Source organism: Hemiscyllium ocellatum, chromosome 11 (assembly GCF_020745735.1).
Source record: "Hemiscyllium ocellatum isolate sHemOce1 chromosome 11, sHemOce1.pat.X.cur, whole genome shotgun sequence".
In the NCBI taxonomy this organism is placed as follows: Eukaryota; Metazoa; Chordata; class Chondrichthyes; order Orectolobiformes; family Hemiscylliidae; genus Hemiscyllium; species Hemiscyllium ocellatum.
The window spans coordinates 103,469,067-103,613,245 of NC_083411.1; the positions used below are offsets into that span (position 1 = coordinate 103,469,067).

A 144,179-nucleotide genomic window follows, 5' to 3' on the forward strand; every position below is an offset into this window, starting at 1 on the left:
TAGCCTAAGTCCTTTTGCAGCCTCCCACTTTCTCAACATTACCTATCCCTCTACCTATCTTTGTGTCATCTGCAAACTTATCACCAATGTCCTCAGTTCCTTCATCCAGATCATTTATGTATAAAGTGAATAGTTGTGGTCCCAACACTGACGCCTGCGGAACTCTACTTGTCACTGACTATCTTGCTGAAAAAGGCCCCTATATCCCTAATCTTTCTCATCTGCCATCACCCAATCCTCAATCCATGCCAGTATCTTTCCCATAACACCATGGGCTCTCATTTTATTTAGTAGCCTCCTGAGGCCACCTTGTCAAAGACCTTCTGGAAATCCAAATAGATCCACTGGCTCTCCTTTGTCTAACTTTTTACCTCCTCAAAGAATTCTGAATTTGTCAGGAATGACCTCCCCTTAAAATAGAGCTGAATCAGCATAGCTTCATTATAATACACTTCCAAGTACACCATAGTCTCACCCTTAACAATGGACTTTAAAATTTTAACAATAACAGAGGTCAGGCTAAGTTTCCTGTCTTCTGCCTCCCTCCATTCTTACCTTATTGCTTATTTGATTATCCTTTGCTGGTGTTTAAACACTTCCAAATCCTTTGCTTCTTTCTAATCTTCACCACATTGTATGTGTTTTCTTTTGCTTTAAAAAGCTTTTTTCAACAAAATCTCTTTTGTCTATACCACCAATATTTTTACTTTTGGCTAGATTCAGATTTTGATGTGGAGGCCTTCACTGAAGAAAGATTATGTTCCTTTCTGATCTGTTCCTGAATGTTTCCTTAGCTTCCTTCACTCTTTTGGTCGGACGCTTGGCATATTCTGCTCAAGAGGTTTCCATATTCTTTGACTATGTGGTTTCTTCAAGGCAATGTATCCTTGTCTGTACTGTAGAAGGCAGGGAATTATCAGATGCTGAATTTTGGGAGCTTTAGTACTCGGCGTCTTACCTTTCTTGCTAAGAGTTCTCACTGGCGTACATCATCCGCCTTGGATAGGTTCAACAGACTTTTCTAGCCCTTTTTGGTCCTAGACAGTGAGGAATAGTATTGTCTGTCAAACTCATTGCACTTTTCTTGGTAATAACTAAATTCAGGATACTGAGATTGGCATCAACATTGCAGCCACAGACAGATTTTCATTTGCGTTTGCCAGATCTCCTAGGACAATAGCAAGAATGCCCCTTGCTGAGCAGCAGATGAACAAAACCATTAGTCAAGATACCTTGTTTCATGGGTAAACACTACGTATTATTGCCACCACTGATGAGCACAACATATCCCTTCCATTCATCTCCAAGACAGTCCACAGCTACCTCAGTGGCCATGTGTCTTTAATAGAAGGTTCCACAGCTTTTGCTCATGATCCACTTCGATAAGTTCTGGCAATCAGTGGCTGGGGGGAAAAAAATTGAGCTTCATGGTGGATCCGCAGCGACCACTCAAACTGCTGCTGTTATTCCTTTCTTTCCTTGTCAGCCCTGGTTGCCTCGTCCTCCCTGTAGTATGTTTCTTCTTCCTTGAATTCCTGCTGTGCATACCAAATACCCCAGAAGCTCCTGCCATTGCTGTGCCACCATCTTTACTGTTCAGTTCTCCTTCTAATCAACTCTAGCCAGATCCTGCCTGATGCCTTTGTAGTTACCTTTTCTGAACTATCCTCCCATTACTGTTTCTCCCTCTGAAACTGCAAGGTTAATTCTATCATATTATGGTCACTGCCACCTAGGCGTTCCTTCACCTTAAGCTAAATCCACAACTGCATGTTCCCTAGTGGACTCTATCTTAAGCTTCTCCAAAAAAAATCTTGTGGATATTGCAGGAATTCCATTTTTTGAGAACCAACCTGATTTTCTCAGTCTACCTGCATACTGAAGTCCCCTACGATTATTGTAATTGTGCCTTTCTTGCATGTCCTTTCTATCTGCTAAATTATTTTATTCTCCATATACTGACTACTGCTAGGTGGCCTACACACAATTCCCATTAAGAGTCTTTTCTCCTTTACAATTGCTCAACTGTACCCACTGATGCCACACCTTCTGAGTTTACAACACTTCTTGCTATTGATTAAATTTTATTTCTTACTGACAAGACAACTCCGCATCCCCCCCCCCCCACCCCACCCCACCCCATCCCATCCAATCTTTCAATAGGACATGAACATACCCAAGGATTCTGTACAGATAATCATTATAAGCCAATGTTTGACCAGTCTGTAAGACCGTCTCACAATTTTGGCAAAATGTCCCAGATGTTGGTAAGGAAATGTTGCAGGATTAACAGGACTGTGTTTGCCAGTCACTTCTCAGTCATGCCAGGTAGTCTAGCTATTTCATTCATTTCTTTATGGATCATAGCAGTTTGACACAACTGAGTGGCTTGTTAAGCCATTTCAGAGGGTAGGAAAGAAATGAACCATATTGCGGTTTGGTCAGCACTGATCTTAGTGACACTTCACTAGTCACAGTTTGCCCTTGGAAAAAATCATTTGTCCCTGTACTGCTTCCTATCAGCTAACCAATCCCTTATCCATGCTAACAGTACCCCCTACATTGTGTGTTCATTTCATATGTGTAACCTTTCATTTAGTACCTTATCCAACACATTTTGGAAATCCAAGTACACCACATCTAAAGGTTCCACTTTTTGTATCTTGCTTGCCACTTCCTCAAAGAGCTCTAACAATAAGACATTCTTGTTTTCTTGACTAACCAAACCCTTCATGACTTTCCCTAATATCTCCATTAAACCTCAGACTTCACTGCTCTAAGAACAGTTCCAGTTTCTGTAATGATTCCACATAACTAAAGGTTTTTTTTCCCCATTATAGTAAATCTCCTCTGCATTTTCTCCAAGGCACTGGTATCTTTCCAACACGTTTACCTTCCCCAATATCTTGCCTGTAATGATTTTTATTAGTGACAGTTCCAAAAGTGCCAGTAGCCTCCTAATATTTCAACCAACAAACCGTTCCTCACATGGCAGCATACTTAACATGCAGCAAAAGTTATTTACTTGTGGGTGAACTCATAACTGAGTCAGATCTTCATATCACATTCACACACCTGCATTTCAAACAACTGGCACTAACTAGGAACCAGGAATTATAGTTCATTTCTCCCTTTACACCTTGATATCAACTACAGAACACTAATTCATGTCAGGTTAACTGATCAGAAGCTGAAAATTAATTCTGGAACTTGCCAATCAATACCGTATCAGATAGGGTGTTGTACATCCAAACCACCAGCACGACCAGAGGCACAGAAAAAAATTTGTTTATGTGCAGCAACTGATTTGCCTTATAATTTGTCTATTTAATGCAATTGGAAAGATGTGTAATTATTCTAACAAACTTATTCAAAACCACAAAGACACTGAAACGATCCATGACTCAACCATGTTAAGAGCATACATTTACAGCAAAAGCAAAACCAATAAGGAAAACAAAAATAATTCCATTCTGGAGTAGTAAATCTATAAACATACAATATGAAAATATTTACAATAGAAATCCACATTAAGACTTTAGAAATTCAAAATTCTCCCTGCATTTACCAGAGATACTAACCCCAATTGGCAGACAGCTGATACATTATTGATTTCATCATACCCCCTGAAAATAAAGAAGTTATTTACTATGTACACAAAGTGAAACAGACCCCTCTCTACCCTTTACTATTCATGTGCCAATCACTTTTTATTTGTCATGTCCAGTGTGGCTGTTCCTTGTGTTATCATCAATATTAGTGCCAATATGCTATAAGGATGTATTGGGATCAGAATTCACATCTGAATTGTTTAAAAATGTATTGTGCGATACTGAAATTATTACACTAAAATTATTATAGTGAACATACATTAATTGACCAGCAATCCACAGTAATGTTGTATTGCTTCAAATAGTTCTTGCTAGATCCAACCTAATATTTTGAGGGCCAAAAATCTACTTGACACTTCAGAGTGCACTGAGCACAGCACAAATATTTCTGATTTCCATTGTACTCTATTTAACTCCAAGCAGAACCAGTTTCTGTCTCGTTACAAATGAAATTATCGCAGGCTAATGAGGTCACACTTCTGAGGCTCTGAGCTTGCTTCTGTCCCTCCTCCAAACTGACTTTGTCACAATGTAATTTATGTTTAAAAGCAAGAAATTTGCTCCTAGCCAAAGTTGTGTTATAACTAGGCCATGAAGAGATAAGTGACTATAACCTAGTCAATTCTTTTCCGAATTGGTCAGGGTGATGGAAACACACCTGGACATTGCTTCTGCACATTCCACTTCACTATGGCTAGACGTATGAAACCATGAAACTTACAGTAGTGAAGGGAGGAGTAATCCCACCTTTCCACAGCATCAAATGTGTGACTGATTCATTAAATGTTTATTGCCAGTCATGGATCTTGTACATTGCAGTACCTGTACGACCATGGTAATGTAAATGAACAAAGTGACTAGATGAAACTTTGTGAGAAAGTGAGATTATTTTTTGTACTTGTAAATGGATAATCAGTAACCTTTAAGAGGTTGGAATACAATAGTGAGAAACTGATGCTTTACCTATACAGCACCTATCGAATACTGTCTCCAAATGTTTGGGCACCACACATCAGGAAAGATATACTGGCAGTACAGATTCACCAGAAATGCAATAGCAGCTTAAAAGGTTATTTTATGAAGACAAGTTGTATAAATCTGACTTGGGGGTTTTGACGGTTAAGGATTAATGCAACAAAGGTGTTCAAGAAAAAAAATCTCAAGCAGAAACAGAAAAACTAATTCGCATGGCCAGGAAATCCAGAACAAGTAACATAACTGCATCATTAGAGTGAGGCCATTTAGAAATGAAGTGAGGGGCAAAGGATAGTGGAAATCCAGAAACTCTCCCCAAAAGGCTCTTGAAATTTTCAAAAGTGAATTGAGGAGGTTTTATTTAGATACATGTGAAACACTGTTGAGAGATTACTGTTATATATATTTGAGCAGCTGGATAATTTATCCCAACTTCTAAATTCTGAAAGGATACACTCAATTAATTTATCTTTAAATCTGTCACCAGTTTTCAGAAAACAGAGTTTCTTCTCTGCTAAGTGAACTAAATGTAAATATTGGCTCAAAAGGGCAGTCACACACCAAAAATAGCAAATCTTTGTCCACGTGAAAAGGCCAGCAACATCTCCACTCATATCCTGCATTTGAATATCATTTAGTCTGCTTCAGGATCGAAGAATGATTAACCAGCATAAATACAGAATCAATTGCTGTACTAGTCTCCAAACAATTACATCTTAAGGCTGGATCCTCATGTGATGTTTGTTTTAGTACAGTAGTGCAGTGATTATAGGAAGAGGGGGAAGACGGGGTGGAGTTTGCTTAAGGAGTACAACATTAAGAAGCTGCCTTCTTAATAATGACAAAATTACAGAACATATGGGACATTTGGCACATAATCCTGTGGGGCTCTTTGAAAGAGCTGTCACACTTGGACCCCCCACCCCATATTCCTGTTTACGTGTTTTCCTATCTTCCATATCTTCAACTGCTCTGACCAACTTCTCTCAAATTTATGGAATCAGCTTCCACCACTTTTTCAGTTAGACCATTCCAGACCCCAAAAACTCTCAATATTTATCTCTCTACTTCTTTTGATAGTGATTTTAAATCTACGATATTGGATATTAACTCTATCACTAGACAGAATAGTTTATCAACACCTCAATTCAGTATAAGTTCAACTCTTGCTATTCTCTATTTCTAAGAGAAGAATCCTAGCTTTTCTCATAAGAGTCCCTCAGGCCTAGTAAATCAACTCTGTACTCCAAAGCCTTTATTATCTTTCTGAAGTGTGCTGGCCAAAATTGCCCAGTCTGAGGTGAAGCCTTACCAATGATTTATAATATTCTAGCATGATCTCTGTGCTATTATGTTCTGATCATCTACTTATACATCCACATACTTTTTAAATCACCTTACCACCTAGTTACGTCACTTCAAAGCATGTGTATGGAAAAAGTGCACGTGGACACTTTTCAAAATTGTGCCACATATTTTATATTGTCTTTTAATAATGGTCCTGGCGGCACTCAATGCCATGTTGCAGCACATCTTGACTCAATCTTCCTACAGAATGACTGCACTAAACTCGAAAGTTTCAAAATTATTCTTAAGAGTGTATGTGGATTTCCTATTAAAAATCACTCTGATATCACTGAGTAACTAAAGGTTGCAAACTGGTGTTTACAATGCACAAATACAGATGACAAAGTTAACAAATATGGACACACAAAGATGTAGTGTGTGTTGAAATAAAGGTGCCTATGCACCAGATCAGTAAACAATGGAATAGATACATGATCAGCATTAAATTTGCAAGTATATTAGTACAGAATGTGAAATAAAAGCATAAGCATCTCCTAATTTGACTGCTCCAATAATGCAAAAGAGCCATGCATTTGCATGACACTTATCACATGTGGAGACTGAGATGGAGTCTAACAATTTCAAACATAAATCAGTTTTGTGCTTTTGACTCAAGGAAACAAAGAATTGAACTGGGTCTCTCAAAACTAATTTCACAAAGGTCCTTACGTACAGAAGGCTTTCAAATCTCGGAAAGAATCAGTCCTCTATCGTCACTCCAATACTATAATTGAAAATAGCTTCATTATGTAGATTCAGAAAAAATGAACAATGTTACAAACTTGCCAACAAAATGATCGTATTAGTCGAGTAGAATCTAGGTGCTTCGAGCAATAAAGTATTGATTTGCTCAAGTTATAATTTGAGGTAAAGTCTGTAGACTATCATAAGTCTGAACTGAAGATGCAACTGAAATAATAAGCTATTCTCATTGACCAATACCATTGAAAGGACATAGAATTGGATATTCAGTTAAATTACACTTCAAGAATGATACTGTCCAAATATCAGCCACAAGGCAAGGATATTCGATTTCCATTCCATCACTATTGGTTGACACCTCCATTTAAATAATTGATACTAAACCTGGCTTAGTGTTCAAGGATAATTACAGCCTTAAGATAATTTCAGTTCTGCTCCAACCCATTCCAGAACAGCAGCATCCTCCCATTCTTCCATATCTAGAAGTGATCAAGTCTTCATAGTACCCATTCACATCACCATGTAGTAAGACTACACTTGAAAATTAGCAGGCTAAACAACCAGTTAAGTCTAACTCTGCCCTCACCTGGTATATACACAGCACAGTAGTTCAAAGAGGTCATTGGACGGTGATTAAAAAACCAGAGATCGTGAATAATTTTGTCTCTACCAGTCCATTCCAGTGAGGCCAATAGAAATATTAACTAGTGTCCTAGCTGAGACCAGCTCACTCAGCACAGGCCATGATGGGAAGTAAGAATTTAACTAACCTTTTAGTAAGGTTTACTATTACATTGAGTGGCACATGGAGATTTCAAAATGAACTGTTATGGAAAGTTCAGTCTAAATTGTCTAAATGGAACCTTCAATTGACACAATAAGTGCAGTGTTTTGATATCAAATACAGGCAGATTTTGATCACAGATGAAAAACAATTCCAATACATGTAACAAAATAAATAAAATAATATTGCTCCAAGTGTCTGTAGCCATGTTACAAATGCAACTCCGTAGAAATTAATATTTTCCCCAAAGTCTGCAAGACCTCAATTATGAACCTCTCTTACAGGTTTTACAAACTACTGTAAATTCAATAACATACAAACTAAAATCTCATTGTTTCTTGATCTTCTCCTCCTCTGTATATAATGGGATGCCACTTTGAGTAAACAGTCTCCATGAGATTGATTTTGAATCACTCATATTTTATCGTCCTAGTCTTCAGGCTAAATGGTCCTCATGCAGATGCATTGGAGATGATCATCCAACTGATGACAAAGTAGAACAGAAATATCGGGTAAACAGCAAGGGCCTTGCGATTTGGTGGCTGGCTGTCTGCCAGAAACGCTGTTGAGGCTAGGAGAGGAAAATAAAAATTATAAGCACATTTTACGAAAACAAGATTTTCTTCAATTCTTCTTAATTCGTCATTGACTCTCAACCTCAATTGCAAAACATCCAGCTGACAAAATAAATATTCCCAGACCTCTTAAGCTGAGCTTGACCAGGTGGCTGGCATTGCCTCTGTCCGTGGAGTAAAGTACCTAACTTCTGATGTTTCAATCAACATTTCTAGTGTTGCCTATTGATGTATTTCTTCCTTTAGTGCAATTTTGGATTTTCCTTCCTTACTTCATTTCTTCCCCGTTTCTAAAGTTGTCTGATTTACTCCGATTACTCGTCTTCTAATGAGTGGTAGAACTCTTGAGGGAAGAGTAGACCACAAGGCACAGTGAGCCATTGGATCATGAGGATGCTACAGCAGGATTTGATCCAGTCAGCACTCTTTGCCAATTTTGGTACCTCATCTGTCCTAATTTACCCAAAACAGAATAGAAGTTGATTCTGGGATGTTTTAGGTCTTGGGGGTTCAATAATACATAGGTGATGGTGTTATTACTCACTGAGAAATCCAAAGTAGTTTTAAACAAAAACTTTTTTCCTCCTTGTCAGCAAAATATTTCTTAGATGCAATAATAACTGCAATGGCCCTGAATAACAAGCATATTAGTCAGTGATATAGAGCCTGGAAACTCGATAGTTGGTTAACCCACATTGAAAAATGTAATAATTTGACAGCAACAGGCAGATCCAAATGAGCTGCTTTGGCTATGATCAGATAAATAATAGAAGAATGAAGATAAGACATTGCTATCAGGCTGGATTTTATAGGAAAGGTATAAGGGAACATCGTGTCATGGAGTGTGTCAAAGGGATAAGGACAGATAATGCATATTAATCTCAGAACACCACTGTGACTTTAAGCTGTTTTTGTATTTGTAGACCATGCGGGTTAGAGTCCACTTCGGTCTACCAAGGTTTGACTATACCAAGAAGTTCTTTTGGCTTAGGGGTGGAAGGGTGTACAACGGACAAACAGAAACCCAACAGGATGTATAACTTCACAGCAGTGAAATGAAACATGTCAAAAGATTTCCAATCACAGGCACATGCCTGACCAAAAAAAAAGCTGTAGCACTGTCTTGAGCCATATGGTGGCACTAAACACAATAGATCTTATATAGCACAGTCAAATCGCATACTACAGGAACCATAGGTATACCCAGATAAAACTGCTCAAGCAAATTCCACCTTTCACTGAACTGCTACTGTACAAGACAAAGCAGGACTGAGCATAAATTAATATGTCTCCACAGAACTTGTATCAAATAATGCCTATATTTCTTTCAGTAGAAATAATTTCCTTTTCTTTCATTCTTCACCCAGAGCTCCAGATTATACATATCAAGCATTAAAAGCAGCCAGGTTGTCAACCCAGTGCCATGATATTGTTAATTTTCTTACCATGCTGCCAGAAAGACCAGAATACTGGGAAAACCAGCTATTTCCCACTATGAAGATGCCCAACACCAGACTATTATTTTATAACTAGAACAACTTTAATTTCAGCTTGCCTCAAGCTTCACTCCATTTTACATTCCACATGACATTTTAGCCTAAATAATCTCCAAAGTGTTTTCCTTGCTGCATTTTAAAAAATAATCTTTTTTTCTGGAATGATTGCAAATTACTCTGGAGATTGTCATAATTCCATTCGCATAAACCTCACTAAACTGCAGCATGAATGGCATTAAGATTTTATTCAGTGTCTTAAATACTTAATTCTTACATCTATTCAAAATGTTTTGCATCAGCATTTAAGTCCTAATTAGTGTGAAAATTAGTTTTAAAGCAATAATTGTAACAAGAATAATTGCATTTCTCAGTTTACTCACAGTCACATTTTCAAGGTAACATAAGTGAACATGGAATCCTGTTTTCTTTTACCAACCTATTTTCCAGGGTTCCTAGTTCAGTTATGTTACCTCAAATTTTATTTTCCTATCAGCTGAGCAGCACATGGGGAACTGCTAACCAATTGCACCATCCTTAACAAGATTTGTTCACGCTAAATATGTTTCCTAACTCTCAACACAGTTTTAATCATTGTTCAAAAAAAAAAGCAATCAATTACTTACCGAAAGTTGACCAACCAAATGCGGCAAGCACAATAACAAAGCGAATTATAACCACTGCCATTGGGATTTCTGAAGTGCTGGAATGCGGAGCTAGCCGGATGAGTGAGCAAACAATCATGGCGACAGTGAGTGGTAATATACAATAACCCAGCACACACAAGCTTTGAAAGAAGGAGCTGGGAAGCAAAAAGAAATACATACATTTACTCTCAAACTTTTCTACTCCTGCTTTGGACTTCTCCATAATTTGTTTTCTCTCTGCACTTCAGCAACTGTCACGCAAGGGTTTAACATAAATGCAGAAATAAACTCATTGCAATAGTGACATTCCCCCACAGAATCATCTGATTAAGCCCATTTTCAATGTGGTGTTAACCCGTACACAACAGGGTTTAATACCACATCCTGTAAAAGATGACTGGTATCAGTCAAGACAATATAAATGATACCACATTCAGTATCAACATACCAAGAGTTAGACTGGAAGAGTTAAAATAAATAGTGAAGGTTCTTGCTCATAATTACTATCCAACAAGAAAATATGTAGTATTTCATGTGGAAACCATACGGACTATTTGATGGAGGATACAAAAATCTTTTGCAAAAAGCAGCAAGAAAGTTATCAATTTGCTAGGAGATTGACAGTTTGCATGAAATCATTTTTCCAACATTTTAAAGGTGGAGGAAGAGGAGGAGTTTAGGAAAAAAGATTCTATGGGAAGTTACAGAAGGCTCCTTCACTGATGATGGATAATAGGAGAGCTGGAGATGCCGAACGTGATGGACGGGCAATATTTCATTCGGATAATCAATTATTCGATTAATCGGTTAAATGCCTTTCCTCTAGAGATCGTTTTTAACATCTGCTCCCTGTTCAGGAAACTAGCAGCAGCACACATCGCGCGAGGCCCTGACCCCCGCCCCCCCCGCCCCAACCCCGTCCAACACATTCCCCCCCGTCCCCAACCCTGTCCAATCCAGACCACAACCACGTCCAACCCCGTCCCCCAACCCCACCCAACAACGCCCTTGCCCCCAACCCCGTCCAACCCCTCCCCCTGCCCCCAACCCCTTCCAACCCCTCCCCCCGCCCCCAACACTCGTCCAACACCACACCCCTGCCGCCAACCCCATCTAACACAGCCCCCAACCACGTCCAACACCGCCCCCCCCAACCCCAACCCCGTCCAACACTGCCCCCAGGCGTCCAACACCACCCCTCCGACCCCAACCCCGTCCAACACCTGCCCCTCCCACAACCCTGACCCCCACCCCCAAACCCAAACAACGCCCTGCCCACCCCCAACCCACCCTCCCGCCCCACCCCAACCCCATCCAACAGCCCCGCCCCCAACCCAGTCCAACAACTCCCCCCCGCACTCAACCCAGCCCAACACGGCCCCCTCTGCCCCCAACCCTGTCCAACACCGCCCCCAACCCCAACCCCGTCCAACACCGCCCCCCACGACCCAATCCCGCTGCCCTGCCCCCAAACCCGTTCACCCGCCCCCAAACCCGTCCAACACCCCCCCACCCCCAACCCTGTCCAACACCTGCCCCGCTCCCAACCACGTCCTGCACCCCCAACCATCACCGCCCCGCCCACCCCCAACCCCATCCAACCGCCCCAGCCCGCCCGCCCCAACCCCGTCCAACACCGCCCCCCCCGCCCCAACCCTGTCCAACACCTTCCCCCGCCATCAACCCAGTCCAACACCGCCACCTGCCCTCAACACCTCCCCCCACACCTCCCCCACCTCCAACCCCGTCCAACACGGCCCCCTCCGTCTACAACCCTGTCCAACACCGTCCCTCCGCCCCCAAACCCAACCCCGTCCAACACTGCCCCAACTCCATCCAACACCGCCCCCCCACCCCCAAACCCAACCCCGTCCAAAACCTCCCCCAACTCTGTCCAACCCCTCCCCCACGCCCACAACCCCGTCCCCAACCCCTCCCCCACGCCCACAACCCTGTCCCCAATCCCTCCACCCATCCCCCAACCCTAACCCCGTCCAACAGCCCCCCCACCCCCAAACCTGTCCAACACCTGCCCCGCCCCCAACCCCATACCCCACTCCCAACCAACATCGCCCCGCCCACCCCCAACCCACCGCCCCGCCCGCCCCCATCCCCGTCCAACACCGCCCCCCCGACCCCAACCCCATCCAACACCTGCCCCGCCCCCAACCCCATCCCCCACCCCCAACCCCGTCCAACACCTTCCCCCGCCCTCAACCCACTCCAACACCGCCACCTGCCCTCAACCCTCCCCCCACACCTCCCCCACCCCCAACCCCGTCCAACACGGCCCCCTCCGTCCCCAACCCTGTCCAACACCATCCCTCCACCCCCAACCCCAACCCCGTCCAACACGGCCCCCTCCGTCCCCAACCCCGCCCTCCCCGCCCACAACCCTGTCCAACACCGCCCTCCCCGCTCACAATCCTGTCCAACACCGTCCCCCGCCCCCAAACCCAACCCCGTCCAAAACCTCCCCCAACTCTGTCCAACCCCTCCCCCACGCCCACAACCCCGTCCCCAATCCCTCCCCCACGCCCACAACCCTGTCCCCAATCCCTCCACCCGTCCCCAACCCCATCCCCCAACCCCATCCCTGTCCAACACCACTCCCCACTCCCAACACCGCCCCCAACCCCATCCAACCCCTTCCCTGCGCCCTCAACCCCGTCCGCACCCCCAACCCCTCCGCCCATCTCCAACCCTCCCCCGCGCCCCAACTCCTCCCCCCAAGCCTCCCTCTGCGGCCCCAACCTGCCCCCGACACCCACCCCCGACCCCCCCGCACCTCCACCCCTCCCCCGCGCCCCCCCTCCGACCCCCCCACGCCCCCCCACCCCCCACCCCCAACACCTGTATAGGACAATATTGGAGAGATTATGTGGGGAAGGGGAGTTTAGGGTTCACCGCTACATTGAACTTCAGGGAAAGTGTAGGGAGAGAGCGAGCGCGTGCAGACAGTCATTTGGAGACGGTGCCTGTTTAATCACTGTAAACAAAAGATGCAATCACTGTTGGAAACATGTCTTTGATGTAACGTTTCCATCGGAACCATGAGATCTCCTTCAGATAATCCGATTTCCAGATAATTGGTATTTGGATAATCGAGGTTCTTCTGTATAAAATTTCCATGATGTAGGACCTGCTTTCAACCACACTGTGGCACTGTAGACAACATATTCTACTGACTTTAAGAATGCAAGGTACATGAATATAAATAAGAGACAAATGATGAAATCAGAGTAATGGCATTGATATATTTGATTTTTTAAGTGCAGTCAATCTTAGTAAAGCAATGACAGCAGCTGATTTACACTCAAAGTGCTATATACAGTAAACAAATGAAACTACCAAATACAAATAAAAATTGCTGGAAAATCTCAGCATGTCTGGCAGCATATATGGGAAGAATGCAGAGTTAACGCTTCAAATTTGGTAACTCTTCATCAGAAGTGCTCTGTTGGAAGATTTGAAAACAAGGACTAGCTTTCAAGTTCATGACAAAGAGAGTGAACACAAGTAAAACAAAATACTACGGCTACTGGAGATTTGAAATAAAAACAAAGCACTGGATAAACTGTATGGCCTGGCAGCATCTGTAGAGAGAGAAAAATGGTTAATATTCCAATCCAATGTGATTCTTCTTTACCCTCGAAAGAAGAATCATATTGGACTTGAAGTGTGCATTTGATTTCTCTCTTCACAGATACTGCTTGACCTGCTGAGTTTCTATTGTTTTTATTTTACGGTATAAATGTAGATGAACTTGTCAAGATATGGATTTTGAATAAATTGTATTTTGTAAAGGGTAAAGAATGAGAGCTCATCAAGGAGGAAGAAAGAACATCATGCACCAGAATCTATAGGCAACACAATAGTGAATAAGGATTTCAGTGGTAATTGGGCTATAGTGGATGGGAATAGATACAGGAAATCTTTTCTCAAAGGCCTATATCATTATCTCAACTTATTTGTTTGCCAATTGTTTTTCAAACTGGCTTCATGGACCATATGCCAACTGCAGCCAAGACACTAAGTTGACTATATTCGTTTTGACCTGAAAAATATACAATGTTAAACTGCACAAGAGCAGAAACTTGCAATGTTGTACATGCTCTCTGGATAAGCATGCCTTTTGCAGGAGACACTGCATAGTAAATGAACTGCAAGAGAACAGAGTGGTGTTGTAGAAGGAAAAAACATCATTGCTTAATAGGACTCCAAACCATTGCATCCTTTAGCATTTGAAAAACAAGATATCAGAGTAAAATCATTAAAACAGCAGACTTTGAGGTTTAAAATCTTGGAAGGTTTCTGAGGAAGGGTTACTCGACCTGAAATGTTAACTCTGCTCTCTCTTCACAGATGCTGCCAGGCTGCTGAGCTTTTCCATCAATTTCTGTTTTTGTTTCAGACTTTGAGGTTTACTGTTTGGTCAAAAGACTACTGATGTTTTATATTTTACCATTCCAAAATGAAATGCAATTAAACATTTTCATGCTGCTATTTATTGGCTCAGCAGGTAAACGTACTGTGGAAAACAGGTAAGGATAACAAGATTTCAATCCCTGACCTTCACTTAAGTGGAAGTTGAGCTAGCTAAAGGTTACAAACAAATCAGTTTCTAAGACTCAAACAGAAGCATCAGGGACAAGGCACTAGACAGCCACCTGTGTTGATGGAACGGTGCCCTCAATAGTGAAACATGGGAAGAAAACTTACATTGTGCCACCAAGCAGTTTGGAGTTCAGTGTAATGACGACTGCGCCAAACCAAACGATTACAAACACTTCAGCAAACTCTGGGCCTCCTTCATGCTTATTGTCAACAGAACTCCCCTGTAACATCCTGTATGAAACAGAACAAATGTAAATACATCCTTCAAGTCGCATCTGCAACAAATAAAGACTTTTTTTTGTTAGATAAATCACAGGTGTACCTAAAAGCTAATAAAAGAAGGGAATCAACTTGAGCAAGCTGCTGCCCCACAATGTCAAAAGGTACTGCAAACAAACAATCGGCCAATAATGACTGACAGGATCTGATATTTAAGTTGCGTTAGCTCAGCACCATTAGAACATAGAACATAGAACATAGAACAATACAGCACAGAACAGGCCCTTCGGCCCACGATGTTGTGCCGAACATCTATCCTAGATTAAGCACCCATCCATGTACCTATCCAATTGCCGCTTAAAGGTCGCCAATGATTCTGACTCTACCACTCCCACGGGCAGCGCATTCCATGCCCCCACCACTCTCTGGGTAAAAAACCCACCCCTGACATCTCCCCTATACCTTCCACCCTTCACCTTAAATTTATGTCCCCTTGTGGGACATTAAAAAGTGGATCTAGAAGAGGAATCATCTACCTGGAAAGAACATACAAGCAGGACATTTCACATAAATGAGAGTGTATTCTCACACATGATGTAACCGTAATAGAGACAGAAACATCAACACTGAGTCAATATCTCTCACTCTCTCTCTCTCACACACACATAATATCACAGGGACACATTTAGAAAGGAGCAAACTAAGAAGACGAGCACAATATGACACAAATTCTTACAGGAAACAAGTACAAGCACACATTGGGGCTGCAGGAGAGGGGCTCCATAGTTGGTATCTACACAATGAAGGGTTTGGGAAGGAATATTTTGAAAATGGATTGCTTTTGAGATCCCCTAGATCTCAGAAGCGAATGTATCATATAGTGTCACACATAGTACTGAAGAATTGATCATCAATTCCACGCTAAAAGTGCATCTAGTGACCTGATTCTCAGCAAGGATAATTCCTATTAGCAATTGTTTCCCTACAGCTAGTTAAAACTCTCATGTAAAATTCTGCTCCTGAAAGTAAAGAAAATTGGGTGACATAGGGGAATTTTAAAAGTAAATTTCATTCACTGTTTACATGTGCACCATTCTTAGACCTCATCCAACACTATTTTTAATTAAGGTTATCTTCTCTAAGCCTTACACTTACAGCAATTAAGTAGAGAAAAAAAAACCTCTGACCACTCAGTCGCAAATGATAATAAACCATCTGAAGCCTTACACCAGATTGTTACTTACATTGCTAACAAAACACAGAGTATCAGAGGGCCCCATAGATCCCCTGTAATGAGAAAACACAAGAATTATTCACAATCATGTGCAAAACTAGTCAGTTTCTGCAATAATTAACAATTTGCCCAAAAGAAAATCATAGAACTCAGCTCCAGGATATCCCAGGTTTACTAGTGGGTTTTGTAAAATGCAAAGGTTCCAACTCTATGCACAGACCGAGCAGAATAAACTCAAAGCAGAGAATCTGTGACCACAGCCATCTCTTTAGCATTTTCAAACAAAGACTAATCACATTCAAATGCAGTTAATGACATTTATACATATCAAAATGCAGAATACTGCAGATACTAGAAATCTAAAATAAAAACACAAAATCTCTGATAAAGGACACAACTTGAAACATTTCCTGTTCGTCTCTCCATAGATCATACCTGATAAGCTAAAATATTTTATAAGCATTTACTGTTTCTAGTTCAACTTTCCAGATTTTGTTTTTACAGTCTGCTTACAGGATGCGGATGTCGTAGGCTAGACCAAGTGTTTATTCCTCATTCCTAATTGCCCAGAAGATGATGATGAGCTGCATTTTAACTATTTCAGACACTGGGATCTAAGAACATCCACATTGCTGTTAAGTAGTGTGTTCCAGGATTTTGAACCTGAAACAGTGAAGGAATAACAATTCAGTTCCTTCAGACTAGCATGTGGCTTGGAGGAGAACTTGCAGGTGGTGTTCCATTGCATCTGGTAGCCTTGTCTTTCTAGGTGGCAGAAACCACAGGTTTGAAAGGAGTTGTCACAGGAGACTTGGTGAATTACTGCATCTTGTAAATGGTACATACTGCTGCCATTGTGTGACGATAGTAAAGGGACTGAAAATCGAAGGAGTTTCAAGGAGTGATGATCAAGCAGGTTACTTTTTTCTGTGTTGAGCTTCATGGACACTGCTGGAGTTGCCCCCATTTGGCCAGATATTCCATCTCATATTCAACTTGGGCCTTATGGGTGATGGATACATATTGGCAAGTAAGGAGGTGCGTTAGTCACAGCAGCATTTCTAGCCTCAGCTAATCTTGTAATCATTATTTATATGGTCTGTCCAGTATGTTGATACTTGAGAATTGCCTTCAAATGCCAACGAATAATCATTAGGTCCCCTGTTGCTGGAGATACCGAGTCATAGAGATCTACAGCACAGAACGCCCTTTAACCCATCACATCCACACTGGTCAAAAAAACAAAAACATACCAGTTCTAACTACAGCATTTGGCCCATAGCCTTACATGTCTTGGCATTGCAAGTGTACACCTAAAATACTTAAATGTTATGAGGGTTATGCTTGTACCACCTTACAGACAATGAGTTCCAGATTCCTACCACCCTCAGGGTTAAGAAGCCTTTCCTCAAGTCCCTCTCAATCTTTCAGTTCCTTGCTTTAAATCCATGCCCATTTTACCGATCCTTCCATCAAGGGGAAATGTCTCTTCCTGTCTATCCTATCAATGATCTCCATAATTTTATACATCTCAATCATGTCCCCGCTCAAACTCCTTTGCTCTAAGGAAAATAATTCTAGTCTGTCAAATCTCATTAGAAGTTACTGCCTGATAATTGTGAAAGAGTTAATACAGTACAAACATGTTCAAGCATTCAGTGAGTGGATAAACTCTGACTAATAGGCTTAGCATAGAACAAAAAGAGAGAGGGATCCAGGCATACAGGTCCACAGCTCTCTGAAAGTGACAACACAAGTTGATAAGGTGGTCAAGAAGGGCATATAGAATTTTTGCCTTCATTTAAGGGATTACAAATTAGCAAGTAATGTTGCAGCTGTGTAGAATTTTAGTTAGGCCACATTTGGAATATTACACGCCATATGACCAGAGGGATGTAGAGACTTTGGAGAGGGTAAAGAAATGATTTGCCAGGATATTGCCTGATCTGTAGGGCTTTAGTTGTAAGGAAATTGGACAAACCTGGTTTGTTTTCACTTGAATGTCAGAGACTGAAGGGTTTAAGGTAAAAGGGGAAAGTTTTAAGGAGATATGAGAAACGAGTTTTTTTTTTACAGAGAAGGTGGTAAGTGCATGGAATGCGCTGCCAGAGGAGGTGGTACAAGCTGATACAACAGCAATGTTTAAGACAGGGAATAGAGGGATATAGATTGTGTAGAGACAAAAGGTTTTAGTTGAGAAAGATGTAATGTGTCAGTGCAGGCTTGGTTTCTGTGTTGTACTGTTCTTAATTCAAATGTATTCTTGAACGCAAACTCTGACAACTAGGCAAGGAAAGCAGCCAAGACAAGAAATGGGCTAACTCAGAGCAAAAATAGATAGCATATCAATTACATTGTACAAATTTGAATGCAATCTAATGTAATTGGTGGATCATGTGAATACAAATCTATTACTGAGCTATGGGGAGAATACAGGAGTGAATACTGAAAGGAGGCGTGAACTTCCTGATGCAGTTTGTTGACAACCTGCTATTTGCTTCTACAGAGAGAAAGGACCTTGTAAGGACTTTATTAACCCCAAAGGAAGACGTAATCTAAAGTGAAATTAGGATAAGCTTTAAAAAGGCTCAGCTGGGGAGACCTTGGGACTCCTACCTGGGGTAGAAGAAGTCACAGGGACAAAGGGAGATGCCTTAATCTGAAACAGGACATTTTGGAAATACATGACAGACGTATGGAAGGCTTTGGGGCTATTTAATTATTGTTGGAACTTTGCGAAGGGGTACATCGAAATGGGCAAGCCGCATCAAAACTGATAAACTATGGTAAGAAACTGAAGGCGCTGATACAAAACAAGGAAAGCCCTCTTGAAAGCACCTGCACTGGGACTCTCAAATCCTAGGAAGGCTTTTCACCTGTTTGTCCATAATGAAGGAAAACACTGTGGGGCTGTTCTGGCTCAGGAACACAGAAACCCGATACAACCAGCGGCATACTTCTGAAGCACACAGTCTCCTGAGCAAGAGGAATGGCATGCAGTGTAGTCACCACTGATTGTGACCCACGGCCTATGAAGGCTTAACAGCCTCATAATGAATGGAAAAGTAATGCTACACACAAAATACACTACCTTGCAGGTGCTGTGTCACAGAAAGGCTGCCACCAGTATTTATCAAGCAGAGGACAGCTTGGAAAGCCATCTACAGCATGGAATGTAACCCAGCCCAAAGTAACATTATTAAGAGAAGAAATAACCTATGAACGCCTTGAGCATATAGAGACTATGGCAGAAAAATGTCTATCAGGAATGGAAATGGAACTCTGTGTTACTAGTTCATAGGAGTATTATGATGCAAGTGCTAAAACAGGGTATTCACTGAGCAAAGTGGTGAGAAGACTAACTTTCTGTGCTCATACCTTCAGCGAAAGGCCATGGCAAAGGTGAACATTCAAATCATAGGGTCGATAACCTCCCCATTGGATTCACGTGGACTGAAATACCTTGCTACAGTAGAACACAAGACCAACTCAAACTCTTTAGCAGTGACAAACCGAAATGCAATGCAATTGGGCTGAAACCAGCTGTTGCTATCATACAAAATACAAGAAATGGCAAAATATGTTGGAAGGCTGGAGGGCAACCAGAATTAAGACCTTTATGGGTCAATGAAGTATCACAGGGAATTTGGGAAAGGGTAAACTTAGAACTAGAATTTGTAATTTCTCCCACCCAGGTAAGCTACAATTTGAAAAACAGCACTGAGAGCAAATAAGGTTGAATTGCTCTTTTTTGCAATTAGGTCAAGATAAAAATCTTTGTGTAGAAACAGGCAGAGATGTGTAACAGGATAGGTGATGAAGTGATACTGATGTTGAGTGTTGAACAATCACATGCATAAGGGAAAATGAAGGAGAAGTACCAGGAAAGGGACCTTCGGAGATGGGTTGCAGATATGCCAAGTAGTTTGCAACAACCGAATTTACTTGTACACAGTAGACTAGAGACCCTCACAGGAAGATGTTACACAACCAACCTCAGGACAATGATTACCCAACACAACAGACAAATTGATGGGTCAGCATTATGGCATACTACAAACCAAAAGAAAGAATTGCAAATAGCACTAGCACAACCATATCGGAAGAAATGGAGATGGAAGACATCCTCATCTCATTCAAAGTGAGCCCCAACAGAAGAACTGGGGAAAAGGTGATAATCCAGTATCAGCAAATTATAAACAAGGTTAAAGTAAAGAAGGATATAGAAAAGGATTATGTGGGAAATGATCTGGGACTGGGGAATGAATGCAGATATTCACCCATAGATAAGAATGGCACTTCACATTTTTATGGTCCAACAGATATGAGATTTATTTATATAGTGCACAATAGTCACTTGCTGGAGAAGGAAAAATGCCCAGAGAAAGGGAGCCACCAACTAGCTAAAGGACATTAGGGCTACCCATGTATCACTGACTCAACTAGTCCCACACCTAGGAAGAGGAGATAACTGCACCCAGGTAACGTGAAGGTGGGATGATAGTCCATCCAGGGAATCTGGACACCTACAAACACCAATCATAACACAGCCAGACCAAAATCAGGGGTTTGAGGTGGGCGGGGTGGAAATCAGAGGAGATACTTTGCTCTGTTCTTTGTGTATATTCCCATGTATATGTTCAGGGAAAGGAGACTGGTAAAAGATACATCAAACCTCCAACCTGTGTTATTCCTTTTCCAGACAAGATTTATTTGGTGAAAGTGAGGACTATAGATGCTGGGGAATCAGATTTGAACAGGCTGGCGCTGGAAAAGCACAGCAGGTCAGGCAGCATCCAAAGAACAGGAGAGTCAATGTTTCAGGCCCTTCATCAGGACTCAAGAATATTTATTTGGCAGAAGGTTACTTGCCACACATTTGCCCAATCCTGGATATTGTCCAGGTGTACCTGAACATGAGCTTGGGAAACTTCAGTATCACAGGAGTCATGAACAGTGCTGAACATTGTGCAATCATCAGCAAACATCCAAATTTCTGACCTTAAGTTGGAGTGAGTTCATTGACAAAGTAGCTAAAGTTGGTTGGACCCCTGAAAAACTGTGATGGGGGAGGCAATGGCCTAGTGGTATTATCACTGGACTATTAATGCAGAGATCCCAATAATGTTCTGGGGACTCTGGTTTGAATCCTGCCACGGTAAATGGTGGATTTTGAATTCAATCTCTGGAATTAAGAATCTAATTATGTCTGTGAATCTATTATCAATTGTTGGATCACTGAAGCCCTTTAGGAAGGAAACTGCCATCCTTACCTGGTCTGGCTGACATATGACTCCAGACCCATAGCAATGCGGTTGATTCTTAACTGTTTTCCGGATAATTAGGGATGGGCAATAAATGCTGGCCTTGCCAGTGATGCCCTCATCCCATGAGCAAATAAAAATAAAATGTCATGGGACTGAGATGATTGAACTCCAATGACCATACCATCTTCCTTTGTGATTAGTATGACTCCAACCATCAGATAACCTTTCCCTCTAATTCACACTAACTTCAGTTTACGCAAGGATTTCACATTCACTCAAATGCAGCATTGATGTGAAGGGCAATTATCCTTGCCTCATCTTTGAATTCAACTTATTTGTCCATGTTTGGACAAAGGCTGGGTTAGGAACCCAAACTGAACATCGATTAACAGCTAACTTCTTAGCAAGTTTCCTTTGATATAACCATTAATAACACCTTCCATCACTCTACTAAAGAATGAGAGTAGACTGATAGGGTAGAATAGAATGCTGTCCGTACTAAAATCATAGAATAGAATCAGAGTCTCTAGTGTGGAAGTAAGCCATTTAGCTCATCAATTTCACACCTACCCTCTGAAGAGTGTTTATCAATGCATTTGAATGAGTATTGTACCTAGGCCTCTGAAAACGCTGCTTTGGAGAAACTCACTAAAAATGTGCAGGAACATCCTGCGTGGTTTCACTTTCATATTTTTCTCAAACTCTCTCCTATCCACACTGTTCCTCCATTTATATGTGGGGAATGAATGCATATATTCACCCATAGATGAGAATGGCACTTTACATTTTTATGGTCCAACAGATAGGTTTATTTAAATAGCGCACAATGGTCACTTGTTGGAGAAGGAAAAATGCCCAATAGAGAAAGAGAGCCACCAATTAGCTAAAGGACATTAGGGCTACCCATGTATCACTGACTCAACTAGTCCCACAGCTAGGAAAAGGAGAAAACTGCACACAGAATAGAATCCATCCTAGAATATTATTATACTATCAGAAAGCATTCTGCTCCAAGATATTTGGACACTCAGATATTGCAAAGATTAAAACATAATTTATCTCAATCAGCAACAACCTGTACAACAGCAAACATTAAGACATTTTCCAACAAGGTTAAGCCCTCTTGAAAACAATAATTTTGCTGGCACTAGCAATATGCTAATAATTTGCTCCCATTAAAGCATTTTCCAGCATGTGTCACTGAAAACAATTAAAGAGGAAAACCCTATTGATTCTGACCTGACATCCCCTTTCTACTAGCCCAAAGACATTAAGATCAACTGTAATGTCCCACCACTATTTTGCCAAGATCATCCTAATCAATTTAACCCAGGAATTAAATCTCACTGCAGGACTGGACATAAAAGTTACTCTCAGAGACTAAGAAAAATCCTTTCTGTAATGTATTTTCAGTCCAACATGTTCTTGAAATTATATTCAATTGTACTTACAATCTCTAAGGAGGCTGCTGCTCTTTTTGGGATACATAACATGGACAAACTTCTTCCCAACAGCCTTCAGATCTCGCATCTGATAAACACAAAGCAAATAAAGAAAAAAAATATAGTTGCCAAGGAATGCTTGGAATCACATCAATATACTTAGATCAGATACAATTGCCAATGGGAAAAACAGATTAGTAAGATGATCATGAGGAATTGTTTGTGGTTGTCACCTGTTTTTATCATGAAAACAAATTCACTTTATGGGGAGCACAGTTTCAAATATCTTACAACAATGATCCACTTAACAACTTTAAAAATCAATTCCATTTCTCCTGATTGACTTCAAAGTTGTTTCCATACGGTTTTTCCTTTAGCACATTTTGAATTAATATTAACTTCCAATAACTCAACAGTGACAAAATGGATGTTCTAATACCTCAGTCCTAGGTAAGTGTCTCCAACATGATTTAATGAAGTTGCTTACTCATGACACATCATTTTTACTAACTGCATGAAACAACAATGCAATCAACCATATACTCAGTATGTTAACAAAATTAGGCAAAAGTGGGTACTGCAGTTGCTGGAGATTAGAATCAAGAGTAGAATAGTGCTGGAAAACTACAACACATCAGGCAGCATCCGAGGAGCAGAAAAATCAACGTCAATTTTCCTGTTAACAAAATTACACTAGTTTTGGCTAGTAATTCTTGCCATTCCATTTAAACCCTGTAATTGACTCACAGCCTGCAAATAACTCCATGTTCCAAGTAAACAGTCTTTATGCTCAAAGCAGAGCTCCATTCTACATCATGTCCAAAATGTCTAATATAGTTTTGCTGTGACAAAAGTCTAGACTTGAAATGGACACTCATACATTAGTTCCGACTCCTAAGCCATTAAAATAAGATCTGTGCAAAAGAGAAATTCTTGTTTATTAAAGCAGTAACAAGTATAAATGCACTATCTTGCATGCGACATTGGTCAAAAGTAACAATTTGAATTACTTTAGAGCATTTTTGGGGTGGAGGAGGTTGGGGAAGGGGAAAGAATATGGAAGCAAAAGAAGAAAAATGTCCATTATCCACAGATTAATTAGTTATTCTAGAGTCGTAGTTAATGTCTTAAAACTTTATATCAAATATTTTAGGAAAAGTTATTTGGTGAAGGTTTTAGAAATGCCTGGGTAATTAGGAATCTTAGATTGAAGATGGTAGCTTCTCTTGCATGGCAAACAAAACTTGCAATTACAGATTGCTCTGCTATGACGTGCGTTTTGTTAATGTGAATTTGCTGCAGCGAGATTGATGAATTGGGGACACTGTTTCTAAAGTGCGAACTTTTAAAATGTGTGTTGGCTGTAATGCGATTATATCTGCTACACTTTAAGTGCTGTTTCTAATGTGCAATTTTTCTGTAATGCGGAGTTGCACAAGATTGCAACTATCACGTTACAAAAGAACTACCTGTATACATAGGACCTTATTTGCTGACTTCAGACTATGATACGATAAGGCAGCACATGGAATAAAGCAGGCAGTTTTGTACTAAAAATTCAGAGACAAATAACCCTCAACTTTATAAATGAACCCTTGGGTGACAAACATGAAGTAGCAAAGACAGACAACGGTGAGATTTTGCTACAGATAAAATTTATGAAGAAACCTTCTCTGCATAATTACTCAGTTCACAAAATCGAAATGGAATGATACCAACGCAGACCTGCAAGGTCCCAGTTTCAACTACTGGTCCATGCTGAATTTGGTGATGTCAGAGAGAATAGTAATTGCAATTATATAACTGGTCTTAGCGTCCCTTGAACAAAACGGAAAGCTAACAAAACCAGCCTCTCTCTGCTTGATTTAGTCCCAGAAACCATGCTGGGAAGTGCATGTTTGGATGACAGGTAAGTTTTCATGTGTGAGCTGAAAAATGTGTTGCTGGAAAAGCGCAGCAGGTCAGGCAGCATCAAAGGAGCAGGAAAAGCGACATTTCGGGCATAAGCCCTTCTTCAGGAATGAGGACGGTGTGCCAAGCAGGCTAAGATAAAAGGTAGGGAGGAGGGACTTGGGGGAGGGGCATTGGGAATGTGAGAGGAGGTTAAGGTAAGGGTGATAGGCCGGAGAGTGGTTGGGGGCGGAGAGGTCGGGAAGATGATTGCAGGACAAGAAGGTGGTGCTGAGTCCGAGGGTTGGGACTGAGAAAACGTGGGTGGGGGGGGAACGGAAATTAGGAAGCTGGAGAAATCTGCATTCATCCCTTGTGGTTGGATGGTTCCTAGGCGGAAGATAAGGCGCTCTTCCTCCAGGCATCGTGTTGCCATGTTCTGGCGATGGAGGAGGCCAAGGATCTGCATGTTCTTGGCAGAGTGGGAGGGGGAGTTAAAGTGTTCAGCCACGGGGCTATTGGGTTGGTTGGTGTGGGTGTCCCAGAGGTGTTCTCTGAAACGTTCCGCAAGTAGGCGGCCTGTCTCCTCCTGTACATTGGGGAGACAGGCCGCCTACTTGCAGAACGTTTCAGAGAACACCTCTGGGACCCGCACCAACCAACCCAACAGCCACGTGGCTGAACACTTTAACTCCCCCTCCCACTCTGCCAAGAATATGCAGGTCCTTAGCCCCCTCCATCGCCAGAACATGGCAACACGACGCCTGGAGGAAGAGCGCCTTATCTTCCGCCTAGGAACCTTCCAACCACAAGGGATGAATGCAGATTTCTCCAGCTTCCTCATTTCCCTTCTCCCCACCTTTTCTCAGTCCCACCCCTCGGACTCAGCACCACCTTCTTGACCTGCAATCTTCTTCCCGACCTCTCCGGCCCCAACCCTCTCCAGCCTATCACCCTCACCTTAACCTCCTCTCGCATTCCCAACGCCCTTCCCCAAAGTTCCTCCTCCCTACCATTTATCTTAGCCTGCTTGGCACACCGTCCTCATTCCTGAAGAAGGGTTTATGCCCGAAACGTCGATTCTCCTGTTCCTTTGATGCTACCAGACCTGCTGCGCTTTTCCAGCAACACATTTTTCAGCTCTAATCTCCAGCATCTGCAGTCCTCTCTTTCTCCAAGTTTTCATGTATTCCATGGTTACAGCCAGCTCACCACTAATTCCATAAGATACTAGACATACTTAACACTATGTGGAATAGTACCTTCGCAGGAGTTACTGTCCTCATAAGAACATAGATTTGGGGATGTTCAACAGTACTTACAATTGTATCCTTGACGGGTTCATCCAGAGTGGAGTAGTCATCTTCCTGTGACTGAGAACTGACAGGAACTGTAATTTGTCCCTCAACAGGGACATCGTTTGATATCGACACATCAGCCAAGTCTGAAAACTATAATGCCAAGAGACATTAGATCATCAGCCCATCATTTATTTTCAAAGGAGTTTTCCCCTTCTCCTATTGTCAACCACAGCCCCACTCCCAATCTCTATTACAAGCATAGGGCCTAGCATATTGCCTATTCCCAAACCTCCACTGATACCTCTCTAAAGAAGCACATGAAGTCAAGAAGCACATATCCCAACTTTCACTCCGCTTGATCTGGTCCCATCATTTAGCACAAACTCAAACTTCAATATTCTACAGCATTCTTCATTATTTTAGGCTTACAGTTACTTTTTAAAATCTAATCTACAATGAGAATTTTCTTTATCTTTACATAAACGACACTTGCAAGTTGGAATAGCATACACAAAAATGTTTACAAACAATATGCTAGAGGCAAGTAGACAGTATCTGGCTGGTTGCATTATATTTGCAGTTTCAATTCTTTAGGTGCTCAGTTAAGCTAGCCAGCTGGAGAGTATCATTGCTACGATCCCAGCTGATGGCAAAGGAGTTAAAAATAGCTCTTAGGTCTAAAGGCTTCAAAGGATGGAGAGAAATGAGGAACATGGTAATGAGTTGGATGATCAGCAAGATCATATTGAATGGCAGAGCAAGGTCAACGGGCTGAATGGCCGACTTCTATTTTCTAAATATTCTATATATTATTTTCTATTACATAAGCTATAGTATATATTCTATTCTGTACATCCTGCAATTTTCTATATTTCTATCATTAAGTGTCTATACATGGTTATATAAATTTTTGAACCTAAGTAGCCAAATAATCATGGTACACCATGAACTTTCATTCCATCTTGTTTAAGTGCTTTATTTATTTGCATCCCAATTTTTCCTCAAAGGATCAGAGGGGTCCAAAGTCAATTAAGTGATTTCCCCTTCATTATCTCTCCTAAATTCAGTTTACAAACAGGTTCTCACTGTCACTCTCAATCTTCATCCAATAATGCAACCGATTCTGAATTTCAAATAAATTAGAACAGAGTTAAACCCACATGGATATATTACAAACCTTAAATACAACAGCATGATCAAACTGCTTATCTGCTTGTATCAAACAGGTTAAAATCACAGCCAAGTTAAACTCTTCTGAAATGAAAACTTTCCAAAAGGATCACAGGAGATAAATAAAGCAGTGTTTGCGATTTTACTATACTGCCCGTGAACAGAGGGAAACTCTACAAACATCCCTATCCTCAATGATAGAGATGTCCAACACATCTGTGCAAAGGATAAGGCTGAAACATTTGCAACAATTTTAATACAGAAATGACAAGAGAACATTCGATCCTAGCCTCCTCCTGAGGACCTCAAATTTTATGGCAGCCTTCAGTCAATTCAGTTCACTATCTGGTATCTACAAACATCTGGAGGCATTGGATACAACAAAGGCTCTCGGCCCTGCTATTCCAACAATAGTATGACTACGTGTTGTTTTGGATTGTCATGCTTCTCGCCAAGCTGCTCCAGCACAGCTTCAATACCAGCACACACCTGGCAAATAGATTTTCTGATTTGCATACTGGAATCCACCTGATGAAGGAGCAGGTTCCAAAAGCTAGTGCTTCCAAATAAACCTGTTGGACTATAACCTGGTGTTGTGTGAATTTTAACTTCGAATTAACAAATCGCACTTTAAAAACTTAGTACTACGAACACGACTTGATTATGTAGAGTTGAAGCAAGTCAGTCAGGGCCCCTGTTTACCATTTAATGATTCCAGTTGGAAAATGAGGAGAGGACAGTTCAGCTCAACTCCTGCTACATCTGACAGCAACAGGCAGCATCCTCAGGGTGTGAGCGGACCCCGGGGCGGGGGCGGGACCCCGGGGCGGGGGCGGGACCCCGGGGGGGCCAGAGCTTCAGTCCCTGGGCCCACAGTAATACAGCGGTTGTTTCTGTCATGATTAATAGCCTGCACTGACTCACCAGCGGCTGTCGAGACTCACTCTCCACCTCCGCCATCTTCAGTCCTGCTGACGTGGTGAACAAACACCTGACGTCATCCCCGCGACAATGCTCCCATTGTGGCGCAGGCAATGTGCGTCACTGAGAGGTGCTGTGTTTACTCTGAGGTTGTTTGTATGTGATGAGAATTCAGTCTAAAGCAATGGCGAGACTCCTCTGCGATACAAGATAGAGTCCGGTTGCTAAAGTGGCCTGAACCGTGCACCACCTTGTCCTCTGCGCTAATGTTGCTCTCGCTTCCCAGCATTGAGCTCCCTTTTTGCTTCACTTTGCCCTTTTAAAATACGACCGTTTCCGCACTTTCAATTAATCCCTTTCTAAATATTACCTTTCCCACATCCTCTCACATTCTCCACTTTGATTTTAGAATATGGGGAGAAAGCAGGAACTTGGCTTGCAGGTTAGAAAAAATAAGCCATGATGAAAATGTAGATGGATGTGTTGGTAAGTTTGCAGATAATATAAAGATCAGTGGAGTTTTAGATTGTGTAGAAGGTTGTCAAAGGATACAGCAGGATATAGATCAGTTGCAGGTATGAAATGGCAGATGGAGTTTAATCTGGGTAAATGTGAGGTGCTGAACTTTGGGAGATCGAATGTTAAGGAAAAGTACACAATTAATAACGACCCTGAGCAGTATTGATGTACAGGGGGATCTTGGGGTTCACATCCATAGCTCCCTGAAAGTGACCACACAAGTATTTAGAGTGGTAAAGAAAGCATATGGCATGCTTGCCTTTATTGGTCAGGGAACTGAGTACAAGAGTTAGGATAGGCAAAAGTGAGGACTGCAGATGCTGGAAATCAGAGTTGAGATCAGAGTGGTGCTGGAAAAGCACAGCAGGTCAGGCAGCATCCGAGGAGCAGGAAAATCGATGTTTCAGGAATAGATCTATTCCTGATGGAGGACTATTGCCTGAAACATAGATTTTCCTGCTCCTCGGATGCTGCCTGACCTGCTGTGCATTTCCAACACCACTCTGATCTAAACTCTGGTTTCCAGCATCTGGAGGCCTCATTTTTGCCTATCCTAACTCTTGTACTCTAATCTAAACTACAAGAATTAGAATGTCAATTTGCAGCTTTATAAGATTTTGGTTGGGTCACACTTAAGAGTATTGCGTTCAATTCTGGTCACCACATTACAGGAAGGATGTGGATGCTTTGGAAGGGTGTAGAAAATGTTTACCATGCTGCCTGGATTAGAGAGTATGACCTATAAGGAGAGGCTAGAAAAGCTAGGATTGTTTTCTCTGGAGCAGCTGAGGCTAAGGGGAGACTTGACAGAAGTCTATGAAATTATGAGATGCATAGATAGGGTTGATGGACAGAATCTTTTTCCCAAAGTTGAGATGTCTAGAACTAGGGGGCATGCATTGGGTTGAGGGGAGGAAAGTTCAAACGAGATGTGAGTGACAAGTTTTTTACACAGAGACTGATAGGTGTCAGGAACACGCTGTCAGGTGTGGTAGTGGAGGTAGATACAACAGGAGCGTTTAAGGGATCTTTAGATAAGCACATGAATATGCAAGGAATGGAGGGATATGGACTAAGTACAGGCAAAGGGATTTGTTTAATTTGATGTCACATTCAGTACAACATTGTGGGCCGATGTGCCCGTTCCTGTGCTGTAGTGTTGTTCTATGTTCTATGTTCTATGATCATATTTAAAGGTGAATCAGGCTCAATGCAGAATGGTCTGCACCTCCTACTCTAAATGTTATTACCTTGAATGAAGTGGTTTATTTAGAAAACAAAAGTGATGAAAATGAGAGATAAATAAAAGAAAGGATGTGCATTATGATCTTTATATGGACCTAAAAATGTAGATTCAAAATAACAAGGAGTGCTACCCATTGGCCTTCTACTGACAGGTTTAAGTATAAAATTTACAACTCCATCACACATGCACACACTCTACCAAGTGTGCACACATGCAAACACACATTCTCACACTCACATGCACTCTCTCCGACATACATACTCTCTCTCTCCCACATGCACACACATATAAGTCTGTGGGGTGAATTTGCATTTTCAGAATAGTAATTACAAATATATTCATTTTTGTTCAAAAAGCACATAATCTGCAGGCAGTCAATGCAGGCAATCATAGAGTCATAGAGATGTACAGCATGGAAACAGACCCTTCGGTCCAACCCATCCATGCTGACCACATATCCTAACCCAATCTAGTCCCACCTGCCAGCACCTGGCCCATATCCCTCCAAACTCTTCCTATTCATTCCTTTCCTTTTAAATAGGATGTTGACATATTTCTAAATGAACAAAGTAATGCCATATCAAAGCAATAAATTTCAAGGTAATATTAGTTATTTCTTAAAATCAAATAATCTCTAATACTCTGAAAATTATATGGTTGATATTATTCTTTCACAACTAGGAATGGGTAAAACTGTTTTCAACTTGAGGGGTATTGTTTACATTACCTTGTGGCTTATCTCATAAAAAATCCAACAGTGTATTAATGAATTAAATTTACAACCAATGAGCGACAAATATAATTTTTCTTGACATATTAGTGACAAAGGAAGTAATACAATCTTTGCTTTCAAAACCAGATAAGCCAGTTAGCTAGCAATCTGTATAACATGGTAGTCCGGGATTTGCTGGTGGATCTTATTCATTACATACCACTGAGAACACAGCTTGTTCATGAAATGGGCAACAGAATTTAGCTTCTCCTGGAGCTCTTTCAGCATAGATCCAATTTATAAACATTGTAGTTTTAACTTTTCTTCCAAAACATATCAACACAGAATACTCAGTTCGCTAAAAAGTATTATATACTTTTTGAAGTTTGAAAGTTCAGACATTTTTTTCCATTCAAACTCTTAAAATCTGCTGCTACAATGATTGTAGGACGCTCTCAAGGACTGATCCTTTCCTGTTTCTTGTTATTTGTTTTCTTTCATTTGTATTTAATGGTGTGATTCGTTTTGATTCAATCAATAACAATCACTAGCAATAATAAGGTGTCTTCAACATGGTAGAATGCTCCAAGGCGCTTCACAGAAGCATTATCCAGTAAAGGTTTTACAGGGAGTCAAATAAAGAGATTTTGAATAAGGTTGAAGGAGCTCCTTAAACGTGGAGAGATTTAAGGAACATATTTTGGAGCTTGCTGCATTGTCCATTGGAAACAAAACATGAATAATGGAACAATTAAAGTCATGAAATCATTATAGTTTTGTTACCAGTTTTTGACGATACATTAAAACTGAAGTTCACTCGACCTTATCACATCAGCAGGTGCTGCTTAATAGCACTGTTAGTGATATCTTCAATCACTTTACTAATGGTTAAGAGTAGACTGATGGGGCAGTAATTGGCTGGGTTAGATTTTCCTGCTTTTTGTATTCAGGACATACCTGGGCAATTTTCCACATTGTTGGCAGATAGCAGGGTCAATAACAAGGGGATGTAATTTCAAGGTGAAAGGCAGGAAGTTTAGAGAGGATTTGATGAAACATTTATTCACCCAGAAAGTGTTGAAAATCTGTTTTGCACATCCTGGGAAGATAATAGAGAGCAGGAAATATCACAACCTTTAGAAAGGACTTGGATGGGCATTTGAAATGTCATAACATTCAAGGCTATGGGCCAAGTGCTGGAAAGTGGGACTAGTGTAGATTTAGAGTAGTTTAGTCAGTGTAGATTTGATGGCTCAAAGACTTCTTCTGTACAACATGATTTTATGATTCTTTGAAATTAAAAATATCAGGTCAGTTGGAGTTTGTATGATAAGTTGAAAATTCTAATGTTGGTATCCATTAATCAGATTAAATAATGGACAGGTGATTAAAACGTTAGCTGAAATATTAGCCACAGTATCCAGCAAATAAACTGAAAGGAGCCTATTAAGTAGAAACTAAGGAGCTGAGATGGGTGTGATTCCCCTGGTCTTGAGTCTCCCTAATGTACATTGTAAGGAAACAAGTTGGAACTTTGTTTTACTCCTTGTTTTAAGACCATTTTAAGTGTCACAAAAGCATAAGTGATAAAAATTCCATTTGTCTTTTCAATTACTTAATGTACTTGTGCGCTAAATTTTTGAATTTCATGCACAATAACACCCAGATTCCTCTGTGTTACACATTTTCAGTCTCTCTTTCTCTCTCTCTATTTAACTAACATTCTGTCAAGTGTATGACTTTACACTTTTCTACATTAAATTCTATTGGCAGAACCTCACAGTAGGCTATGGCAAGAAATATGGCAGAATCACCTGAAAAATCAGGAGCAGTTTGTTATATGTTTTAACTATGTTTCCACGATTCTCACTAGGCAACATTGAGTTGCCGACTGGGGGCATTGTTGCCTTGTTAATGATCTTATAAAGTGCACATTTTGCTTTGCCTGTTTCCACACTGTAAGTAATCTAATCTAATCTAATCTATTAATATATCATTTCCTATCTTACCACTCACCATGAGAATACTCAGCAAGAAAGTCAGAGCAGCCAATCCATGTAACATTTTATAAATTCCTACTTTATAAATAGAACCAGTCTGACTCAAGATTGGGTTTCAGACAGACTGTAACCTCACATCTTTCATGCAATGTCTGAGCTGAGATGTCACTTTTTTATAAAACCTAAAGTTATCTCGAGAATGTGACTTGAAAGAAGTTCTGGGATTTACAAGTAATGAACCCAAGACCCGGATTGGGAGTCTCGCATGGTGTGTTGCCTGCCCGGTGCCAGGGTGTGGGACATCTCCGACCGGCTTGAAAGGATATTGGAGCGGGAGGGGGAGGATCCAGTTGTTGTGGTCCACGTTGGTACTAACAACATTGGCAAGACGAGGGTGGAGGACCTGTTTGGGGATTACGAAGCACTAGGAAAGAAATTGAAGTACAGGTCCTCAAGGGTCATAATCTCTGGATTACTGCCCGAGCTACATGCCAATTGGCATAGGGATAAGAAAATTAGGCAAGTAAACACGTGGCTAAGGGATTGGTATGGGAAAGAGGGATTCTACTTCATGGGGCATTGGCATCAGTTTTGGAACCGGGGGATCTGTACCGTTGGGACGGTCTACACCTGAACCGATCAGGTACCAATGTTCGAGCGAAGAGGATAAATAGGGTGGTCAGTAGGACTTTAAACTTCTGAGTTGGGGGGGAAGGGAAAGTGAAAGCGACAGGGAGTATGGAGTTAAATGGAAAGATAAGCAACAGGATAGCATATGTGCAGGCGGATCTAAACTCGAGGCAGACTGGGAATGCAGCAAAAAGGAAGGATAACTTAGGACAGCATATGACTTCCAATATCTCTAATGATAAAGTTAGCATTAAGGCACTTTACCTGAATGCTCATAGCATTCATAACAAAGCAGATGAACTAATGGCACAGATCATAGTGAATGATTATGATGTGGTAGGCATCACAGAGACCTGGTTACGGGGGGGTCAGGACTGGGAGTTAAACCTCCAAGGATTTTCAACTTATCGAAAAGACAGGGAGGTGGGCAGAGGGGGTGGGGTTGCCTTGTTAGTTAAGATCAAAATTAAATCTATGGCACTGAATGACATAGCGTCGGATGATGTGGAGACTGTGTGGGTGGAATTGAGGAACCACAAAGGCAAAAAAACCATAATGGAAGTTATGTACAGACCTCCTAACAGTGGTCGGGACCAGCGACGCAACATGTACCGGGAAATAGAGAAGGCATGTCAGAAAGGCAAGGTCACGGTGATCATGGGAGACTTCAATATGCAGGTGGACTGGGTAAATAATGTTGCTAGTGGATCCAAAGAAAGGGAATTCATGGAATGCTTACAGGATGGCTTTTTGGAACAGCTTGTCATGGAACCCACAAGGGAGCAGGCTATTCTGGACCTAGTGCTTTATAATGAACCAGACTTTATAAAAGATCTTAAAGTAAGGGAACCATTAGGAAGTAGCAATCATAATATGGTAGAGTTCAGTCTGCAGTTTGAAAGAGAGAAGGCAACATCGGATGTAATGGTGTTACAGTTAAATAAAGGTAATTATGAGGGTATGAGAGAGGAACTGACAAAAATAGACTGGAAGCAGAGCCTAGCAGGGAAGACAGTAGAGCAAAAATGGCAGGAGTTTGTGGGTATAATTGAGGACACTGTACGGAGGTTCATCCCCAAGAAAAGAAAGATTATCTGGGGAGGGATTAGACAGCCATGGCTGACAAAGGAAGTCAGGAAATGTATTAAAGAAAAAGAGAGATCCTATAAAGTGGCCAAGAGCACTGGGAAATCAGAAGATTGGGAAGGCTACAAAAACAAACAAAGGATAACAAAGAGAGTAATAAGGAAGGAGAGGATCAAATATGAAGGTAGGCTAGCCAGTAATATTAGAAATTATAGTAAAAGTTTCTTTCAATACATAAGAAACAAACTACAGGCAAAAGTATACATTGGGCCACTTCAAACTGATGCTGAAAGCCTAGTGATGGGAGATAAGAAAATAGCAGGAGAACTTAACAAGTACTTTGCGTCAGTTTTCACAGTGGAAGACATGACTAATATCCAAACAATTAAAGGGAGTCAGGGGGCTGAGTTGAGTATGGTTGCTGTGAAAGTGCTAGAAAAGCTAAAAGGTCTTAAAATTGATAAATCTCCTGGCCCCGATGGGCTACATTCTAGAGTTCTGAGAGAGGTGGCTGAGAAAATAGTGGAGGCATTGGTTGAGATCTTTCAAGAGTCACTGGAGTCAGGGAAAGTCCCGGATGATTGGAAGATCACTGTTGTAACCCCCTTGTTCAAGAAAGGATCAAGACAAAAGATGGAAAATTATAGGCCAATTAGCCTAACCTCGGTTGTTGGTAAAATTCTAGAATCCATTATTAAGGATGAGATTTCTAAATTCTTGGAAGAGCAGAGTCTGATTAGAACAAGTCAACATGGATTTAGTAAGGGGAGGTTGTGCCTGACAAACCTGTTGGAATTCTTTGAAGAGGTGTCAAGTAGGTTAGACCAGGGAAACCCAGTGGATGTGGTCTATGTAGACTTCCAAAAGGCCTTTGATAAGGTGCCACACGGGAGGTTGCTGAGCAAGGTGAGGGCCCATGGTGTTCGAGGTGAACTACTGGGATGGATTGGCTGTCTGACAGAAGGCTGAGCGTTGGGATAAAAGGTTCTTTTTTCGGAATGGCAGCCGGTGACAAGCGGTGTCCTGCAGGGTTCAGTGTTGGGGCTGCAGCTGTTCACATTATATATTAATGATCTGGATGAAGGGACTGGGGGCATTCTAGCGAAATTTGCCGATGATATAAAGTTAGGTGGACAGGCAGGTAGTACTGACGAAGTGGGGAGGCTGCAGAAGGATCTAGACAGTTTGGGAGAGTGGTCCAGGAAATGGCTGATGGAATTCAACGTGAGCAAATGCGAGGTCTTGCACATTGGAAAAAAGAATAAAAGCATAGACTACTTTCTAAACGGTGAGAAAATTCATAAAGCCAAAGTACAAAGGGATGTGGGAGTGCTTGTCAAGGATTCTCTAAAGGTAAACATGCAGGTTGAGTCCGTGATTAAGAAAGTGAATGTAATGTTGTCACTTATCTCAAGAGGGTTGGAATATAAAAGCACCGTTGTGCTACTGAGACTTTATAAAATTCTGGTTAGGCTCCATTTGGAATACTGTGTCCAGTTTTGGTCCCCACACCTCAGGAAGGACATACTGGCACTGGAGCGTGTCCAGCGGAGATTCACACGGATGATCCCTGGAATGGTTGGTCTAACATACGAGGAACGGCTGAGGATGCTGGGATTGTATTCATTGGAATTTAGAAGATTAAGGGGAGACGTAATAGAAACTTACAAGATAATACATGGCTTGGAAAGGGTGGACGCTAGGAAATTTTTTCTGTTAGGTGTGGAGACTAGGACCCGTGGACACAGCCTTAAAATTAGAGGGGGTCAATTCAGAACAGAAATGCGGAGACATTTCTTCAGCCAGAGAGTGGTGGGCCCGTGGAATTCATTGCCCCAGAGTGCAGCAGAGGCCAGGACGCTAAATGTCATCAAGGCAGAGATTGATAGATTCTTGATGTCTCGAGGAATTAAGGGCTACGGGGAGAATGCGGGAAGTGGAGTTGAAATGCCCATCAGCCAGGATTGAATGGCGGAGTGGACTCAATGGGCCGAATGGCCTTACTTCCACTCCTATGTCTTATGGTCTTATGGTCTTATGGACCTGCAACTCATTCGAAAAGACGAAAGACTTAACAGCCACCCAGGTTTGTTCAGTATATTGTATGGGTTGCATGACGCTCTTTTGCTATAAATTCTGCGTCATATGACCCTGCTCCATAGCTACCTGATGGAGAAGCAGCGCTCTGAAAGCTAATACTTCCAAAACAACCTGTTGGATTTTAATCTGGGGTTGTGTGATTTTTAACTTTATTTAGAAAAGTTTTTTTTTCCCCTAAGTATCCTGAAACTCCTTGATTATAAGCCTGGATGACTGAAATAGAAAATGTTTCATTCCTCACTATTTACATTGAACCCAGTCAGGAGAAAATTCACGAATATCACTAACATTAATAATTTGAATGGTAACTGATATGTGATCAAGTACTTCTATTAATTACAACTTGTGAAAGTAATGTATTTTGAATGTAATGTAATTTAGTGTTATAAATTGATTTTGACATGTTTAGTGTCTATTTTCTATGTCGAACACATCCATCTGGATTGCGGGGAGGGGTCTACAAAGCATTTGCAGGCAGCTGTAGATTTTCTATGGAAACCGGAGCTATTGAAAAACTGCGTGTACACTGTATTGTATTTGCATGGGTGTTTATCAAATGATCGGATCAACTGAAAGCGCTTCACGTGTTTTTTTTATCGAGCTATATTCTTGGTATTTTTACTAAATAATTTCTTCTTCAACAAACCTTATAAACATAAACATTAAGTATCCCCTGAATGAGGAAACCTTCCCTTTAAAATGTATCATATTGTTCAGATATCGCTGGAACACGTGATGTGAGACGTCGTCAACCAATGAAATCATTTTTAGCAATTTATTTGGTTTTGAATTATAAATATTCTGCCAAAAATATTTAAATATGCGACAGAATCATGATTTTGTTTTATAATTTGCAGTACCATAACACTGACATGGCACTATCAAAGATTTGCTCAAGTCACCCTAAACTAGAAGTGGTTCAGATCGTGTAGGCTTTATAGGATGCTAGTTGTGCGTGTTTCCGTGTGGGGTGAAGCTCACTTTAGAGGTCACGTGCTGAGTGTATTATCACTCCTCATCCCCTCGGGGAAGGTCTGAGACAAGAGCCAATCACTACCCTTGCAGGGTATCACCTGATTCAGGTGAAGAAGTCACCAGGCATCTGGTCTGGGCAGTAGCAGAAAGCAGGAGAAGCAATTCCAAGACAAACTTGGATGATGTGGATGCAGCTTCTACTCAGAATGGGAAGGGCTTCTGGCTAGCCATGTGAGTTCAATGTGTGAGATGAGTCAAACAAGACTCACAACCCAATTCAGACTACTCTCACCCCACATTTTTACTCTCATTTCACTTGGTGAAGGGGTCCCACTTACACCTCCATATCATTAACTTTTATTTGTTAGTCAGCGAATTACAGAAAAAAAAAGTGTTCTGCATTGGAGGTAGGAAATTATGCAGTGGTTATGATGCTGACTTTCTAAGGGATCTAGACAGATTCTTGACTTTAACAGAGGTTGCACTATATCTAAGTACAGATTTCAATATGTAAGTATGAAATATATATCAAGTATGTATTTTAAAGGATTTCTTTCCCTTATTGGACTTGCATTTATTCGGTCTTGTTTTCTTTTCTGGAAGATAACTATGGTTGGTAGGTGTAAGTTTGGTAAGTCAGGAGATAGAATGTTCAAGACACCTTATTTTGTGAAACACAGTATGTAAATACAAATTGTTTTTGTTACTCTTCTGCAGTAGTGGCCAATCGCGAGAGATTCTCATTCTCTACCGATGTAAGATGTGAGATGTTTGAGTACTTTTAAGCAAATGTCTGGCTCATCAAATTAATCGTAAGTTGAATTTCTTTCTCCAAACCTCCTCTTAGCTAGGAACACACATAGATGTTGGAAATCATTTGGGGGGGTGTGGGCTTAGTTGGGGGGTGTGGGCTTAGTTGGCTTGGCCAGCATTTAAGGCACAAATCCAATTGGCCTGGAGAAGGTGGTGGTGAGCTGCCTTCTTGAATTCACATTTTTTTAATTTCAAAAAAATACTTTATTCATAAATATATTTTGATGATCTGTACAATTGGTCATGCCATACATAAGTCAACATCTTTGCATACAGAGATCGAATAATCATTCGTATATACGGGTCTGTATGTTTACCATTCATATATTTAGCTGAGGCGTCAGTGGAGCCCACTTACTGCATGGGCCCCCTGTTCGTTGGCAGGCAGACATTACACAGTGGTCTTTCCCCACCACGCCTTGGTGGTTGCTGCCCCAAACTCCAGCGTGTCCCTCAACACATAGTCCTGGACCTTGGAATGTGCCTGTCTGCAGCACTCAGTCGGGGTCAGCTCCTTCAGCTGGAAGATCAACAGGTTTCAGACAGACCAAAGAGCATCTTTCACCAAGTTGATGATCCTCCAGGCACAGTTGATGTTCGTCTTGGTGTGCATCCCGGGGAACAGACCACAGAGCACGGAGTCCCACGACACAGAGTTGCTCGAGACAACTTCCTTTGCGTAGGCACATTCCAGAAGGAAGTGTGTGACGGTCTTGTCCCCTCTGCAGCTGCTTCGAGGGCAGCGTGCAGTGCGGCAGAGAGTGTTGGCCTGCATAAAGGATCTCACAGGCAGATCCCTTCTCACCCTCAGCCAAGCCATGTCTTGGAGCTTGTTGGAAAGTTCTGGCAATGAGGCATTCTGCCAAATGACTTTGACATGCTGCTGCTCAGGGAACCGCTCGAAAGGATCCGCCTTCTCCTTTTCCCGAAGGGTCTCAAGGACACTACTTGCTGACCACTTCCTGATAGACTTGTGGTCAAAAGTGTTTTTCTTCATAAACTTCTCTACGAAGTACAGGAGCGGTCCAACTTCTTGGAGCGGTCCACGGCAGCGAGGCCAGGCCCATCCTTCGCAACACCGGGGACAGGTAGAACCTCAGTATGTAGTGACACTTTGTGCTTGCGTACCAGGGATCCACACACAGCTTGATGCAGCCACACACAAAGTTGGCCTTCAGGGTGAGGGTAGCATTGGGTGTGTTTTTTCCCCGTTGCCCAGAGCTTTATACATCGAGTCCCTAATCGCTCCTCCTTTTCTTTCCCTCACCACACAAGCACTAACAGCCATGCCACCCAATTCACTTCACTCAAATCTCCAATTCTCTCAATGCAGGAGAGTTGAGTCCATAACAGGGCAGAAAGGGCATGTATAGATGAAGGGGTGACTGACATTAGACTCTTCAGCATTTAAGAATGAGAAGAGAATTTTGGCCCTTGCATGTGAAGATCAGAATTGTTCCTACAGAAATGCTGAAATATCCATATGCCACCAAACAAGTATGTACACTCTTCATTCCATTGCTATCTTATTCATTGCACAGCACTTCTGATTATCGGATGTGATGTTTCTGTGCTGGGTCTTGCAGGTACTGCTAGGACATTCACCAAATCTGTGGTGAACAGTTGTCTCTACCTGAAGCTCCCTCCTTGGCCTCTGAGGGTGAGAATACCGAGGTGTCAGAGGGAGCGTCAGTAAGGCTGCATCCTGCAACCTCCACCAGCCAAGATACTTACAACTGATAGCATAATCTGGTGAGCACCTAACTGCGACAGTTCTGTAGCTGGCAGTGAATGAAATATTGCATGCTTCTGGCATTTGGAGGACTGCAGGAGACCACATAGTTGTTCAGACCTGGGTACATGAGGACCCAGTAGTGTTAACAATTAGTGACTTGACCTACACACGGGGATAAACAGGACCAGCAGGCAGGTATGTGGAATAGGCAAAAGTGAGAATTGCAGATTTTGGAGATCAGAGTCAAGATTAGAGTGGTGCTGGAAAAGCACAGCAGTTTAGGCAACATTCGGGGAGCAGGAAAATCGACGTTTCAGGCAAAAGCTCTTCATCAAGAATGAGGCAGGGAGCCTCTGGGGTGGAGAGATAAATGCCGGGGGTGGGGGGGGAGGTGGGGCTGGGGAACAATGCCCCTCATTGTTCAGAAGTTATAGTTGCTTTTATTTTTCTGTGTTTTTGATTATGGAATGAAATGGCAAAAGAACTGCATTAAAAGCCAAACGTTGTGGAAGTATTGCTGTATTTTTTCAAAGCAAGTTACTTGGCAGTCAATGTAAGTGTGTTTACACAATTATTGGTTCAAGCAGTGGGGAATGCCTAGTTATAGACCAGCTGGAGCCAGGGGACAATGTAGGAATGGAGCTTCAGAGAGCAACAAGTAGCTGAGTGATCTGTGGAATAGTGTCCAGTTATTGATGTCAAAGACCTCCTGCCCATAACTACTACGGTTGGCTCCCAGGTAGCTGAACAGTTTAGGGATGTGAATGTTCAGGGATACAATCATCAGCCCTCCTGAAGGGAAGCATGTTATACCTGAAAATAACTTACTTATTTCCCCTCACCAGTTATGATAAGCTATGACTTTTAATTAGCAGGTCAGAGATCTTTATAAGTGTGGCTAATTATCCTGTGCCTCCTGTAAATAAGTGAAATACCTCAAGAAGGAAGCTCAGGAAGCAACATTCTCGCAAACCCTATGGGCAAGAACCACTGAATTGTCTTCTCCAGCTTTCCCTCAGGCCATAACACTCATGTTTTTTCTGTCTGTCTATATATGCTTGTGTGTGCAGTCGATGAATTTTACAAAGAGGTTAGAATTTTAATAAGCAGATATATATGTTGACAATTAACAAGTGTTTACCTTCAGCTGGAATCTAAGTATTTGAATGCAGTAATTCTTGCAAAGTAAAGAAATTAATTCCTTGCTGTCTGTCAACCTGAGTCTAAAAGAAAGACAGATGGAGAAATTCTGCATAGCTTTAAAAATCTCTAACTTTTGTGACTGGCCTGGAAACGGCAGGATTTGATTTCTAGCATCTCACGACACTAAGACGTGACAGAGTGCAGCAACGTATGCAATCTATCCTAGAGAGCCAGTTCCAACATCCTTAAGGTCTGCAAGAAAAGTGAGCACACCTGTCTTCCATTGCTTAGCCTTTGGACTACAGAAAGGCTAGTAACAGAAGAACAAGGAACCTAGTGCACACTCTGGTCCTCACAAGGAGACAGGGCAGTAGCAAGAAGCACCAGTCACAAGAGGAACCACACAGAAACGCCTCTTAGGACACTTAAAAAGTGACCAGGCCCTCCACTCTTGCAACTTAAACCTGACAAGGGTTTGCTTGCCTCTGGCAAGAAGATACTCAGCATATCTGACGTATCTCTTGACACCTGACAAAATCATCTGGGACCAATGGGCTTCACTGCCAAACAGGCTTCCTCCACCCTAACTGCAAAACTATGGATTACACTGAGACATAGTGGGAGGGGGAGGAAAAGAGGGCACTTTGGCACAGCTGGCATTGCACTGTATATGAAGCATCACGTTTGCATAAATTTGATTGTAGTTTGTTTGAGGGTCTGTCTAGGTCAAGTGTAACTGTGCCAGCATGATGCCTAACTTCATGTCCACACAGATTGTACCATGAATCAATGTCTGCGTTGAGAATCTGCTGACGTAATTGGCCATTATTCTACAACAACCCTATTCTTTCCCTGGCCCCTGTGTCAAAAGGTGGGAATGAGTTATTCAGCAATGTCTGGTCCAGGGAGGTGCTTAACAAGCAGGGAGTCAATGCATTGCAATCATCAGGGATGTGGAAACCTGCTGATTGACCTATGTCCTACATAGTGCATGGGTTTGTGGGTAATGCTGACAGTCATAATTGTTTACCTACAAATAGAGTCTATTTATTTATACAGTAGTCATTAATATCAGCATCTGTGAGTCCTGACACTCCCTCCTTAACAGGTTAAGACACTTATCTGCCAATTCCAGGGGTCGTCGCAGATACCTTTTTTTCCCCAATGCCAAACAGTCACTTCATGTCTCTGTAGCTGTAAAATATGTATATTCAAGTGTATATTGCAAGTGTATTCACAGGTATGTAAACCAATCCAGTGTGGAAAGTACATCATATCTCAATGTAAATATTTAAGTGAAATACATTTACAGCCAATTGACTGATATTTAGACATCATTGTGCATGAAAAGGTGGATGAGTGTTGTAAATGCACATCGTTCCCAAGTTTGGGGTAGCACAGTGGCTCAGTGGTTAGCACTGCTGCCTCACAGTGCCAGGGACTTGGACTCGATTCCCGCTTTGAGTAACTGTCTGTGTGGAGTTTGCACATTCTCCCTGTATCTTTGTGGGATTCCTCCCATAATCCAAAGATGTGCAGGTCAGGTGAATTGGCCATGCTAAGTTGCCCATAACGTTAAGTACATTAGTCAAGGGTAAATTTAGGGTAGGGGAGTGGGTCTGGGTGGGTTACTGTTTGGAGGGTCAGTGTGCACTTGTTGGGCCAAATAGCCTGTTTCCACACTGTAGGGAATCTAATCATAGGGGTTGAATTTCAGCTGGTAGAATCCCACAATCATTTTCTCCATAAGGGTAGTAGGAGCGCACAGATGTTAGACCAAGGCCTGAGCCATACTCACTCCACTCAGTTTTCCAGATCTATACTAGCCTAATCATCGATTCCTAAAGGGATTGCTGGCAACCACTGTCAAAATGCAAGTAATTAATCTCAGATCAAGCCTTGCTGTTTGCCTCCTTTCCCACCATTTCCTGCTATCAGATCCATAACATGGTCTATTGTGGCCAGACATTCCAGGTGGAAAGCCCACTCATGCTAATTTTTGATGTGAAAATAACTTCTTAGCCATTGTCCCCCCAGGCACTGGTGTAATTTTTCATGATCCGGTCTGGAATTCTACAAATATACACAAACATTTACGGAAATCTTTGAGTAAACTCTGCTGTGGACTTCACAAAAATAGACTCTCATATTTGGTCAGGAAAGAAATGAACAGACCAATGAGCTGCACGGTGGCACAGTGGTTAGCGCCAGAGACCTGGGTTCAATTCCCGCCTCATGCAATTGTCTGTGTGGAGTTTGCACATTCTCCCAGTGTCTGCATGGGTTTCCTCCGGGTGCTCCGGTTTCCTCCCACAGTCCAAAAATGTGCAGGTTAGGTGAATTGGCCATGCTAAATTGCCCGTAGTGTTAGGTGAAGGGGTAAATGTAGGGGAATGGGTGTGGGTGGATTGCTCTTCGGAGGGTCGGTGTGGACTTGTTGGGCTGAAGGGCCTGTTTCTACACTGTAAGTAATCTAGTCTAATCAATAAAGAAAATGGTCAGTAACTTAGCGTCGCTAAATTCAGGTGATTGAACTGTTTGATCAAAACAAAAAATAATTCTCAATTTCCCTGGAGTGGGGAAGTCCAGATTTAAAGGGCTTGGGTTTAGAGTGAGAGGGGAAAGATATAAAAGGGACCTAAGGGACACTTTTTTCACGCAAAGGATAGTGAATGTATAGAATGAGCTGCAAGAGGCAGTGGTGGAGACTGGTACAATTGCAACATTTAAAAGGCATCTGGATGGGTATATGAATAGGAAGGGTTTAGAGGGATATGGGCTGAGTGCTGGCAAATGGGACTAGATTGTTAAAAATTACACAACACCAGGTTGTAGTCCAACAGGTTTATTTGGAAGCACTAGCTTTCGGACCGCTGCTCTTTCATCAGGTGGTTGTGGAGAACTTTGTACACCCCAGTCCATCATTGGCGTCTCCAAACTGGAACTAAATTAGGTTGGGATATCTGGTTGGTATGGACGAGATAGACTGAAGGGTCTGTTTCTGTGCTGTACACCTCTATGACTATAAGAACAAGTTTTTGAAATAATTAACAATACAAGCACCTGATGAAGGAGCGGTGCACTGAAAGCTAGTGCTTCCAAATAAACCTTTTGGACTATAACCTGATGTTGTGTGATTTTTAATTTTGTATACCCCAGTCCAACACCGGCATTTCCAAATCGGGACAAGATTGGGTTGGGATCTCTGGTCAGCATGGACAGGAGACCGAAGGATCTATTTCCATGCTGTACATCTCTGAGTCTATGACTATAAGAACAAGTTTTTGAAAAAATTAACAATACAAAATACTGAGATATGTTAATTCTTTTCATAAAATATTTCTCCAAATCGGTTACTCTCTCTCCAAACTATTTTCTCTCTTCTCACAGAAAGGTTAATCCATGATGGAACAAGTGTTAACCAGCATTCCAGGATGCCTGCAAATCTGAAGATTGTTTGAATGTGGGAGAGAACAATTGTGTGTCGTCCATTGAATGGCGATTCACCAATTGGGCAATAGTAGACAGGAGTGGCCTCCAGCATTACCTTTCACTGTTTGTTTGGAAATTATATCTTGTTCCACTAAAGGGAGACCAAAACTCAATGAGCCAAAACAGATTAGAAGACATTAAATAGCAATAAAGAGCTAAACCCCATGAATTCTGGAAATCTGAAATATAGGGAAAATGTGCTAGACATACTCAGCAAACATAGCTACATCTGTGGAGAAACAGTGTTAACATTTCATTTAAAAGGTCCTTTAACTTTATTTCTCTTCGGGCAGGTACAGCCAGATTTTGAATACTTTTAAGAATTTTCTTCCTTTATTGCTAATTTACTAGTTACAAATTAATCAAGGCAGGATTAAACGTGTGCAGTGGAAAATGAGCAGTGCTTGTTTTTCAAATATTTTATTTTTCTGCTTTCACAGTCATGCTGGAAAATGTGGTACTGAAGCGCGAATCATGTCTCTTGAATGTAATTACCCATTTTTGAGAAGCTGTTCATCAACCTCTGCTAGATTTTAAGTTGACAAGTATTAAGTTGACATTGGACTGAGTCACTCATGTAGCTGCTAGCACAAAAATCAGGTGGGTACAATGTAATTGACTCTGACTCTAACTGTAGGCATACACAAGTATGTTTGAACAGGTAGAACAGGTTAAATTTTGAATTGTAGTGTTGGCAGTAAAGTATGTCTACCACTGAAGTAGTGTCAGAATTCACTTACGTTCAAGCTTTGTATTTCTGCATATAATCCTTGTTCCTGTATTATAACATCTGATTTTAAGTTCAGTTGAGAACATACAGAAGTGTATGATCAACAGGATGTACAATGTATAGTTCCTTTGGAGAATGGAAATTTTTTTGTTATTGTTATTGCAGTATTTCCCATTTTCATTTGTATTAAATATCTATGCATGATCTTGAAGTCCTGTTAGGTATAATATTGACTTATTCTTAAAAGAATTATTATGGAATAACAAAGAAATCAAAGAATATATGCGTTTCAACAGCATTTTCAGTCTTAGGATATGACAAAGACGTGTAAAATTGTCTATTTTGTTAGAATACTTTAATATGATATATTCCTCTAACAATTAAGAACATCCATAAATATGCATTTTTCCCCAAGGGCTCTACTTATCTAAAATGACTATTGTGATCCCCTGATAAGCCCAGGAAACCCACAGTATATGGCTGCACAGAATTACTTTTAATCAAGAAGCACTGAAATTCATTGAGACATCAAGAAATTGGCATCTCTTGCTTTACTCGCACTTGCATAATAAATTCACATAGGAAGAGATGAAGGACTGTCTACAACTAATCAACTTAAAATTAAATGATAACACAGAGGCTAAACTCAGCAAAGGAATAGCATGTCAACAGCAATCTTTGAGCAGCAAAGCTAAGAGAAGGCAACATAGATTAACAAAAAAGGATACTGAAAGTTCTCTTCTCCCTCTCTCAATCTCAAAAATCAATCCAAAATAAAAAGCAACTTAGTTAAATCACTCACCAAGATATCTCATCAAGTTATCAGCATGCTATAACTCTCTCAAGGAAGCAGGAGAACAGCCAAGTCATTGGAACTTAGGTTCATTCTCAACTCAAGAACTCTAAAACTTTTAAAGTGGAACTGCTTCTCTGCAGACGTTTCCCCACATTCTCTTCTTTTCAAGCTTATTACATGTATTACATCTTGTATTTTCTTATTTTTGGTCCGATTAAATGCTAAAGAAAACTACACTCTCATTCATTCAAGGAAACCTTGAACTTGGTTCTCCTTCATTCTTGATCTGATTAACCAAGTTTAATCGAAATTACAAAATAGAAATAATTTGTTGCAGCTGAACATGGAGTTAAAAAGAGGGAAGCAAATGGCCCTGTTTAGCTAGTCATAACAACACAACTTGTTTGTCATATACTTAAATATACTAGTTAAATTGTATGCTATATAACAATCTCAAAAGCATGATGGATAAGATCAATTGGACATTAGCACAAGTTCTGCACTTTATTTTGAAAAATATGCCTTATTCATAAATTGTAAGTAAGTACAAGTACAAAGCAGGTCTGTACAGACTTTGCAGAAAATACAGTGGAATTTTGACATTCCTAAGTAGAACTTTAATCCAGTTGCAACAAAAAGGCATTTTGCTAATTGTGAAAAGAAACTGCTTACATTCCCATTGAGGCTACAAGGATACCTGGAAACTTAACAGACGCTCATTGTATTTTGGTGGAGAGACCTTGAACTGTGGTCTTTCCCCCCAGCACCTGGTCAGACTGGGATATCTGGATGGCATGAACAAGTTGCACCAAAGAGTCTGTTTCCATGCTGTATGACTCTAAGTCAAAGAAAGGATATCTCTTTGTTTACAAGTCATTAGAGTGTGGATAATTTGACAGCACAGCAGGTCAGGAGGAGCAGGAAACTTGACAATTCGGGCAAAAACCCTTCATCACCCCTCAAGGTATCACAACGCAAAGGCAATTAGGTAATGACTGACCATTCAGTTGGGCAGAAAACAGGGATTTGATGTAATGCATCCCTTTCCAACCAGTAAAATAAAGATTGTAGTTTTTTTATTTCAAAAATATACTTTACTCTTAAAAATATCTTTACACACACAGTCACTTAAGCAGTTTGGTTCCATACAGTCTTAGCGTATTACAAAAATTGGAGCATGACTTTTCTGACAGTTCCAACAATCCAAATTTTTTTTACTTATCAACATATTATTTACATATATTTGAGGCACCGGGAGAATCTGATAACTGAGTAGACCCCCATTGTACTTTGGTAGAGAGACCTTAAATAAACCTTGGCGACAGTTGCCCAAACTATAGTGCATCCCTCAGAAAGTAGCCCTGGAGCTTGGAATATGCCAGTCTGCAATACTCAGTCAAGCTCAACTCCTTGCTCTGGAAAGCCAGCAAGTTTCAGACAGATCAAAGAGCATATTTCATGGAGTTAATGGTCCTCTGGGCCCAGCTGTTTGTTTTGGTGTGATCCCAGGAAACAGACTATAGAACACAGAGTCCTGCGTCAGAACTACTCAGGATGAACCTCGACAAAAACCACTGCATTTCTCTCCAGACTTTTTTTGCAAAAGCACATTCCAGAAAGAGATGTATGACAGTCTCTGCATCCCTCACAGCTGCATTGAGGACAGCATGCGGTGGCGCAGAGAATCTGAGTATACATGAGGGATCTCACAAGCAGTGATGTCTTGATGCCTGTTGCAAAGTTCTAGTGTTGAGGCATTCTGCTTCAGGGAACAACTGAAAAGGATCCGCACTCTCCTTTTCCTGCAAGGTCTCCAGCACAAAGATTTATAACCTATTGTAAAATTGTTAAGATTTGCATCATCATGAAGAAAATGATAGACTTCAATCAATGGATAAGACACCCAGTCAACTGGAGGGTGAGGACTGGCAATGTGAGTATAACGCTGATCTCTGCTCTTTGTTTCGCATCACAATTTTGTGCTCATTTTGGAAAACTTAAAATTTATGAAGCTTGTGAAAACCCATGCTGTTTTGCGGCTAATCTGACTTTTCATTAGCTCTCCCAATTTAGTCTCTAATTGTAATTGACCAAAGTCTTCTAATTGAATTAAAGCAAGCACCAAATCTTTGCAATAAATTACAGACAATTGTAATGTAGAAAACAGCAGCCACATAGCAATGGTCCACAAAAGCAATGGGATACTGCTCAGATAATCTGCTTAACAGTAGTAGAAATTGCTGGAAAAACCCAGCAGGTCTGGCAGTATTTATGGACGGAAACCAGTTAATGTTTCGAGACCAGTAACCCTTCTTCATAACTGTTTGAAATCAGTAGTTTTTTTGTTTTCTTTATATCTGTTTAACAGTGTTGATTGAGGGAAAAACATTGCCCAGAACAGTAGGGAGAATTTTAACACTTCATTGAAATTGTGCAATGGAATAATTTGAATTTTAGAATGGTTGTAGCACAAAATTAGGCCATTCAGCTCATTATGCTCATGCCAACTCTGTGAAAACAGCTCAGCTAACCATTTGCCCTCTTTTCCCCATAGGCATTAAATTTTGTTTCATTTCAGGGAACTTATTCCATATGAGAGGGTAAGCAGGGCTACAGTTCCACACTATTGTTCCTTATACTTTGTAGCCTCTGACTTAAGGCCATCAACATCGTGTATAAATCCTTTCATAGCCTTGCTTTCGTATCTCTCTAACCTTCTGCAGCTGTGGTCTTTCTATTCCTCCACCTTTAGCCTTGAACACCACCCTCCATTAACTCCCTCCCTTTCATTTATAGAGTCATAGAGATGTACAGCATGAAAACAGACCCTTCAAGACACCCAAACTGTATGCTCTGTAATTCTCACCTTACATCAGGACTTATTTCTTAATCACTACCTCAAGACTTCCTAAAATACTACCTCTTGTGCAATGATAGTGTCCTTATCTCTGAACTAGATGGCCTGGGTTCAGTCCCAGAGGTGTATTATGTCTGAACAGGTTGATTAAAATCCCACTACTTTAATCAAGTAGTCACACAAGAATGCCTGGATATAATAATGCACTCATCCCAAAAATAACATGAAATAAAATATATAATTGTTCACTGTGTATATGTATAAAATGGTTTATTTCTATGAAATAATGAGAATGCACCTTAATTTATAAATGCTTCAAAAGTATTTTAATTGCAAAAAAAATGCTTCATATATACAATCAGATAGTGTCAATAATAAAAATGCTACCTCACATCCTTATTATAAAAACTCCAGTTTCTCCATCACTTCGATTCTAATGATATTATCTAGCATACCAATGCTTTTGATATGTCTCCTTTTCTCCTCAAAGAATTCCTACTCAGCACGGTCAACAAGATACTGCACTTTATTTCATGCATCTGTTCTCACCTCTTACTCTTCCTCCCAGAACCATAAGGTGCCTGTCTTAATCCTCCACATAATTAACCTCTATATTCAGAGCATCTTCTGTTATTTTCCCTGTATCCAGTGTAATTCATTACCAAACATCTTTCCCACCCTCCCCTTTCCCCTATCTTCAGGGATCATTCGTAGTTGACTGAGAGTGATAGCCCTTGACATCTAGGCCACATTCGACAGAGTGTGGCATGAAGAAGCCCGAGAAAAACTAGATTCAGTGGGCATCAGGAGGAAAACTCTTTACTAGTTGGATTTATATCTGGAATATAGGTAGATGGTTGTGTTTGTTGAAGGTCAGTCATCTCAGCTCCAGGACAGCTTTGCAGGAGTTCCTCAGGGGAGTGTCCTCGGTCCAATGACCTTCAGCTATTTCATCAAATGACCTTCCCTCCATCATAAGGTCAGAAGAAGTGTGAATATTCACCAATGATTGTGAATGAACATTGCACAAAGCCTCACATACTGAAGCAGTCTATATTCACATGCAACAAAATATGGACAATATCTAGGTTTGGGCTGCTAAATGACAAGCAACAATCACCGCCACACAAATGCCAAGCAATGACCATCACCAATAAGAGATAATCTAACCACCATCCCTTGATATTCATTAGTGTTACTATCACTGAATCCCACACTATCAACATCCTGGGGATTATCATTGACCAGAAATGCAACTGGCTTCATCACATAAACACAAATGCTGCAAGAGCAGATCAGAGGCTAGGAATATTGTGGCAAGTAGCTCACCTCTAGTCTCCCCAAAGCCTGTCTATCATCTACAAGGCATAAGTCAGGAATGTCATGGAATATTCCCCATTTACCCAGAAGGGTAGAGCTCCAACCACACTTGCACAAAACAGCCTGCTTGATTGGCATCACTCCCTCCACCATTCACTCAATAGTACACACTTCTACTATCTACAAGATGCATTGCAAAAATTAAAAGTTCCTTAGACAGCACCTTTCACACCTACAATCATTTCCAGCTAGTAGGACAAAGGCAGCAGATACATAGGAACACCACCACTTACAAATTCCTCTACAAATCATTCATTATTCTGACTTGGAAATATGTCATCATTCCTTCACTGTCGCTGGGTCAAAATCCTGGAATTTCATCCCTAAGAGCATTGCAATAGTTCAAGAACGTAGCTCACTACTATCTTTTCAAGGGCAACCAGGAACAGGCAATAAATGCTTGCCAGTCAGTGATGCTACTCACACAAGTGAATAAAAGAAATTTTTCCATGACCCCACACCAGTCCTCAGTCACTCGTTCCCATGGCACCAGTCTGTGCAAATGTAGGCAATACATCTTTCATCTCCTCCCCTCTCATTGATTTACTTGTACTTCTTTAAATTCAGTATATGGTACCATATTCTCTGTTGTGGTCACTTCTGTATTGAGGAGACAATGGCAGACTGAGTGACCACTTTACAGAACATTCCATTCTGTGCGTAAGAACAATCCTAAACTTATAGTTGTGAGTCAATTAAATTCTTCACCTTGTTCCCATGCTGGCCCCTCTGTCCATAGCCTTTAACGATGTTCCAGTCAAATTCACAAGCTCAGAGAACAATGCCTTATCTTTTAACTCAGCGCTCTACAGTTTTCTGGACTTAATGTTAAGTCCAAGAACTTTAGACAATAACCTTTCCTGTTAACCTTTTCACACACCAGAAATTACCCAGAATGCCCCCAATCTTGGCCAAACAGGCTAACATAGAAACTAGACATGGCCAAGCTATTCCCAGACCAGAGACTTCACTTCCTAAAACAGTTTTCACAATCTGCTCCCAGCCCAGATTAGCACTGCAGTGCCAACACTCTCACAGCAGGCTCATTTTGCATTGAAACCGATACCACATAAACAAAGAGGCAAACTGAGAGACCCTGGAAGATTTCACTCGCAGGAGGAACACAATGGACACACCTGAATGCCAGAAGGAACATTTACACATATTCGTGCAGACAGGAAATACAATGAAGAATTCTCGAGAAGACATTCTCACCCACTCACGGAGATGGCTGGAATCTCCTGGGTCAATTAAAATGAATTGCTACTGCCGGAGCCTTGATTAACTTCCATTCAGCTTATTCTTGTTTTAATCTCTTTACAATGTTCACCATTGTACTGTAACTGCTTTACAATTACCACCTTTGTGTTGTACCCCTTATAAAGCATGCCTGCACCTTCTGTTCTGGGAAGAGCATTCTGGCCATCTGTGCAGACAATCAGTTCTGTGTCAGCGTGGTCAATTTCATTCTGCGATATCGTTTTGTTGAAATAAACTGCTTGTCAATTTCACCGTGATCCTCATTTGTGGTCTCTGATCCACTGAGCTGAATTTCTCTTGATAGTTTTACACGTCCATTCCTGCTTCAAGGGTAAAAAAAATCTTTCGGGGGACCCAAGCTGGCGGCGAGTCAGCAAGTCTGAGTCTATAATGCTCCTCCCAAGACTTAGGCAAAGTGGGCACCCTCTTCCACCACACTCACCAAATCAATTAAAAATAGTTTTTACTTAATGTAATTAGTGGTTTAGTACTAAATTTATACAGTTCAGTCTCCTGTAAAAATGACTGGGGGAAAGGATCCCACAGTTCTCAGCAGGCAGGAGCCCCTCCCTACCCTCCCCAGCTGCAGCAGAGGCATCCGCAGCCGCCTCTGGGGACTTATCTATGGTGGCGAGCCTCACGGAAATAATCTCCAAACTCGATGCGAAGATCGATGCTTTAATTGAAGAGTCCCGAAGTCGGTGGAATTCATTCTCGGCCACGCTACAAACGCACGGCCGAGACAGCGAAGAAATTGAATGCCGAGTCATAGGGGCGGAGCTAAAGGCCGCAACCTCCGAGGCCATTGCAGAATCGGCCATGGATCGAGTCCGGACTCTCAAGCAGCAAGTCCGGACCTTAGAGAATCATGCTGACGACCTCGAGAATCGAGGGCGTCGAAAAAATATTCGTTTGCTGGGTCTTCCCGAACGGGAAGAAGAAGGCCAGCTTACAAGGTTCCTTGAACAGTGGTTTCCACAGTTATTGAATCTGGAGGCTGGATCAGGCCAGGTAAGGGTAGAATGGGCCTATCGGGTTGCAAAGGCGGGTCCGTCTCGAACCAGCGCCCCCGCTCGGTCCTGTTCCGGCTGCAGAGCTATAAGGTGAGGTAGATGCTCTTGGAAGACTCCAGAAATCTTGGGAAAGATCCCCAAGCCATGACTTGAAAAGGATCCAAGATTATGTTATTTCAGGACTTTTCCCCAGCTTTGGTCCGAAAGAGGAAGGTGTTTGATGAAGCAAAGAAGTGTTTGAGGGATTTAAACATTCAATACTCCTTGCGCTACCTAGCTATACTACGCTTTAGCTATGAAGGGTCCATGTATAACTTCAGATCACCGGAGAAGGCCAAGGAACTTTTGGACTCTCTTAGACAAATTATGAGTTAATTGATGTTGTTTTGCCCTACCCCCACCCCGGTTTACCCCCTGTTTCTTTTTCCTTTCATTATCTTACTGTTTAATATTATCTCCAGGGGGTGGGAAGAAGGGTTTATTTATTCATCCTTTACTTGGCGATTTCCTTTCCTCCCCTTATATAGGCCAGGGGATCTAGTTAATGTAGATGGGGGGGAAGGTGGCTACCTTATTTTATCTTTGTCATTGGGAGCGGGGTTGTTTTCCCCTGTTATTTTGTTTTAATACATTTAATTATTATTTGCTGAGACTGTAATTTTATAGTCATAAAATTTTGTGGGCGGCACGGTGGCACAGTGGTTAGCACTGCTGCCTCACAGTGCCTGAGACCCGGGTTCAATTCCCGACTCAGGCGACTGACTGTGTGGAGTTTGCACGTTCTCCCCATGTCTGCGTGGGTTTCCTCCAGGTGCTCCGGTTTCCTCCCACAGTCCAAAGATGTGCGGGTTAGGTGAATTGGCTATGCTAAATTGCCAGTAGAATTAGGTAATGGGGTATGGGTGGGTTGCGCTTCGGCGGGTCGGTGTGGATTTGTTGGGCCGAAGGGCCTGTTTCCTCACTGTAAGTAATCTAATCTAATCTAATCTAATATGTTCATATATGGTATTAACATTTCCAAATATATCCAGGTGTTGGTGTGGGTGGGGGGGAGGTGGGGGATAGGGTACTCACTGTTAGTTCTAGTTCAGTAGTATACTTGAATTTTCTTTATCCTATCGTGGGGTGCCTGGATCAAGGGTGGGGCACTGGTTGGGAGAGGTTATGAAGGGTTCTTTGGAAAGGAAGTGATGCCCCCTGGAAATAAGGGGGAAGATCTCCATTTAAATACATTTTATACTTTTTTTTACTATTTAGAATTTTTTTATTATATTGATCTAAATGTACTAAAGAGCTTTTATTTTTGTGAATTTTATATGCTCCATGCTCGGGATGTTTTGGATAAATACGGGTTTTGTTGTGATCTGATGTTAACACATTCCGAGCATGTATATCACTGTTCAATTTCAAGGTTTGTGCGAAGATTTGTAGCTTGGGTGCTCATTGTTGTGGTTCTGTTCGCCAAGCTGGAAGTTTTTGTTGCAAACGTTTCACCCCTGGCTAGGCGACATCATCAGTGCTTTGGAGCCACCTGCGAAGAGCTTCTTTGATGTTTCTTCCGGTATTTATAGTGGTCTGTTCTTGCCGCTTCCGGGTGTCAGTAGCTGAAACTGACACCCGGAAGAGGCAAGAACAGACCACTATAAATACTGGAAGAAACATCAAAGAAGCGCTTCGCAGGAGGCTCCAAAGCACTGATGATGTAGCCTAACCAGGGGACGAAACGTTTGCAACAAAAACTTCCAGCTCGGCGAACAGAACCACAACACTGTTCAATTTATGTGTTATCCGTTGGATTTTTTTTTCCCTCTTGAATAATGTAAGAATTTTAATTATACACTCTGGTTAGTTGTAAGTTAGATGAGTAGTTAGTTGAGTTTTGTCTTTTTTTTCTCTTGGTATTTCTTTTCTCTTGTTTGATAGATTTCAGTTATTTATTTAAGATTTAACTGTATATCAATGTTTATACTTGTTTTAGTTTTTTTGTAAACTTGTTAAACATGTTAAAATTTTCAATTAGAATATCTAAAAAAAAATCTTTCATATTCCTCTTCAGTTCTAATCAAAGGAAACGTTGAGAAAATTTTTTTTAAATCTTATATAGGACTGAATGATGTGAGCTACGGTGAGATTGTGGCAGGATCAGGTGAGAGGTCTGATGAGACCAATCTCAGTGTCTTTGCTAAGCAGTGAGGCAAATCTTTCACTCGACAGAAGCGAGTTCCCAATCAATCAGATTTATACCTTGGTTAACACCTTACTAACGGCACAGCTCACTTCATTAATATTCAGTTTCCTATTTTACCTAATATGCTGAACAAGCTGGACAGTGAAAATTCTCAACATGAACATCAAGGAGGATATCAGGCAACTTCAGCTTAATGCTCGCTCCAAAGGACCTTCACATTGGACATTGGACATTGGACACAACATCTCAGGGCAGCTCCATGGGCATACATCACATACCACTCCATGTTCATGGACCTTAACATTCAACGTTTGTCATGAGGCTGGCATATTTCTGATCCATTTACATGATGCTTCTGCACTTTAATGCTGTACCTCAGGCTGCACCAGCATCTATCATTGTAATGCTGCAGCAAATACACTGTGCTCTCAGAAACACATACCCAGCTCATGAGCTTAGGTAGACTGCATTTCCAGCCAGTTTTTTTTAACTGTCATTGTATTCGCTCACTCTGAGCCTACTGAATCCTCGCAGTATCCCTCCTTGCCTTGTCTTTTTGTATATTGTCCCCTCAGCCAGAGATACCATGCTCAGAGGATTGCTGTACTTCCTTGGTGTTTGGCACATGCATGCAAGAAGGAAGGATTTTATGGTTGTCACCATTCAACAGTCATTACAAAATTATGAGGGGCATGGATAGGATAAATAGACAAAGTCTTTTCCCTGGGGTGGTGGAATCCAGAACTAGAGAGCATAGGTTTAGTGTGAGAGGGGAAAGATATAAAAAAGACCTAAGGGGCAACTTTTTCACACAGAGGGTGGTACGTGTATGGAATGAGCTGTCAGAGGAAGTTGTGGAGGCTGGTACAATTGCAACATTTAAAAGGCATTTGGATGGGTTTATGAATAGGAAGGGTTTGGAAGGATATGGGTCGGGTGCTGGCAGGTGGGACTAGATTGGTTTGGGATATCTGGTCGGCATGGACGGATTAGATCAAAGGGTCTGTTTCCATGCTGTACATCTCTATGATTCTATGACATAACCTTGATTCAGGTCCTGGCGCAGTAGGTCATGGATAACATCAAATACTTGTCTCAAGGCTTGGATATGGTCAGTCAGCCACTTCACTGATCAGAGAGAGGATCCACACAAGGGTAAAGAATAACATTTTTCCTAATTTTGTGTTGTGCTGTGGGGGCTTTTTATGGTCAAGAAATCAAGAATATGACAAGAAAACCCAATTAGTCTCATGGGAACAAACCCATCAAAACACTTAATGCAACTTGCACTTAGCAAAAATATGTAAGATTCGGCCAATTAACTATTTTTCTTCACAAATGCTATCTAACTTGTTTTCCAGATATTTTTAAAGAGTTAAATACATTTCACTGTATTTCATTTCTAAATTCTTAGATACAGTATTGTATTGAAATTGCCACTTTTAGATTGAAGTGTTACAAGTTATGCCCCCATCTTAGCCAATTTTTATCCATCAATCGATATTGTGAAAACAATTTGATTAGATTAGATTACTTACAGTGTGGAAACAGGCCCTTCGGCCCAACAAGTCCACACCGACCCGCCGAAGCGCAACCCACCCATACCCCTTGCCTAACACTACGGGCAATTTAGCATGGCCAATTCACCTGACCCGCACATCTTTGGGCTGTGGGAGGAAACCGGAGCACCCGGAGGAAACCCACGCAGACACGGGGAGAACGTGCAAACTCCACACAGTCAGTCGCCTGAGTCGGGAATTGAACCCAGGTCTACAGGCGCTGTGAGGCAGCAGTGCTAACTGCTGTGTTGGGGTGCTTGCCACACACAGATTGGCTTCTGCATTTCTTTTGTTTACAACATGACTATGATTCAAAAAAGTACTTTGTTGACTGTAAGCAGCTTTCATCTGGTGAAAAACATTAAGTGACTGCAAGTGAAAATAAAAAATGCTGGAGAACGTCGACAGGCCTTGCAGCATTTACAGAGAGAGAGAGGAACAGTTAATGTTTTGAATCTGAAGTGGCTGTGTCTGTCTCTCTTTCTCAAAAGATGCTGCCAGACCTACAGAGTTTCTCTTGCACCTTTTTGCTTTTATTTCAGATTGCCAGCATCCATAGTATTTTATGTTTATCTGACTGCAAGCCTTTTTATTCCTTGTTTTAGTAAGGGATGTGAATCGGTGGCTGTACAGAACATTGTTAGACCACTTTTGGAATAGTGTGTTCAGGTCGGGTTTCCATACTATAGGAAAGATGTTGTTCAACTTGAAAGGGTGCAGAAAAGATGTACAAGGATGCTGCTGGGGTTGGAGTGTTAGAGCTGTAGGGAGAGGCTGAATAGGCTGGGGCTATTTTCCCTGGAGCATTGGAGGCTGAAGACTTTGTATAGATTTATAAAATCATGGGGGGGCATAGGTAGGGTGAATAGCCAAGGTCTTTCTCCCCCAGGGTAAAGAAGTTCAAAACTAGAGGGCAAAACACCCTAAGGTGAGGAGGGAACGATTTAAAAGGGACCTAAGGAACAACTTTTTCAAGCAGAGGTGGTGCGAAGAACGAGCTGCCAGAGGAAGTGGTGGAGACTGATACAATTACACAATTTAAAAGGCACCTGGATGGGTTTAGAGGGACGTGGGTTAGCAAGTAGGGCAAGGTTTGTTTAGGATATTTGGTTGGCATGGCAGAGTGGGACCTGATGGTCTGTTTCCGTGCTGTACAACTCTATGACTCGATAAGTGCCCAAAAGGAAGTGTGTGCGTCAATGCGATATGTTTATCCATGACGTGCTTGCTTCACTCGGCAGGAGGGGCTCAATATTCACAGAGAGACAGGACAAGGTAGACTTGACTCTTGTCCGGAGATTGTCCCTGGCTACTTCAACCTAGGAAACCCAGTGAGTTAACTTATATGCCGCCGAAATGCGGATTATTCGTTTTTTTGTGTGTCTTGATGCTGAAGTCAGGTTAACCAAAACCATAGTTAGTTAGCTATAAAACGTTATTATTCTGGATGAAACGCGGTTTACCGGTTGCTAATAAATAGATAATCGAGTAACGCAATATTTAAAACCGGGCACCGATTAGAAATCTGGAACAGAAACTCGCGATTTGATCTGAGGATCTTCCCGTTTTCGGAGATCGCCGTGTGTTTGGCGCCTAAATGCTCTTTTATTGTTTCTACATTATTTTATCGGTTCAGAAATTCCGTATTGTAGATATGTCTTTTTTAAAACACGTGTATAGTCTGGGAGACTTAATGAGGTTTCAACTTAAAACGCACTTTTAATTAACACAAAAAGAAGTCGGTGGCGAGCGCGGAGTGGAATAAAAATCCACGCGCTCCGCCGGCCGGGCAGCCCGTGTCGGATTTACATTTTACACGCACTGACACATAATAAACAGAAAACCCAATTTAAGGTCACGTTTACCGGTAGGAAGAAGATAATTCCGCTCTGGGCAAGGGATTGTAACGCTTGTTGGGAGCTGAGGGTTTGCTGTTGTTGGTTCGGGGTGGGTGGAGCGCGGCCATTAGTGTGAACATTGCATCAGCCGCGAGCTCAAACTTCGGCCCAATTTCCGCGTTGCCAGGAACAACCAACCGTCCGTGTGGTCTCGCGCAAACCCCAGCACCCCCTCCCCCAAACTCCAGAAAACCTCATTTATCCAACTTCAAGTTTTTAAATGTGTCTTGAGTTTTTACAGAGTGTGGCACTGTAGGATAGCGGCCACTAAAAGAAAACAAAATACCCCCCCCCCCCCCCCCGCCAAAACAAAAACTGGGTGTTTGCTGGAAATCACAAATTGTTGGGAAAAAACCTCACATCTGAGGGGAGAGAGAAAGGAAGCAAGCAGAGTTTCAGTGACCCTGTTAAGTTTGGCTTTCGAATGAGATGGTGCTTTAAACCAGTCAAATGCCTAAAACATGACGAGCACTGCAAAACTCGAACTGTTCGTTCAGTTCCAACGTTTTTTTTAATAGTCGCACTAGAGAGGAAACAGCTTTCTCTCTAAATGGTGGGGGAAGAGTTCAAGAACAAACTGCGGATGTCGCTTTTGTAAAACTGGTCGGAATTTCCGGCGCTGATATTTCTGTGTAAACTACAACAGAAACTTGTTTGTGCGAATGGATGACAGCGTTTATGACAAGCTACGCTTTCAGTGTGGTGCTTAATGCGTCTCACTGGAGTAGTGCATTAAACTCAAGACTGCTGTTATAATGGCATATGCTGTTATACCATGTTTGTTTAAACTTTACTTGTTGTGTTGCTTTGCTAACTGAACTAACAACTTTTGTTTTCCCAAAGGTTTTTGTCTTCATGGGTTGCATAAATATTGAAGTTTTGAAAATAGTATTTAATTTAAATCACTGTTTCTGTTAATTTGTGCATATTTCAAGCTGCTGATAATCAGATCTTAGTGTTCTTAAATAGGATTCATCCCATTTAATGAAGCAACAATGTAAGAACAATCTGTTCTGAGCCTCCAAAGATGTGTGGGTTAGGTGAATTGTTATGCCAAATTGCCCACAGTATCCAGGGATGTGTAAGTTAGGTGGATTACCCATGGGAAATGCAGGGTCACAAGGATATAGTAGGGGATGAGTCTCTCTGGGCTTTTGGGGCTGAATGGCCTGTTTCCACACTGTAGGGATTCTATGATCTTCAAGTGAAGAAATATTTGAATTTAAAAAAAGCATGTGCCTTGCAATCTTTGGAAATATGCAGCTTGCTATAATTTTTTTAAAAATCTGATATTTGATTTGGTTTGCTTTTGGACAAATTATTTAAATTAAATCCATTGCTAATTCCATTTGAGACAAGTGAGATTGTATACCTGTCGTTCCATTGGAGTAAATATTTGATCAGTTTGTTACATGAGAACTGTGGATTACTGTTTAGAAATCTCTACGACATTTCTATAGCTATCACCATTAATAACAATTTTGGACAAAAATCCACATATTTTTGCCCCTGCCTCATTATGCTGACAAACACTCATTGAGCCATAACTTAATTATATGGTTCTAAGAGGCCATTTAGTACATGTCTGAACCAGCTGAATAAACTAGCCACCCACTAAACCCACTCTCTAGGACATGTCCATAGTCTTGTAGGTTATAGCCTTTCAGGTGCAGACTCTGATTCCATCTAAACAATTTTGAGATTTTCTACCTCAGCCACCAAACTGCAGTAAATTCCAGTCACCTGCCACCCTCTGGATGAAATAAGAAAGGTTATCCCTCAGATTATTTCACAATCGCCTCAAAACTATGTCCCACTGTAATTGACCTCTCTCCATGAGGGGAAACAAGTCTCCCGGTCCCATCTATCCAGGCTGCTCATTAGTTGTACACCTTAATTAAAACCCCCCTCAGCCTCCTTTGTTCTAAGGAAAATAACCTTAGCCTATCCAATCTGTCCTCATAGCTGCAACTTTCAAGCCCTAGCAACATTCATGTAAATTCCTTGACTTTTTCTAGAGCATATATGTACAGCACGGAAACAGATCATTCAACTCATCCACGTTAACCAGGATGTAGGGGAATGGGTCTGGGTGGGTTGCGCTTCGGAGGATCGGTGTGGACTTGTTGGGCCGAAGGGCCTGTTTCCACACTGTAAGTAATCTAATCTAGTCCCATTTGCCAGCACTTGGCCATATCTCTCCAAACCCTTCCTATTCATATACCCATACATGTGTCTCTTAAATATTGTGATTGTACCAGCCTCCACCACTTCCTCTGGCAACTCATCCCATGCACGGACCACTCTTTGCATGAAAATGTTGCATCTTGGGACCCTTTTATATCTTTCCCCTCTCACCGTAAACCTATGCTCCCCAGTTCTGAACTCCCCCATCTCAGGGAAAAGACCTTGTCTATTTACCCTGTCCATGCTCCTTATAAATCTCTACAAGGTCGCCGCTGATGCTCTAGGGAAAACAGCCCCAGCCTGTTCAGCCTCTCCCTATCGCTCAAATCCTCCAAGCCTAGCAACATCCTTGTAAATCTTTTCTGAACCCTTTCAAGTTCCATGATAACTTTCCTATAGCAGGGAGACCAGAATTGCAGACAGTAATCCAAAAGTGACCTAACCAATGTCCTGTACAGCCGCAACATGACTTCCCGACTCCTATACTCAATGCACCGAATGATAAAGGAAAGTAAACCAAAAGTCACCTTCACTATCCTATCTACCTGTGACTCCACTTTCAAGGAATTATGAACTTGCACTCCAAGGTCTGTTTGTTTGGCAACGCCGTCCAGGACCTCACCATTAAGTGGCCCATCTAATCAAGATCCTGTTGTACTCTGAGGTAACCTTCATCGCTGTCCACTGTATTTCCATTTTTGATGTCATCTGTAAACTTACCAGTTAGCAGTTATGTCCTTTCCGTAATTTGGCGGCCAAGTTTGTTTTTGTACACAACTCCTGTTGTGCACTAACCACTGTCTTTATACAGTACCGATATCACATCTCTGTTTTTGAATACATTACCCAGTGAAGAAAGATCTGCTTTTACCACCTTATCTATCTGTCTAGTCACCTTCAGAGATCTGTGAACATTCTCTCAAAAGGTCGTATTTCCTCAGTTCACTCCCACCATATATTTCCATGCTATCCTGAAATGCATAACTTTGCACTCCGGATTTAATTTTATTTTGCATTTTAATGCTCACCCATCCAAACCATTGGTTCCGTCTTGCAGTTGACAACCATTCCTCATCACCGTCTACCCATTCTTCTTCCTCCCTCTACATCTTGTTCAGCTGATCTGCCCATGGTAGGCTTGTCCTGGCTGCGCTGTCCTGAGGAACTATTGCTTTCCATAAGGATATATCATTTAGCAAGCACAACATATTCAGGTGATTCTTGCACTGCCTGAAAAATGTGTTGCTGGAAAAGCGCAGCAGGTCAGGCAGCATCCAAGGAGCAGGAGAATCAACATTTCGGGCATAAGCCCTTCTTGCACTGCCTGCCTAGTTCTATTAGAAAGCCTAATGGTCACCCATTCTTTTGCTGCCAGTGCATTTCTAAGCTGTGATGTGGTCATCTCCATAAACACACCGGTGTTGTCCTATACTTCAAGTCAAGTTTGAGTGACCCCAGCCACCCTTCAATTTTCATGACCTGGAACTCAAGCTTATGCAACCAATGACACTTTATGCGGTTGTGTTCATCTGAAACTCATTGCACTATGACTTCATACATACTGCAGCACACTCATACAAATTGGTAAAACTGGCTTCCCTGCAAATCTATTTATTACAATTAAAATATAGAAATACCAATCAGTTGTCACCAATCAGCTTTTCTCTCTCTGCCAAAGTAGGATCTAACTGCAGGGGGCTAAAAGCAGTATAAAAAGGAGCACATCCTATACTTCAGTGAAGGCCCTCATACTCACTGACCTATTTCATACAACCAAAGCAACACTCAGTGGAGAGAAGGTAGCCCTGAGGGAGGCCTTTATTGTACTTCCTGAAAAACAACTGACTAAAGTTTTGAAAAGGAGAAAGCAAGGACTGGAGATCAGAGTTGAAGCGTGTGATGCTGGAAAAGCACAGCTGGCAGATTCTTGATGAAGGGCTTATGCCCAAAACATTGATTGTCCTGCTCCTTGGATGCTACCTGACTAGCTGTGCTTTTCCAGCACTACACTCTTCAACTAAAGTTTTGAAAACGCAGATTGACTGGCTGCAGCTTCTCTCTGAGCTTGTAAATCCCTGAATTAAAGCTGCGATAAACCTTAACCTCTTAATTTAAAATATAATGCTTAATTAATTGCAAATTATAGAAAAAACCTACACTTCAAATGTAAAATCTTTTTAAACTCTCTCACTCGCCAGCTTCCAGTATAAACAAGGCACCTCAAAGGGAGACCTCAATTTAAAGTTGAAAATGATGAACTTAGGCTTTACAAACCAACGATTAATTAACTCCTCTGAGTTGGTAAATCCCTGAATTAAGGCTGTAGTAAAACTTAACTTCGCAGAACTTAAAAGTATAATGTTTAGTTAATTGCCAAATTAAAGGAAAAACTAAACTTTTTTAAATTACCTAAGATTCTCACACTAATCAGTTTCCAGCTTTTGTTACCTGTTGGCTTGACTATTGCAATTTACCCCTGGCTGCCTCCTACATTCTAGCTTGCGTAATATTGAGTTTGTCAGAAACCCTGTTGTCTGTGTCTTGGCTCATGGTTAGCCCATTCACTGATCAGCTTTTGTTTGCTGACCTGCATTGCTTAACTGGGAAAGTCAATGTCCTAAAAGACCCTCTGGTTGGCTCCTTGAGCAACCCTGATTGGAATAGTTTACTCACTCACTGGCACTTGTGCATTTTGTTATTAATTTCCTAAACTCTGGAATTCACTCCTCAAGCTCACTATCTCTATTTCCTCCTTTAAAACACAGTTTAAAAATTACTTTATTGACCAAATGTTTGGTATTTACCTTTTATATTGCCTTTATGTGACTTTCAAGAATCCTGTAAAGCTTCTTGGGACATTTTACTACAAAATGTTGTAGCTGCAGATTTTAAGTTTAATCCTGTAAAATACTTATCACAGAATAAGTTCAGTCTTCAATCTATTTCAGGGCTTCCTATTAATGCAATAGTTGACCTTGCTGCCTCTAAGTGAGTGAGGAGAAAATCGGTCATGATTCCTGTTGTTGGTGACTATACAGTGACTTTTCCAGTGAAAAGCACACAAACAAGTGTTGACTGAGTAGAGACTCTGGTTTGGCAATGATACGTTTGAGTTGAATAGGTTGCCCTAGCAGGATTGAATCTTGTATGGTACTGATTCATATTAGAGTTCTCTGACACTTCAATTGGCCATTCCTTGTGGAAGCACTTAATTTTTAACACAGCAATCTGTATGTTCCTGCTTTCTAATAAGATATTAATTACAGCTAAAGTGTGTTACATTTTGTGGCAGAGAGCTGTAGTAGCTTAGTGGTTTATGAGTATTTTAAAATTCATTGCAGCAATTCAATTTTAAGAAAGGTGATATTCAAAATCATGGATCGAGGAAAGGAGAATCCAATGATGTTTAAATTTATTTAAGCAACTTCTCTATAGGATTGAAATGTTAGTCACACTGTTTACTATGCTAACTTTGAGTTGTTTAATCAGCTTTGTAAGCATTTATTGTATTTTAGATTTTTTTAAAAACCGTACCACAGTACCGGTAATATTGGCATGCAGTTTAACCTTGAGGTTATTTTTGTATGAGGCATGCAGTTGAGTTCAGGTCATACGGAAGTACCTGTGTAGGTTTCTAAAATTCCCTGAAGAATATAATAGCAAAGTCTCTTTAAGTGTAGTTCCTGCCATCTTAAAGCCTGATTGACATTTTGATGGGAAGCCTGACTGGGTTGGAGCCTCCAAGAACAGCTAAAGCATTAGGGAGGTCAGATTTTCAGCAGATCCTATGGTGGCCTTACTGTCCCTATAGGGTAAAGGATCAGATAATATTTGGAGGTTCTGATTAGCTGGATAAGGTTGGATGGTGGTTCTGGTTTTGCCAACAGACAAGTTTGATGTGTGAGGGGTAAATATGGAGGTTGTTGTGTTACAGGGTAGCTTGTTGTGTCTGAAGGAATCATTGTTCCTCTTGGCCTCTTGCAATGTTATAAAGGCAGTTAACCTCACGGATTCCTTTTAGACCACCATGTTTCCTGAAATCTAGATACTGGTTAAAAATTGAATGATTGTTGAACTGAAAACTAAGAGCCTCATTGGAATATTTAAATTGTCCATCCACTTTCTTCTTCTCCTGCCTTTCTTAAAACCAGAATTGGGTGGGTTTAGTTCCTCTCCCAGAATTGTTTATCTGCTAACGAGACGCAAGTGAACGATTTTTGAGAATTAAGCCGATTCTATCAGATGATGAGCTTCAATTGCCTTGACTGAACTCAGACTTTAACATGACCGTTGCCATCTCTGGCCTAAGCCATCAGGCAGCATTCCCATATTAAGTCACATCAGATTTGGATGAAATATTAGTTTGATTTACAGCATATTGCATTTTGTGAACTTCCAAATTTAAGTATAACAGATTAAGTTTTAGTCAAAAGGTATGTTTCATAGACCATTGAAAGTGTAAATGCTTCTATACTCTGAGGAATAATTGCACAGAATCTGCTCGGTTTAAGTGCATATAAATAATTTTTAATTTTTACAAACACTTTTAACTTGTCCTGTGATACAAGAACACCAGAACACACAAAAAAAGGGGCAAGAGTGGAACATAGGCCCGACTGACCTGTTCTGCTGTTCTGTATGATCATGATCAATCCTCTGCTTCAAACCCACTGTCTATAGCCCTCAACTCTCCCTGAGAGACTACAAGTCTGTTTGTATGCTGTTATATTCAATGGTGCATCCACATCCCTCTGTGGCAGAGAAATTTCAATGAGTCACTGTCTTGTCAGTGAAATAATTTCTCCTCATCTTTGTCCTATAGCATCAGGCCCTCTTGACCCTGCATTTGTAGATTCCCCAGTCAACTGAAACAATTATTGTGACTCCCTATTGAGCTCTTCATAATTCAATGAGATCATCACCGATTCCATTACACTCCAAAGAATATATCCCTGACTAACTGATCCCGAATCAGCCTATCATCATAGGATAACCTCTTTATCCCAGAAACCAATTTAGTGAACCCTCACTGGAGTGCTTTAATGCACATATAACCTTTCTTTAATACAGAGTGCAAACTACACACAGTATTTCAGTTGTGATCTCACCACAACCTCCTTATCGTGAGACTTCTTAGCAGGAGTTACCAGCTGTATTTCCTGAAGTAAACTATCAAATTATAGTGAGTTTGAACTCTTAAATGTTGACTCTTTCTCTTTTCACAGATACTGTTTCGATCAGTAGGCTTCTTTTTGAAACATACCTTTTGAAAACTCTTGTTCTGCAGTATGCACCTTCAGTGAAAGAAGTTTAGTTTGAATTAGTTACTGATGAGATGCCTGTTGTACTGACACCAACACTGGCACTTAGTCTTGGCAGAAGTTGATTCAAGAAGTGAAATTGTTACTGACATTATGAAGTTTGACAAACTGGAAAACAGCAGCTGTTGCTCAATAACTTCCTTTAAGGAAACATTTCTATCTTTTACAGTATGTGCCTTAGGTTTGTTATTCTAATGAGTAAAAGATAATTTAGACGTCCTGCCTCCCATTCCATATCCAATTACTTCACATAGGCATTTCCAAGATTACACAATTCTGTCATTTACCAAGGAGTGCATTTTGTAGGGCAAAGTGTTATTCTTATATCTTAAGTTTTTCCTTAAGGAGAGAAACCGTGTAAAAGGTTAGCACCTGAGCTATTGACTTTAAAGGTTAATGCACCATCTAATACATTAATGAAACGTATAGACTAGAAGCTTCCAGTCAGTGTTAAATGCTCTTGGTTTCAGTATCGAAGTGGAGGGGCCAAAAATCGGAGCCTGTGTTCCTACTCCTGATTGGTTCCCAGTACTTTGCACTGTTGTTGAAAAGGAATAGTATCACTTCAAAAGTTACCTATTGACACTTCTTCTGCCGGTGAACAAATGAAAAGGATCATGAGAGAAAGGTTGCAGTGAGAGAGATTTCTTTTTCTCTCTGGGTTAATAAGGCCTATGGAATCCTAGCCATCATTAATCGAGGCATAGAACTCGGAAGCAAGGAAGTTATGGTGAACCATTATAGGGTCAATTTAAGGCAGAGATCAAGGTTGAGTGTTTTGGGAACTCCTTGCCACAGAAAGCTATGAGGCAGAATCTTTGTATTTATTTAATGATGAGATAGATTCTTGATCAGTAAGGGAATCGGGGTTATGGGGAAAAGGTAGGAAAGTGGATGAGGGGAATGTCAGTTCAGCTGTAATCCTATTGAATGGTAGAGCAGACTCAAGGGGTTGAACAACTTACTCCTTTCCTAATTGTTATGATCTTATTATCTATGGTGCTTCAGTCTCAATTGGAACTTTGTGCCCTATTCTGGGTACACATTTTAGTAAGGAAGAGATGGCATTGCAGAAGCTACAGAATAGATTTACAAGATTGCAGGAGGTATAAGAGGCTTGTAGATTGTCAAAACTGAGGCCGTTCTCCATAGAGAAAAGAAGGTTGAGCAGGTAATTGATATATAGTGATTTTCAAAATCGTAAACATTCTGGAGAGAATAGATTGAGAGAAACTTCGCATTGGTGCGAGGTTGGAGCACCCAAAATAATGGGGATAAACCTTTTTATGTAGTAAGTGACTAGGATATGGAATGCATTGGCTGAAAGGGTGGTGGGGGCAAACTCAGTTGTGCTTCAAAAGGGAATTAGATAATTATGAGAAAACATTTAAAGGGTAATAGGCGGAAAGCAAAGGAATTGGGCAAACTGAGACGCTCACAAACCACTGACAAGGAAAAGTCTGGCTGGATGGTCTTCTCTGCTGTAACAATTCTATGATCATATGACAGAATTCATTTTTTTGTGAAAACTGTTATGGTACTAGATTGTTATGTTAATACAACAACTTCCATATGCATGTATGAATCAGGAGCAGGAACTGCCATTCTGCCCCTGAATAAGTTCATACCTGATCTGATTGTACCCTCAAATCCACATTTCCACCTACCCCGATTAATCTTTCACCCCCTTGCTTAACACTAATATGTATCTCTGCCTTAAAATTATTCAAGAACTCTGTTCCTACCACCTTCTCTAAACTGAGAGTTCAAAAGACACATTGCCCTCTAAAAGAAAAAGTTTCACCTAATGTCTGTTTTAAATGTGCAGCCCCTTGTTCTAGAGGCTCACTAAAGGGAAAATGTTCTGTCCACATATACCCTGCCGAGATCCCTTGGGATCTTAATGTTTCAATCAAGTTGCTTTCCACTCCACTTTGGGCGGCACGGTGGCACAGTGGTTAGCACTGCTGCCTCACAGCGCCTGAAGACCCGGGTTCAATTCCCGACTCAGGCGACTGACTGTGTGGAGTTTGCACGTTCTCCCCGTGTCTGCGTGGGTTTCCTCCGGGTGCTCCGGTTTCCTCCCACAGTCCAAAGATGTGCGGGTCAGGTGAATTGGCCATGCTAAATTGCCCGTAGTGTTAGGTAAGGGGTAATGTAGGGGTATGGGTGGGTTTCGCTTCGGCGGGTCGGTGTGGACTTGTTGGGCCGAAGGGCCTGTTTCCACACTGTAAGTCTAATCTAATCTAATCTTCTAAACACTAGTGGAAGCAAAAACTAGCCTATCCAACCTTCCATCATAAGAGAACCTTCTCATTCCATGAATTAATCTGGTAATCTTCTCTGAACTTGTGTGTGTGTGTATTTAGCATTTTTTAAAAATTAAAACTTTTCGGGCATTTCAGAGGAGCATAACAGGGATGAAATAACACCAAGCTAAAAGAAGAGATATTAAGACAAATGACCAATCGCTATGTATCCCAGTGACTGGCCTTTATATACAGAACATCAAATTCAGTTTTTACAACTAGCAAATTGTTTATTTGGAGGATTGATTTTTCATTCCCCACAAGGGCCTGGCTTGGAGGTGGCCAGCTGTTAACACTAGAGCTGCTGGCTGTTACCCTGATTCCCCAATTCCATCTTGTCCCCAAGCCATTTTTGCAGAGAGGGAATAGGAAGCGGAGGTTGGAGAGTGGGGGCTGTACAGACAAAGCTACACATCGATGTAGCTTTCTGGCATGTTTCTTAAGAACTAATTGAGGCCAGTCAAAAAAGGCTGATTGAAATAATCACGTCCATCTCCATGTTCTGGTATGTCACTGGGACCACTTTAGATGCCTGAATGTGGCAAGCCAGAGTGGTGGAATGCAGCCTTTGAAGTATGCTTTGAGGCCCTCCTACCTGGATCCAGAGCAGTTGTGGATCACTTTGCCAAACAGTTACTCACTCAGTGATGGATGCTGCACAATTATTGTTTTCAGAAGATTCTGATCATTTAAAACTGGAAGGCTTCTGACTGTCTAGCTTTGAAAGCCTGTCTTGGTATCCCAAATTGAATAGCAAACCAGCACTCGCACCATTTGTTGGCTGGCCAAGAACTGTTAAAATGTATGACTGTCATGCACAATGTGGTTTTTGACACAGATTTCAACCTGAGTTATCTTTTTTAAAATATGTATTTCATGTTTTCCTTGGTTCCTAATAAAGTAATTGCATAGTCACAGCCCCAGGTATTTCCATGATTTCTTAACCATGTTGCATATGTCCATGAAATATGGAAATCTGGACAATGGCTTTCCAGTTTTTACCATTTTGCTGCTATTTTTATATTTATTCTAATAACTGATCAGGTTAACAAGGTTCGATGCACCATCTTTACCTTAGTGTTTGCTTTTCCATCTTAAACTCTTGAAAATGGTTACCTGAGCCAAGTAAATTAGTACTGTATGTCAGTATGAATCAACATCTCTTACAGGGAGGGAGGAATGGGGAGAGAGAGGAGGAGGAGAAAAAAAGATTAGATGACTAATCTTTCCTGGAATTGAATGAGCCTGTTGCACAAGTGCAATTCTAATTGAACTCCTGACAAAGTGCTGGAAATCTTTCAACATCAGTAAATCTAGTTTTGAAAATGCAGAAAAGGAAACTGATTAAATTGGAGACTGATAAACCTCAAAACATTTCCTTAAGGTGGTTGTCCATTGTCAAAGAAACAAATGACATACAGACAAAGGCTGCATGGAAAATACACCTTTTGAAATTGATACTTATAGTCCTTGAGTGTGTTTAGTACTATGTTAGTGTTGCATATCAAAAGCCTTTTGTATTTGTGTTTCAAATTTGGTATTAATCTGTTTTTTTTTCCACTCCTTTCCAGTTACAGACTTCCTCTTTTGTATTACAGCTGAGGTTAAGAACATTCATTGTGTAACAGCAGATGGCTTAATCTTTACTATTGATGCTCGCTGATTATAAAAGTCACCCAATCAATATATATATATTTCCTTATCTGGATGCTTCTCCTTGTAACATGACTGCATAGTTCATTAAGAAACAGCTATTCCAGAGAAGACCAGGAACCCATGTCCCTGCACACATGGGCGATCATTCTCTCTCCCTCCAGGGCCCGGAATAAAGATGAAGGAGATAAAACTATACTGTGTTTCTGAGCATTTCGCTTCGACTGAGTGGGGGGAACCAGAGCGACAGATACTTGTGGCACACTGCTGGTCCCCACACCTCCAGTCTTAAAAGCAACCCTCCACCACTCTGTCTCCTTCTAGCCAGTTCTGTATCCAAATGACTAGTTCTCCCAATATTCCATGTAATCTAACCTTGCTAACCAGTCTATCGTGCAAAATGAATGCAAAAAAAGCTAATTTTGAGTTGGGTCAGAAAATGGGATAAACAGTTTTAGATTCCTAGGACAGAATCTTCCAGGCCTGCTCAGAGCTCTTAGGGCATGTGGAGGAACTTGATTGGATGGGAGATTGAGAGAGTGGATGGGAGACTCAAATTCAATCTCCTGATTGGTTTAGGGTTTACATTTTGAGTGTTCAAAGGTTTCAGCAAGGGAGGGGGGCAATCAAAGATTAAGAACATATTTTGCATTCTGAGTGCGTTATTAACACTCCAGTCAGCTGGAATTGTGTTCACAGTGCAATCTTGTTTACCCTTTAAGCTTTGATTATTATAAACTTCTCCAGTGAATTGACTTCTTCATAACACAGCCATTTCTTTCTGCAAATTCTCAAACTTATATTGAGTTAACCTTGAATGGACCACTCAGCTCACAACAATGTCTTGTCTTGCTTGTGATTCTTAAATATTCACAGTAAGATTGAGCCTGGCGAAACAAGGCATCCACATTATCTGATGCCAGCAAACCTTACCAAGACGGACAAGGGAGTGCCAAACTGGAAAGAGGGCTGAGCAGAAAACAAACATAGAAAAGATGGATAGCAATTATCGTGAATACATTTAAAGAGTATAATTAGTTGTTGGGGGCGTGGACAGATTCTCGGGAATGAAATGAGCGAAGTGAGTTACAAATGAACAAGGTAATTAAAAATATCTTGTCACTGAGATGTAGACAGGTTATGTACATTGACTCCTGATATATAAACATTACTTAAGCTCCTGGTTTCTAGAGGTTAGGATAGTGGTGAATGAGAGACTCAGTGCTCCTTCCGTTGTGACATATGATCATGTGAGTGTCTGTATTGATCAACCTCCCCTCAAACTATTCCAGAAGAGAAATTTACATAGCCAGAATAATTACCAGATTGAAAGAGACCACAGAGCTGTTTGTATAAAATGCTGTATTTGTTTCAGATCCACTGCTGCACAAAAGTTTGACACCAGTGTGCTAAAAGTGACTTCAGTGCTCTTTAATTGCTCCTTTCCCTCATGTCAATCTCCAATTCCTCGGTAATCCTGTATTGTTTCTACATGCTTGGCACTGTAGAAGCTCTACATCATCAAAGAAACAGCTGTTTGATTTAATAACTAACACATCCATAACCAACTTACTGTGGTTGTAATAACAGCAGTTTAGTGTTCCCTCAGCTATATGAGAATGCAGTAGCTTTGATGGTTTGCACATGACAATTGGCATTAGCATGCCAATCATGGCATTGACTTCTCATTCTAGAAGTCGCAGCCACGCATAGGTCTTGAGGCCTCGCAGCCAGTAAGAAAATTGGAGGGAATGCTGCAGTGCTTCTCAACCTTTTCAGTATCATGGCGCACTTCAATAAGACAACCAGGTCCACAGCACATCCACTGTTTTCAGTTGAACTCATTACTCATAAATATCACATTTTATTTGCATTTACAGTTTGGATTTGTGTGGATACAATAGGCTAAAGATGGGTCAAAAGCATTAAAGTTTTAAATCCAATGAAAAAATATAATGCTGTTTTGTCGTTTTCTTGAAAGTCAATCTCATTGAACTCCCATCACCTTCATCAGGATAGTAGCCATAAGGGACATTAACATGGATGCATGTGTACTTTTGTTGGACACAGATAGAGATGTCAATCCCCAGAACTGTGATTAAGAAGAATTTCAGGAAATTTAAAAGTTAGAATTGTGGTTGAAAGGTGGCTTAGTGTTGACCAAGAGCTTTAGTTGATCCAACAATAAAGCATTGTAATTTGTGTGCCTGACATTTTTGAGGTTTTCATCCCAAAAACAGTCTTTTGTGATGTTGTCCTTGTCCCACGCAAGCCTTTGGTGAAGGCTTGTACATTCCTTGAGTTGTGAGGAAAGCTGGTGCTGCATGAGCTGCTGAGTATTGTAGCTCCTTATTATTGCTGCAATGAAGTGACATATTTGATTGTATATGAAAACAGATTTTTTTTTAAAGCAAATCGTATAATGTGAGTGATTGAAAGTTACAAGATTTGAGTATATTGCTGCTTGAACATTTTGCTTTTAACGATATCTATTTGCTAATTTCTCCGAAATCATTTGCCCAAAGAAATGACAATTGCACAATTAGTGGGGCAGGTGATGCTCTCAAATCAGTTTTTTTTTCCGGAGTTGTAAACCTCTGATGTCTTTTATGACTCATGGATGAATTTTGCTGCAGAAAGCCAGGGGAAATCACGGTATGTTGCAGCCACTTGGGATTTGAAACTAATGATCATGCATGTAAATCTGAGGCATTAATTTCCTGTCAGTGGGTGTTGTGGTGTGTTGGAGAGATGCTCTGTCAAATTTAGAGACTGCAAACAAACTCAACCTTTGTTTTTAAAAGCAATAATGCACCCCTAATCCTATTACAGTGATCCAAAGTTTTGACTTCAGCCTCCAAGTACTTTTGCTACTTGATTCTTGTGTGTGTGTTTTGTGTTCCACCTAAAATTGCCAGGAGCTGACTTGAGACAGCTTTGGACATTGGTAATCAGAAAAGACTTGCAGTTAGCTTGTGTCTTTTTAGCAAACTAACTCTCGTTCTCGGAACAATTTTGATTTTTGCTACTTCCTGTCTGCATTCCATCCTTGGCACACCATTCTTCAATATAAAGCTGTTTGAATTGTGCATTTTATTTTGCCTAATTTGAACATTAAATGCTCCAAGTTTCTAATTTTAATTTAGCTTTGTACAATGCAACAATATTACACAGCAAGGCACACAGTGAATATTAATTAAATAAGAGAAATACAATAACACTGTGAATGACCCCACACTACTGCAGTTGAAGAAGGCAGCTCACCACCCTTTTTCAGACAGTAAGTGCTGACCTAGCCTGTGATTCCCACACCTCATGAACAAATAAAATAAATGGAGTGATAACTCCTCTAAATCCAGAATGTGATTCATCAGAAGGGTGATCATAAAAAGTCAAACCATATCAGTTGCAATTCTTAATCTTCCATTCACAATAGTTAAATACTTCATACAATAAATAATTAAAAGGTTCTCATATGCAAAGTTGTTTAGTCATGGTCTGATTCTTTACTATTCAAATGAGCTTTTGCTGGCAAATTAAAAATCTGCTTTGCACTGTATTTTTGTTTGCTTGGAGTTCCTGAATACTTTCTTTGGTTGCCTTCTCAACATTATGATGACTGTCTTTAGCAAAGCCATTCTTTTATAATAAATTATGATTTCACTAGAAATAATTGATGTAAGAAGTCCTTCCATTATGTTTGACATCTGACCAAAACACACTAACCAGAATATCTTTTCTCTCCAATCTCATAGAGACAAATCTGTCACAGACAGACATTAATTACATCCTTGACTTCCAGATCTCTGTGGAGATTTATGAAGTGTATTTGTTTACTGTGCGTTGCCTGTCAATGGCAGATATCAAGAAAGCACAGTGAGCATGCTATTCTACTGATGAATTTTCTAATGTATGCTGCAAGCCGGCAGTCAAGGAAGGCATCCTATGTTATAGAAAGCCTTGGTTAGAATTGTTGGAAAGCTTTGGTTAGTGTTGTCAATGCAAAAAAAATACTAATTTGGCTGATTCATATTGGGATAAAGAAAGAAACAATTGTCTTGTCCCTTCCCAAAATAAATCCTTCCAGTATTAATAGCATGTTGGTTCAAGTAGTTTTAATAAGTGAATAAATCTTGTCTAGAATAGCAGGTTTTGATACAATGATGGGGTTAAGCCAAAATGGAACTGTTGCTGTCCTGTCATGTGTTTAGAATATGATTTTTTTTTGTTAAATGAAACAGTGTGAACCTTGTTGAGAGGATCGATGGCAAAGAAGTTTCTGCATATTTGGTTCTAACTAATTATACTATGCAATTGGAGGATTACGAAAGCTGTGAAAGCATTTTGAATGAATTCATTGTTCTTTTGCATATTCGGTCAGGATTATAGAAGTACGTGGATTTGAATGAGTCAGTACTTCCTTCTCCTGTGTAAATATAAACAGATAGCTAGTGTTCCACATTATTGTTAATTTGGAATGTGAAGGTAAGGACAAGAGCATCCTACTTAGCCCATATTTCATATTGCTTTCTATGAGATGATAGAGAATTAGCATTTGAATACTAAAGTGATTGTGTTACTTATATGGGGAAACAGCAGCTGGTCTCAGTACAGGCTGTAATATTAAGCTCCTCATTTTTAATTTAAACTTGATAGGGAGATACTGTACATTTCCTGTAGAATCAAATTGATGGTTGAAGATTTTTGTTGAAATTGTGAACAATATTGAGAGACTGAGACTACCTTTTTAAGTGTGCTCGAGGCAACTGATAAAACTTGCAAAGACTGGGCAGATTGTCTCGTCAGTGGTGACTTTTCACTTGGTGAAAGATCAATAGTGGACTGAAAGAAGTGGTGTGTGGAAACTGAAAATTCTTATACATCTGAAACTGTTCACTGTCAGTTTTGTGTATTTCCCTCACAGAAACTTCTGGACTACTGTTTAAAGTGCGTCTAGTTGTTTTTGTACAATGGATTTTCTAAATGCTTCTCTTTCTCCTCCACTCCAATCAAGCAATGACAGCTGATTTTTCTTGGTAGGATTGCATAACGATCTGATTTTCTTTGCTTGTTTTTTTTTTAAAAAGATACTTTGCGTGTTTGGAGTTGGGCAGGATTCAAAAAGCTGTGATCTGTATATTTTGATCTCTGGTTTCTAGCCTTGTGATTGGAGGGCACCATTAAATTGTTCCTTTAAATGAGTTGCTACTGCAATAAAAAAGTTTTGAATGACAGTTTATTTTTGTAGTAACTTTGACTTTATTAATTCTGTAAAAATTATTATCTGTTATTGTGTACCCTTCAAATTTAAATGTAAGTATGAAAATGTTTAGGATGTACTGTATATGTGGATCCCTGAATACTGTGGTTTGATCAGAAGGGTGCCCTTGGACACTGCCTACATGCAGAAATTTCCTGAGCTTGGTAACTGCACAGAAAGAATATTCAACATCTGGCCAGGTTTCTACGTGGAACAGGAAATAGCAAATACACGTTTTAGGTGGACATCTGTATTTTGAAAATAAAGAAACTACAGGCATTAATGTTTCCCTTTGCTTTTCACAGTCTTGTAATGGTGTCCTTCGTATTAATGATTAATCAGGAGTTCTACAGTCTGTCAATTGCTCTGTAATCTGAGGCTTTTGAATTTTGTAGTTAAACACTCTCATTGTCTCTGCGCTAAAACAAACAGATTAACCATAGCATTAGGGTACAGACTGGAATTGTTGTGAACACTTCACGCACACAAGGAACTAAACTATTGAATGTTAATTTAAAGCGGTGAAGCAGGCAAGATCTCCCATGCTGAAACTATGTACCATACTATATTGCTCATCTTTCAGCTCTTAGCATCAAGACTCTTAGAAATCAACCTTTGTGTCACTAACCACAATCAAAATTCTGATTATCTTAATTTTTTTTCTATTCTCAACTTTGCTGATGGGTGCTGTGAACTTTAACTTCTCAATTTTAAACAGTAGAACTTTTATCCAATGTGATTTAATCAGTACTCATTTCTTGGCCTCTCAAGTACTTGTATTACAAGATCTTTCCCATGCAAGTTTTCCTGTAAGTTGTAATTAGTTTATTCCAGCCCTGCTTTTCTGCTAAACAATGGGTTTGAGTTTCAACTTTTGCTTTTCTCTGCGTGTAACAAATGCACTGTCATTCATGCTTTTGGTCTAGTTTCACTTCAAACATTTTTTTTGCAACTTCCTCATAGCTATATTTCTACACAGGCCTAACTTGTCCACAGCTTCTCAAAGCAACAGGCTGCCCTATTTTATGCCTCATTTCCTTCTGACAACTTGTCCATCCCTTTTTCGCGTCCCGTAACAAGAGTTCTTTATTTAGAAATATGCCCATGACCTAATTGTAGCATTATTGCTACAAGTTTCTTCAACACTTCCTTCTCTCCTCCCGCCGTCCACTGTTGAGTAAGAACCACTGTGCTTCTTCTCTGAATTTGTCATTCATCATGATGACCACATGTTTTGACTTTTCTTTATCCTTCTGCTTTTCTGATTCAGACACCTCTGAAAATGACCTTAACATTTGTTCTCAAGTAATATTAGTTCATAATTCCATAAGATATATGAGCAGAATTAGACCATTTGGCCCATCAAGTCTGCTCCGCCATGGCTGATCTGCTTCTCAGCCCCGCATTCCTGCCTTCTCTCCATATCCCTTCAACCCTTACCAATTAGAAATCTGTCTAACTCCTCCTCAAATTTATTCTCAATCCCAGCATCCACTGCACTTTAGGGTAGCATTTCTCTAGTAGTACTTGCAGTTCAACTAGTTCCTTTATGATGCACTTTGAAATGTTTTGATGTGTAACGGATGCAGTGTAGGTTTTACGCATTTTACAATGATTTTGTTTTTCTTTTAAAATGCAGCACTTCTACAAAATGGCAAGTAAGATAATGGAAAGCTTTGGGAAGAAGTTGATTCGTAGACGAATTGTTGACTGCAACACAGATGAAACCCGGTTTGTTAGATGCCTGACAACATTAGATCTAATTGCACTTGGGGTCGGCAGTACTCTTGGGGCAGGTGTGTACGTTTTAGCAGGTGAAGTAGCCAGGGACAAGGCAGGTCCTGCTATTGTCCTTTGTTTCTTGATCTCTGCTCTTGCCTCAGTACTTGCTGGCTTGTGCTATGCTGAGTTTGGTGCCAGAGTTCCCAAGACTGGATCTGCTTACCTCTACAGCTACGTGACTGTGGGTGAAATATGGGCTTTTATAACCGGCTGGAATTTAATCTTATCATATGTGTTGGGTAAGTTTGAATTTAATTTTATCTTGCTTTTTATGTTGGTGAAAGGGATAAAACTTAGCTTTTACATTTATTTTTGATTAAATTTCATTGCACTTTTGTTATTTGAGCGAGAGATAGTTTCAAGTAGTAACACTAAATTACACAGGGCATTTTCCTCAATCATATACTGTATATTCAGGAACTACGTAATTAGCCAGTTAATGCTAGTTAATCAGAGTTTCTGACGCAGATAGAATGATCAGGAGAACTCCTAGAAAATTCTGTAATGAGGTAGTCACAGAGAATGTGTCATCTTTGAAATGAAGGAAGAGCAGTGAGCTGTCCCAACATCCTTAAAAATATTTATCATTTAATAAATACCACTGAAATCAAATAAAATAATCATTTTGGTGTTTGTTACAGAAATTAGCTGATACATTTCTCATTTTATTTAAAAAAAAAGAAACTAATAAAATACTGTACTTAATTGGTTATAAAACATATTGGACATCCTGATGATTTGAAGGCAATTTAAGGAAAACAAGCATTTATAATAAAATGAGTGGAAATGCAAACACAATTTTCGGGTGTATAGCCAGAGAAGTTGACCATTAAGACTCCAGGAGTATGATGTATTTGTACCAACATTTGGAGTACTATCTATAATTTGAATCACTCCTGCAGTGAGAGAGTAACTGAACTAATATCAGTACTTGGTGCCCTGAACTATAAAGACAGACTGTGGAAAATGGGAATCTTCATACTGTAGAAGTAATGTACTCGTGAAGAATGTATTACATTTTTCACAGTTCTGAGGATTAAGCTGAATTATAATAAATTGTATGACATTACACATACTTTGTAATTAAGAGCTATTTGATACCTTCCTGCACTGACAGGTTAAAAGATGAGTAAAATTCAAAAGGTGGATATCCATCTTCCAAAACACTTGCCCTTGCCTCCATCTTAATCTTGTTAGTAGCAGAGTTATCGTTAGGCATTGAAGATGGTAATTCATGTTAATTTAGGAGATCCTTTTGTTGACAGGACTTAACCAGCAAAAGAAGAGGCTTATGCCAAGCAAACAGGAAACTATAGGAGACTAGCCCTAAACACTCAAGTTCTACTCTGATTAATGCTGAATGGCTGTGTCCAGTAATGGCTGGTGACTAGGCAGCTGCAGAGTTCTGGCTAGTATCTGAAACAGAATTTCTTGTTGTTTAGGGGCAGAAGTCCTGCCTCAACTCAAATGGTCTTAATGTGGGGCAGCTGTCCCAAGTGTCCACCTATCTGTACTTTTCCCCACACGAACTTCATAGCTGGGGTGGGAAGGAACAGTGTTTACAATGCCTCGTAAAGTCCAGTCTTGAGGGTTAGGGACTCAAGAAGGAAATAGGTGCGCAGACAGTTTAGATATAACTACACTGTACAGAGAACAATGGGTGTGCGACCAGTTGCCCAAGAAAAGCATGCAGGCAAATCATTTGAGAATACTAAACCTTGCTGGATGTTTTATGACAAATAATTGAAGGGTACCTGATTCAGAATATTTGATACTGGGTCATCTATTCCTTTTGGCACTAAAGATTCTACACACACAATATTGTAAATGTTGGGGAACTCTTCCATAAATACAGGTGGGTGATGAATCAGTTCTTACTTTTAAATCTGAGATAGATGAATAGTTTTGTTTAACAAAAATTTTAGTATATGGACCAAAGACAGATGTATATACACAATTAAGTCACAGATTGCCATGATCTCACTTTAATGGTGGAATAAGTTCAAGGGATTGAATGGCCTACTCCTGTTCCTACATTCCTGTAAATATATTTCAGCAAAGAGATGGCGTTTTACATTAAAAAGCAACATTTCTTTACACCTCCAAGTATAATTTTGTAAAATGTATTAGAGGAAGTATTTGGGTTTTTAGCCCAGAAAACAAATGAGTACCCCAGAAAAAGAAGTATTGGCAAATGGAACACTATTTTTCATTTCATTTCACCAATGCACATCCACATCAAGTGGTTCAAGGTTTATTTATACGTAAATGAAGAAGAAAATAAATAGTATTATCTGGTTTCTCCCAGCTGAAATCTTACTGAATTAATATTTGCTTTTATTCCTCAGGTACGGCAAGTGTTGCTAGAGCTTGGAGTTCTACGTTCGACAATCTCATCGATCAGAAAATTTCGACTTTTTTTGAAAGCCACTTGAATATGAATTGTCCTGGTGTACTTGCAACATATCCAGACATATTTGCAGTCATCCTAATCTTGCTTCTTACAGGTCAGCTACAAACATAACTAAATTTTCATAATTTTCATAAATAAATATTAGTTAACTGAACAATCAGTGAAGCAAGACTTTTAAGATCATTTTGCCCACTTTAAGGGCATAAAATGAAAGTTAAATCAATAATTTATTAGTGCACAGGCCCGTGTCCAATCCGCAAAAATACTTGGGCCAGCTGTAAATTAGTCTGATTCTTTTTTAGGTTGCAGTGCAGAGCTCATTTCAAGCTTGAAATAAATTGTGCTAATTTCAAGTGCAAACTTAGAGATTCATATTTGTCTGTGCTGGCTCAGCATTTTGTTTTATTTGTACAAGAGGGTGGCATTAGCTAGGCCCAGCATTTATCAGTCATCCCAGAGGACAGTTAAAAGTCAGCCACATTGTGGATCTGGAGTCACATATATGGCAGATTTCTTTCCCTATACATTAACATTCTTCTATAGGTACTGCAAACAATACTCCAGATGTGATCTCACCAATGCGCTTATAACTGAAGCATAACCTCCCTACTCTAGCATTCAGTTCCCCTTATCATACAAATTCTATTATTCTTGCTGTTCCTGTGTACTAAATCTCTGCAGAAGGAAACACTGATATCTCTTCCCAAAGCTCTGCAATCTTTCACCATTTAGATAATATGGTGAGAGATTGCCTCTGAAACTCTTCGAAGAGGAAGAAAATAAAGGAAAGAAACAAAAGCCAGTGATTTTGGGAGTTGGTTTCTTACTCCATAAGGCAACCAAGCAAACTCTGAAATAGTGGTAACTTGGTGCATCTTTTAGATGTTTGCAGGACAGCATATGCAGATTTATCTGTCTTCCTGCACCATAAATTTGACAAGCCCACTAAAAAAAAATTGTAAATAGCAAAATTAAATCTGCAATTCTGTTATAAGATGCCTCTATTTAACTGATGTGCTTATCTTTTATAGGTCTTTTGGCATTTGGAGTGAGTGAGTCAGCACTCGTGAACAAAATCTTTACTGCTATTAATCTAATGGTCCTGTGCTTTGTCATTATAACGGGCTTTGTAAAAGGTGACATCAAGAACTGGCAGCTTACAGCATCTGACTACAATGAGACTTATATCAACAGGTTTGTACATAGTTCCTTGCTCCTTTTGAAATGTCTTGGAGTTTTTCATTTTGCACCATCAATGGTTTTTTTTTTCCTCCATTTTGGTCTCCGTCATTTGAAATTGCTGATTCATTATGGAGCATGATAAACTTCTTCAGAAGCTCTCAACAATGTGATTTAAATTTTCCATCTGATGCTTTTTAAACTCTGGCATTAACTTTTTTCGTCAAAACAGATGAAACCTAGTGTTTAAGATAATACCAAGCAAGATATTCAGCCATGTAATGACATTAGAGCTATGTAGATCATGCCCTCTGCTAGTGTCAGTTCATGTGCTGTTTCCAGAAGGACTCATTATATAGGAATCAGAACTTTCCCCTCTTCCTTTCCACAGGTAATCAGGGTTGCTAAATCTGCCAATATCAGATTTGCATTTGGTGTGTGTAGGTGTGATAGGACTAAATTTAAAACAAAATGTGTATTAACATGTAGGATATGACCACTGGGGTTGGCACTCTTAAGTGAAGTAAAGTTCAATCTGATATATCCTACACATGTTTCAGGAAAATATTATGGATTGGATTAGATCTCCATTGAGTTGGGGGTTGGGGATTGTCAAGAGTTATGTAAAGAGGTAGGGTATGGGAAATACCTTGTCTCTTGGCTCTTAGGCAATATTTTAGAAGTGTGTGACTTGTGAATCTGGCCTGCTTCAGTTCATTTTCCCTGCCAGGAAACCAACCCCAATAATCCTTGGCCAGCACGAGTTTACAAATAAATATCATATCAGTGTGAGGAATTAGACTCCTTAAGTAATTTTGGTGATCAGCATGTTTCCTGAGAATGGATTGGCTGAGTTTTTTTCTATTAAGGTTTTGGAAGCGGTCAGGTCAAATTTGAAATTATTAACATTTTTACTTCTTCCCCGAACTAAGCCCACCTATTCTTGGGGGTTAAAATTACTTCCTTTTAGTGAAGAAGTAACTTTGTCTCTTAATTTTCTGTTTATTCGGCTGTACAGTATTTGTTAACTGTCCATTTACATGGTTTATGTTTGTGTCTGTCTCAGTACTGAATCAGGAGGAAAGTTTGGCTCTGGTGGATTCACTCCTTTTGGATTTTTTGGGGTTCTCACAGGAGCAGCAACTTGCTTCTATGCCTTTGTAGGATTTGATTGTATTGCGACTACAGGTAAGAACAGAGCCTTTGAAACAATTTTCATTTTCTGCTTTATTTTGAAGGTGCTTTTTCATTATTATTGTTCTACAGGAGTGAGTCAGCCTCAGTCAAGCACAGTTTATTTTTCCTTTACATTATGGGAATGGATAAAAGTGAAAAGGCTGTATTTTTTTTTGCAGAACATTCTGGGTTGATCACCTTGATTTCCTGCAGCATATTGACATGGTGCTGACGAAGGAACAATGACTTGTATCCCAAGGCCAGATAGTGTGTGTTGTGGAAATAAATTTTACGGTGGTAGTGTTTTTGGAACATACTCAATTTTATCTGACTGGGAAGTAGAGGTTATATGGGAGAGAGGTGCTGTAAGAGCAACCTTGACCACATGTGTCTGCATCAGCGTTTACTGTTCTTGACAGGTCATGTTAAGGCTGCTGACATTATTCTGATCTGTGGCTGTGAGAGCATTAAATTTATTTTGGTAATTAGCATGTAAATGCCTCTGTGTTGCAATTTTTGACATGTTTGCATAATTCAGTAGTGTGTCCAGTGCTGCTTTAGCTTTAAACCAGGATTTATCTGCTGATCGCATAATGATTAAACTGTGTGGCATATGTAAGATTATGAAATAACAGATTTTTGTTATATACAATTCTGTTATGCTAGTGCACAGTGCCACACCAAGGCCCAGTTTTGAGCTGCTAAATCAGTCATTAGTCCTCTCCATTGCTCACAGCGAAAATGAGAATGTGTTAAACTGTGCAATGATCACCTAAATCTGTACGATATTGAATACATAAGAGGTCAACTAACTCAGCCCAGATCAGAAATTGAACTGGTTTGTCTGCGTAGTGATGTTTTTAAAACTAATTCCTTGAGCTAAAATTCACCATACCTCATAATATCTAATTTATCAATCATTTTAAAAACATTTTTCTATTGCCATATTTTAATATAAATCTGTTTGATTTGTTCTGATAGTAGAATATGTACAATTGGGAGTAGTTTTGGGAACATTACTTCAAGAGAAAATGGTGGAAAGGCAATGGCAAGTTTTGAAAGAGTGCAGGAGCAAATTGATTGTTCCTGTCTGGATCAAAAGTAAAAAGGGAAATATAGCCAAACCTTGGCTTACAAGAGAAATTCCAGATAGTAAAAGTTTTTACAGGTATGTGAAGACAAATGTAGGCCTCTCACAGTCAGAAATGGAACCTTTGATGGGGAGCAAAGAAGTGACTGGCCATCCAAATATATATTTTGGTTCTGTGTTCACAAAGGAGGATGAAAATAACGTACCAGAAATGTTGGGGAACACAGTTTTGTGAGAGAAAGGAACTGAAGGAAATCAGTAGGAAATGATGTTGAGAAAATAGATGGGATTGAAGGCTGATAAATTTCCAGGGCCTGATGATCTACATCCTAGAGTACTTGAAGAAGTCACTCTAGAAATAGTGGATGTATTCTTCCAAGATTAAATAAGGCTCTGGAACAATACCTACAGAATGGAGGGTATGTATGTCCTATATTTAAAAGAGGAGATAGAGAGAAAACTGGGAATTTTAGACAACTCGCTCTGACAGTAGTAGTAGGGAAAATGATAGAGTCTGTTATGAAAGCTTTAAGAGCAAAGTATTTGGAAAGCAATGATAGGATTGAATAGTCCGCAACAATTTACAAAAGGGAAATCATGCTTGACAGATCTGCTGGAATTCTTGGAGAATGTAACTAGTGGAGTTGATGATCGGGAGCCAGTGGATATAGTTTATTTGGGTTTCAGATGGATTTTGACAAAGTCCTAATAAGAGGATTAGGATATGAAATTAAAGTGCACGGGATTGGAGTAAGTGTATTGAAATGTATAGAAAACTGGTTGGTAGACAGCAAACAAACTGTTGGAATAAACAGATCTTTTTCCAAATGGCAGGAAGTGACCAGTAGGACACTGTAGGGATCAGTGCTAGGACCCCAGCCGTTCACTTTATGCATGAATAATGGTTTTGATGAGGGAACTAAATGTTTACCTTCAAATCTACAGATGACAAGTCTGCATGGGAGGGTGAGCTGAAAAGCAGTTGCAGAGATGTTTCATTTATGAATTGGACAAGCTGAGTGAGTGGGCAAATGCATGGAGTATAATTTGGACAAATATGAGGTTAACCATTTGGAGAATGAAAAAAAAGGAAGGTGGATTATTATCTGGCCATCTATTGAGAGAGGGCAATGTACACTAAAACCTGGTTCTCCTTCCATACCAGTCACTCAAATTAAGCATGGAGGCATAGCAGGCAGTCAAGAAAAACTGGTATGTAGGCCATTGTAGCAAAAGGATTTGTGTAGAGAAGCAGGGATATCTGGCTGTCATTAAACAGGAGAAGATTTGTAGCTCAGGTTTAGGTTTAGGATGTAGGTTTGCTTGCTGAGATGAAAGGTTCATTTCCAGACGTTTCGTTACCTTACTAGGTAACATCTTCAGTGGACCTCAGGCGAAGTAATGCTGAAAATTCCTGCTTTCTATTTGTAAGTTTGGGTTTCTTTGGGTTGGTGATGTTACTTCTTGTGTTGAAGTCACTTCCTGTTCCTTTTCTCCAGGGGTGGTAGATAGGGTCTAACTCAGTGTGTTGAGAGTTCCGGTTGGAATGCCATGCTTCTAGAAATTCACGTGCATGTCTTTGTTTGGTTTGTCCTAGGATGGATGTGTTGTCCCAGTCGAAGTGCTGTCCTTCCTCATCCGTATGTGAGGATACTAGTGAGAGAGGGTCATGTCTTTTTGTGGCTAGTTGGTGTTCATGTATCTTGGTAGCTAGTTTTCTGCCTGTTTGTCCATTGTAGTGTTTGTTACAGTCTTTGCATGGTATTTTGTAAATTACGTTAGTTTTGCTCATTGTGTGTATATTGTCTGCTTATTTAGAAAACACCATGCAAGGACTGTAACAAACACTACATTGGGCAAACCAGCAGAAAACTAGCCATCAGGATACATTAACACCAACTAGCCACAAAAAGACATGATCCTCTCTCACTAGTATCCTTACAGATAAGAACAATACCACTTCGACTGAGACAACACATCCATCTTAGGAGAAGCCAAACAGAGACCCGCACGAGAACTCTATCATAAACACACCGAGTTAGACCCCATCTACCACCCCCTGAGAAAAGGCACAGGAAGTGACTTCACCACAGGAATGACATCACCAACGCAAAGAAACCCAAACTTAGAAAGCAGGAATTTTCAGCATTGCTTCACATGAGGTCCACAGAAGATGTTAACTAGTAAGGTAATGAAACCTCCAGCTCAGTGAGCAAACCCACATCCAAAACCTAAACCGAACCTTGGTGCTACCACGCCTGGAATATTATGTGGAGTTTTGGTCTACTTATCTGAGGAACAATATTATTATTGTAGAGGGAGTGCAGCAAAGGTTTACCAGACTGATTTCTGAGGTAGCAAGACTTTATAAGGAGAACTTCAGTCAGTTCGGATTGTATTTGTTGAGTTCAGAAGAATGAAAGGGATTCTCACAGAAACCTGCAGGTTTCTATCAGTACTAAACATGGTTGATGCAGGAAAGCTGTTCCCAATGATACGGGAATCCAGAACCAGGGGTTACAATCTAAGGTGACAGGATAAACCATTTACAGCTGAGTTAAGAATAAATTTTCTCACCCAGAGAGTAGGGAGCCTATGGAATTCAGTCAAGGCTAAAACATTGTATAATTTCAAGGAGTTGAAATTAGCACTTTAGGCGAAAGCAATCAAAGAATGTGAGGAGAAAGTAGGAACAGGCTACTGAGTTGGATCATTAGCTGCAATCATATGAATGGTGGAACAGGCTTGGAAGTCTAAAGGATGTACCCCTGCACCTATTTTCTGTTTTTCAGCATCTGAAAGAGCAAAAGGTAATGTTTCTGAACAAAACTTAAAAGATTGATCTGTCTTTTCAGATGTTGGCAGTCTATGTATTTTCATCACCTGTTTTTGTTTCTGATGTGCTGCATTTTTGTCTGTTGCTTTATATATTTTTTTGTTTTCTGTTGGTTTCAGGAGAGGAAGCAAAAAATCCTCAGAAGTCAATTCCTATTGGGATTGTGGTTTCCCTGCTGATCTGTTTTGTGGCCTACTTTGGTGTATCTGCTGCTCTCACACTTATGATGCCTTACTACATACTGAACAAGAAAAGCCCACTACCTGAGGCCTTTAAATATGTTGGCTGGGAACCTGCTCGCTATCTTGTAGCCTTTGGCTCTCTCTGTGCTCTCTCTACCAGGTATTTTGAGTTTTGATTCTAGAGAATTCTACAATAATTTTTTAGTTTTGGAATAAAGATTTAACGGGGCCACTGGTGAAAACTCTTCAATAACGAGTTGAACTGTACAGACTAGAAGGTCAAGTAATCAAACCTTGTTGATATCATGTTGATGATATTAAGCTGAATTGTAAGAAGCAAGCTACTGCTCAGGGATTCATACTGTGAAGAAATCTGGCAGAGTTTCTGTTCCTGATTTAGTGTGTACTTTTCTCATGTCGATTGCTGAAATGTGAATATGTTGTGTGGTACAGATGCCCCCTTTTGAGTTGAGTTCACCATTAATTGTTGAATAGGTTTATATGATATTCATTTGGATAAATATTTGATTACTTAGCATCTCCTTGTACGCCAGCAAATTATCCACACCTTTGCAGGGGATGGGGAAAGTGTGACAAAAATAGACAATGCAACAGGAAAAGTTTTTACAAACAAGAACAGCTAAGGAAACATGAACAATATACTGGTGTTTTTGAAATGATAGTGATAGCATTGGTTCCAGTATATCTAGTGTTAGTTATGCAGTTAATAGATATGGAACCTATCAAAAGATGCATAAAGTCATTCTGAAGTTAGCAAGGTTCATAAATAAATCTCTCTGCACAAAAACACTTGAGGGGCCAGAAAGAGAAATCGAGCAAGCAAGCTCCCAGTGGTTCCGAACTAATTGTCCGTTTCCCTTGCATCCAGCCTGCTGGGCTCCATGTTCCCTATGCCTCGTGTCATATATGCAATGGCTGAAGATGGATTACTTTTCCGGTTCCTGGGGAACACGCACAAAAAAACCAAGACCCCAGTGCATGCAACCATCGTTTCTGGCATTGTTGCTGGTGAGTATCACTTGTGACCAGGTTTGCAAGTCTTTTTTTTAACATCTGCTGCTGGTCTGCCAATTTGTTTCTTTGAATTCACAGATTGATAGAAACTTTCAGCTTGAAACTTGGAGGTTATTTACAACCTTTGCAATCCAAAAGAGCTATCCAGCAGATCTCTTCATTCAGTTCTTGGTCCATACTTTTGTAAAGTTATGGCTCTTAAAGTGCATATCAAACTAGTTTTTAAGTATGGTTTCTGTCTTTATCTCTTCTTGGCAATGAATTCCAGATCTTAAACATCCTAAAGGTGATCTTTTTTTTAAACCCTCCTCCAGTACTTACAGCAATCAGTGTGGTTTGTGACCTCTTTGCTAAGGGGAATAGGTCCTGCCTATCTACTTTGTGTAAGCCCCTCATAAGTTTATCAAACCAAATTAAATCTTTCACCGTTCCTCTTTTCTAAAGAATACAGTAACACTTTGTCCAGTCTTTCCTCATGGCTGAAGTATTGCCGGCCTGGTAAAATTCTCGTAAGGCCCAGTATTGTTTAAGGGAGGCAACGTCCCAGTGGTAATATTAATGGATCGTTAATGTTCAGAAAATGTTCTGAGGAGTTGGATTTTAATCCAGCCATGGCAGATGGTGGAATTTGAATTCAATAAAAATCTGGAAACAATCCAATGATGACCCTGAATCTGTTGTCAGGTAGTGTTGAAGAGGCATGGAGGCTGCAGAAGGACTTGGACATGCTAGGAAAGTGGGCAAAGAAGTGGTAGATGGAATACAATGTGGGAAAGTGAGAGTTTGTTCACTTTGTTAGAAGAGTAGAGGCATGACTGTTGTCTAAATAGTGAAAGGCTTCAGAAACCTAAAGCACAAAGGGACTTGGCAGTTTGGGATTCTCTTAAGGTTAATGTACAAGGTCAGTTGGCAGTGGGGAAGGCATGCAATGTTAACATTCATTTTAAGAGGGCTAAAATACAAGTGCTGAGACTGTATATGGGTCTGATCAGAACGCATTTGGAATATTGCAAGCAGTTTTGGGTCCTGGGATGGATATGACAGCAGGATGATGGGCTTATTTTATGAAGAGAATTTGAGGACTCTGGATCTGTACTTGATAGAGTTTAGAAGGATGAGGAAAGATGTTTGAAACTTGCAAACTTGGGAGAAGACTGGATACAAGGGATGCAGACAAAATGTTTTCACTATTAGGAGAGACAAGAAACTCAGACACAGCCTCAGACAACAATTTAGAATTGAGATGAGGAGGAATTTGCACAGCCAGAGGCTTTTTCATCTGTAGAATTCATTGCCACAGAAGGCTGTGGAGGCCAAGTCATTAACTATATGTAACACGGAGATAGATTCTTGATTGGTAAGGGGATCGAGGATTACCGGGTGAAGGCAGAAAAATGGGGTTATGAAACATAACAGCCTTGATCGAGTGGTAGAGCAGACACAATGGGTCAATTAACCCAATTCTGCACCTATATCTTGCCTAAGGCTCCTCAGTCATTGCGTTCACACATTTTCTGTAATGTCAGAATAAAACTTAAGCAGTATAGTAGCTGTAATTTTATTAGATTTTTATACTTTTAGCATATTCAGTTAGTATTGGAAAATATCCCATTTGTCCTTTTACCTACCTGCTCTACTCTCTTCGGGGATTTATAAATAGGTAGTCTAAGGTCCCTCTATATTTTGCAGTACATATTTTGACTCGTGCAAAAGTCACTGTCATTTGCCAAAGATAATGCAAATACTGAAGAAATGCTTCTAATGAATCTAACCCCTCTGGAGCAATGGGAGAGATTAACTGAATTGGACATTTCATTTTATCCCAGATAAATTTGGTAAATGTTCTTTTGGTTTCAAATGAAGGAAGGAAAGAGTGAAATAAATATTTTGAACTGCAAAACTGGTTTTCCTAAGGACTGATCTCCTGTTTCAGGAATATAATAGAGTTAAGATGATGCATGAAGTGCCTGTTTGTATTCACACGTTTTTGTTTTTGCTTCAGCTATCATGGCACTACTATTTGACCTGGATGTCCTGGTTGACCTCATGTCTATTGGTACACTGCTTGCGTATACCCTGGTGGCAGCTTGTGTTCTTATCCTCCGGTGAGTGAAAGTTCCTAATGTGATGATGATTATTGTTGTCCTTTCTTAGCCAAGTTCACAGACTAGTAACTTATTGCCATGGCAATGCTAAAGCAAAACGTGGGCTGATGTACAGTGAACTCGGGCCTAGTTGGAACAGCTTTATTGCTGGGGTGAAATTGTTCCTTTCCTGCTGTACCTATTCTGTGTAAGGTCGGTGTATTAGTGTACCACCGTACTAAATGACGTCCTCGTTTGATTTCTTTCCCACCTAGTAGTTTTACACTTCATAGAGAACTGAATTGATTTACCATCTCATCTCTTCCTTTCATACATTGCACAAATCTTTAATCTTGCCTTATTTTATCTGCAGATACCAGCCTTCTCCTCTCCTCAAATGTGATTTGTATGAAATGACTCAATTTGGAGTAAATAAAAGCAGCTCGGCAAGCCAAATGAACTGCGAGGATTATCAGGCTGAAGAAAATACCTCAGTGAGCTTTAAACTGCTGTTCAAACCAGAACAACATACCCCAACTAAATGTTCCGGATTAATTATTTATATCAATGTTGGAATCCTCTGTAAGTATCTTGGACCTAAAGTATTATGACACAGCAGTTGTGGTGTGTGCAAAAGACAGTGGACACTGTTAATGCTTATCTTGTCAGTGGTGAAGGTTGTACTTTTTACAAAGATAACTGCCAGGAAAATTAAATTAATTCCTTTCTTGATAAACATGACTTGACCTACTTTATACAACTAACTGCTCGTTGAGTAATACCCAATGCTCAAGAGTGGTACTATAAGGAAACAACTAACCAAGAATTTTAGGTGAAATACACAAAGGAAATAGTTGCAGAGTAAAGGGGCAGGTTTTGTTTTTAGAAAGTTGTCGATCACCACTCGACATCGTTTAGTCGTACAAACATATTGCAATGTCTTCATTGGCAGTGTTCTATCAAATTCACAATGAAGGTACCCTGGTAATGGCTGTGCACATGTAGAAATTGATACTTAATGGCCATAATTGGGCAGTTGTGCCATTTATGGCAATAGTACCATTTCATATCTATTGGCCTTTGGGACCTGATGAAAACAAGGTTATGATTGCATTATTTTATGCAGAACCTTTACAACTGCCACAGTCTTTTTCTGCTTATGGTTTGAGGTTTGAACTCATGAATTAGGTGAAATGGTAAGTAAGCTATACCTAGTGCAGAGGAAGAGCACCTTTTTGTATAGAAAGGATAGAAATTGGAGGTCAATTGAGGGAGCATATCTTTGTGTCTCAGTAGTGCCCTAATAGAAAAGGGGGACTTTCATTGACTTAGCTTGACCTAATTTCAAAGCAATGCCCATTCCTGTTTTTCTTTAATCAAATACCCTCTTCATTTCAATTAATTTTTTCTTGTAATTCTATTCTAGCGATTGTTTTGACTTGTATTTGCATTGTACTGGCAAAATGTTATGAGGAGTTATCCAATGGACATATCATCTGGATGACGGTACTTGTAATACTGTGCGTCGTTGCTGCTATTATTACCTTCATTATATGGACACAACCACAGAACGAAACCTCACTTAGTTTTAAGGTAAATCTTTTATTTCAGAATCAGTTAGAAACAGAAAAGAAAATTCTCATGTAAAATAAACTAAATTCTGCAATAGTACCATTTCATATCTATTGGTTGTGTTTCACTATCTCAAGCATACCATACCATTTACCCGTTTCTTCTGTCCTGATTAGCATGTAATTAGCATGTTATTTTACAATGTTCCTTCGCTTCACTTAATTTTCGAAAAATACAAAGAATTATTTGAAGTTCAGGGCGAATTGCACGAGTAACCAGCAGACGACAACAACCAAGTTGTCCAGTTTTTCCCTCCAGCCACACTGTCCAAATATAGAATGCCATTGCGTTGTCCTGCAGGTTGTTCAGACATTAGAATTCCCAAGGCATAAGAATTCACAGACACTTAAAATAATGATGAATTTTACATCATTATTTACCTGTCTGTGCTTGACCATACACTCTGCTAAGTTACTAGGTCCACTCCCTCCTTTGATCTCTGCAGGAGCAGCTGAGATCAGTTGACCTTGCTAGGTCCAGGTTAGGAAGAGGAAAATTGTTGATAATTCTTGATCACTTTTCACCAACTCCTACTGGCTACTGCAAATTTCAGGTGAAGTTTGGACCTGAATCACTTATGATGGTGGACAGTCTGCCAGTCAGAGTCAGTGTCTCTGTCAACAGAGCATGGCTAGGTGGAGAACTTTGTCATTCTTTGAAAATGCCTGGAATATTATGATGCCCTCAGGAAAATTGAAGAATGGTTTTCATGGATGATTGATAGAACAAAAACATCAAATGTGTTTGCAGTTTAGATGTGCACCATGTGGAAAATATACTGACAGATTCCTCTTGTCTTTTTAGGTGCCACTTCTGCCATTCCTTCCTATTGTCAGTATGTTTATAAATGTTTACCTGATGGTGATGTTGGATTTGGGCACCTGGATTCGGTTTGGAATTTGGATGTTAATAGGTAAATATACATCTATAGTTTTGCACCCTGCCCTAAAATAAGACTGATACATGTACACTTAACACCTCAATTAAAATAAAAGTCAACGCAAATTAGCTGTAATGTGATTGACAAATTGAGGAAGCTTTTTTTAAAAGTGTGAACTTTTGTGGGTGGCACGGTGGTTAGCACTGCTGCCTCACAGCACCTGAGACCCGGGTTCAATTCCCGACTGACTGTGTGGAGTTTGCACGTTCTCCCTGTGTCTGCATGGGTTTCCTCCGGGTGCTCCGGTTTCCTCCCACAGTCCAAAGATGTGCGGGTCAGGTGAATTGGCCATGCTAAATTGCCCGTAGTGTTAGGTAAGGGGTAAATGTAGGGGTATGGGTGGGTTGCGCTTCTGCGGGTCGGTGTGGACTTGTTGGGCCGAAGGGCCTGTTTCTACACTGTAAGTAATCTAATCTAATCTAATCACTAAAACGTGTTGGCTGTAATGTGATTACAGCGTCAACACATTGAACACTGTTTCTATAAATCCTGTGATTTTTTTCTATTACGTGGGATTGCACAAGAATGCAACAGTTATGTTATATAAAAAGCTGAAAATACAAGTCTGTCTGCTGCCACTACGTGCAAGTCAATCTTGAATAATGTGCATTATAGTATCTCTTGTTAAAACTTACATATAAATCTCCAAGTTAATCAAACACAACTCCATAATATTTGTCCACACTTGTATTTCTAGTCATCGCTCTTGAACTATAATCCACTTATTGCTTGCAATTCACTCAAAATAAAATGTAAATCATGGTGGACTATTCAATCACCCCTGAAGGTCAAGGATAAAATTCAGCTTCAGTTTTTTCCAGTTCAACCCTACTAATTAGTTTTCAAAGACAAGGAATTCTTTAATTAATCTATACAAAGGAACCTCGATTATCTGAACGAGATGGGCAGGCATTATTTCATTCGGATAATTGATTATTCGGTTAATTATTCAATGCCTTTCCTCTGGGGCTTGGGGTTTTTCTGTTGTCTCCTGAACGGGGAGCAGAGTTAAGGCAGCAGCACACCGCGCACAAGTCCCTGCCTGCCCGCCCCACAACCCGTCCAACACTACCCCTGTCCGTCTCCCCGCCCCCTCCAACAAAATCCCACCTCCTACCCTCCCCCCAAACTCGTCCAACACGGTATATTATAGCAGAATGACCTGTAGCAATTTGGATTGATTGGTATTGGTCTCATAAATGCAAAGCAGTCACGTGCTTCTCAAAGATGCATAACATTTCTGTGCTTGCTCTTAGTTATGATGGTGAGGGATAGAAGTACACCATGGCTTCTGTCTTAAACCACTTATTCCTACTGGGAATGGGAAAATATTATTTACCATTCTTCAGTGTATCTTCCTATTGCTGTAAAGTATTGCGGGATATTTATCGGAATAACACTATCCTATAAATAACAAGATATTTGTGACATTGAGGTTATTGTAAGGTGATTTTATATTGCTGGTATGTTTTATCTGTAGATAGAATTTTTTAATAAATGTCAACAAGATTTGCCTGAAACAAGTGTTCTTTAAAAATTTTACTTTTATGTTTTATAAAATATTTGATATTACTCAATTGAAATCCAGTATTTTGACATCTCTGTCTGAGAGTTTCTGTAAAATTTGTGATTGTGACATCATGCATTTATCTTTTAATTTCCCTAGGTTTTGTTATCTACTTTGGTTATGGAATGCAGAACAGCTCTGAGAACCAACAATCCTCTTTCAGTCCTGTAGGCTCGGATAGTCAAGAGAAAATGCTTGACTGCAACATTTTACTCACTCCAGCAAAAATGAAGGAAATATCAACAGCATAATAGAGAAAATATTGAAAGGGGTGATCCCTATTTACACTGACATTTATATTTTCTTACCAATTGCATTTATTTCTGTTTTTCATAATGGAATGTTACAAGTTGAGATGACATATTTTGCCTTTTTATATTTCAGTGCTCCTCACTTCCTTGAGGGGTTATGCAATTGACCCAAGGCGAGGGGTTACGGGGAGGTTTTTTATTCCCACTGACAATTCATTAATAATAAAAAGGCTACTTAACTTCTGTTGATACTGTTTGACATCATGACTACCATTTTATTGTAGCCAAGCTCTCATTCTGTTTACACATCAGCAAGAAGCTTTCTTACTGTTTTGAGAAAGGTCAAGGCCTGCATGAGCAAAGAACAGAAGTACAGCACAGGAATAGCTCCTTCAGCCCTCCAAGCCCATGCCAATTTATTATGCCCTAACTAAACTAAAAAAACAAATCTTCTGCCCTTATTCACTCCGTATCCCTCTATTCCCTCCCTATTCATGAAACCTTTCAGATACACTTAAATGATGCCAACTTGCCTCCTTCCACCACCACTTCTGGCAGTGCGTTCCAGGCTCCTACCACTCTGAGAAAAACTTTACTCGCACATCTCCCTTAAACTCTCCCCCTCTTGCCTTGAACTTGTGCCCCCTTGTAATTGAAACTTCAAGGCTGGGATAAAGCTTCAGACTATCTAACCTATCCACACTTCTCATAATTTTATAGACCTCTGTTAGGTCTCCTCTGAGTGAAAACAATCCTAGTCTTTTGAACCTTTCCTCATACCAAGCCCCTCAAGACGAGGCAAGATCCTGGTGAACCTTCTTTGCTTTCTCTCTCCAAAGCTTCCGTATCCTTCTGGTGGTATGGCAACCAGAACTGCACACAGTACTCCAAATGTAGCCTTACAAGGGTTTTATATAGCTGCAATATGATTTGCCAACTCTTGTACTCCATGCCCTGGCCAATTGAAGGCAAGCATGCCATATGCTGCCTTAATCACCTTAGCAACCTGTGTTGCCACTTTTAGGGAACTGTGGACCTGCACGCTTAAATCAGTCTGTATGTTCATGGTCCTAAGAGTTATGCCATTTACAGAATAATTCACATGTAAATTTGATCCTCCAAAATACATCACCTCTCATTTGTTTTGATTAAACTCTGCCTGTGCTCAAGCTGCCAATCTAATTATATCTTCCTTTTTCCTTTCACTGTCACTATCAGCTTCTACACCAATCTCTGTGTCATCAGCAAACTTACTAACAGACCAATCGCATTTTCCTCCAGATCATTCATGTATACTACAAACAACAGAGGACTGAAGACTGATCCCTATAGAACACCACTAGTTACCAGTTTCTATTAGGTAAATCTTCTACTGCTAGCCTCTATTTTCAATGACCACACCAGTTTTGTATCCATCTAGTCAACCCACCCCAAATCTCATATGATTTTAGTTTTTGTACCAATCTGCAATGTGCTTCTTTAGCAAATACTTACTAAAATCCTTTTAAACTACATCTACAGCTCTTTCCTCATCGATTATCTTCATCACCGCTTCAAAAACTTCAATCAGGTTGGTGAGACGTGACCTTCCCTGTATAAAACCTTGCTGCCTTTTATGAACCAGTCCATTTTCTTCCAGCTGTGCATATATCTTGTCTCTCCATATCTCCTCCCAAGAGTTTCCCCACCACAGTCTTCAAGCTGGCTGGCCTGTAATTTCCTGGATTATCCCCCTGGTTTACTCCCTTAAACAAGGGAATAACTTTTGGCTACTCTCCAATCCTTTTGTAACCTTTCCTCTGGTCAAAGATGATGTGGAGATATCTGTTAATGCCATGTCTATTTCTTCCCTTGCCTTGACATTCCTGATGAAGGCTTATGCTGGAAATGTCGATTCTCTTGCTCCCTCAAATGCTGCCTGACCTGCTTTGTTTTTCCAGCAGCACGCTCAATTCTGATCTCAGCATCTGCAGTCCTCACTTTCTCCTACTTGACATTCCTATGTATGTTCATTTGATGTAACTTTACCAGATATAACTTTACAATAAAGTGGGCAATGGAGTTTCATAATGTCAACGGATTATTAAGTAGAATGGTATCATCTCAACCCATTCAATTGATATTCCCTTGAATTATAAGCTCAAGTCTTTTTCTGTTTGCATCGGAAAAGATTCATTGTTATTTATTGGCTCTGTATTCTTGAAATTAAATTGGCATTGATGTTTTTCAGTTAAAACTTTAATGTAGAGAAATCACAGCTATGTTACAGTAAAAAGATGTGTGTCTTTGTGAAACAAAGTTACTAATGGATAAAATGTTTACGGCCAGGCTTGTAGTTGATGGCCAGTTGATATTCTCTCTGCTGTGCTGTAGTAATATACAAAGCTTAGGAGAAGGGGTGATGAAAATGTCTCATCAGTTTGTAGTTGTAATGCTGATCTAGGCCAGCTCCACATGGCTATTTCTTAATTCCCAGTGTTTTTGTTTAGAGTGCAGAGATACCAGCTTGGTTGTATACACTTTTATGTAAATATTCTGGTATTTTATAAGTACTATCTATCTTTCATTGTACAGCTAAATACATGGTTCGGTGGGGGTAGAAGCAGATACTTTTCTTTAAGAAAGCACTTGAGCTTGCTACCAGAATGTGAAACTGCCATTGCAAATTAGCTGTCTGCAATGGAAAGTGCCTAATTTTCGTTTCCACTTAAGTATTGAAACTGAAAATTAGGGGTTTTCTTCATGAGTAGCTAATCTCAAATATCATCAGTTTGAGACCTGGATAGCAAACTGAAAATTTAATCTAGTGTCTCCATATAACTCTCAAACATGAACTGTTGTAACCTGTTACAAAAACAGAAAATTGTGGACCAAAGAATTAAATAGGTAAAACAATTTTCATATTGGCTAAATTAACACAGTATTGGGACTGCAGTGAAAGGGACTGTATTTATTCTTCCATTGTTCATGTTGGACAACATTTCACAACGAACGCGGTGTGAAATCTTGTCCCGCATTCTTTTTAAAATTTATTTTGCCTTGTCTCAGTCCAAATGATTTCATTTATCTAATGTTTACTCTGGGGTAATTATACTTGCTTGGCATTGCTTTGTATGTGGATCATTATTTGAACATTGTAATGCATTTTCTTAAATGACAGAGAACACAAACTGATTTAAAAAGTTCACATTGCTAGTTCAAAGTCAAATGATAATGACTTTCTCCTAATTCATCCTTCACTAAAGTGGATGTAAATAGCAAAGTGTTTCTAATAATATTTGTGAATCTGTATCGTGATCAATGAAAGGAAAATATTATCAAATGATAATTTTATTCCTTTGGAGTATTTTACATATCAAGTTGTGTCTTCCATAAAGAAATTTGTCAGTTATTTTCTCAAAGTTTAAACAATAATAAATTAAATTGTTTTTATTAGTTTGAGGAAATAATAGTCAACACACTCAGATTTTTATTTAATAATACTAATAAAAATGGAAGAAAATGCCTGTAAATATTTCATGCTCTATTATGTGTCTCTGTATAAAACTATATTGTTGTTCAGTGTTTAACTTATACATATGTATTTTTGTAGTAAGTTGTTTTGAATCAATAAAAATATTAATAACTGATTTTTAAATATGAATTTCTTACACTGACCCATTTATGCATTTTGCTTAATTTTTGTGCATCCCCAGTTTATTTTAAAAAAACACTGAGACAAATTGGATAGAACCATCAATTCAACTTGGCGAAACAACCCTGGAATACGTGGACCACTTTACATATCTTGGAAGTCACCTCTCCTCCAATGCTGACCTTAATGACAAGATCCACCATTGTTTTAAATGTGCTGAAACAGCTTTTGAACGTCTTTTAATTGTGACATCAGGACAGACACTAAATGTTAGTGTATGAAGCAGTGGTGATCCCAATGCTCCTGTATGCGTCAGAAACTCTGACAGCATACCAGTGACATCTGAAGGCACTTAAAGTTCCATCAAAGCTGCCTTTGAAACATCTTTATCATCTGGGAAGATAGAAGTACCAATATCAGCACGCTGAATGAAACAAAAATAACATAACATGCATTGAAGCGAACGTCATCAAGAACCAACTAACATTGGAGTGGTGATGTTGGTTGGATGAAAGACTAATGTTTGCCAAAACAAATCATCTACTCCCAGCTTAAAGAAGGCAAGCATAAAAGAGGTAGACACCAGAAGAGATTCAAAGATGTTTAAAAGCCTATATGAAGAAATGTAACATCAATAATTTGGAAACCAATGCTAAGGCTAGGAAACTCTGGCAAACCATCATCTGAGAAGGACAGCAACATTTGAAGCCAACAGATGTGCAGAATTAGAAGAGAAAAAAACTGAAAGCGAGGTAGCAACAACCAAAGCCTGATCTGCAATCCATAACTATTTTCCTGAATGCGGAAGAACTATCAAAGCCAAGATTGGACTCATAAACCACTTCATTCCATTTAACTTTTCATGGGCTTTGAAGACCACCATCCTCAACCTTGGGATAGCCATGACGATGACTGTATACATGTAGAACTCTGTAATTTAAAAGAATATCTTAGTACCCTAACTCCAAGGAAAATAATAACCTAAGGAGCAGAACAGCCACTTTTCAATAAAAAAATCATTAAACAGGATCTTCCCAGTCCCTGAATGATATGTGCATTGAAGCAAAAAGTTGGAAAAGTAGTGAGGGATTGGCACTGATAACATTCTTGATACAGCAGAATGTCTCATTCTGCAATAAAGGGCAGAATTTTCCAGGCTTTGAGCAATGTTTGCTATTGTGAGGAGTGGTAACATTGGGTGAGATGGCCATTTCGACATCAAAATCATCATGCCACAACTTCCCTGCTTTGCTGAAGTGGCATGGATCATGCAGTGATTTTTTTTTTAAAAATATTTTTATTGAAAAAATGTTTCCTTTACAATTATAAAATTACAAAAATATGAAAATATAACTGAACAAAAACAATAAACCAACTATTATACTACTCTACAGAAGAACTGTCAACTACACTCATTACACATCAATAAATAAGTAACGCCGCTCAGCATAATAAGACCTCCGTGTTCAACCTTCAAGAGCATCAGTTATTAAACCCATAGTTGCTCAAAGTTCTTCCTCTCAGGACATTAGGCTTATTAAACCAAACCACCATAGCCAGATAAAAGTGCTAATTAAAATAGTAGACAGATCTGCTTCCAAATAATTCTAAAAGGGCTGCCCTGTCTTATAAAAGTTCATTTTCAGGTGCACCATATTTGTAAGAAAGTCCAAAGGAATGTGTTCCATAATTAACCCCCCTGACAGACCCAGGGGGTTCTCAGACACCCAGCACATCAGAATGTTCTTCCTTGCACAAAAAGTGAGGATGCTGAAAAGTTTATTCCATGTATATCTAAGAGAGATAAATTTGGCAAACCCAGAAGGAAAGAAATTGCGTCCACCTTGACTTCGGTCCCCAAGACTCCCTCTATTACTCCTGTCACAGCGCTCCAGTAGGTATGGAGTCTGTGGCAGCACCACAAACGATGTGTGAGGGTACCTGTGTTTATTATACATTTGGGGCACATTGAAGATGCATCCTGTTTGAATTTTGCAAGATAGTTTGGGGCTAGATGATCCTTAGAAGAATCTCTAACTGCATAGCCTGGGTCCTATTATATATTGAAATTTTTCCTCGCAAATGTCCTCCCAAGTTTCCGGAGTGATCTCCACCCCTAACTCCCTCTCCTAGACCTCCCATAATCACTCGATATCACCCAAGGAACCTCCCACCAACAAAAGATAGAGAGTACTCATTGAAAGAGTCTTCTTAGCCTGAAGCACCTTCTTTACCATGTCAGATCCATAACACTCAGTCAGAAATGTAGTCGCTTTTCAGATAAAATCTCTGATCTGAAACAAATGGAAGAGATCCCTCCTCGATAATCCATACTTAAGAGTTATTTGATCAAATGACATTATTTAATCTTCAAACAGGTCACCCAAACAAGAGACTCCCCTATCCGCCCAGGACTTCAACCTGGGATCCATTGTCCCTGGCTAGAAACCCGGCATACCAACTATGGGATTATGGAAAGGTGTTTTATACATATTACCACCCATCTGTCTCATTGCACATTTTGACAGTATTAATAACTATTGGATTGCGGTAATGTTCCACAACTATCCTCATTTTGTCCAGAAACAACAGGTTAATAAGAGGATACTTTATCTGTGAGGCCTCAACATCCAAACATACCGACACCGAATCTCACAGACCCAATCACTCTCAAAAGATAAAAGAGAGCTCAATTGATATCTCTGACATCCAGCAGATCCACTCCTCTCAACCCCTGGTGCATTTGCAATTTCATAACCTTGATGAGGGGCACTTATGGTGCCAAATAAAAGAATTAAACCAAACATTTAATTTCTGAAACATTTGTCGAGGAAAAAGCAAGGGAAGCATCCGCAGAGGGTATAACAAGCGAGGAGGAACATTTATTTTAATAACAGCAACTCGACCTTGTCATGATATTGGAAGGGCTCCCCATCTTAGAAGATCTTGTTTCACGTTATCGAACAATTGAACAAAATTAGCCTTGAATAACTGATCCAAACTAGGGGTCACAAGAGAGGCCCAAATAAAGAAAGCCGCCTTGTGCCCACTTAAAGGGGAATCCACCTTCAATGTCTGGTATTCCAATAAGACCCCTGCCTCCCCATAGGCATAGCCTCCGATTTTGAAAAATTGTTGTTGTAACCTGAGAAAAAGCCAAATGAAGTAATACGTTGTATTAAATAGGGCACCAAAACTGCTGGGTTCGAAAGAAAAATGAGACCATCCTCCGCATATAATGTGATCTTGTGCACCTTCGACCCTACCTTTGGGGCAGCTTTATTAGGGTCCCACGAATGGCCTCTGCCAGCGGCTTAATCACCAATGCAAAGAGCAAAGATGAGAGGGGACAGCCTTGCCGACAGCCCCGCTAGTTTTAAAATTATCAGACCCAATACCATTAGATTAGATTACTTACAGTGTGGAAACAGGCCCTTCGGCCCTACAAGTCCATACCGACCCTCTGAAGAACAACCCACCCAGACCCATTCCCCTACATTTACCCCTTCACCTAACACTGCGGACAATTTTAGCATGGCCAATTCACCTAACCTGCACATCGTTGGACAGTGGGAGGAAACCTACACAGATTCGGGGAGAATGTGCAAACTTCACACAGACAGTTGCTTGAGGCGGGAATTGAACCCGGGTGTCTGGTGCTGTGAGGCCCAGTGTTAACCACTGTGCCACCATGCCGTCTGTTTAAAATCAGTGGTTTTCAAACTTGAGAATGGATAGCATCCATGCTGTTAATTTGTTAGATACAGATAAGATTAGATTCCCTACAGTGTAGAAACAGGCTCTTCAAGCCCAACCAGTCCACACTGACCTGCTGAAGAGTATATCCCATTTCCCTCTGACTAATGCACCTAACACTATGGGCAATTTAGCATAGCCAATTCACCTAACCTGCACATCTTTGGACTGTGGGAGGAAACCCACGCAGACACAGGGAGAATGTGCAAACTTCACACAGACAGTAGCCCGAGACTGGAATCAAACCTGGGACCCTGGTGCTGAGAAACAGCAGTGCTAACAACTGAGCCACCATTAGTGAGAACTGTTGCTAGAGGATCACTGTAAAGGATCCTCACCCATCCAGTAAACACTTCACCCAGGCCAAATCACTCCAGGGTATAAAAAGGATATAGTGTGCGCTGCGTGAAAAGCACGCAGGTCAGGCAGCATCTGAGGAGCAGGAAAATCGACATCTCGGGCAAAAGCCCTTCATCAGAAAGGGCTCTTGATGAAGGGCTTTTGCCGGAAATGTTGATTTTCCTGCTCTTTGGATGCTACCTGACTTTCTGTGCTTTTCCAGCACCACACTCTCGATTCTAAACTCCAACATCTGCAGTCCTCACTTTTGCCTATAAAAAAGATACAGCCATTCTATCCAGTCAAAAGTTAGAAGGGCAGAAGGAAAGAGAGAATTCCCACACTTGAACTCCCAACTGGTTCTGGGCTGAACTGCTGCTAAAAAGCTGACCACTCCCTTTTCATTATACAGGTCACTTCTAAAACATGGCCACTTTGGCCTCAAGTCTCATTTGTTTACATATAAACAAAAAGGCCTCTCAATACCCTTTAATCTATTCACCAAACCAGGTCTAATCAGCAATGGGAGCGGTTTATGACTAATCTGGAAAAAAACAAGGAGATAGTATCCTTGAGAAAAGGAGCAGCTTTTAGAAAACAGGGACCAGCTTTGTGACACACACTTGAATCATGTTAAACAGTCTCCTAACATTATTAGAAGATCTGGGACCCCTTATAAAGCCCTTCTTACCCTCCTTAATAATAGAGGGCAACACCCTTTCCAACCTCAATGCCAGAGTCTTTGATAAAGTTTTAAAATCTGAGTTTAAAAGCGAGATAAGTTTGTAGGAAGCACAGTGTTCTGGGGTCCTCCCTTTCTTGAGACTAAGAGATATATTGGCCTCTCAAGCATGGTGGGAGGCAATCCCGACTATATGAATAGTCATACATGTCTAACATTGGTCCTGACATTATGTTTACAAATTCTTTATAAAACTCACTGGGCAAGCCATCAGGGCCGAGCACCTTACCACTTTGAAGTTGCCTCACCGCCTCCTGTATCTCTTGGGCTGTTCACGGAGCACTAAGAAGAGATGTCTGTTCAGCAGACACACCAGGAAGATCCAAATTTCTAAAAACAAATGACTCCACCTTTTCCCATCTGTCCTCACAGCATTCACACTGGTAAAGTTCAAAGTAAAACCTCCAAAATGCTTCACTGATCTTTTTAGCATCGTAATTAAGAGTTCTATTCCCTTCCCTAATAGAAGCAATAGACTGCGAGGCATTCTTCTTCCTGACCAAATATGCCAAGTATTAACCCGGCCTATCACCATTATCAAACAGCTTCTGCTTCGCAGAGGAAAGTTCCTTCCTTGCTGTATGCATTAGCGTGGAGTTTAAGATGGATTGGAGAGCTGTGATCTGCTGCAGCTTAGTCACCGTTGGTCTACTGTAATATGTCATCTCAGCTGCCTTCAGTCATACCTCAAGCAGATGCTGTTGCTGCTCTCCCTTCTGTGGCTTCTGGCTGTAGAGTATGAGATAATTATCCCTCTAGCATAGGCCTTAGCAGTCTCCCAAAAATGGATGGATTACTAGCTGTACCTGAGTTGGTGGCCAAAAAAGCTTCAAATTCCCTAGAGAAGTATTCTACAAACTTGCTGTCCTTGAGAATGAAGGGATCCATTCGCCAGTACTGCGAGCCCATTGCATCATCCTTAATCTTAACCATTAAATACACCGCTGCATGATCAGAGATGGCAATATTCCCAATCAAACAGGATACCACCAAATCTAAAAAAGCCGTGGGAGTTAGGAAATAACCAATCCTTGTGTGGTATTTGAGAAGATTGGAAAAGAACATAAAATCTCTCCTCGTGGGGTGTAAAAGTCTCCAAATATCTACCAACCCCAGTACCACACATAGATCGCCCAACGGCTTAAATTGTGAAGAAAGCTTTTGGGGGCCTTTGGGCATTCTATCCAGCACAGGAAGAGGGTGGGCCAGATGACAGTAGACATTCAAAATACCATGTTCCTTGTCATGTAAGGGCCTTAAGAATAACAAACTGACCATGCTCATCTTTAACACAACCTATTAAATTAAATGGGAGACCATTCTGAGTGTTGCCACTCTCTGCTCCTAGTACTAAAAGACAAGGAACACCCGATCAAGCCCATCCTGCTGTAACTTCAAGTGTTCCTTGTCATTAAGATGAGTCTCTTGCAACAGGGCAACAGCCACCCTCTCCTTTCTAAGGCTCGTCAACACCTTTTTTTTTAACTGGCAAATGAATCCCTCTAATATTCAAGGTGCACCATTTAAGAATGCTGCCAATCATGATCCTTTACAATCACCTTTGACCTGCCAAGAGGTGTAAAACCTGCGCCCACACCTCCTCCCTCACCTCTATCCAAGGCCCTAAAGGAACCTTCCACATCTATCAAAGTTTTACCTGCACATCCACTAATATCATTTATTGTATCCGTTGCTCCCGATGTAGTCTCCTCTACATTGGGGAAACTGGGTGCCTCCTAGCAGAGCGCTTTAGGGAACATCTCCGGGACACCCGCATCAATCAACCACACCGCCCCGTGGGCCAACATTTCAACTCCCCCTCCCACTCTGCTGAGGACATGGCCTCCTTCACCACCGCTCCCTCACCACCAGATGCCTGGAGGAAGAACGCCTCATCTTCTGCTTCGGAACACTTCAACCCCAGGGCATCAATGTGGGCTTCAATCATCATTTCCCCTTCCCCCACCTCACCCTAGTTCCAAACTTCCAGCTCAGCACTCTCCCCATGACTTGTCCGGACTTGTCCTACCTGCCCATCTCCTTTTCCACCTATCCACTCCACCCTCTCCTCCCTGACCTATCACCTTCATCCCCTCCCCCATCACTTATTGTACTCTATGCTACTTTCTCCCCACCCCCACCATCCACTAGCTTATCTCTCCACGCTTCAGGCTCTCTGCCTTTATTCCTGATGAAGGGCTTTTGCTCGAAACGTCGATTTCGCTGCTCCTCGGATACTGCCTGAACTGCTGTGCTCTTCCAGCACCACTGATCCAGAATCTGGTTTCCAGCATCTGCAGTCATTGTTTTTACCAAGAGGAAGAATTTGTCTTGCAACACGCTGAGCATAGTCAAAAGGAGACTCATAGTTTTTTTTGTCTTTTTTTGTAAATAGAGTCTAACTACAAATACAAAAGGCACTTAATGGGACTCTAACCCCTGCCCACAGAGGGCGCTTCCATTTCCCACACAGATCTCCTTGGGCTGCACCCCAAACCCAAGCAATGGAAGAAACCAAACAAAGGGCATTGTATAATAAAACAGTGAGCACCCTGCCCCTCCCCCCCCACCCCACAATATATCAAACCACCCCAGCTCAGAGAGAATTTTAAAAAAGCACCAACAACAGCTTCTTTGGGAAAACAGTAAAAGAACAAGAAATTAAAGCAAGACAAAAAAAATCAGACACTATTGTCCATGTCCATAGATACATCTGCATTATCTTAAAGTATCCAAGAAGTTCTTTGCTTGTTCCAAGGAATCAAACAACCGCACAGTCTCCACGTAAGTAATACGAAGCACCGCTGGGTATCTAATCAAATATTGAATACCGAGGTAATTTAATCTTCTCTTAACCTCATTAAACGATTTCCTCTTATGGATCACTGCTGCAGAAAAGTCCTAGAAAAACATTATCTTAGTTCCCTGATGGGAGAGATCCACAGGCCCTGACCTAAGTTTCCATGACTCTGCTTGTCCATGTAGCATTGGAATCGTGTCAGATCTGGGCAAGAACAGGGCCCCTGACCCCGATCTGCACACCGCAACCCAGTGAGCTTTGTCAAACCTTCACCTAGTCCGCCTTAGCATCCCAGCCAAGAAATTGTGGCAACTAGTCTTCAAATAAATTTGCTGGCTGTCCAACTTCTACTCACTCTGGCAGGTAAACCGCTCGGATATCTTTCCTCCTACCTCTATTTTCTAGATCAACTTACTCAGTCAGGGCCCGAACCTGTTTCTCAAGGGCCTGGATCCTCCCCGCCAAGGACTTGACCTCGGTCTGCGATGCCACGGTCCACTGCTCAATCTCTTCAACTCGCTTCCCGAGCCCTTCCAACTCCTTTTTATGCTTTTGTAGCATGATTGAGATGGACTCTAGTTGATGACGAGTCTCTTCCCTCATCGCCTGGATCAGCTGTAGTATCGTCTGAGTTCCTCCACGCTGTTCTGCTGTGCAGGCATTTCTTTCACAGCTGCTGAGCGAGCTGCAGCTGCTTCCCCAGTTGCAGTCTCGGGCCGGCTCATTGTTTGAGTGTCCCAAGTGTTGAGACTTGGCCATTTGCTTCCCCTTAGTCATTCTTGCACGCTCAAGATAGAATTTAAATGGTTGTATTACCATCTAACAATAATTTTTGTCAAAAAAAACTAAGGTGGGGGTGAAAAAATAACCTGGGTTGGGGTGCAGAGCTCAGCAAAGCTGATCTATTCAGACTGCCACCATCTTGAATCCCCTCCAGTGATATGTTAACAGTCAAACATGCCACAGCTTGTGATTGTATCAAACTCGCTATGGGAACACACAACGTGGAAACCAGAGCAAGTTCTTTGTGGGTTCAACTTGTTGCTTGCTCCAAAACACTTCCATTTTGGATACAAAATAAAGGCTGAAGCTTTCACAGCAATCTTCCACCAGAAGTCCCCAGCATTACATATACCAATCTTCAGCCAGTTTGATTCACTCCACGTGATATCAAGAAATGGTTGGATGCAAAAGTTATGGGTCCTGCCAACATTCCGGCAATTGCAGTGAAGACTTGTGCTCCAGGACTTGCCACACCCTTAGCTAAGTCATTCCAGTACAATTAAACACTGACATCTACCCAATAATGCGGAAAATTGCCCAAGTATGTCATGTACATAAACAGCGGGATAAATTTAACCTGGTCAATTACTGCCCCATCAGTCTACTGTTGATCATCAGTAAAGTGATGGAAGGTGTCATCAACAGTGCTATCAAGTAGCACCTGCTCAGTGACGTCCAGTTTGGGATCTGCCAGGGCCTCTCATTACAGTTTTGATTCAAACATGGATAAAAGAACTGGATTCCAGAGGTGAGGTGAGAATGACAACCCTGATATCAAGGCTATATTCGACCAAGTGTGGCATCAATGAGCTTGAGCAAAACTGGAATCAATGGGTATCAAGGAGCAAACTCTTGGGTTGTTGAAGGTCAGTCATCTCAACTCCAGGACAACTGTGCAGGAATTCCTCAGAGTAATGTCCTAGGTCCAAACATCTTCAGCTCCTTCATTAATGTCCTTCCTTCCATCAGAAGGTCTAAAATCTGGACAATATCCAGGCTTGGGCTGACAAGTGGCAAGTAACATTCATTCCACACAAATGCCAGTCTGTGACTATCACCCCCTGACAATTGATAGTGTTACCATCACTGAATCCCCCACTGTCAACATCCTCAGGGTTAACATTGATTAGAAACTCAACTCGACTCACCACATAAACACATTAGCTTCAAGAGCAGGTCAGAGGTGAGGAATACTGTGAGCAACTCACCTCCTGACTCCCCAAACCCTGTACACAAGTCAGGAGTGTGTTGGAATACTCCCCACTTGCCTGGATGAGTGCAGCCCCAACAATACTCAAGAGGCTTGACACCATCCAGGATAAAGCAGCCCGCATGATTGGCACTGCATGCACAAGCATCCACTCCCTCCACCATCAATGCTCAGTAGCAGCAGTGTGTACTACCTACAAGATGCACTGCAGAAATTCACCAAAGATCCTCAGACAGCACCTTCCAAACCCACAACTACTTCCATCTAGAAGAACAAGGGCAGTAAATAGATGAGAACACCATCATCTTCACGTTCCTTTCCAAGCACTCACCATTCTGACTTGGAAATGTATCTCTATTCCTTCACTGTCACTGAGTCAAAATCCTGGAATTCCCTCCCTAGTGGCATTGTGGGTCAACCCACAGCAGGTGGATTGCAGCAGTTCAAGAAGGTAGCTCACCATCACCTTCTCAAGGCCAGCCAGCATTACCCACATCCCACAAAAATAAATAATAAAAAAAGACATCTCCATTTCAGGATATGGTCCACAGGAACCTCAAGTTCACTGACTTTGGCACTGACATCCACCCTGCACATCTCCAGTTCAGTTCCAGGATATTTCTGCACACTTTACCTCAGGTAGCACCAGCAATCCCTATCATTGAAATGCTATAGCAAGAACATCGTCTGCTCAAAGACACATGCTTAGGTCATGCGCTAGACCAAGTCTCATTTCTGGGCTGATCGTTTACTTTCATAGCGCTCAATCATTCTCTGCCTATTCTAGATGCTCTCAAAATCTGTGCCTCACCTTACCTTTTTTTTGTGCTTTGTCTCTTCATCCTGAATGATTGGCTCATTTTACTTCTGGCTTACTATGCTATTTCACACTGCCTTAAAACCAGTTTGCCACAGTATTCAGCAGGCCTCAGTCCAGTTGAGGGAGATAATCTCTCATTGGTTCCAGGCACAGTAAATCAAACACAGCCTTGAATGCCAGTCTATACCCTGCTCTGGGCAATTATTTAGGATTCTTTTCCTGCCCTAATGCTGGCTGGTTTGCTTCTGGGAGAAGAGTAGATATTATGTAAGATAGGGTGAGTGGCACAGCTATTACTGTTGGTACAAATGGGGAGGTTTCCTGAGCAAGTGAATATGCAGCAGTAGGTTTTGTGGTGCTGCAATTTGGGGCGGGTGAATTTGGGTGCAGAAGATGTTGCAGGCAATAATGGATGGTAGAGCGAGAGTCTAGGTGGGAATAGCAGAGGTAGAATGAGATAGAATTGGAGGTCATGGTGGCACACTGGCAGGGTGGTGAAAGATATTCACCTTTTTCATACAGCGCAATACATTCTTCCAAATGGGTTATATTGCTTCAACACTGACTGGAGTGGTCTGATATTGTGGCTTCTGCTGGTTCTTGGGAAACACAAGTTATCACTTCATCCAGCAGTACACCCTCAAAGCAGGACAGGGATTTTCCCCTATCTGGACTACTAGTGCTCATCAATGTTCACAATGGCCTTTCATAGAGGGTGGCGGTGCCTTGGATGCTGCTCTATTCTTGGATCTCCACTGAGTTTTGAGTCACTGGGCAAACCCTATTAGAGAAAACCCACAGCCTTGTAGAGAGATTTACTTCATCAAACTGGATTTAACTTGTACTAGCCAAAAAAAAGGCAAGATTCAACCACAAGTGTTGAAGTGAGATGAAGGTCTCACTAATGAGTAGCTAGAGGCCTATATGCATGCATCTTACTATTAGCTAATCTCACCTCATTTATATGCACTTTTACATTCTCCCACCCATTAGATAGAAACCCAATTGTTACAATTACTACATTAAATTAAGAGTGGTTACTTGGTGACTCCACCTCATAATTATTCCTCCAACCTGAACTTCAGTCACCAATGTTTCTTGGTACGTTCCCAAGATAGTAACTGTCCAGATATGTTTGAATCGACACACATCAGCCTCCCAATACCCTTGTGGCTCATCTCCAATATATTTGGAAGATGGATCTGCATTTAAATTCTGCACTTCGCAGCGTACTTCTTCAGTATGTTGCTGCCACAACATTTTGTATACAGGTGATAGGCAGATTTATGAAGCTTCTTCCCTGCTGCTATTAGACTTATGAATGGACCTCTCACATGTGAGAGTTGACCATTCTCTTGTTTTTTCTGTAGCCATAACACTATGTTCTACATTCTGTTCTATTACACTGATGCACTTAAGTGAGGTCTGATTTGTCTGGTTAGCACACAATATGCATCACTGTCTCAGTACATGACAATAGTAAGTCAAATCAAATCAAATCTCATAGCTTGGACCAAGATGCAACTCAAGACTCCTTTGTTTATGCAATTCAATGCTCACAGCAACCCAGCCTTGCCTTTTTGTGCTTGCCCTCTCTGTTGGAGCTTAAAGTCTCACCATGGTTCTGTCTAGTAATCAAATAACACAATCTCCTGTTGTATTTGCACAAACTGGCTTGTGCTACATTCAGAATAAAAAGGTCCCCATGTCAAATATCCATGTAGAATCATTAAATGGTCCACCTTTCAGAGCCTTCCATATCCCACTGTATGGAGGACTTCAAAGTGTGGTGCAAATGCTGACTGTTCACATTACTAAGGACCTGTTCTATTTCTGTATTCCTGATACTGGTTCATTCGAAGTGACCTAATGATCCAGTCACAAAGGGGATTGTGACCTTGCAGGCTACCGTGCAACAAAGGCACAGAGAAATTGAGGAACAGTAGATGCAAAAGCAATTTCAAGCAGCTGTTGGATAGCTTCCTAATAAAGAGAGGTCACAGCTGGATCTTCGAGCAAGGAAATGTTCAACTGATTTATGGAAATACCACTGATATTCGACTTTAATTAAAGATAGAAAACATCTGGAAAAAAATTTGTAATACAGATGCTCACATTACAGTTGTTCAAATTGAACAGGTTTTATTTAAATTTGACAATGTACAAAATTATAAAATTTGCTCTCCGTGAAACCAAATCAGCATGTTAGTACAAAACTATTAATCTGCTGCTTCAGTGAGAATTGCTAGTGCTGATGAAAATAAATGAATTTCTATACGATTCATCAGCTTAATATACAACTTATTACTGATCAGGAATATGTTATTCAGTATCATCAGTACACCTGCAACACTTGAACTGTCACAATTAATTTTAGTTTTCTTGAGCTGGTTGGGTACAGCTTATAGTTCCTGCTTTTGAGCACTATTGTTTGGCCACACTGGACTGTTAACCATTTGTGGATGCTAGGTGAAGACAGACCATCTAAAACATTCTAGAGTCCTTCAAGAGCAAACAGTTGAGAAGACCTAGGGGGTGGATGGTATCCTAGGAGCAAAGCAAAAAGCAGAGGACTGTTGAGAAAAACTGACACCACATTTGATTTTTTTCGTTAGGAAAAGCAAACCTTCACAGAACTGAAATAATCTTTGGTCTCAAATAACATAGCTTATCAGCAAGTTGTGGTTCTTTCTGCACTCCAGTTACTTTATATTTCCATTGTACTGTAAAAATAATTCAAACGTTTGATGCAAGAGAGCCTAAAAAGATTGTTTTACTTTCACTAGGAAGGTAAACTCCTGGTACAGCTTCTATCGTCGAGTTTTATGCCTGTTTCTCCATTGGTGTCCATCTTCCTCTTTATGTCGATCTTCATCTCTTTGTCGTTTATGATCTCTTTCTCTACTTCTGTATCGTGCTCTATCTCCATTACGTTTTTGTCCTTCCTCACCTCTCTGGTCTCTTTCCCTTCGCCTTTCCCAGTCTCGACCTCTCTCCCACTGCCGGCTATCCCTCGATAGTTCTCTGGAACTTGATCTATCTAGTTTGTCTGCTTGCCCCTCTGTATATAGTTCTGCCTTCAATGCTGGCAGACTGATAGGTTTCCTAAATGGACGATCTCGCCCACCAAACCGTAGTTGGCCAGATTCTTTTTTACCACCTAATCCCCCTCCAAGTCTCCGAGGGACCCATCCTTTCAAAGTGCGTTCTAATTCAAAATCTACAAATATTTCATTCTGGTCTATCACTAATTTATTGCTGTCCCGATGTGCCTTTAACAATGAACGCTCATCCTTGTATTCAATGAAGCCATAGCATTTGGAAAAGCCGGTGACAATATCGCGCACAAGTCTCAGTCTGCGGATATCCCCAAATCTAGAAAACGTGTCTTTGAGCTTCTCCTCAGATGTCTGGGGATTTAGTCTGGCAACAAAGAGTGTCAGATGGGGGTCTCCGAATACTCCTTTGTTGGGTCTGTACTTGGCTGCAATTGCCCTTGACACAGCTCGGTCATGGGGTTCCTCGTCAGTGCCATCAATGCTTCCAGCTTTTAATGGGTTGTACTGCTTTGCAATAGGAGTCCAAATGTCATTCATTGTTCTGAAACACAAACAAATGTGAATGAAATCACGAGAAAGCAGAACTTCTTTTTTTACGTGTTTCCTTTATCACAATCTAGTACAGTTGAGTGTCACTCTCAATCACAGCTCTTGTACTCAAGATCCAGGTCTGAGAAATCGGGTCTGAATAGGAGCAAACAGCATCAGTGCTGATAGAATAACTGCTTACTGCATTAGCCAGTTCACATATCTGAACCTGGATTCAAATGCAGTTTAAGTTTCATAGCTGAGGCCAATATTTTTCTCACAAGACCAACATACTGTCTAGTCAGGTCAGTCACTGAAATAAACAATAAGCAGAAATGTTGGCTATTTTTTCCCACTTCTCCAACTCCAAAGCAATGATCAGTTGCAGCATCCACTGAAACTGGACCAAAGTTCAAAAGCGAGACACCGGTCATCAGCAGTTCAGTTTACTGTAAGCATCGAGGATCCGTTTGAAACAATTGTTTTCCACCAGCTGCTGTGCTTGAAGGGGCTGCTTTTATGAATTCACAACGTGTTGCTGCATATATCATTCACTAAAATAATTGAATATTTGTGGGGTAATATATAACAATTACAAACTGATATACTTATCTACAAATTTGGAACTGTCCTGGGAAATACACTTCAACAGTGTTCCACATGGTAGATTAATTAGTAAAGTTAGGTCACTTGGGATTCAGGGTGAGTTTGCCTGTTGGAAACATATTTGGCTTAACAGCAGGAGATAGACTGATGGTTGTTTTTCAGACTGGAGGCTTGTCACCAATGGCGTTCCACAGGGATTGGTTTTGGGTCCTCTTATTTGACATTTATATAAATGATTTGGATGGGAATATAGAAGGCATGGTTAGTAAGTTTGCAGACAATATCAAAATTGGTGGCATAGAAAACCTTCTTAACTGTCTACTATGATTACAAAGGGTTCTTGATCAAATGGGTCAATGAGGTGAAAAATAGCAAATGGAGTTCATCTGAATAAATGAAAAGTATTGCATTTTGGTGCAACAAACTAAGGTAGGGTTTATACAATTTATGGCAGGGTCTTGGGAAGTGTTGTAGAACAGAGGGAGCTAGGAGTGCAGGTACATAATTCTTCAAAGTTTACGTCACATATAGACAGGGTAGTTAAAAAGTATCTGGCACAGTTTGTGAGAAGATATGTAGCTCGGGTGCTCGTTGTGGTGGTTCTGTTCGCCGAACTGGGAATTTGTGTTACAGACGTTTCGTCCCCTGTCTAGGTGACATCCTCAGTGCTTGGGAGCCTCTTGTGAAGCGTTTCTGTGTTGTTTCCTCCAGAACTGACAACCGGAAGCGGCAGATACAAACCACTATAAATGCTGGACATCTGTATGGATTTGCTTACCTAGACATAACAATGAGGCAATCAGTGAAACCATCAAGACTATGTATGGGCCACATTTTTAAGGTGAGAGAAGAGATTTAAAAAAAAAAGACGAGGGACAAATTTTTTTATACAAAGGATGGTTTGCGTGTGGTATGAACTTCCTGAGGAAGTGTTGATGCGGGTACAATTACATTTAAAAGCCATTTGGATAAGTAGATGAATTGAAAAGGTTTGGAGCGATGTGAGTCAGGAGCAGGCAGGTGGGACTAGTTTAGTTTGGGATCATGGTCAGATATTTAAATTCTTTCTGTATTTGTTTTTCAGATTTATAACCAATTTCAGATTAGTGTAATTTTTACTACAGCATTTGTTATTTTAACTTTTGATACATGACATTAGATGGCACTGCAGTTCAATTGACAGCAATATTCACGTAGTCATCAGTTCCAAAACATTATGAATGCAAAACTCAATGGATAAAGCGCTCACATTTTTCTCCATCTTTTTTCAAAAACATAAGCAATTGGTTAAAATTCTACAGAAAATAATTATTCAAAATTCAGTGGCAGCTGAATTAAGAAATCTGAATGTTTAGCAATGCAACATTATTTCATCTTAATGAGGATTTTTCTTGTTAACTCCTGTTTCCTTCACTTTCTACACCGCTCTCTTAGAAGTACAGACACACACAGAAGTCGATATCCATAGGCATGAAGCATCATCTAATGGATATTTGTCGTCCAATAGCTTCCCTAGATTTTGTGCTAGCACACAGTAAGCATCACAACTCAGCTTGATCACCAGAAGTGCTAACTTCTAGCTGAAACCAATTAAATGATCGATAATTCTGAGTAATTTCCCGCTTTCTAATCTCGTCCATTAAGACTAATTGTAATGTCACCGCTCAAATCAGCGAACTCAGCTTAAATGCTGATTCAGTATTAAGAAATATAAAAGTAAAATACTGCGTATGCTTGAAATCTTAAATGAAAAGGTACTAAAAAAAAACATCAGCATGACTGGCAGCAGCTGTGGAGAGAGGAACAGAATTAAAGTTTCGAGTCCAGCATTATTCTTTTTCAAGTACTGTAGTAACTGGGAGGAGTCTCTTTACTCCTTTGGGAGCAATGATCCCACCAGACTGGGCTGTGCAGGAAAATATGGTCAAGGCACGATTCCTGCTCTGATGGGGAGTCATCTGGACTCGAATCGTTAGCGTGCTCTCCCTTCACGGACGCCATCTGACCCACTATAGTCTCCAGCATTTGTTGTTTTCAGGACAGATTCCTGCTGGAGTCACCGGGACCGGGCTGAACCGAGTCACCGGGGGCCGGGCTGAACCGAGTCACCGGGGGCCGGGGCTGAACCGAGTCACCGGGGGCCGGGCTGAACCGAGTCACCGGGGACCGGGCTGAACCGAGTCACCGGGACCGGGCTGAACCGAGTCACCGGGGCCGGGGCTGTGGGTGAATCCGTTCCCGTTGTCCAAACTCAAACACAGGAGAACAACCGGGAGGAAATTTCACATTAAAATCCCAGCCCCTTCACAACAAGTTAAACAAATCAAAGGAAGAAACTGACCTGCCGTTCCCCACCGCGTTAGTGAATCATTATCTCATCACCCCGCTGTACAATAAACCCAGTACACCGGGGCCACAAGCGCCAGCTACTTCCGCTCCTTCCCGCTTAGTGCTCCGGCTTCTTCAGGTTCCGTGTGGCTGCAAACACAAGTTCCGACCTTTTTCCTCCTCTCCCCTTCCCCTCCCCCTCTCCCCCCATTCCCCTCCCCTTCCCCCCTCCCCCCCCCTCCCCCTCTCCCCCTCCCCTCTCCCCCTCCCCCCCCCCCCCTCTCCCCCTCCCCCTCTCCCCCTCCCCCTCTCCCCCCCCCTTCCCCCTCCCCCTCCCCCCCTCCCCCCCCCCTCTCCCCCTCCCCCTCCCCCCATTCCCCTCCCCCTCTCCCCCTCCCCCTCCCCTCCCCCCTCCCCCTCCCCCCCTCTCCCCCTTCCCCTCCCCCTCCCCCTCTCCATCCCGGCCTGGGCTCCATTGTCTCTCCCAGGGACAATGTCTGATTCTTTCACTGCAAACTCGATCTTTTGAATCGAAAACAAAAAGAGAAATTGCTGGAAAATCTCAGCAGATCTGGCAGAATCACGCACACCAGGCCTTGTTATCACAGTTGAAAATGTGTTGCTGGTTAAAGCACAGCAGGTCAGGCAGCATCCAAGGAACAGGAAATTCGACGTTTCTGGCATAAGCCCTTCATCAGGAATGAGGAGAGGGTGCCAGGCAGGCACCTTGTTATCACACTGACTGCCATTACACGCTACCTATTGTCAGCCCCTAACAGTCCCCATTAACAGCTATTCACCCTCCCAGCCAGATCACTGTCCACTCCTTCATCCGTCCATCTGTGCTTCTCTCTCCTTGGCCTCTATATCCCCACCGATCTTTTTCTCCTTACCCCCTCCCCTATCTTCTTCATACAAACTGACAATTTCCCAGCTAACATCATTCTGAGGAAGAGCCACTCAGCCTGAAACGTTAACTTTGATTTTGCTCCACAGATGCTGCCTGACCTGCCAAGCTTTTCCAGCAATCTCTGTCTTTATTCTGTCCTTATTCTTTTCTTGGCCTTTACATCAAAAAGTGTTGTTGTGAATGAGTTGGCCAATAATTTCTGAGACAGCAAACAGGAAGGCAGTGAATTGGGTTGTCGAGATTAGAGTGGTGCTGGAAAAGCACAGCAGGTCAGGCAGCATCCGAGGAGCAGGAAAATTGACATTTCGGGCAAAAGCCCTTCACTAGGAATAGAGGCAGGGTGCCTGCAGAGTGGAGAGATAAATGAGAGGGGGTGGGGGTGGACAGAAAGTAGCATAGAGTACAATAGGTGAATTGGGGTAGGGATGGAGGTGCTGGTCAGAGAAGAGGGTGGGGGAAGGTAGTAAAGAGTACAATGGGTGGAGGGGGTGGGCATGAAGGTGATAGGTCAGAAAGGAGGGTGGAGTGAATAGATGGAAAGGAAGTTAGGCAGGTAGGACAGGTCATGGGGACGGTACTGAACTGGAAGGTTGGAGCTGGGGTGAGGTGGGGGAAGGGGAAATGAGGAAACTGGGGAAATCCACATTGATGCCACGGGGTTGAAATGTTCTGAGGCGGAAGATGAGGCATCCTTCCTTCAGGCGTCGAGTGGTGAGGGAGCGGCGGTGGAGGAGGCCCAGGACCTGCATGTCCTCGGCAGAGTGGGAGGGGGTGTTGAAATGTTGGGCCACAGGGCAGTGGGGTTGATTGGTGCGGGTGTCCCGGAGATGTTCCCTAAAGCGATCTGCTAGGAGGCGTCCAGTCTCCCCAATGTAGAGGAGACCGCATCAGGAGCAACGGATGCAATAAATGATATTGGTGGATGTTTTACCTAGTGAATTAGGTTGACCAGAGATTAAGAATCCTGCAGATGTGTATCCTATACAGTGTATCATTGTGAGTCATGTCTCCCTTTAAGTACCCTCAAACACTGGATCTTCTGTTCCCTCCCTCCCACAAGTAGAAACATCTTGTAGCCATTTTCTTCTCTGTTGCACTCTCGATTTTCAGCATGGTGAAAGGTGACAGTGGGCATAGCCAGTGGTTTCCAGGTTGTATGTGATGGCAAGTCCCCAACCTATTAGTCCCCTCTCATGAACCCTACAGGCTTCAGACCTGAAAATGTGTTGCTGGTTAAAGCACAGCAGGTTAGGCAGCATCCAAGGAAGCACAGCAGGTTAGGCAGCATCAAAGGAAGCACAGCAGGTTAGGCAGCATCCAAGGCTTCACACCTCCCCATGTTCCTATCCAACCTATTTTCAGGAGCTTCCACTGCCCATCTTTCCCCCTTCCCAGCCATGGGCATATGAAGTAACCATGATCATACACTTTCCCACCCTGTTCCTGACTGGACAAAGCATTTTCCTATGTAATCCCCTTCCCATCAATGCTTTAGCATATCCCCCCCTTAACAGTCATTATCTACTGCTCCTGCTCACTCTGCAGTCCCCAGTCTTGAAGAATAACTTGTCGTCTTCTCCTACTACCCTGCTTTCCCTTAGTTTTTGTGGACAGACATGACGAACCGACCATGGCCCACCTTCTCCAACAACCAAATAGGACAGACATGGATGAGAAGTGTCTAGCTGCCTGACAGATGGCTGTATATCATCCAGCCCACATTAGCCTAACTGCCCCAGACTGGCAACTATACAGCTACAGGACTGACCATGACTCACTCCCCATACTCACTGTCTTTCAATAGACCCCTGACAGCGAACACCCCGATTGCATGACTGACTGTGGACAATCTTGTATGGATGTGTGACTGCACTAATTGGCACAGCAAGGTATGGAAATCATAGGTAGTGCAGACATCAGTGTGAGGCCTTAAGAGAACAATTGAGCAGCCATTAAATGCAGCCTGGGGCATCTATGAGCTGAGTCCCTGTCCATGTTTACAAAGTGTCCTTACAGCAGCCTTTCAGAGCAAGTTACTTGTAATCCTGCAATGCAGGTCTGTGCTTTTGGAGAATCCTGCAAGTAAATTGGAGAGCAGCCAGGATATTATGAGGTTAGCAAATGCTAGTAAACAATATCTGAGGATGAGGGGTCCGTGTAGCTGGTGCTTGTGGATTGTGTCCTGAGATGCTGTTTGGTACTACACTACAAAGAGGTCCTATGGATCAAATGGTGAGATGAATCTACCAGGTTCCCACTCTGATTTCCATGTCAAGCTTTCTCAATGATTAGCTTGTTTGGCATGTTTGGTCAGATAGAAAGCTTAATATTAATGAGGTGAGTTAGGCCGTTAATAAGGTTTTAACCATCAATAATCTCCCTTAATTCCCCACACTGCTCATCAAAAGCATAAAAAGTGGTGAGATTCTCCCAAAGTTGAGGTCAGCCTGGCATCTTGTCCAATCTATCACAAATCCTCAAAAACCCATGTTGCTTAGACCTCTGTTGAGGTCAATGATTGAGCACAATGTTTCAGTTAGGGACCTTTCATCAGGAAATGGAAAATTTTAGGAATGTATTTGGTTTTGAGTTGTATTAATGACAAGAGGAAGGTCAGTGATACAGTGGAGAAAGAATGACCGAAATGAAAGTTTGCTGTGACCAAAGTTAATGAGGATAGGGCAAAAAGTAAACAAATTAACAAAAGCCATACCTGGGACTGTGCTAACTGAAAGCAAAAATAAGAGAAAAACCAAAACTGACAAGTAAAACAATGGGGGGCAGAGATTATGGCTTGAAATAGTTGAACTCAGTGCAAAGTCCAGAATGATATAAAATGTATAATTGAAAAGTGACATGCTGTTCCTCAATCTTATATTGAGTTTCACTGGTATAGTGTAGCAGACAGAGGACAGGAATGTCAGCATGTGAACAAGGTACAAGATTAAAATGACAGTCACCAGAAGCTCAGGATCAAATTTCCAGATTGAAAATGGGTGTACTTCAAAGTAGCTGCGCAATCTGCATCGAATCATTGGTCTTCCCAATGTGGAAATGACCACATTTGAACAGCAAATATAAAATGCATAAATTGCTGATTCACCTGAAAGGAGTGCTCAGGTTCTTCTATGATGGGTAGTGAGGAGGTAAAAGGGGAGGTAATGTGTACCCTATACATGCATGGAAAAATGTAATGAGAAAAGGGCTGGTTCTTGGAGTTGATTGAGGAGTAGATCAAAACTCTGTGCTCACCTAAGCAGGACTTTGTCTCTCTGTCTTTCAAGAGGGACTGAACACAGTTGATCCTATCTCTAGCATTTGTCCTGTATACTTATGCTTCAGTCCACACTATAGCCACACTACCTAAATGCATGGGATAGTGAGGGTGAAGGAACTGGTTTCCTTTTTTAAGCTCAGCACATGTGAGAGATATACAAAATAATAATGGAGCTAGGCTTGGAGAGCTGTAATGTCTGCAGAACTGAAACTTTTCAATGTGACTTGGTTTCAATTTGCTGTCAGACAGGGTGGAATGCAATGCATTCCATTCCTCTTAGTGAATGCATTCCATTTTCCGAGCACAATTTCCACCATGATTGCACATTCCACATTTCCCAATGATCTTTCATTCTACAACCCTGGAGATGTTCACGACCTCTTCCTCCATGGTGGTGATAATGTGAAGATAAGGAATCTGCCGACAGTCTTTGCACTGTCCAGGCATTATGACAATGTTTGTCTTCTAAGGAAATAAAGATATAAATGGCATTTCTGTGGTGCTTGCTCCTATATTCATTAAAAAAAACTTAACATTTACAGGTCCTGAACCATTCTGAGTGTCAGAATGGCCTGTCCAAATCCTCTTCCCATATTTAGGAACAGCATTCATCCTCAGATTTCTCATGTGTTGTATCTGCTGGAGTGAATATCTCGAAGCCTATGCTGAGAATTGAGGCATATGTAACAAGATCAACCAGGTAGACCTCATAAAATATGAGTTCCTTGATCGGAGCCATTTATCTGGTAGTCCTGGCTGGCAGATATAAACAGAAGTGTCAATTCCTATGACTCTGGGGAGAAATGTATAAACCAATAGCCATTATTGGCATTGAGCTTGGAAAAATGCTTCCCTGATTGACATCTTATTTGGATAATTATTTTCATGCATTGCTCAATTGCTTTGGACCTAAACATACACATTTGGTGCTGTATTAGTTCAAAGTAAACGTAATGGAGTTCCACCAAAAAAAAATAAACAGGAGTATCAGCAGTTCTGTTTACTTTGAGAGCTGGCTTGAAGGAAGCTGGATCAATGTCAGGAACTCTCCATGTGCAAATAAAGGGTGACTTGGTGAGAAGATACCAGCCTTTGTGGAATTATTTCAGCCAGAGTCCCAGTTTGTAAATACCATTTTCTGGCTTCTGTCTGTCAACTAGCCCATCCAGCTTTGCTTAATCTGGATGAGTGGCCTCCTCCAACCCTGAAGGAAAAGAAACTTCCTCCTCTCATTTGCAGAATTCAAGAGGACTTTCAGGTCCACATTTGGAATCAGGTGCTGCTCTGTGCTGGTTACAGGTCTTTGCTTTTCTTCAGATATTCCATGACCTTCTCAGTCAAGGTGAAACAGTGAAATGGCAGTCACTCCTCTGGTCTAGTTAAATATGGCCCACATTTGAACAAGTCCTGTCCCCGACCTCATCCTTGTAACTGTTAAGTCACTGCAAAACCTATTTCCCAGCTAAATAATAATGCATCTCTATGAAAATTGGGATGCTGATCTAACTTCCATTTCTTGCTCTCCTAAGGAAAATCCTGCCTAAAAGTCTCAGCTTTTCTCACCAAGATGGCTAACTGAATAAGAAACTAAAAACAGTTATCTTTTCTGGAAAATGTTTTCCTACAAGAAATAAAATCCTCTAGCAAAGAACTTTGTGGGATGTTAGGGAATTGATTGCTGAGTCCCTTGCTGAAATATTTGTATCATTAATAGTCACAGGTGAAGTGTCAAAAGACTGGAAGTTGGCTAACGTGGTGCTACTATTTAAGAAAAATGGTAAGGAAAAGCCAGGGAACTATAGACCGCTGAACCTGACATCAGAGGTGGACAAGTTGTTGGAGAGGATACTGAGGGACAGGATTTACATGTATTTGGAATGGCAAGGAGAGATTAGGAGTGGCCAACATGGCTTTGTCTGCAGGAAATCATATCTTACTAAGTTGATTGAAATTTTTGAAGAAGTAACAAAGAAGATTGACGAAGGCAGAGTGGTGCACGGGATCGATTTGGACTTCAGTAAGGCATTCAACAAGGTCCGGATGGTAGACACATTAACAAGGTTAGATCACAGGGAATACAAGGAAAATTGGCTCGAAGATAGGCGACAGAGGGTGGTAGTGAAGGGATGCTTTTCAGACTGGAGGCCTAGGCCTAGCGGTGTGCATAAGGATCAGTGCTGTATCCACAGTTTTTTTGTCAATCATTTAAATGATTTAAATGTGAACATAGGAGGTACAGTTAGTAAGGTTGCAGATGACACCAAAATTGGAGGTGTAGTGGACAGTCAAGAAAGTTACCTCTGAGGACAGCGGGACCTTGATCAGATGAGCTAGTGGGCTAAGGATTGGCAGATGGAGTTTAATGTAGATAAATGTGAGGTGCTGAATTTTGGAAAGGCAAATCAGGGCAGGACTTAAACATTTAATGATAAGGTCCTGGGGAGTGATGCTGAACAGAGACTTTGGAGTGCAGGCTCATTTTTTTTGAAAGTAGAATTGCAGGTAGACAAGATAGTGAAGAAAACATTTGGTATGTTTGTATTTGTCAGTAGGTTGAATATAGAAGTTAGCAGGTTATGTTGTGGCTGTATAGGACTTTGATTAGGCCACTTTGGAATAATGCATTCAATTTTGGTATCCCTGCTATAGGAAGGATGTTGTGAAACTTGAAAGGGTTTAGAAAAGATTTACAAGAATGTTGCCAGGGTTGGAGAGGCTGGGACTATTTTCACTGGAATGTCAGAGGCTGAATAGCCAAAATCTTTTCCACAGGGTAGCAGAGCCCAAAATTAGAGGCAATGGGTTTAAGGTGGAGGTGAAAGATTCAAAAGGGACCTAAATGGCAATGTTTTTACATAGAGGCTGGTGAGCTGCCAGAGAAAGTGGTGGAGGCTGGTACTGTTACAACATTTAAAAGACATCTGGTTGGGCATATGAATAGGAAGAGTTGAGAGGGATATGGGCCAAGTACTGGTAAATGGGAATAGATTAATTTAGGATATCTGATCGGCATGGATGAGTTGGACCAAAGGGTTTGTTTCCATGGTGTACAGCTTCATGATTCTATGACTCTAGAACCAGCAGAAAAACTGAATATGTGTAGGAACGACTTTAAAACAAATATACAAACAAGGCATAAAGATAAATACATTTGCGTTACATTGTTGGTATAATTAATTAAATTTAACATGACAAATTTGTTACTTCTTCAACGGAAAGGAGTTTTAATGGATTTTTCCAACTCATTTTCCGAATCTTGAACATTAATGTCAGTCCAAAAGTAAAACAATAAAGAGGAAGCAGCTCTAAGGAAGCGAGAATATTGCTCCTTCGGGACAGATGATCCTCTTAAGCTTAACTTTAAATACTTAAATATATTACCACCTTGTAGCTAATAAACCTATATCTTATGATTCATAATAAAGCTAATGATGTTGCATTTCAATTCTAATTTGAAATGAAATTAAATCCATAATATCAGATTTTATAAATGCCACTTCTGATAGCCAGGTGATACAATCCTCATGTTACTGTACTGTGACAATCCAAAACAAACATAGTATTTTAACAATTAGCAGTCATTCCGGGGGTTCAATCTCATCCAAACTCTCATTGTTCACTAAGCTAAAGAATGAGTATTGGTAGACATTTAATTATGGTAGCATCTCAATCAAACGTTGTCCTGACTTCACCGAATGCTCACATTTTCACTTTCCAGTTGGCAAGTTAATTATCGATCACCTGATAATGGAAGGAAAATAGATGACAACACAGATTTGAAAAAATGCATATTAAGGCCGTAATAATGGATAATATATAAGTTACACTGGGGCAAAAGTTAATGTACAATAAGAGACAGGATTTCTACAGAACTGGCTTCCAGATAAATACAAAAAATGCAGGGAGTCCAGAGGATATATTTTTATCATAGAGTTATTAGAACTGGAATATGCTGTCAGATGAATAGGTGTCAGCAGAATCAGGGAAGTGCATAAACAAAATTTTTAATTGATGTAGGAAATTATTTGATATATTATACAGGCTTATTTTACATTATTTTCGTGGGCTTATGTAAGATAGCCCACCAAATGCACATTTAGTATCGCATATAAACACTGAAAAATGGATGCCTGTGTCCAAAGGTCAAAAAGTATGGAGGCAGTTCTCTTATTCATGTGAAGCAAATAGATACTCAACTACTTGGTGGATAACTGGGGAGGTAACAATTGAGATGAACGCACCTCCTGGGTTGCTTTTCCATCAAGCCTCTCCGCTGGATTCACGAAAAAGCTGCAGGGTGGGAAAGAAAGTAAAAACAAAAAATGAGGCTGTGGAGAACATTTAACTGGAAAAACTGGTGGAAGCAGCAACCAGTCTAGCTTTCATGGCTTACTTGGGTTGCTTGGAGATAGTGAGAACTGCAGATGCTTGTCCAGAGTGTAGCTGGACAAAGGGAGGAGGGAGAGAGGGGTGGAGGGGTTGGAGGTGGTGGGGGAGGTGGGGGAGGTGGGGGAGGGGGGAGTCAATGTTCAAAGTCAGAAGCTTCCATCAGAACTGAGAGAGAGACAGGGGGTCTGGAAATAAATGGGTTGGGGTTGGGGGGGGGTGGGGCAAGGGGAGGAGGGAGGGGTAAAAGGGGAGGAGGGAGGGGTAAAAGGGGAGGAGGGAGGGGTAAAAGGGGGGGAGGAGGGGTAAGAGGGGGGGGGGGGGGGGGGGGGGGGAGAAGAGGGTCAATGTTCAAAGTCAGAACTTTCCATCAGGACTGTGAGAGGGAAAGGGAGCCTGGAAATAAATAGGGTGGGGTTGGGGGTGGGGAAGAAGTAGATCAGATGGTGATAGGTGGATGTGGACAGTAGGAGGTGGCTGTGATTGGTCAGTGGAAAGGATGGAGTGGATAGCTGGTGAGGAAGATGTACAGGTGGGGTTATTGTCTTAAGTGTAGACTACAAAAAACCTTCAGCAACTCCAGTTGAAAGTGAGGAAAAAAGTGTTGTTTAAAGCTTCAGCAATTTATAAAATGAAAATGCAAGTTGTAGCGTATTAGTCTATATATCACTGAAAGTCCAGTGTGATGCATTACATGTGCAAAATTAATTACTATTGTTTATAACAATAAAAGCTTTATTTATCTCTGTTGGATGAATGCTGTTTTTGTCCAAAATATTATGAATGAACAATACTTAAGTACACAGGGTCATTTTTGTTCAGTTACATTATGAATCATACTGTTTGTCACAATTTAAATATATTAAATGCTTATCTGCCTTTTCTGTAGCTGTTATGCATTTGATTTAACAGCATCCCATTCAGCTCATTACTATTATATCCTCTGGAAAATCATGGTTTAATACTTAGGTGAAAAACTTGATAATATTGTAATTTTCAATTAACAACACCATACTGAACACAATAACTGAATGATTTGAATGAGCTGTGATCTTAGATAATTGTGTCCTCAAAATGATGGGATGTAATTTGGATACACTGAAGTTCTGTAATAACTGGCAGAGAGTGTATGGTAAATTACTGTTGCCTGGCTGGATAACATTTAGTACATTAACAGAACTATTTTGCATTAATAATATTTAATCAACAGATATATTAGTGTTGGATAAGTGAGCCAAATGAATATTGCTTTTGTCAACAAATAGGAAACTCATAGCTATATCTAACATTTCTAATTTAACTAAATCCCTTCAAACCATTTGGCTCAGATGCTGAGGCTGGAAAGAGATATAACATCTGGAAAGATGAGAACACTGCATTAATGAATTATATCAAAGTTGATTTATTACGAACAGTAAAAGAATCCAATCAGTTAAGTAATCAGTTTACTCAATGAACTAAAATTTATCAACTACGGTATAACTAATTGAGTAAGAATAAAGATTTTAAAAATTATCAAGCAAACATTACAAATTTGACCTCATACTAACAGGAAACTTTTTCTGTCCCCCAAGGGCCAATTATCTCAACAGTTCATACTGACAGGTATTTCCTGTGAAGAACACTGCATCCTCCTGCAATCCATGCTGACAGGGATCTTTATCCCTGGTTCTGGCGCTATACTCACACTGACTCTTTTCAAATACTTGATACTGGGTTGGTTGGACAGCAGGTTTGTGATGCAGAGTAACTCCAACAGCAAGTGTCCAATTCCCATACCAGCTGAGTTCATCATGAATGTCTCACCTTTTCAACCTTGCCCTTGTCTAAGGTATTCTGACCCTCAGGTTAAACCACCCTAAATCATCTCCCTCTAATGAGAGAGCAGCTCTATGGTCCTTTGGGACTGTGGCAACTTAACCCCAACATTGGGTAAAGTTAACTCCCATTGATTAAAAGTTATTATTTTAAAAATTAAAAACATTTAAATACAAATTTAAAAATAAATTAAATGTTTATTAATGTGGGAATAGTCAACTTGGTTGAATTTTTCCATTGCAATAAACTTGAAACAATGGAGTGTTTTAAATGTTCATTTTACATTTAAGAATTAATAAGCGTCTATTCACGAGTACCTTTATTGTATGAAATCCAAGGCAGTACATGATGATATGATTCTGGATGTGCCCTGCCAGTACTGTCATTGCAGTCTTTTCATTATACTCTTAAAAATGCAGTTATTAACTACTGATTATTAATTATTTATCTTTGGTTAGAGTAATTAGCAATCAGTAGTTAATGATGACATTTCTACTATTAAAAAGTTGTTCGGGTACTCCTTTAATACAATTGCTTGCCAGTACACTAATAAAACATTGGTGCTAAGAGTTTCCATACCTGAGTTACTTTGTTTTGAGTGTCAGTGAGCTTGTGTACTCTATACAGAACAAATATTAGGTGGGCACAAGATGGATTCTTCAATTCAAGTATATTATGAAAGGGAATTTTGATCTTGTTGAACTCATCAAAGTGAATAGATTTTGGGCTGTATCTTTCATGTTTTTGGTTCAGTGCAAGTTGTGTGAAGTTGGTCAGTGATGTCTGGGCAGGAAAGTACACAGCCAACAAGGAGCCAATATATTAAGATGACCAGAATAACTATGGATCCCGCAAGTCTGTGTCCTGTACAGTGCATGGGTCTGGATAATGTTCTTTCTTTTAAATACCCCAGTGTTTAATCACATTGGTGAGTCTTGCAGCGCCTCCCATACAGGTCAAGACATTTACCAAAGCCACTCCAAAAGTGATCTCGGTCATTTTCTTCCCAAATGCACACATTTGACTTTCCAGCCTAACAGAGAGTGACATGGAGTGAGCGTTCCTTGGCTACTGTTTTGGTGAGATCCAAGCTTCTAAATCCCTTTCTTCGTCACCTTTCCTGTAAACCCCATAGTCTTCACACCTCCCCGGGTCCCCATTCGACCTGTTGACATGACCATGCACCTGCCCAATTTCAGCCCTAGCATATGAGGTGACCATATCAAGTCATACCCTGTCCCCACCACTTGAAGCCAGGGTACATGTGACTGTGGATGAACCCAACCCTCATCCCTCCTCCCCATGCAACCCCCACATGATCCTTTTGTTTACATGCTTTACTGTATATCCACTTGGAGATGCTATTGCCTCCCACCTCCAATACCCCACACCTTCACAATTGTCATTCCCATTTTCGCCAGCCTGCAGCCTTGAGTCCTGAAGAATCAATTGCCCATCTCCTTCCTGCGGCAGTGGCCCCTTGTCCTGGCTGTTATCAAGCTGTTCGAGCTGCATTCATCCAGACAAATGGGGAATATTTGATCACACTCCTAACCTGTGCCTTGCGTATGGTGGGCAGACTTTGGGGAGTCGAAATGAGTTGCCCTCTATCAGATTTCTAGCCTCTGACTTGCTCTTGTAGCTACAGAATTTATATGGTTGGTTGAGTTTCTGGTTAATGATAACCCCCAGGATGTTGATAATGGGAAATTCAGCTATGGTAATTGGATGGCCATTGAATGTCAAGGGACGATGGTTAGAATTGCTCCTGTTGGAGATGGTCATTGCCTGGCACTTGTGTGGAGCAAATGTTTCTTGTCAATTGTCAGCCCAAAACTTAGATATTGTTTAGGTCTCGCTGTATTTGAACATGGATTGCTTCAATATCTGAGGTGTCACAAATTCTAAATGGATATAGATAGAAATAGATATTTAAAATTTTCTAGAAAATAGCCAAGTAAACTTGCTATTAGATTAAAATCCAAAGTAGTCATTTGGTAACATAAAACTTTAGTGATGCTGGAGATCAGAGTCGAAATACACAGCGCTGGAAAAGCACTGCAGGTCAGGCAGCAAGCAAGGAGCAGGAGAGTTGACTATTTGGGCATAAGCCCTTCATCAGGAAGTGGGTGGCAGAAAGGGGGCTGAAAGATAAATAGGAGGGGGTGAGGCTAGGGGAAAGTAGCTTAGAAGACTATTAGTAAAAGCAGGTGGGGGGAGGGGTGATGGTGAGAGGTCAGAGTGGAGGGTGGAGCGGATAGGTGGGAAGGAAGATGGACAGGTGGGACTGTTCAAGAGGGCGGTGCTGAGTTGGAGGGTTGGATCTGGGATGAGGCGGGGGGGGAGAGGAAGTGAGGAAACTGGTTAAATTAATGTTAATGCCATGTGGTCGGAGGGTCCCAAGGCAGATGGTGAGGTGGTCTTCCTTTAGGCGTCGGATGGCTAGGATTTGGTGGAAAAAGACATGTTTTGTTGAAGTTTTTGTCTTATACTCAGGATAGCTCACAGAAATATAAGAAAAGGGAAAACATTAACATCAAATGAGAAAAGAGTGTTGATTTGTTGGTGAGTGGACTTTGATTGGTAGAAGCATTGCAATGCAGGATGCACAAGTTCATAATGATTAACAAATTCATGCCAAGTTTTGTTAAAGTTTAATTCAAAGGTGTTGATGCTGTTTGGTTAAGCCATTGTCCTAAGAAATAAACAAGGAATGATTTGCCACTGAAGGTCAAAGGGCAATGCTTTGATTTTTTTCTTGTTGGAGGTAGTCAGTATCTAGTACTTTTGGAACACACACATTACTCGCTACCTATCAGTCCAAACCTGGATATTTACCAGGTTTTGCTGCATTTGGGCATGGACTGTTTCAGTACAGTTCGATTAGTATACTATGGTCAGGTGCAGAATGAATCCTAATTCCTAAAATAATTTTTAGAAGCCCTTAATGAAGCAGACAATAGACTGGTGAATCATAAAATGTGCCCTAGAGTATTGCAATTCTGCCTGCATAGCTTTTTAAAAATCAGATTACCATGATGTACTAACAAAATTTAACCATATAACTTATCAGCACCTTGACATTCAATATCATTACCATCACTGAATGCACCAGTTTAAACATCCTGGTGGTTACCATTGACCAGAAACTAAACTGAACTATCCCTATCAGTACTGTGGCTACAAGGGCAGATCGGAGGTTAGGAATCCGCCTCGGAACACTTCAACCCCATGGCATCAATGTGGACTTCACCAGTTTCCTCATTTCCCTTCCCCCACCTTACTCCAGTTCCAATCTTCCAGCTTAGCACCATCGTCATGACCTGTCCCAGCTGTCAACCTTCCTCCCCACCTATCTGCTCCACCTTCCTCTCCGACCTATCACCTTCACCCCCACCTCCATCCACCTATAGCGCTCTCAGCTATTTTCACCCCAGCCCCCCTCCCCCCCCCCATTTATCTCCTTACCCCTGAGGGACCCAGCCTCTTTCCTGATGAAGGGCTTTTTCCTGAGACGTCGACTTTCCTGCTCCTCAGATGCTGCCTGATCTGCTGTGCTTTTCCAGTACCACTCTAATCTTGGGTAATTCACATCCTGACTCTCCAGAACTTGACCACCATCTACAAATCACAAGTCAGGGGTGTGATGAAACATTTTCCAATTGTCTGTATGAGTGCAGCTTAATCAACATTCAGAACAAACTAGTCCACATGATTGACACCATATTCGCAAACATTCACTGCTTCCAACACTCATGTTTAGTAGCAGCAGTATATACCATCTAAGACGCACAGCAGAAATTCAGCAAGCAGCTTAGAAAGCTCTTTACAAATCTACAAGCACCAGTATCTCGAAGGATAAGGACACAGATACATGGAAAAATTACAATTTGCAAGTTCCCCTCCAAACCATCCACCATTCTGAGTGGGAAATATATCTCTATGCATTCAGTATCACTGGATCAAAATCCTGGAACGCACTCACTGACAAGATTGTGGATCTACCTACAGAAAATGAACTGCAGTGGTTTAAGAAGTAAACTCACCACCACCTGCTCAAGGGAACCTAGGGATGGGCAATAAACACTGGCCCAGCCAGTGACATCCGTATAGAGTCATCCATTCGTAGAGATGCACAGCATGGAAGCAGACCCTTCGGTCCAACTTGTCCATGCCGACCAGATATCCTAACCTAATGTCATCCCATTTGCCAACACTTGACCCATATCCCTCTAAACTCTTCCTATTCATATACCCATCCAGATGACTTTTAATTGTTGTAATTGTACCAGCTTCCACTACTTCATTTGGCAGCTCATCCCATACATGCACCTCTGTGTGAAAAAGTTACCCCTTAGGTTCCTTTTAAATTTTTCCCCTCGCATCCTAAACCTATGCCCTCTAGTTCTGGACTCCCCCACCACAGGGAAAATACCTTGTTTATTTACCCTGTCAATGTCCCTCATGATTAAATGAATAAAACAAAAGTTGGCTTGTTTCCAATATGTCACACCAACAGCACTTTGGAATTGTCCCAAAGAGATGCCAAGAAAAGTTGTTATTAAATAGTCGTTGTACTGACTAGCTTTGACACATCGTTTAGTGGACAACGAATGCTAGAAACATTCCAGGAGCAGCACAATGTTCTTTTAAGTATGTTCTTCCAGATCAGAAATAGCATGGCCATACACAATGGATAGTTGCACAATTGTAGATTGTTCCTTGGCATCCAACTATTCTCTTTAATAAGATAATAAATTTATGGATACTGAGAATGATAACAAAGGTGTCATCTTTATTAAAGAACACAATAATGCTGCTAGCATGTTTTGTTGAGTTTCTCCAGCAATTTCTATTTTTGGTTCAGCTTTCCAGCATCTGCAGTCCTTCGGTTCGAATCATATTAATCTCTGACTTGAAGGTGCTGGTGTTGGACTGGGGTGGACAAAGTTAAAAGTCCCACAACACCAGATGATAGTCCTGGTGTTGTGTGATTTTTAACTTTAATATTAAACTCTGACAGTATTGGAGTTCAGGGAAAATAAACTACAACTCCCAGAATGCCAATGCAGGCTGAACTGACACGTGGCTTCCGGCCGCCATGTTGCTGGGTGCCGGCTATAATCCCGAGTGAAGGTGAAGCTGTGGTCATGGCTCATCTGCAGTTCTCTGAACATAGAGGGTGAACGGGTTTAAACCTAATTCTGATTAGTTGTGCGGATAGGTTTTGTGATCAGGATGAATTGGTGAGAGGGTGTTTCCCGGCTCGGGCTCGGGGACAGCAGGAAGGCCAGGCTGAGGAAGGGGCTTGTACCAGTGCGGGATGCGGTAGGACCCGTCCCCAGGCCGACCCCCCTCCCCCTCCCCCTCCCACCCCCACCCTCCTCCTTACACTAGGACCTAATGATAAAGTGTTGTTCGAAATTCACTGACAACGCCACTTACTGTAAAAGGAGGAGATCGAAATCTGGGAATTCCCGGTGGCGGTCGGCAGGTTGTTCCCAATGTCAAGGCAGAGCACCTGCCCACAAATTGGCCTTTCAGAGTGAGGGACCGCAGGAGGCTGCGGCTTCTTCTGTCTCTTCCCACGGCTGGACTCTTCCGATCCTGGAGGGCTCTCCCTGCTCCGATTAAGGGCACTCGTCTTCTCGCCATTCCCCTCCCTCCAAAGAAAAATATCACAGATATTGGGTGCTACATTTAGCAAACGTCTCCAGCATGGCTTCTACATCTGTTGATAAGGTGAGTTGCTGTTTATAGAATTTAACTTGGTTTACTAATTGTCACAAGTTTCTATTTGCAGATTTGATAACCTTGTACTTTGGTTTGTTGTTTGAAGATGCTAATGATGTTGAAATAGTTCAAGAGTAGCTCGTGCAAATAATCTGCAACTTTTGAGTTTGTGTGCATTATTCCAGTGTTTGACACCATCTGGAGAGGAAGATGGATTCAGTAATAAACGTGTGATGATGAAAACAGTTTTGCTTCCAGGTTTTGTTCAGCAATGAAATTTGGAAGTTTTCCTGATTAGGTGTTGAGCAAGGAGTATGGTATCACAGGAAATGTGTGGGCCTAAGGGAGATTGCAGCAGGCCAGGCAGCATCAAAGGAGCAGGAGAATTGACGTTTTGGGCATAAGCCCTTCATTCCTGAAGAAGGGCTTATGCCTGAAATGTTGATTCTCCTGCTCCTTTGATGCTGTTTGACCTGCTGTGCTTTTCCAGCAGCACACTTTTCAGCTCTGATCTCCAGCATCTGCAGTCCTCACTTTTTTGCCTAAGGGAGATGGTGATCTTGTAGAATTGAATGATTGGTAACTGTTTGTTTGAAAGCAGAGTATAGGATGATATAATAGGCAATTTCTTTCTTCCTCTGAGGCTGATCAACTACTGTCCTACCTGATAAAAGTATGCTCTTCAATGTTGAATATTACTTATATGTAGTACAGAGGTTAACAAAGACAATCTACCATAACACCAGATGCTGTGTAACTCTTTAGTCTAACCAAACTGGCTAAATCATAAAAAAATGGCTGCTACACTCGCCCCTGTGGCAGAGGTGAGAAAGCCAGCTAGTGATCTTGTCCTCGCTGTTTTACGTGTTACAGATGCACCTGTCCATGATGGTATTAGTAAGAGTTCCTGTCTTTCCACTGAAGATAGTGTTTTGTGGCATTGTACTAAATGAAACAGATTCCAAGTAGATCTAGCAGCTCAAAACTGGGAATTTGAGTCTTGTCAACAACAGCAAAATTCCCAAACTATAACCTTCACTCTGCCATTACCATCAAACAATGGATCCAATTATAGTTCGGGGTGAATATGAGAGAAGTCAGGAACAGCATGGTGCACTAAACTAATGAATCCCAGCATAAGGCTACCGTGCATGCTAAACAATAGAAGAAAAATGCTAGGAATAGAACTAAGTGATCCCATAATTGATATAGCTGGTCAAAGCACTGCACGTTTGGATTGTGCTGTTGGAGGAGCCATGGTGTGTTGCTGCATGCATCTTGTAAATGATATAAGCTGCTGCCACTGAAATGGTATATCGATCTAGTTGGCTGTTATTTATGACGCTGAACTTGATTTTTTAGTCCAGCTGCTATCCAAGGAAGTGAGAATATATCCATCACAATTCCAGCAGTGGACAGGATCTGGGGACATGAGACTAAGTGTAATTTAGAAACTATGCACCAACCTTGGCATTTGATTTGGACACAGAAGCATGTGTAGACTATCAGATGCCACAGAAACCACTTTATTCACATCTCTAGCAACTTGTGCCAAAGTTTAGCGAGTTTTCAGAGCTGAGCAAAAGTCTGTCATGGTCATAACTGTCCGAATCACACTTGTCTGCCAAATGCCAGTTGCATATATTATCATCCCTTGGTATGTCTTGCCTTACTGGTGGTAACATGCAGTCAGTCAGGTGTGGCCCTGGAAGTCTGCACCACTGATTCCAGACCCCATTATATCTTGTGGAATTGGGTCAGATGTGGGCAAGGCAACCTCTGGGTGATCAATTAGTACTGTACCCCACATTTTGAATAGCATTTGGAAGATGCACCGAGGATAGCAAGAGCTCTCGGAATACTGGCCAGCAGCTATAAATCATTTTGCAAGGTGAAATTAAAGCACTGAATCTCTGTCATTGATGGCAAATGTCCTTGCAAGATTTATAAAACTGTGGTTGCTGAATTCATTATTAATCATTGCCTTTTATAGTATAATGAGGGATACATTTAAAGTAGTAAAGAATGTCATGCTTATAACCAGTTTTCCAGCAGCTTCTGATTGCTAACGTAATAAACAAATAGTAATGCTGAAGAGGGAGCTCTCAATTTCAGCACTGTAGACACGAGATTTAATCATTTTCTTTTCTCTGTTTCGTCCGATTTGATTAAGTGTGCAAGTCTGATATTTAACTTTGGATCAGATTACAATAAAACATTAGGCTTTGTGAGCAGACCTTCTTCCAGAGTATCTAAATTTTTAAATTTAAAGGTTAGAAGTCTTATTTGTACATGCTGTGGACTTTAATGAGTAGTTCAGCTATGCCAGTTGGAAGCTACAGTATCGCTGTCTTTTATTCTGACACAATCCAAATTTATCACCTTTCTTGTGTTCTCCTTTTTTGTTCAATTGCAACTACAACAAAGATTCTAATCTATATTAAAATTATACTTGTGATGTCATCTATAACCAGGAATACCCCCATATTTCTTTTACTAAAAGTATTATCATGGGTAATGGGACTATTTTGTCTGACTTCTTTTGAAGGGCAACTTTCCAGACACTACAACAATGTCAGTGACTTTGATTAGAATATTTACTGGTATTCTTGGGGGTGGGGGAGAGGTGATTGGTGTGTGGGGACTCACCAGTTGGTCATTCATAACATTTCAGGTTTTGTGTATTTTAATGTTTTTGATCATCCATCTCAAAGTGGATCAGTTCTGTTAATGAGCATTTTAATTTCCTTAGCCATCATATTGTCCATATTATTAATTAAATTGTGACATTTGTCGTTTTGTCAGCATTTCATCCCTCTTCTGCAGACTGATTTGTGACCGTGTACCATTACGTGGCTTCTCACTTACATTTTGCATTCTGCACAGAAGGACCTTTATTCATGTAATGGTATCAATAGAGAGGTTTATGTATAGCAATAGTTCATAAAATATTTAATCCAGCATATATAAATGATGCAAAATTATCATTTGTTTATGTAATTGAAAGTGAGATTGCCAAATTGAGGGGAATGTTGTGCTTTGATCTTTCAGTAATTTAATTCTGAATGTGAATACTATCAACACTTGATGTTGCAGCCAACACTGGAAGTGCAAGCATCATTGCATGCATCAGACGAGTCTGTATCGGCCACATTTTAACCGACTACAGCTCGATTTGTTAGTGCTAGAGTGTGTTTGTGTAGTTTAATATTACTTTTAATTGAAATGCTAGCTGTGTTTCTTCATTTATTGCAGCTGACGTTTTTCATTCCGATTGTGTTCCAGTCTGAGAGTATCCCTTGTCTGGCTGTAACAGATGGCTCTGCAAGGACCAATGGAATGAACTCTGACTTTGCTTGTACCTATTGTTTCCAGATATTTTTGCTTTTGTGGTTGTCCGTAGTCAGTGGCACCAGTCAGTTGCTTGGCTGTATAACTTCTAATCCATACTTTCCTTGCATTTTTCTTTTCTTTCTATTTTTCTCATTGTCACCCTTTTGTACTCTTTATACCAAACGTCTAACACTAAAGTGAGGAGGAGGGTGATGTCTTTACGATGTAACTGGTGCTGCTGATTGAATTTCTGCATTTTTTTTTACTGTAGCATCCAATGCCTTGATTTTTAGTGTTAAAAATAATGGGAAGGTGATGGCTAGTGGTATTATCACTAGACTATTAATCTATTCCTGAGATGCTGCCTAACCTGCTGTGCTTTGACCAGCAACACATTTGCAGCTGTGATCTCCAGCATCTGCAGACCTCATTTTTTACTATTAATCTAGAGACGTAGGTTCAAATTCCACCATGACAGATAAATTGGAATTCAATTTTTAAAAAAACTGGAATTAAGAAATCATTGTCAATTGTTGGAAAAACTTGTCTGGTTCACTCTTCTTTTTTTTAGAAGGGAGTAATGTGACTCCTGTGACACATGACTAATGTGGTATACTCTTAACAATCGTGATAAAGTTTCTAAAGATAAAATGAAACTTGATGGACCACTTGGCATCTACCTAGGCACTGAAGAAGACAATGACAAGTACAGCCCTGTCAACCCAACAATGTCCATTACTAACATTGAGAGGGGACTGGCAGCTAAATTGGGAGAATTGACTGTCAGACTAGTCAAGGAATAATCATGTTCACAGAATCATATATTTTACAAACAATGTCCCATACACTACCTTCACCATCCCTGGATTATGTTGTCATGTCTGTAGGACAGACCAAGCAGAGATGGTGGTTTTCCACAACATTGATTCTGGATGGCATGTTGTCTTGTGGAACCAGATAAAACACCTCATTCCGAGTTTGTGAGAAGATTTGTAGCTCGGGTGCTTGTTGTTGTGGTTCTGTTCGCCGAGCTGGGAATGTGTTGCAGACGTTTTGTCCCCTGTTTAGGTGACATCCTCAGTGCTTGGGATCCTCCTGTGAAGCGCTTCTGTGTTGTTTCCTCCGGCATTTATAGTAGTTTGTCTCTGCCGCTTCTGGTTGTCGGCACTATAAATGCCGGAGGAAACAACACAGAAGCACTTCATAGGAGGATCCCAAGCATTGAGGATGTCGCGTAGATGGGGGACAAAACGTCTGCAACACAAATTTCCAGCTCAGTGAGCAGAACCACAACAAGGAAACCTCATACTAAATAACACATACCATCCTCTCTCAGCCTTTGAATCGGTAACTCCTCCACGTTGAATATCACTTGGAGGAAACACTGGGTGTACCAATGGGGGTTTCAAATTCCACCATCAAGAAAGGCTCGGCAGCAATACTAATATTTGACTTTGTACTAGGCTCGATTTGTGGCAGGTGGTGAGGGAGCTAACAAAAAAGAACAAACTTAACCTCTTAACGTTCTGGCTGCCACAAATGCATGTCAGTATTGGTAAGAGTGACCAAAGCACAGCCCTTGTGGTGATGAAGTTTTGCCTTTAAATTGAGAATCCATTCCATTCTGTGGTATGGTTCTAAGATTCTGCTAAATGGGATAGACATTGATGCGACCAAGCAACTCAAGACTGGGTGCCCACAAGTTGCTCTATGCTGTCAGCAGCAGAGCTGTCCTCCAACATAATCTGCAATGCCTTACACAGCACCTTCCCTATTCTACCAATATAATCAAGTTATCAACCCTGGTTCAGTGAAGAACCAGGGCATGCAAGTTGCAGCATACCTAAAAATAAGGTGTCTACCTATTGAAGCCACGTGTCGGGGTGATTAGCGTGGCAACTAGCATAAGCAGGAAGTGAATGGCAGATATGTGATTTCTACAACCAATAGAACAGGTTTAAGCTCTCCTGTTCCATTACATCCAGTAGTGCATGGTGAACAACTAAACAGGAGGAGACTCCACAAACATTCCATCCTCTGTAATGGGAGAGTCAAACACCTTAGTGCAAAACATAAGGCTGAAGCATTTGTGGCAAACTTTTTGGTCAGAAGGACTAAACAGATGTTCCATCCCTGCCTCCAGACATCCACAGTATCACGTACCAGTCTTCACCCAATTTGATACACTCCATGTGGAGCTTCTAAACGTACTACAACTCTGCCAAGCTGTTCCAGTACAGCTACAACACCTGGGCATCTACCTGACCATATGGATAATTGGGAGAAAGTGAGGACTGCAGATGCTGGAGATCAGAGCTGAAAAATGTGTTGCTGGAAAAGCGCAGCAGGTCAGGCAGCATCAAAGGAGCAGGAGAATCGACGTTTCGGGCATAAGCCCTTCTTCAGGAATGGGGCAGAAGAAGGGCTTATGCCTGAAACATCAATTCTCCTGCTCTTTTGATGCTGCCTGACCTGCTGTGCTTTTCCAGAAACACATTTTTCAATATGGATAATTGCCCAGGAGTGTCCTGTGTGTGATCTCTCTCAAACAAATATATCCACCCATTTACCACCCTCTCACTGTCACTTATCAGTAAAGTGATGAAAATTATCATCATTGGTGTTACCAAGCAGCACATACTCAGAAATAACCTGCTCACTGATGTCCAGTTTGAGTTCCACTAGCGCCACTAAGCTCTTGACCTCCGTATAATCTTGGTCTAAACACTGTCAAAGAAGCTGAATTCCAGAGGTGAGGTGAGAGTGACTGTCCTTGACATTAAGGTTGCACATGACTAAGTGTGGCATGAAAAAGTTTAAGCAAAAGTGGAAATTGGATGAAGACATTTGTGGCACAAAGGATGATTATGGTTTGAAGTTAGTCACCTATATTCCAGGACATTTTCACCAGGTCTTCCTCTGCCACAACCTTCTCCAGCTATATCGCTAGGCCAGAATCCTGGGATTCCCAAATGGTATAATGGATTTACTACACCAAATGAACTGCAGTGGTTTAAGAAGGCAGTGCACCACCTTCACTGACAACTAAGGCAGAAGTGTTCCCCCAGTGTCAGCAAGACTCCATTTCATGAACAAATTAAAAAAAACACAAGGTAACCAAATGCATGCAACCAAACAGCCTTTGTCTTTTTTTTATATATCTTTAAGTTTTTTTTAGTTCCACACTAACATTGGTCACTTTTATAATTACAAGGATCAAAAAGCTTTTTTTTTGTAAGCCCTCTAGTATTCTTTGTTTTCAGCAGAATGCTATACAAAATGTTAATATTTTATAAGCACTCAGTTTTTCCTATAATTAACAATGGCCATGTCATCTGAGTGTTTTTTCTCAAGCCATGTTTTAAAAAGTTTATTTTTAAAAAGTGCAAGCATTCATTTGAATGTAGTTTTGTCTAGAAAATCTATTGTGATTGTACTTAGACACTGCTCATAAAAATACTTTTTTCTTTTTTCTCAAGGTATGATTTTCTTTTTCTTGTCACTGGCATATGCAGAACTAACTGCTAGTTAGTTGCCATTTAAGACATATTAGCAGGTTACTTAACTGCTGTGCTGGGAAGTGTTATGGCTGATTCTTCTCTTTTCCTGTCATCTATAAATACACATTTCCAATGGCTACCAACACACAGTAATTGAAATAGTAAGGCTTGCTTCTCTATCTCCTTTTCTAGACCCCATCCCCATTATCGTCGATTCATAGCTCACTCCAGTGAAAACAATTGTAAGCTAACTACATCATCCACAGATTAGCTAACATTGTAGCTGAAATGACCATTTTGTACAACTTAGCTGTGTAATTCGCAGTGCAATTGTGTGCTCTGAGCTGTCTGAGAATTGATTTCATTTTTCTGCTGGTCACAGTTTTGTCCAAGATGAATCTTGCTGAAATGTTTTGAGACTTACAGGCTCCTGTGGTCTAAGAGGAAAATTCCTTTGAGCTGTACTGGATATTAGTCTTTGTTCTGTATTTAGCCACAGTTTCACTTTTTTCTGTCATTTCTGTTCCCTGCAGATAAACCTGCGCCTTATTCTAGTTAGTGGGAAGACACAAGAGTTCATGTTTTCACCAAATGATTCTGCTGCAGATATTGCCAAATATGTCTATGAAAACTGGCCCATGGGTGAGTGTTCTAGGTATTTTGCAGGTATTTGTGATAATATGTATCAAATTTCCAGGGAAACCTTTTCGCAGGTTGATTCTAACTTGGGATGAAATCCTGAACCATGGAAGCAAAACTAGAAATCAATTAATTCATTACTTTTGACATAGTTTTAATGCAGTTTTTTGGTTCAGAATTTTGATTTTTGTATTCATATTTTCAAGCGAAGCAACCAAACTGAAGTGCCATTGTTGAAAATCTCGGTTATAACTAATTGATAGAGCAGGCAGAATAAATCAGAAAATGCTGGTTTGGTGACATTACATTTGGGTTTCACAAAGGAAAAGGCAAAACCTCCTTAGACTAAAGATTTCCATAATTCTGAGATTCAAAGAAAGAGAGATGTTTAAATGTGTCATAATCCAAAATAATGTAGTCAGGTGAGAATGTAGATTGATGTATTTCAAGATTTAGGAGGTAGAAATTTACAGATTTTGAGAGAAGTCCTGAATGTAACCATGAATATCCTAGTGTAAGAATCCCATTGAAAGGTTAGCTTCAATTTATTCACTCTTTAGACAGACTTATAAAATATTAGAAATTGCAGTTAGCTTTTAGTAATGATTTAAGACTCCTTTTCAGGAAGCTAGTAGAATGTTATTATATACAATGAAGGGAGTTTAATACAAAAATTGGAGGCTATGCTTAAGTTATACATGGCAATGATTAAACCACATCTGGAGTACTGTATATGGTATTGGTTTCATCATATAAGAAATAATGTTAATACTTTGGAAGCAATTCAGAGAGAGATTATAAAATTAATACCTGAAATGGCCAGGTTGTCTTGTGAACAAGTTAGATAGACGAGGCTCATATCCGTTGGAGTTTAGAGTCCAAGTTAATTTAAAATCCTGAGTGGTCTTGATGTGGTAGAATTGAGAGGATATTTTGAATAGATAAAGCAAAATGTTTGTTTTCTGAGGATTGAGTCTTTGGAACTCAAATTCTTTAAAATATGGTCGAAGCCTTGAATATTTTTAAGGTAGGATAAAGATTCTTGTTAAGCAATGGAGTGGTTATCCGGGATAGGTGGGAATGTGTGTACGTCCTCTATATCAAGATTTTCCCCCATGAGTGGAAACTTCTCAGCTTTTAAGCTGTCAAACCTCCTTAGAATCTCGTATGTTTCAATAAGATCACCACCTGTTAATCTTCTGAGGGCCTGACTTGTTCAGCTGTTCTTGATAAGTCAATCCCTTCATCTCTAGCATCAGCTTGATATGGAGAAAAAGCGCACAACTGCTGATGCTGGAAACCCAAAGCAGAAACTGCTGGAAAAACTCAGCAGGTCTGGCAGCATCTGTACAGAGGAAGCAGTTAATCTTTTGGGTCTGTTCTGAAAGAGGGTCAGTTGGACCCAAAACATCTACTTTCTCTTCAGATATTGCCAGACCTGCTGAGTTTTCAGTAAATTCTGCTTTTGTTTCTGATCAGCCTAATGAATCTCTTTTGAACTATCTCCAATATTGTACATCTTTTAAATCCAGATGTCAAGCTGTACACAGTACTCTAGGTGCAGTCTCAACAATACTCTGCAGTTATAACATGACTCTCCTATTTTTAAACAGATGTTATTAGCTGGGGAGACAATGACTAGACTATTTAATTCAGAAACTAAGCTAATGGTTTGGGGAACCAGGTTTGTATCTCACCATGGCAGATGGTGGAATTTACATTTAATTAAAATATCCTGAGAATTAAGAATCTACTGACTGCTTTTTAATAACCATTGTCGATTGTTGGGAAACACATCTGGCTCACTGATGTCCTCATCTGTTCTGACCTGCATGGGACTCAAGATCCCTAGCAATATGGTTGACTCTCAACTGCCCTCTGGCCAACTTAGGGATGAGCAATGACTGCTGGTTTAGCCATTGGCACCCACATTCTGTGAATGAATTTTAAAAGCAGGTCTAGAAAAATAAACCAACGTAATCTTAAGGGAGAGAAGATTTGTAGAAGTATGCCTTGCTGATAATGATCGTGCTTGTGAAACGGAGGTGAAAGCTCTGCTAATATTGGATTCTTGTTCTGCCCTCAATGAATGAGGAACAGCATATCCTGGAACTGTGTAGCAATGTAGTGCAACAAGTCTGCAGTAATGTGAGTTGTTGTGTAAGGGATTACTATATTCATTTTTTAAAGTGAAATTTATTTTAATTGAAGTATCACTTGCCCATTAATTCCTGTTTAACACATATCCAGCCCAATAATTAAAGTAAGATTTAAGCGTGATACTGTTGACAACATAGTCATTTTAAGTGGATATACTGTAAATTTTATTGTTTTAGTTATGGTTTCCCCATGGGGATCTCGACAAAGGCAAAAGGTGGATTCATTCTTGAACACTGGAAGACTTAACTTGGTATTCTGTTCTGAAACTACTGATTTCAATGATTGAATGTGTATTCCTGTGTAGGTTTGGAGATTGGAATTACTAAACCAGTTGTTGGCATTTTACTTTTCTAATCTCCATTGGATTTTGTATTGTCTGTTTTCAGGCAAATAAAGTCCATGTGGAATTCTCAGTAGCAGGTCTCTCGAATGTAGAGATGGATTTTTCAGATCACATAACAGACACCTGAATGAATCTTGTTTTGTATATTGTGTAAGAAACTGATCAAATAGAGAATTTCTAGCTCTCTGCCACAAAGTACGCTCCAAATTTACACACATCCTGATCTTTTCTGGTGGTGTCAGCCACTGATAACTACTGTGATTTCCCCAGAGCTGTTTACCTGTTAATAGAAGTTGGGTTTCCATAAAGAGTAAAATAGAATTGCATATCTATTTGTGTTGAGTTGATTGTCAAGCTCATCATGCACACTCTTGAAGGCAGAAAAAAAATTCAGTGCTCGTTCTTTACATATATAATGAATGTGGCTTTTTGGTTCATGTGTGCACATGGACGAGAAATGTGTCACAGTTGTGTGTGGTGCTGGAAATGCACAGCAGGTCAGGCTGCATCCGAGGAGTAGGAGAATTGACATTTCAGGCAAGAGCCCTTTATCAACAATGAGAAACATATCACAGAGTATTATTGGAAAGAAACAGCTTAACAGAAGTTTGAGTCCTACCAACACTTTGTTAATACCCAGGGTCATTCCGAAATGATTTAAGAAATAATTAAACTTGGGATCTTACTATAGCCTTGGTTAATAATTGTACTGGAAAATCAGTTTTTTTTTGTTGACAGGATGAGAGCATTGCTGGCTACGCCAGCATTTGTTGCCTATCCCTAATTACCCAGAGGGCCGTTGAGAGTCAACCACATTTGCTGTGGGTCTAGAGTCACATGTAGACCAGACCAAGTAAAGATGGCAGTTTCCTTCCCTAAAAGACATTAGTGAACCAGATGGAGATTTCTGACAATCAACAATCGATTCATAGCCACGATTACACTCTTGATTCCAAATATGTACTGAATTCCATTTACACAATTTACCATGAAGGATTTGAACCTGGGTCCCCAGAACATTACTGGGTCTCTGGATTAACAGTCCAGTGATTTAATACCACGAGCCATTGCCTACACTTTTTTTTATTTCAAAAAGCATGCTGTTCAACATTTTTATGCCATGTCTCCTTATTGATCACCACACCGTTTTTCTTTCCGCTGCTTGTGTTTTAAAAATTATTGTTCCTCCAACTGAGTTGTTTGCCAAATCTTTTTCCTTTGTGACGATATTTGTTTTCCTTCCTCTGTCCCTGTTTCCTCTGTTGTGAAAGTTTGAGTCAGATTTCAGTGAAATCTGGGAGGAAGTTTTGTGCTTGCCCTGACATTTACTGAATGCATTGTTTTGGATTTTGCTGCTTTGGTCTCCATTTTCAAATGGCACTTAACTCCAGTGTTAAGTATTGAATGCAGTATTGTATGCAGAAAGAATACTTTTTGAGATGTTTATTTTTCAATTGCAAGTAACATTTTTCATCACTACTTTCAGACTGGGATGAAGAACAAGTTAATAGCCCCAGCATTCTCCGGCTCATTTACCAAGGAAGGTTTTTACATGGAAATGTTACCTTGGGGGGTAAGTTCCAAATTATGTGGAATATTTTAGAAATGAAAAATTTTGATAAGTTCGGGCAATGTGTTGCTCCTGCATTAATTTTAATAGAAATCGTAAATAGAATGTATTCAGTCTCTGAACGAGGATAATCACATTGATGCATGTTTACTGTATATTCTCTTAGTGAGTATGTTAATCAACACCTTGAGTTTTCATTTAATCATGGTTGATTTGTACCTCAGTTTCTCTACCTATCTTTATTATGTATCCACTGATATTGATTTGACAAAATGTATCAATCTCAATGTTGAAAGTTTTAGTTGATCTAACATCCACAGTCTTTTGTGGGATGAGAACAGTATGCCTTTATTTGCAGAAGTTTCTGATTTTGCTCTTGAATGGCCTGGCTGTAATTTTAAAATTTTATATTCTGTTTTTTCCCCACCAGAGGAAATATTCTGTGTATCTATGCTACAAGTTCCTTATAAACTTTATAAGCATAATGTCTCGATCACAGTTGATCTTTAAACTCCTGGAAATGCAAGCAAACTGTATGCAAATTATTTTAATTCATTAAACCTGGCTGTCATTCTGATTAATTTGTATTGTACCCACTGTAAAACTCCATACAACTGAAACCTATTGTCTCTCTTATATCTAAGCCATCTTGCGGTACTGACCAGAAGTTTCTTAAATTTATATGATTGACTTTAAAGATTTGTGTATACAAGTATTGAATGGGTTTGTTTTTTCCACAGTTTGTAATTTTGCATCACCTTGAATAAATAGTCCAAACGCAAGGAGGGGAATAAAAACAAACTGGATGATCTTGTCCTGTGTCCAAATTTTTCTTGTGTCTGTATGTAACTTTCGATTCCTATCCGTACAATTCAGTATATTCTCACTTACTCCAAATAATTGATAAATATGATGAAAATCTAAAGGCTTTCAGAGCATGTACCTAAAGAGCATTACTTGTCTCATCCCAGAATCAAAGTGCATATCCCTTTTTATCTTTCTGAAATCCTACCTTCCAACTGAATTTGCATGATCACTTTCAGTTTTGTGCATATCTGTTATGCGAATATACTCTGAAAACTAATGTCCCTTCTTTCAAAGCTCTGAAGCTTCCTCCTGGAAGGATGACAGTGATGCACTTAGTTGCCAGAGAGACATTACCAGAACCCAACTCCCAAGGTAAAGTTGAGTCATGCAATGTGTGTACTCGGCTGACATGATTGAATTAGTTACATACTTCTTCCCCACACTTTTTATACAGTAGAATAATTAAATTTAACAACAATAAGTCCTTTTTCTTAATTTTTGTTCGTCTAAAAGCAGGATTCCTGATGAGGTATGATTCCAGGATACCGACAGTTGTCTGGTACATGATTCAAATAATTACTCTTTATGTTTAAGCCTCATCTACGAGGTTCACAGATTGCTCAACTATGGAGAATACTATGTTGAAGCTATAAGCTGCTGTTGCTCGGTACCCACACTTGTGTCCTTGTCAAATGTGTTCACTAGATTAGAGGTAGTAGAAATCCTGACTGTCTGTCTGCTTCAAGCCATTGCAACAGTTATCCTACTTTGGCATTTGCATCTGCACGTCCTGGTCTGAGTGGCTCAGTGTTACCTAGGTACTTAGCTTCCAGCAAGCTGTTTCATTTTTCAACGGAGAAACAATCACGTAACTTTCTCAGTGTGTCTATGTGAGGGTTTGGGAAGGTTAACAGTATTTGAGGAGAAGAAGTTATTGTGTAGTCAGTTGGCCTAGTTGAAGTATTATGTCAGGATTGGAGGAGAATGTACATAATATGATTGTGTATTTTGCTGTAAATGACATTTTACTACTCCAGACAAAGCTTGAATAAAACTTTTCATGTCCATCATTGTCACTACATGGTAAATAATGTTAAAATAGACATGTGTACCTACAACAGCAGGATCTTCTTTCCCAATTTAAAAATATCCAGAAATAGGATAGTTTTAGGAAGGGCAAAATCTACTCGGCTGCTAGTCTCTTGGTGTTCTTCTGGAATGTGTGTCTTGAAATAGTATATTGCCTTGGTCAAATTAGTTAGTTCATATAAAGTATGAAGAATGTCAGATCAGCCATGATCCTTTTGAATGGTGGTGCAGGCTGAAGGGGCCATATGCCCTACTCCTGTTCCTAATTCTTTTTGCCTGCTCTTCTCCAACCCCCCCCCCCCCCAACCCAAGTTGTCTTCTCTGTGACCTCCTGTTTCATCTCTTTGCATTTCATAACATCTAGGCCAACTTAACATTCTGATTGGGTATGTCAGGACAGACTAGAAATCTGGAAGTTGAGACTCGCAATTCACTACTGCAATTTCCATTTACCCATTAGGCTATTGAAATCGATACAGAGGGTAAAAGAAAGGTGAAGAAGCTTTAATGTCCTTTTTATTAATCACCAAAGCATTATCTAACCAAATAGGTTCTTAGGAAAACTGAAAAATTGCACCTTTAATAGTAAGGTTAAAATTATTGTCTATTGGCCATCTTTTCTATTTTTAATTAGAGATTTTATTTTGTTTTTTGTTCAGGTCAAAGAAATCGGGAGAAGACTGGAGAAAGCAATTGCTGTATGATTTTGTGAGGCCTGCTTGCCTTTTCAGCATGGCTACAAATCAAAAGAAGACCTTTTTATAGCATTTGTGAGCATTATCTTG

At 40.8% G+C, this 144,179-nt stretch overlaps 4 protein-coding genes and 1 pseudogene across 5 annotated transcripts in view; 2 read left to right on the forward strand and 3 right to left on the reverse strand.

The window, feature by feature from the left end:
- Positions 1-703: 703 nt before the first annotated feature.
- Positions 704-1,429, reverse strand: LOC132820276 (small ribosomal subunit protein eS6-like; annotated as a pseudogene).
- A 4,630-nt stretch (positions 1,430-6,059) lies between these two features.
- On the reverse strand, positions 6,060-28,257 carry yipf6 (Yip1 domain family, member 6). The gene is made up of 7 exons (XM_060832774.1): positions 28,199-28,257; positions 26,126-26,254; positions 22,923-23,001; positions 16,215-16,257; positions 14,857-14,982; positions 10,114-10,289; positions 6,060-7,990 (listed from the first exon to the last, which is right to left on the reverse strand). The coding sequence occupies exons 1-7, from the start codon at positions 28,232-28,234 to the stop codon at positions 7,872-7,874; spliced, it is 708 nt and encodes a 235-aa protein (XP_060688757.1). The 5' UTR covers positions 28,235-28,257; the 3' UTR covers positions 6,060-7,871.
- A 29,419-nt stretch (positions 28,258-57,676) lies between these two features.
- Positions 57,677-96,740, forward strand: LOC132820534 (high affinity cationic amino acid transporter 1-like). The gene is made up of 12 exons (XM_060832775.1): positions 57,677-57,760; positions 76,697-77,078; positions 79,188-79,346; positions 80,284-80,446; positions 81,498-81,619; positions 85,653-85,875; positions 86,605-86,744; positions 88,753-88,855; positions 89,208-89,416; positions 90,261-90,427; positions 91,271-91,379; positions 93,073-96,740. Exons 2-12 carry the CDS (start codon positions 76,709-76,711, stop codon positions 93,222-93,224), a joined length of 1,917 nt encoding a protein of 638 aa, XP_060688758.1. The 5' UTR covers positions 57,677-57,760; positions 76,697-76,708; the 3' UTR covers positions 93,225-96,740.
- A 12,717-nt stretch (positions 96,741-109,457) lies between these two features.
- Positions 109,458-113,962, reverse strand: snrnp35 (small nuclear ribonucleoprotein 35 (U11/U12)). The gene is made up of 2 exons (XM_060832306.1): positions 113,843-113,962; positions 109,458-110,908 (listed from the first exon to the last, which is right to left on the reverse strand). The coding sequence occupies exon 2, from the start codon at positions 110,902-110,904 to the stop codon at positions 110,119-110,121; it is 786 nt and encodes a 261-aa protein (XP_060688289.1). The 5' UTR covers positions 110,905-110,908; positions 113,843-113,962; the 3' UTR covers positions 109,458-110,118.
- Positions 113,963-129,310: 15,348 nt separating this feature from the next.
- Positions 129,311-144,179, forward strand: part of LOC132820536 (ubiquitin-like protein 3) — a 25,288-nt gene continuing 10,419 nt past the window's right edge. Inside the window, exons 1-5 of one of the 2 annotated variants that reach the window (XR_009645202.1) lie at positions 129,311-129,962; positions 137,320-137,428; positions 141,415-141,501; positions 142,600-142,677; positions 144,054-144,164. Coding sequence is in view for 1 of the 2 variants with exons in the window: in XM_060832779.1 (XP_060688762.1) it covers positions 129,939-129,962; positions 137,320-137,428; positions 141,415-141,501; positions 142,600-142,677; positions 144,054-144,106 (351 nt within the window). In the remaining variant the exon portion in view is untranslated. Of the gene's footprint in view, positions 129,963-137,319; positions 137,429-141,414; positions 141,502-142,599; positions 142,678-144,053 lie in introns of both variants that reach the window. The other variant, XM_060832779.1, reaches the window with a different exon arrangement.

Bases quoted from the DNA above. Each gene is read 5' to 3' on its own strand.
- yipf6 (XM_060832774.1), bottom strand. From the start codon at position 28,234: ATGGCGGAGGTGGAGAGTGAGTCTCGACAGCCGCTG. The intron at 14,983-16,214 runs GTAAGTAACAAT...TGTTTCATACAG, and splicing joins CTCTGTGTTTTGTTAGCAAT to GATGTTACAGGGGAGTTCTG. The intron at 10,290-14,856 runs GTAAGTTTTCTT...TTTGCTTCCCAG, and splicing joins AAACTGCTTGGTGGCACAAT to CTCCTTCTTTCAAAGCTTGT.
- LOC132820534 (XM_060832775.1), top strand. From the start codon at position 76,709: ATGGCAAGTAAGATAATGGAAAGCTTTGGGAAGAAGTTGATTCGTAGA. The intron at 77,079-79,187 runs GTAAGTTTGAAT...TTTATTCCTCAG, and splicing joins AATCTTATCATATGTGTTGG to GTACGGCAAGTGTTGCTAGA. The intron at 79,347-80,283 runs GTCAGCTACAAA...TATCTTTTATAG, and splicing joins CCTAATCTTGCTTCTTACAG to GTCTTTTGGCATTTGGAGTG.
- snrnp35 (XM_060832306.1), bottom strand. From the start codon at position 110,904: ATGAATGACATTTGGACTCCTATTGCAAAGCAGTACAACCCATTAAAA.